Genomic DNA, 121,896 nt, shown 5'->3' with positions numbered 1-121,896 from the left:
TAATAAGATACAAATAAAAGTGACCGATATATCGTGCATCCCTACATTAAGTTCAAGAATTGCTTTAAAGTGTATTATTTCTGAATTTATATTAAATTCAAATAGCTGGACTTTAGAGTTTTTGTTAGCGAACAGCTGATGGCTGTGACAGTTTTTGACCCACTTTCTTGAATATTGATATTGAAATATGCTGAATGCAGTGACAAGCCTTCATGATTAACTAAAATATACTTTAATGTAATTTCTAGTGAAACTTTTATGCCATGTATTTTGTAATTACACATTTGTAATGTTGAAGTTGCAATTTTTTTACATTTAAAATATATTAACTTTAAATGTAATATTGAAAAACACACAGCAGTTAAAATGAGTCAAGTGTGCATTAAAATATGAAGAGATTAAAAAAAATAACAATTTAAAATGTACTTTAAACTTTTAATTTGACGATTACAAAGTGCTCTTACACTTATAAGTGTGTTAAGAAAAATTGTAATGAAAGTGAACACTTTTTAAGTAGCTTTTATTTCATTAATATTTTATTAGTAATCACAACAATATCATAAACAAAATAATAAAACATTAAGTACACTACAAGTGCACATTCAATATAATTAAGCACTTTTTAACAAAAGAAAGCAAGAAACCAGTTGACTTTTTGCCGTGGTTTTAATGTGCATCTGAACCAGCCTGAAAGAATGTTTTGAACATTTTTTAAGCTACATTTATGATAGAGCTGATGTCAGATTTTATTGCTGTTGCAACATATTATGGAAACATAATTTTAACGGGACATTTTGCTCTTTCCTCATTCAAGCAGATGGAGCAACACTAGACTGTCTGTCACTGTATGAACTGACTCTCCTTAAAGGGACTTAAATGCACTGCTCACAACTTCCAAGCTCATAGCTAAGACTTCAAAAAGCAGTTAAGGAAGCAGCCTGTAAATATTAGATGCTGTAGAGTTGTATGGTGGTGTTTTTGATAGTGGGACTTCAGCTGCAGGTTGTTTGTTTGCTAACTTCAGTGAAGCTAAGTGGACAGGTGCACCCTTCCTCTCTAAAAGAGGGGCTTTATTCCATCCCATCAGTGTTTAAGTAATGCGACAGTTAAATATGTTCCTGTGGCTCAGTGGTAGAGCATTGCGTTAATAGTGCAAGAAGTTGTGGGTTCCCAGAGAACACATGTTAGGTATAAAAATGTTAGTCTGAATGCACTGTAAGTCGCTTTGGATAAAAGTGTCTGTTAAATGTAATATTGTCATCTCTTAAAGCCCAGTTGTTACTTTAGATTGTGTATGTGACAAAGACCATCCCCAAAGAACAGACTGAAAGATGTACTTTTAGGATCTTCATCCATCAGGACAGTCGCCTCACTAAAGGGTCCCGTCCATGACTCGTCTTCTCAGTCTGTAAATGGTTTTAAATGTGTCTCCACTGGGAAACCTGTACGACTAAATTAGGTTTCTTTGGTTAATAAGTAGGAGAGCTCTGCTCAGCGTGGCAGATAAAAGGACAAAAGGGTTTTGTTAGAGGCTTTTCGTGGATTTACTGGAGTCTAGAGTCGTCTGCTACTCAGGACAGACAGTTTAAATGTGGCCTTTTAACTTTACACAACCCGAGGGTCTCGTCCTGTGTGTCCTCCCCAGTGGCACACACACACACACACACACACACACACACACACACACACACACACACACACATGTGCTGTGCATTTTTGTAGACTATATGCATGACTCATCAAAATTAATGTTTATGCTTTAAAATAAATAAATATAATCGGCCAGTGAAACAAGACGAATACTTGAGATACATTCCTGTAGTCATAATATTGCATGCATTATTTAATGTTTTAATGTTGTGATTCATATTGGTGCTGGGGTTTTTTTATGGCTTATAAATATTTTATTATTATTATTATTATTATCTTAAATAAGAATCAAAGCTGCTGTTAATGTGGGTGCATAATTGAGTTAAAGGATAAAAATCCATGTTTCATTTTCAAAATTAAATTTCCATTTATTGACGTCTCACATTAGTATGTTACTAATGTGACTGTATCAAGCTTTCAGAGAAAGAGACTGTCAGTGCTCTCTTTATTATGGCCTACTGACCAGAAAACAGGAAGAAACAAGGCCTTTATTTTATTTTATTTTATTTTATTTTATTTTATTTTATTTTATTTTATTTTATTTTATTTTATTTATTTTTTTTAATTTCGGTTTTAGTTTTTATTCACTGTGTGGTGTGTTGAATTCAGTCATCACAGATGATAATTATCTTTGATAATCAGTAAAACTTAACTGAAGTAAACACACACACCTTATTTATTTATTTTTGATGTGCAGGTCTTGGTAGCTATATATAATGAAACAATATATAAGGAAAAAGATTACACTTTTTCTTGACAGATTCATTTGGCCCAATTTCCCAAACAGTTCTTGAAACAAAAACACTTTTCTCAAAACGTTTATCACATTTCACCTGTTTTCACACACGGTCCAGTTTGCTCAATGTTTGCTCAAGACTAAGAAACTGCTCTGGTGTGACAAATAACTAGTGCTTTTTTAAAAATAAATTATTTTCATTTTTTTCTGTTGTGATCATATTTACTGTATTTTTGGAGTAGATCGTTCAGTTAGTAGATTTTACAGATGTTGCAGGCAGATGTTGTGTAAGTTGAATGTGAAATGCTCTGCCATCTGCTGGCAGCACATGTAACCACAACATGCAGAGATGCTTGACAGCATATGAGCTCTGAGCCGCTTATAAATAGCAGATTGCAATGTCATAGATAAACATCTAATATCTGTCATGGCAAATATCATCCACGCTTTCAAAACCCTCACAGGTTTATCTTCACAACCAGCGGGTTTTATTTGAATGAGTGGTTTCAAGCTGTCCTGAGTCATATTTTTATGCTGCTAAAAACCAATAAAAATGCAATGGTTGAAGATGAAAGTTATTACCAAAATAGATGTTCTGCTTGCCCCTCATTTGCTGCAGAGAATATATACTTGACCAGGACCGTTTTCTCTCAAACGAACCCAAACAAGGAAGAGTGCTTTAGCATGCTGGGGACAGTCAGCGCAGCTCTCGACGGCTGGAATATAAGGCTGCTGAATGGCTGTTGATTGGGGTGTTAATTGTTGCGGAGGCGTAATGCTGGTCACATGATTTCTACTAAACAGACCCATGGGTTTGACAGCTTTCTCTGTTCTGAATCTGATCTCTTACTCTGGATCTGACGAGAAACCCATTATCAAACATGATATTCAAAGACTCCCTGATATTGGCCATTTATGGCATTTCTGCCATAATTATGACAAAGCTGCTTGACTTCAAACTTGAATAACAGAATCTGAGAGAACTGATATATTAAATGAACTAGTCCTCTCTTTACTATGGTTTACTGAGGATAAAACAGATTCAGAGGGGAAAAAAAGAACTGAAAAATGTATGATGCACTAATCACAGATTTTTTTTTTTTTTCACTGATTATGAAAGTAATTAAGTTACACCCTATTTATGTATTTCAAGACAATTAAGTAAACAAAGGTAATTAAGTAAACAAACACCCTATTTATTTATTTATTGACGTAGGTCTTGGCATATATATATAGATATATATATAGCAAAAAAATTTGGACAAAATGTTAGATAAAAAAATATTCAACATTATTTAATATTATAAAATACGGAAATAGAGACATTAATTTTGTGATTAAAAACAATAGTGATTGAGAGGGGAGTGGCAACATTTATATTATGTAATTAGTTAAATTTGATTATTTATTATTTCTATTATATATTACTGTTATTGTATATAGGAAATAATTTTCAGTTTACCTCTTGATTTTATGTGTTTTTCCATTTTAATTTCAAGTGTGATTATTTTGATTATTTCGACTGTGGAGTCCTTTGGCTTCCATTGTATGTACAAAAGAAATCTCAAAATCTTCTTTATGTTCCACTGACAAAAGACAATAAAAACTAAATGAGTTATAACTTAAACAACCGCCTAGAACACCCTATGAGCAATTACAAAATTATGTGACTAAATGATTAGACTTTTTTTTTTTTGGTTTATAATAATTCTGATGATTTTCTTCTGAAAAGCTTGTTTTGAAATCAGCACAGTTGCATCATTCACCACATGTGACTTCCCACAATCCTGTGTGTGCGGTTCGGCAGTTTGCTGAAAGAGTACAAATGGTGTCTGGAGCAGTTGTGAGAAGTGTCTTTTTTATGATTCAATTTCTGTTGAGAAATGAGCATTGTCGTCATTCCTCGCTTGTCTAAAGGTTATCAGATGTGACATTTGGTGCTTCAAAAGTTAGAGGTGCCTTCATACAAAAGCCTTAATTGCTAAAAAGCATATTGCACACAGATTTCTAACTCCAACGCTCGAGCTTGTTTTAAAATGGTTGTTTTTAAGAGTAACTCTTAATGTCTTCAAATCGAATGACACCATAGTGTTGTAGAGTTTCCAGATGAGAGTCTCGCGGTTTCTTCCTAATAACAGTTCTGCGCTGTGAACCGCTCAAGAAGACGGCCTGTCATTTTAACATGGATGCACTTTTCCACACTCAAAGCAGAACAATAAATCGCTCATTTTACGAAAACCCTGCACTGGAATGGGTGTAATTGGTCCATGCATGGCCTAATACTCAGAAACATACCAGTTGTTATGAAGAAATAATGAAGTAACGATGAGTCATGAGCCTGTCCTTTTTTCACACAGATGTCATGTTGTAGCACGTCGAGTCAGTCCAGCAGAGGAATTTGTCTTCCCTTGTTGGAATCATCTGCATCCAAAAATATTTCTGAACATCAAGACACAGATGTGTTGCATCACGAATATATTCTTCCAATACACTGATTGTTAGCTCAAGAGCCGGGGCTTTTTCATCATTATGATATCAGGGCGTTTCGTGTCACTGACATTTCTGACTTCATGCAACAAAAATATCAAAATGAATTTAAAAACGTGTCAAGAGGTGTATTCAAGTCATTATATGAATTGCTTTTTGCATACATTCTAATAGTGATGCACTGAAACTTTGGTTAATTTTGGTAATTTGGTATTTAATCTCAGTGTGTTGTTCAGGGTGTCGTGTTCTCAGGTGATAAATTAAAGCAGTTCTTCAGCAATGAACCACCTCCTGATATTTCAGCCAAACAAATTGAACATATAGTTACTCCAGCCTCAGTTTTGGTCCTGGTGAATTGTGTTCACACTCACAAATGTACCTGTATTTTTTGCTAAAATGAATAAAAAAATAATGGAGATCTGTTCGAAGTGTATTTTCAATCACAGCTACTTCTCTGCTCCTTAGACATTTAGATTTAGAGAACAAAGTTTTGTGCTCCTTTCAAATTGGTCTTCAATGTTTCTTTACTTGGTCTTAAGGACTTAAGGACTTAAAAAGTCTTAAACGGACCTTGATAAAACCTGCAGAAAACAAGTCAATTTGTTTATCCCTTTAAAACTAGTTAATTTGAAAGATTTATGACAAAATGACAAAAATTTTGGTGCATCACTAATTTTAAGATAAGACAAAAAAGCATCATATATGCAGAAGATGTATTTTGGCAAAGAGCATACAGTTGAGATCTCTAGAAACTCTAGAGGAGACAGTTTGATGTGTGAAACAGTAGATTTACTCCCATTGCTGTTTAAGAGAAAGATGTTTCTTTCCTGTGGACGGTCAAACCCCATAAACATCTCACTGTTGAATCCCACAGACGTTTTGAGGCGCTATACGATTGTTAGTGTATTTTAATCTGCGTTTTAAGTCCTCTGGCTTCATGTCAAGCAGTAAAGGAGGGACGGCAGCAGTGTTTGGGACACGTGGACAGGCCGCAGAAAGCGATGTGGCAGAGGCCGGTTTACTTTTGAAAGCAAAAGGGCAGGACTGTGTCTGTGTGTGTGTGTGAACAAATCTTTCCTTTAAGTTTCATGTGTTCTCGAAAAAGTGCAGTAAAATGGTGAGCTAAAATCGTGGCTGGCAGAGCAGCCCACAAACCTCAGCTCTTTCCTTCACTGCCTGGCTGCCCTCCCAGAGTCTCCGGCTCTAACCTCGAAAAGAAATTCCCCTGCTCTTTTCTCCAGGGGCGCGGAGGAGACTTCACACACATGGGGAATGTAGTCGAAACGCATGCCACCTATTTGTCGATCTTGCATGAGGGAGCAAAGATCAGGAGCTGGTGAAAGAACGCTCTGTCTAGAGTTTGACCCAGACTAGGTTTGGTTGTGTAAGGTGGGGGCGAGCCGGGTAGCAGCCGGTGGCGGAGCGGCCATGGCTTGGGGTTTAGTGTGTGGGGTGGAAGCTCTGCTGCTGTGGAGTGGCACTTTCATATGGCAGATCGTCGTGTGGATGATCCGGAGGTGTTACCTGCAGAGGATGAGGTCATGTCAGCAGTGCCTACAAACCTGCTTCTACCTGAGCGACGTCTATCAGGTATCGGCTCTTTCGTATCAGCTTGAGGTTGGAGTTTGCTTTGGCACCGTTGCAGTGATTTCGGTCAGGGGTTAAGAGTTCTGCATGTCATTTGTGACAGTCTGTTTTTGATTCTTTCAGTGTCTTACAGAAGATCATAGTTTGGTCTGCATTTCATTTCAGATTTGTCAGTCTGCTATTTAAAGTTAGAGATTTTCCAGGATGAGTAATCTGATCTATCCACAATTACAGCTCTATACTCGTACTTTGACAAAAATGGTAATTTATTTCTGTTAGGATAAATTTTATCCTAAAGTTTAGGTGAAACACCTGAGACAATGTTGACGCTTTACTGCCTCTTTAAGTTTCCTGAGGTTTTGTTTATTTATTTTATAAAAATATAGTGGTTCTCTGGGTTGCCGCGGTGATTCACTTGCTGTCTTCATGGTGCAACTGAGAGAATGGAAAAGTGTTTTGAACATACATACTCACATATTTTCTGTGTAGTTCAAAGTCTGAGAGCATATTGAAAATCTGTCTCATTAAAACCTGAAAATAATCAGAAAGCTCCAGGATTTAAACAAAGAAACGTTGTGTTGTTAAAGAAGAACTGTTACTGTTAGAACTGTTTTTTGGTCACTAAGCAAATGTGTTTATATAAATTGTAATAGAATAAAAAAAAACATTTAATTAAACAGATGCCAAATAAAGCTTTTTCACTTTGTGGTCTCTGATCTTTGGATCTTATTGTGCATTGTTCATTGTAATGCCTCTGCATTGTTATATAGAAATGCAAAGAAGTTGTGTTGAAATGCAAACAGAAATTACAGACTTGGAAAAGTGCATTTGAAACTTTCCCATATCAGTTTCCTAATGCAATAATCCTGCACACAAGTTTAGCCTCAGGAGTGCAGTCCAAAGATCTGTGCTAGAAAAAATACCAATAATCTGCCATGAAAACGAGTCTACTAATAAAACTTAAAGTATTATTTTCCACATTTATCCTGACCAAAGATTGTATCATATTTTGAGTCATTTGGACTGGACTTTTACAAGAACATCTCAATAGTTACATTAAATTATACATCATCTCCACCACAGCATACTGTAAACAGACATTTTTGGTATTGGTCGGTTTATAACAAATAGTCTTTGAGTTGATCTGAAAACAAAGTAATTCTGTGCCGTTTTTGTGGTTACATAAGATTCAACTGGTTTGTTAACAGATGTTTTATCTATTTAAAATGCACCAACTTTGTTTCTTCGTCCAACATCCTGTTGTTATTTTCAGTGACAGAGAAATAACTAGTTTCTGGTTTGTTCTGCACACCAAATGTGTGTTTTTTCACAATAATCCATGTGCACAGCAAATGCATGGATCATGAAGAATCTCTACAGTCCTTTAAAAAAACTGTTTAAATGCATCTTATTTTAACAATTTTTTTTTTCTGAAAGATTTAAAGAATTTGTCACCAAATTCCCCTGCATTAGCAGCGATCCCAAAAACCAAATATTTACATAATATTTTGCATAACCAACTTTCAACTACTCAACTCATGGTTGGTTTGTTCTTTGTTTGTTTGTTTGGTTGGTTGTTTATATGGCTAATTAGCTGGTTGTTGGTTTGTTTATTTTGTTGGTTGGTTTGTTAGCTGGGTGTTTGTTTGTTTGTTTATTTAGTCTGTTGTTTAAATGGTTGATTGGCTGTTTTTTTGTTGTTGTTTTTTTGGCTCTTTGTTCTTTGTTTGTTTGTTTGGTTGGTTGAATGGTCTATTGCTTGGTTGTTTATATGGTTGGTTTGTTAGCTGGTTGTTTGTTTGTTTGCTTAGTTGGTTTAAATGGATTGACTGTTTTTTTTGGGGGGGTCTTTGTTTTTTATTTTTTTTATTTGTTTGTTTGGTTATCTGGTTGATTGGCTGGTTGTTTGTTTATTTTGTTGGTTGAATGGTTTATTGCTTGGTTGTTGATATGGTTGGTTGGTTAACTGGTTGTTTGTTTAGTTGGTTGTTTAAATTTTTTTTTTGTTTTTGTTTTTTTTTTGTATCTTTTTTTGTTTATTTGGTTGGCTATCTGGTTGATTTGCTGGTTGTTTGTTTGTTTGTTTATTTTGTTGGTTAAATGGTTTATTGCTTGGTTGTTTATATAGTTGGTTGATTTGTTAGCTGGTTGTTTGTTTATTTCGTTGGTTGTTTAAATGGTTGATTAGCTGTTTGTTTGTTTTTGTTTTTTTCGCTCTTTGTTTGTTTGTTTGGTTGGTTATCTGGTTGATTGTTTGTTTGTATGTATGGCTGGTTGTTTGTTTTTTGTTAATTAGTTGTTTGTTTCACATGTAATGTGATCAAATTTTGAGTGTACAGGCCAGTTCACGTCACTGACAGATGCAGACCAATGTGAATGGTCCCCAGATTACAGTACGTAACTTCTCTGGTGTGTATTGGCTTTATAAATTCCAAACTTACTAATAATATAGGTTAATTTATTAAAAAATATATATATATTTTGAAAATAAGAATAACAATGTCTAACACTAACGCTGAAATAAAATTTATTTTCAGGCACCTGAGAATCAATCTGCTATTTGCAGAAACGTCTCATCTGCAGAACCTTGTCAATATGCTGCCATAACTGATCCTTTCTGGATTGTTTTGACTGCTGCTGAGAGATGCCTTGTGACTCCTAGCTCTGCACTAGATGACAGTTATTATATACAGTGGTAGTGAAATATTTCTGTCTGTATACTTAGCCGTGTGTACCGACTGAAAGAAGACATTGCACAACTTGAGTTTTAAACCTAATATGTGAAGTAAGTGTTCAGTTGGCCGCTGTAGTGAGTGAGGAGGTGGAGCTAGTGCACTGTCAATCATCTGATATCATAACTGTGTCCACAGATGACCGAGGGAAGACTCTGCCAGGTGCAGCTCCTGGACGACAGGAAACTGGAGCTCTTGGTTCAGGTATAATGCTTCACAGTTCTAGTCTATTACACCTCCCACTCAAGGGTAATGGACCTCAATAAACCTCGCTGTCTCACATTACAGTATATTGATCAATGGATTTTCTCTCGCAGCCAAAGCTGTTGTCCCGTGAACTCTTGGATTTGGTCTCATCCCATTTTAACCTGAAAGAGAAGGAATACTTTGGGTTCACCTATGTGGATGACATGTGAGTACCTCTTTTAATGATGTTGTCTGTAGATGCTCCTCATTCCCAGGGAACATTTGTAAAAATCTAGTTTCTGAAAACATAAAGGATGCAAGAACATGGCAAACCTGAATTTAAAGGCATAGTTCACCCATAAATTAAAATTCTGTCATTAATAATCACTGTCCGATTCTTACGGATAACATTTATGATGTCTGTATGTACTTGTTGAAGCATCACGGTTTTGGTGGAATGCTCTTTCAATGGAGAGACAGAAATCTCTTGGATTTCATTAAAATGATCTTCATGTGTTTTTCAAAGCTGAATTAAAGGTTTAAAATGACATGAGGGTGAGCAAATGATAACAGAATTTTCATTTTTGGGTGAGCTATCCCTTGAAGGTAAGATTCATAAGGTAGAATGTCGTAGTCAGTTCAGATGGTTTATTTGAATGAACCAGTTCTGAAAATTGATTCACTGCTTTATAGAAGCCATTCATTGATTTGTTGATTCATTGAAGACAAAGTGTTTTACAAAGTCCCTGAACAACACTTAAAATAATGGAAGCTGGTTTCCACCACTGCATAAAAAATTAAAAAGGTAATTGCTACTTTTTATCTCACAATTCTGACCTTTTTTCTCGCAATTGCGAGTTAACATCTCACAACTCTGACTACTTTTCTCAGGATTGTGAGATATAAACTTGCAATTGCAAATTATTAAGTCCAATTCTGATAAAAAAAAAAGAATAGTTTCTTACAATTGTGAGTTTATATCTCTCAGAATTGAGATAAAAAATTGCAGTCATTTTTTTATTCAATGGCAGAAACAAGCTTCCATTTAAAATACATAAAAATTTCAATGTTAAAAATATTTTTTTTTGCTAAATTCCTCTGTTTATCACTGTTTTTAATGATAGTAGACTGCATATGTATCATTTCCCTTAGAAAATATAATGTTGTGGTACTATAATATATTGTTTTACTTACATTTATGAGACGCTTTTATCCAAAGTGACTTACAGTGCATTCAGGATAACATTTTTTAACTAACATGTGTTTCCTGGGAATTGAACCCACAACCTTTTCCACTGCTAACGCAATGCTCTACCACTGAGCCAAATGAACACTGTGTATAATAATAATGTATACTTAAATATACAGTGTCACTATTGTACATGTGGAAAACATGGTATTGTCTAGGTACTATATAAAATCTATTAATACAATGACACTTTTTATTAGTGTTATTATTCCAATTCATCTCTCTGATTTCCACCCAAACTTGCTTTTGCTGTTTTATGGTCGAATGTTATACAAATTTGTTTGAGTGAATCATTTAAAAGAAACCGTCATCACTATGAGGCAAAATCTCTTGTATTTCTATTCAGTCCCACTTCAGTCCTGTTGAAGTCATTTCTGTGCAGAAGATTTTCATCTATTAGTGTTAAATTGCAGAGCGTTTACTGGGTTGAATCAGAATGTGGGCTCGCACATTTCAGTCAGATGACCTTTTCTCTTCCAGTGGTCAGTGCAAATGGCTGCAGCTGGACCGCAGAGTGCTGGAACACGACTTCTCCAAGAAATCCGGGCCTATTGCGCTTCAGTTCCTGGTGAGGTATGTGATCTCTGCCTCATGATGTCTGAAGTCACATGACCACAGCGACCACCACAGAATGCAGCACATTCCTGGACTCAATCCCTGCTCCAAAGAAGCACCTTGTTTTAGATTCGAAGTGTCTTTGTGGCTATGATTTGCTTTGTTTAGCACCACAAAACTGTGATTTGTCATTTGCAGGTTCTATATTGAGACTATTTCACTTCTGAAGGAGCACACAACTGTGGAGTTATTCTTTCTGAATGCCAAGTCGGCCATCTATAATGTGAGTACATTTGTGTCTATTTACCCGCTGATTCATTTCTCACCCCTATAAACAATTAGGAAGCCACAGACCTCAGAGGGGTAATATGAGTTATTGCATCCGAGGGCCGTAAGAAGGCATTGTGGCTCTGATTGGCTTGTGAATCAAGAGCAGAGAAATTCCTGCACGATTCTTCATAACCATCAAGACCAACATCAGCATTATTTTGGGCATCATTTTTTTCACTGTTCATTGTGGTCCGGGTTTTCTTCACCACTTGCGGCAGAATTGTATCTAATACAGAAGCACAATATAATTTGTGTTTGCTCTGAAATCTTTTATTTTTAATTTGTCGCTGCTGGTTGTTGAGATTGGTTGTTGGCGGAAAGTGACAGCTGTTTTCTCAGTAACACTTTACAATAAGGTTCATTAGTGAACAAACAATGAACAACTGCGTTTTCATTAACTAACATTGACAAAGATGAATAAATACTGTAAATACTGAGCCTCATTGTTAGTTCATGTTAGTTAATACATTAACTAATGTTAACAAATGACACCTGATTGGAAAGTGTTACCGTTTTCTCCTATAAATGTAAGATTTATGTATTTGAGTGGGATATAATTAACGTATGGCATACTGTATAAGACAGTAAGAAACATATGGCATATAAGAACGGCATATAAACATAAACTAATAAACAATAAAATACATATTAGGCAGTCATATGTAAATAAAACATAATATTTCTGTAATATATTACTAAAAAACTGAATGTGTTTTAATACGCAGCTTCCAGGTTTATATATTTATCATCAATAAATCCAGTTTGCTTCATTTTAGCTAATTGAATATTGCTTGGTCCACAGCGAGCCATATTTGAACCATCTTTATAATTTTTTACTAAACAGGTTTCACGATGAACAGATTCTAATTTGAATAAATGCATGTTGAAAATTAGATTTTTTAAATAGAATCAAATATTTGAATTGAATACAAAATTTCCATCTATTCGGATTATACAATTTAACTTCAGATAATAAACATAATGTGTATTATTAATGTGATTATATTTGTCAGTAATACATGAATGAAACAGGTTAGCTTTCTGTAAAGGTACTAATAAACCGAATGTGTTTTATGAAAACAATAACCATGTCTAAGTATTTATCATCAGTAAAACCAATTTGTTTGAATCTCATACATTTTAACAAACTGAATATTGCTTGTTCCACAGCTAGTTATTTTTTTCATAGTTTTTACCTGAATAAATGTGATTGTTTTCACAATGAATAGATTTATGCAGATTTGAAGCAATTTAAATGAATCCATTTTGAAAATGATTATTTAAATAGAATCAAATAGATGCAATTAGTTCTTTTATGTATGACAGAAATGCATTACATACTAGTTAGATATTATAATACATAAATCTTAAATTTGTGTGTAAATATTTTTTTTTTCAGTGCACACACACCTGTCAGACACAGAAAGCTCAAATCTGTAGCTTTCAATCTGTTACAGTTAAATCACATCATATAAATATGTGTCTCCACTGCACAGTGGTAATTTCCCATTATTATAATGAATGGTTATATTAGGACAGCTGGTTGACTGAATATTTCATATATATGACAGACTATTTACTGGTGAAAACAGAAAAAAGATCATTTTAAATTATTTGTGTATAACCTAATTACTATTCATGAGCCAAGCCTTTCCACTAAAACAAATTGATGCCCATGGCAGGAATACCCCATGCATAGTCTGTGGCACATTTTCTAATGATGTTAATATATAGCCATGATGAGAATGATTCAAAGCGTTGTTATTCACAGAACACATTTACAAGTGACTCAGACTGAGTTCTTGAAGTGAAGGTTTGCTTGTTTGTGCACAGGGTGACATTGAGGTGGAGAGCGAGCTGGTTTTTAAATTAGCTGCTCATGCACTGCAGGTAAGACTTTCAGAGCTTGAAGACCTGAGATGCTTTTTATAGTTTTAGTCAGTGTCATGTATTAAATGCACATTTTGTTTTACAGGAATCTAAAGGAGACTATACAAGGTGTGTACTCAGTTTTACCACACTTATTTATCACAAAGTTTGTGAACGTATACCTATTTTAAGATTGGAATGTCAGATAGTTGAGATAAAACTTTGATTTTTAAAGATTTTACCCAGGGGTATATATGAAGGTACTGCAGAAGGTGTTTGGAATGATATAACACACACACACACACACACACACACACATACACACATGCATAATTAATAATAAAATGAATTGGTTGCTTCTGAAGAGAGTAAAATCAACTTTAAAGTAAATCTCTCTCTGTTGGGCAGTACAGTGAATCTAAGATATGGCAAAAGACATTAAGGGTCGATAATTGAGAAACAAGGTCAGCATGAGATTAGAGTTATGCAATAATGAAAGTCCGTTTTTTATAATAGGATCAGAAAAGTTTGACTTTATATGGATGGAATATATTCCATCATCGTTTACTCAGAATCACATTTTTCATTAAAACTCGCTGCATGCTGAAGTGTATTTGTGTTGATTTTAGTGATGAAAACACCAGAGCAGATCTGAAGAATCTTCCAGCACTGCCCACTAAAGTCCTGCAGGAGCATCCGTCTCTGGCATACTGGTAAAACATGTCTTCACACAACTATTCGATTAGGAAACACCTGCGTGAGATGATAAGATCTTAAGCTCATTAAATGTAGTTGTACATAAATTCACAGTAATTGGAATTCATGTTTAATGAATACTGTTATTATAAAATAAATTATAATTATTGTATACAATTTTATTCAGCAAGGAAGCATTAAATTGATCAATGGTGACAGTAAAGAAATGTTTTTTATTCATCCACGAAGCATGAAAAATAAAATGTATCAGTTTTCTACAAAAGTATGAAAGAGAATAACTGTTTTCAACATTGATAATAATTATATATATATAATATCTTGCCAAAAAATGAATGAAGTGCCTTGTTGTGTGATATGGTGTTCTCATAGTCTAATGCTGTTAAATTGCTGGCAGTGCTGATGTGTCACTGAAGGCAGAGTCACAGACAGCTGTGAGATTTACATTGAGCCCATGAGTCAGTGATGCTGAAGCTGCATTTATAGCCCTTTATGAGAGCTTTATGGCTGATGATCCGTGCTCTGCTGTCTTTATGCTGACGCAATGAGGTTTGGGAATATGTCCTCCGTGGAGCATGTTTCATCATCCTTCTCTTTTGCAGCGAGGAGCGTGTGATTGAGCACCACAAGCTGTTGAAAGGGCTCTCCAGAGGACAGGCCATTGTGCAGTGAGTATCGGAAAAACAATGATTAGCCTCAGGGGGGCGGGCCATCAGGGGAGACCTGCTTAAATCCTTCACGCCCACACTTCTGGCCTGATGTGAGCTGATGCCGTAGATATTTAAGACACTGTTAAACATCAGTCATGTAACTGATCATTACGTCTGTTTCAGGTATTTGACCCTGGTGGAGTCACTGCCCACATACGGAGTGCATTATTATGAAGTGAAGGTAAAAACTATAGTGTATCAGACCAGTTGCCATACCCTTTTATGTGTCACAACTGAACTTTTGTATAATATATATTCAGAGCTGGGTAGATTACTTATGAATTGTAATCAGTTACTGGTTACAGATTACATGACAAAATTTGTAGTCAGTAATATAATCTCTTAGATTACACATTTTTGGTAACGTAATCTGATTACTTTTGGATTACATTTAGATTACATTTGTGCTTACCCTTATTTGATATCACATATAATGAATTAGCCTAATCTTTGCTATTTTGACAGATAAAAAAAATATATATATATATTCCAAAAAATATATTTAATTCACCAACAAGAGCCACAATAGCCTCTTTTTCAAGTGCAATGTATGGACAGTTAATACTTACAAAATACTAACACTAATGTACCTTGCTGTTAGTGTTTGCTAGTAACACTGAATAAAACAAACAAAATCACATCTTATTATTTTAAAGCATATTTACTTAGAATTAAGTAAATTTAGAAAACAGCTACATTACAAAAAACAATATTGAAAAACATGAAATTAAAAAACACTAGAGGTGTATACTGTATCAATGAAAAAAAAAAAACACTAGAAGTGTATACTGTATCAATGAAAAACATCAAACAATAGCTACATGCAAACATGAATTCTGAAAAAGACTAAATTCACACAGCAATGACATTTCTATCCATCTCAAAACATTTTAAGTGCATAGTAACAATGAGGAAAAGACACAAAACGATGTAGTATACATGCCAGACCAGCATGTGGTGCTGAAAACCTGCCACAGAGACACACTAAGAACGGAGAAGACATGGACTATGCGCATAAACCTTGCACTCAGTATACAAACGAACATGGAACAATACAATTATTAATTTTAATTAATTAATATTAATGTATGCGTATACAGCGAAACGCGTCTCCGTGTGGACGGGGCCTTGAAGTGCATAAGGTAGTAACAATGAAGAAAAATCAACATTACAAAAAATATATTAAAGAACATGAAATTCCCAGCAATAACTTTGCTAGGTCAAAGATTTCCGTGGACAGCAAATTAATCTAGGGTAGGCAGATCTTAAACTCAACAGTGACATTTTCCCGTGACTTTCTTTAAAAATTAAATCATGTCTGTACATCCAGTGATTAAAGGCTGCTTTACCCGCTATTTTCCATTATCTTGTTGCTGATTTCTTCTGAGCGTGATTCTGACACCCCTCCCCCTCTCCACCGGAAAAACTCGTAGAATCACGAATGTATATAAGTGGTAGGAAAAAATATAAACGTTAAAAAAGGAAACCTAGGAGAATCAATTAATTGTGAACAACTTATTACCATTGTGTAAATAATATGTAATCATGTTATCCATAAAAAAGTAACTGTAGTCTGATTACGAGTATTTTAAAAAGTAGTTTACTCTAATTACAAGTACTTGAGATTTGGAATCTGATTACGTAATCCAGATTACATGTAATCCGTTACTACCAAGCTCTGTATATATTATACTTATACTATATAAGAATGATTTGCTGACATTTGTTTCAGTTCTTATTTGATTATCAGTCAAGAATACACCAGAACACATTTTATATAATTTATATAATTATATATTTATGTAATTTATGTCATTTTATATATTAGCTGATACAGCTCTGTACTGTTCATGTTGATAGAAATCAATTAATGTAGAATTTTTATGCCTAGTACCATTATTTTTATGTTTTATGTAAGTGTCGGATAAGTAATATGCAGAACCATTTTCAATTATTATTTTACTTTCAGATTACCCAATTAAAATAATCATTACAATCATTACACTACAAATAATAATTACACTACAACTAGTGTTATTTTAGTATCATTTAGATACTATTATGTTAAAGGGATAGTTCACCAAAAAATCTAAATTCTGTCATTATTCACCCTCATGTCGTTCCAAACCTGTAAGACCTTCATTCATCTTCAGAACACAAATTAAGATATTTTTGATGATATCTGAGAGCTCTCTGACCCCGCAACGCAACTGAAACATAGTAAATACGTCAGTAAAACAGTCCATGTGACATCAGTGGCTCAACTTCAATTTTGCGAAGCTACGAGAATACTTTCTGAGTGCAAAAAAATAAAAATAACAATTTATTCAACAATTCTTCTCCCCCGAGTTACATCTTCCGCAATTTTAGAGAGTATCACAATGCATACGCATGCTTTACCCCAAGCGTAAACAACGCTGATTACACAGATTACGTTCATGCGCACGCTTTCACCCCGAACGTAAACAACGCTGATTATGTCGATTACACTCTTGGGTACTCTCCAAATAGGCAGAAGATGTAACTCGGGGGAGAAGAACAGTTAAATAAATTGTTATTTTTGTTTTCTTTGCACTCAAAACTTATTCTCGTAGACTGAAAACTGAAGTTGAGCCACTGATGCCACATGGACTGTTTTACCGATGTATTTACTACATTTCTGGACTTGGGAACATTTCAGTTGTGTTGCTGTCTATGGAGAATCAGAAAGCTCTCCGATTCCATCAAAAATATCCGAAGATGAACGAAGGTCTTACAGGTTTGGAACGACATGAGGGTGAGTAATTAATGACAGGATTTAAATTTTTGGGTGAAGTATCCCTTTAATATTTTATGATATTATGTTTTTGTTAATATTTTGAATGAGAGTTTATTTTTTATATTTTTCTGCTTTCATGTTCATTTTAGTTTAAATTTGAGTAACTGATGTTTTTGTCAGTTTTATTAGGCAGTGGGGTTTGTTTGTTTATTTTTAATTGTTAAAGTAAATTCACTGCGTGGGAATTTTTGCCCCCTCGTTGGGTCATTTTGGGCTAAATCCATTTCATTTTTAATATTTCAGGTTACATTTTATCTTAAGGTGATGTTGTTACAGTGTAATTACATAAATAAGTACTGAGTAATATTAATTAACATATTTATATGAAATTAGGATTAGGGTTTGTTTCTTGTAATTATGCACACTTTACTGTTATCACTATAGTAAGTACACATTACACATTACTATGTGTCACTATGTCGCCTTAAAATAGTGTGACCAGATTTAAATATTTATTAATAAAAATGGTATCAGTCTTTCAGGCTGTTGGTGTGTAACTCATAGAAGTGTCTCTTCTGGCAGGATAAGCAAGGAATTCCGTGGTGGCTGGGTATCAGCTATAAAGGCATAGGACAGTATGACCATCAAGATAAAGTAAAACCTCGAAAGGTACGTTGTGTTTTCCTGTCTCTAGGCATTGGAGGAATATTTGTTATATAAACAGAATTATGAGTCATTGTACAGAGCTCAGTATATCATGTGAAATGAGGCTTTTGATTCCCCCAGATGAGACAGCATGTCAGCACTTGCTGTCATGGTTTATTTGCACTTGAGACATTGCACTTAACATTCTTCACGTATAGTCTGCATGGCACGTAAAACCAGTGGTGTAATGTAACAAAGTAATAATACTTTGTTGCAGGACCTACGTATTTTTTGGGAGTATCTGTACTTTCCTTGAGTTTTTATATTTCAGGCACCTTTTACTTTTACCTACGACCTGACATTATCAAGTATATCACCAAATCACACACACCGAGTGAATGCATGTGATTTATTAGTCTATTAAAATAGGCATTCTAAATTGTAAACAGCAAAAATGCTTCTGTATGCTGTTTATATTTATATAATTTAATATAGTTAACTTAATATCACACAAAGAGTACCATGTTTCTGCAGATATCAGCAAAACAAATGTAATAATCATTTTTATACAAGTTCAGTAAAGTTAGCAATAAGTGACTTACATTTTAGACATAATATTGATTGTTTTTGCTAAATTTTGCCAACGAAAATTGTTCCATAAAAAGATCACAGCACTGTTTTGCGTCTTTGAGCAATGGTGTTTACTTATTGAATGAATCAGCTTTTTGAACAAATCAGTTGAATAATGATTCACTCATTAACAGTCACTTGTTGACACCTACTGGTGGTTTTAATTTCACATTTCTACAATTTTTTTTCATGTTTTTAAATAATTTCAAATTTCAACATTTTATGTTAAAAACAAAACAATATTTATCCATCTGTAACTGTAGGTTAAATGCATCCATGTTCCCTCTGAGATACATAAATTGTGTGAATACATCTAAATGCTATTTCAGATGCAGATTCCAGAAATGTTTTCTTATGTTGGAATGAAAGACACTAAGTACCAGATGAAATGCTTCTTATTCTTACCCAAAGATACAAAATGGAAGGAAGAGTTAAAACTGAACACAATCTTGCTACTCAAGCTGTGTATGAACATATATATATATATATATGCATTTACTTGTACTTTCAATACTTAAGTACGTTTAAGATTAAAAAAATACTTTTCGTACTTACTGTAAGTACAATAAATATCACATACTTTAAGACTTTGACTCAAATAATATTCTAAACAGTGACTTCAACTTCTACCAAACTTATTTTCTACTAAGATATCTGTACTTTTACTTAAGTATGGCTTTCAGGTACTTTATACACCACTGCGTTAAACAGTGTGCTGATGAAACACACGGGAAGAAAAAACAACTGTTGTACCTGTGTGCATTGTTAATATCTGATATATTAAATATTCAATATTTCATTGGATACATTATATTAAGGTACAAATTGACAGGAAATCAAACAGGGCCCTAAGAAAACTAATGTTATTTATTTTTTTATATTATTTTTTCTGGACTCTTTTAATGTTTTGAATTCAATTTTTTTGAATAAAAAAACATGTTTAATTAATTGAAATCATGAAATCTACACAATTTAACAACAATTGATTAAAAGTTTAACAAAAATTACATAAAATGTTTGTTTTTTTTCCCTCTTCAAATTTCATTTTATTTTTCCCAAATTCTTTGTTTTATTTTTATTTAAAACAATTTCTGGATTCCATTTTAATGGTTACTGTACATTTTAATTTAATTTTAATAAAAAAAAAAAACATTTTTAATAAATAGAATTCATAAAAACATTGTAATATTTTATTACATTTTTTACAACAATAGGGCCCTATATATATATTCTTTTTTTTTTTCTGTGTAGTGTAGTTACATTTTTCTGGTAATCAAATGAAGTCATAAAATGTCAACAATTTAATTAATCTTTTAATCAAATAAAAATAAACAATCCATTTATCTTTTGGCAAAAGCTGAACAACAGAGGTTTACTGTTAAAATTAAAATAAAAAAATAAAGTTTTAATAATTATTTTATTAATGTTAGTATTACATTAAGAAGTACACTCTACTGTAAAATAGTGATATATTTCTGCCATAATTTCTTCAAGTTAAACCGAACTGTGGATGGGATGCTGTGAAGCAGTGTTGCCAAGTCTGCAGTTTTCCCTACTACTGCTTTTACACTGTTGCTTAAAGTGTTATTTCAGTGAAGGGGACAGAACATGATTGGGTTTGTATTGATGAACAGTTTGGTTGGTTTTTTTTTTTTCCGAGACCTGACAACCCTGCTGTGAAGACCTTTGAGTTTCTGTGCGTATCTGTCAGTAGTTTTTTCTCCAATGGATCAGTAAAAGGCTCAAGAAGTGACTCACATAGCAGCTCTGGGGATGAAGTTCATGTGTTCATGTCCTTATATAGTGGGACTGCAGAGGCTAAAAACAGTCAACTCCATTCTTATGACTGTTTCTACGGTTCCGTGCATTTTCCTTATCGCAAAACTCATAGGGCCATAAAATCATAGTAGAGAGATTGTGGCACTGATAATGCATGTAACACATCACACACACATGTGATTATGAACTGAACAACTGGTTTAGTTTAGTCTGGCTAGGTTAGAACAGGTGGAGCAGTGACCCAGCCTGAGTGAGAGAATCAGAATCAGAATCAGAATCAGAATGAGCTTTATTGCCAGGTATGTTTACACATACGAGGAATTTGTTTTCGTGACAGAAGCTCCGCAATGCAACAGAATGACAGCGACAGAACAAAAAACACACAATAAAAGAATAAAAAATAAAAAAAAAATACAAATCAGTAGGTAAGGAATGACAATATACAAATTGACAATTGTATGGCAGATATATTACGAGCAGTTATGTATGTACAGGTATATTATGTGCAAAAAAATAATAATTTAAGTGTACACTAGGTATGTGTGTTAGATAATAAGTGTATGTGTCTGTAAATATAAATAGTGTAATGTGTTCCACAGTTATTATCAAGTGTTCATTAGATGGATTGCCTGAGGGAAGAAACTGTTCCTGTGTCTGGCCGTTCTGGTGCTCAGTGCTCTGTAGCGTCGACCAGATGGCAACAGTTCAAACAGGGAGTGTGCTGGATGTGAGGGGTCCAGAGTGATTTTGCCAGCCCTTTTGCTCACTCTGGATAAGTACAGTTCTTGAATAGACGGGAGGGTTGTACCAATGATTCTCTCTGCAGTCCGGACTACCCTCTGTAGTCTTCTGAGGTCAGATTTAGAAGCTGAGCTGAACCAGACAGTTACTGAAGTGCAGAGGACGGATTCAATGATGGCGGAGTAGAACTGTTTCAGCAGCTCCTGTGGCAGGTTAAACTTCCTCAGCTGGCGAAGGAAGTACAACCTCTGCTGGGCCTTTTTCACAATGGAGTCAATGTGAATGTCCCACTTCAGGTCCTGAGAGATGGTGGTGCCCAGGAACCTGAATGACTCCACTGCAGTCACAGTGCTGTTCATGATGGTGAGTGGGGGGAGAGCAGGGGTGTTTCTCCTGAAGTCCACGATCATCTCCACTGTTTTGAGCGTGTTAAGCTCCAGGTTGTTGAGAGTACACCAGACAGCCAGCTCTTTAACCTCCTGTCTGTAAGCAGACTCGTCACCATCCTGAATGAGGCCGATGAGTGTGGAGTCGTCTGCAAACTTAAGGAGATTGACAGAGGGGTCCTTAGATGTGCAATCATTAGTGTACAGGGAGAAGAGCATTGGGGAGAGAACACAGCCCTGGGGAGCTCCAGTGCTGATTGTACGGGTGCTGGATGTGTATTTTCCCCCAGCCTCACTAGCTGCTGCCTGTCTGTCAGGAAGCTGTTGATCCACTGACAGACGGAGGTGGGCACGGACAGCTGAGTTAGTTTGGGCAGGAGGAGGTTTGGGATGATCGTGTTAAAGGCCGAGCTGAAGTCCACAAACAGGATTCTCACATAAGTCCCTGGTCTGTCTAGGTGTTGCAGAACATAATGCAGTCCAATGTTTACTGCATCGTCCACAGACCTGTTTGCTCTGTAGGCAAACTGAAGAGGATCCAGTAAAGGTCCAGTAAGGTCCTTCAGGTGGGCCAGCACCAGTTTTTTCAAATGACTTCATGACCACAGACGTTAAAGCCACAGGCCTGTAGTCATTTAGTCCTGTAATTTTGGATTTCTTTGGGATGGGGATGATGGTGGAGCGTTTGAAGCATGAAGGGACTTCACACAGCTCCAGTGATCTGTTGAAGATCTGTGTGAAGATGGGGGCCAGCTGGTCAGCACAGGATTTCAGACAAGCTGGTGTTACACAGTCTGGGCCTGGTGCTTTTTTTCCTTTTCTGCTTCCGGAAGACCTGGCGCACCGCATCCTCGCTTATCTGTATTGCAGGTGTGGGGGAGAGGGGGGATGCAGGAGGTGTGAATGGTGAGGGCCGTTGTTTGGAGAGGTGTTCAGGACAGGTTGCAAGAGTTGTGAATGGTGAGAACGGTTGTTTGGAGAGGCATTCAAGGTGGGTAGCAGGAGTTGTGAATGGTGTGAACGGTTGTTTGGAGAGGCATTCAAGGTGGGTAGCAGGAGTTGTGAATGGTGTGAACGGTTGTGTGGAGAGGCGTTCAGGGCAGGTGATGGGTGTTTTTTCTTTCAAACCTGCAGTAAAACTCGTTCAGATCGTCTGCCAGTCGTTGATTCTCCACAGTGCTGGGGGGGGGGTGTCTTGTAATTGGTGATCTCTTTCAGACTTTTCCACACTGATGCTGAGTCGTTGGAAGTGAACTGAGTCCTTATTTTATCAGAATAATTCCTCTTTGCCACTTTGATCTCCTTTTCCAGTGTGTATTTAGCCTGTTTATACAAGACATTGTCCCCCTTCCTGTAAGCATCTTCTTTGGCCTGACGGAGCTGACTGAGTTTTGCAGTGAACCACGGTTTGTCATTGTTGTAAATTAGTTGAGTCCTGGTAGGAATACACATATCCTCACAGAAACTGATATAAGATGTTACAGTCTCTGTGAGTTCGTCCAGATCAGTGGCAGCAGCTTCAAAAACACTCCAATCAGTGAGGTCAAAACAAGATTGTAAATCCTGCTCTGCTTCATTAGTCCATCTTTTTACAGTCCTTACTACAGGTTTAGCTGATTTTTAGTTTCTGCCTGTAGGTCGGTATAAGATGAATCAGACAGTAAACATAACCACACAAATACCCACATCAAACATAGAGATACGCAGGGGCGGATTTAGTGAATTGGGGGCCCCAGGCAAATACAGGAATGGGGCCCTATACATTTTCAAAAATTTACATATATAAACCCACTATTTCATTTTTTTTGTCGTGATGCTTGCTGCTGCACAATGGTGCCACATTGTTGTGTCCAATGTTTCTACATTTTTTATGTATAATGGGATTCTTTCATTTACATTTATTCATTTAGCAGATACTTTTATTATTTCATGTTGTAGACCACGAAATAGAAATTGATTTACGGTTTTTTTTTAGGTTTTAACATAAAACAAAATAAATTATAAAATGATAAACCTCACAACTGAAACTTTATATTTCTGGGATGAGTCAGAAGTATAAATTATTATATTATTTAAAACAGATTTATGTGGGTGAATATTCGCATTGGTCTGAACAAAAACTGCAGACTGGATTATTGAAAATGCACATTCATTCTCTGCCAGTAGGAGGTGCTTTTGGAGACAGAAATATAGTGGTTTCCCTGGTAACAGCTCTAAACAAAACAGCTCAACTCATAAATGGTACTTTAATCAGGTAAAATGAAAATGTGAGTTACCAGCGTAAGCCTACATTTTATTTTAGTCATTTTAACTTGCTGTCAATTAATTAAAATATATAATCACGATTAATGGCATGATTGTCATGAGTTAATCCGCACATTTTTATCTGTTCTAAATGTACCTTAAATGAATATTTTCCCCATGGTTTTTCACAGACAAGGCTTAAGCTAGTCCCAGACTAAAATGCATGTTTGAGCTGTCTCAGCTGAAAATATCTTGCTCTGACATATCTTAAAACGCATTGTACTGTGTCAAGATGCACACCTGTAACACTTTCTTTTAAGGCATTTTTGTAAAATTTGCTTAAATATCTTAAATCCTGGCTTAAGCTAAGCCCTGTTTGTGAAACCGGGCCTTCAAGTTTTTAATCTAATCAACATGGGCATGGACAAATAATGATCCTTTATGCAATAAATGTTTATTAGTGAAACCATAGTTAACAGAGCATGAAGAGTAGACATGTTTCATAGGTCATAGATGTTTTTCAAAGAACTCTTTTCATGTCTATTAGACACATGAAAAAAAAAAACAGAAATACTAGCTTCCTATTACTTCTCTTTCTTTGCACTGAGCACTTTACACAAACCTGTTTGCATTTTCGCACGACAGGGCAGCTCACTTCTGAACATGCAAAATGTACATTTATTATTTATTATTACATTTGTTTGCCTCTCTGTGCCACATACTGTATTTTGATGCAGCAAAATTCTCAAAACTGTTTTCATTGATACATTTGACTGTTTGTTGTCAGACAACCAGATGAATATGAAATAGTGACTGAAACGCGACCCATTAAGACTAACCAGCTCTCCCTTCCGAGAAGTTAATCTGCACAAAAAATCCTGTTTTTTAATCGTGCCGTCGTCTGATAAAAATCAAATAGGCTACAGAATAGCTTGAAGACAATAGCTGTGCTGTGATTTCAGCCATACTTATATGTAAAATTAGAGAAGCAACATGTCAGTGTTTTAACTGAAAGCGCAGCTCCTTTCAGCCGCGCGCTGAACGCAGAGAGAGAAGTGTGCGAGCGCGCTGGGAAAGAGGGACCTCGCGCTCGTGCGGCAGTCAGCTTTAGATGCATACAATTTTATTTTGCGACAAGCTGGATACACAAGAAGCACGTTCAACTCGGACGCGCAGACGATTGTCGTGCATAAACACCGTAAACAGCAACCGTTCGCGTGTCCGCGCTTAATGCGCACCTCCTATATGAAAAGCATTAGGGGGCCCTTGGCTTTTGGGGCCCAAGGCAGTCGCCTACCTTTGCCTAATGGGTAAGTCCGCCCCTGGTGATACGCATCCTTTATTGTGGTGTAACAGTGATCCAATATATTACTGTCTCTTGTGGGACATGTAACATGCTGTCTGTATTTTGGCAGTTCACGGGAGAGGTTGGCTTTATTAAAGTCCCCAAGAATGATTAAAACAGAGTCCGGGTGTTGTTGTTCTGTCTCTGTGATCTGATCAGCGAGTTTCTGTAAAGCCAGACTTACGTGCGCTTGCGGAGGGATGTAAACACTCACAAGAATGAACGAGTGAAACTCCCGCGGCGAATAGAACGGCTTGCAGTTAATGAAGAGTGTTTCGAGATCTGAGCAGCACATCTTTTTAAACACAGTTACATCTGTACACCACCGTTCATTGATGTAAAAGCACGTCCCGCCGCCGCACGATTTCCCCGTTGATTCTGTGTCGCAGTCCGCTCTGAACAGCTGAAAGCCTGGCAGATGGAGCGCGCTGTCCGGTATAGCGTCATGCAGCCAAGTTTCCGTGAAACACAGAGCAGCAGAGTGTGAGAAATCCTTATTTGTCCGAGAGAGAAGAAGGAGTTCGTCCGTTTTGTTGGGGAGAGAGCGGAGATTTGCCAGATGGATGCTAGGCAACGGCATTCGAAATCCCTGTTTTCTGAGTCTCACGAGCGCGCCAGCTCTTTTTCCCCGTCTTCGGGTCCTCCTGAAGCGTGTGATCAGCGCAGCTGCTCCACCAACAAAAATGTCCAGCAAAACATCAGAATAGTCGAAAACCGGTAATATATCGGGAGATGTGTGGTGCCGAATGTCCAGCAATTCGTCCCTGGTGAAACTGATTGCAGGAATATAACTAAAGACAGGAAAATCCACCCTGCTATCATCTAACTATCAAACCAACGACACGAACATAGAAATCACGAACCATCGCTACACACTATGATCCACCCTGGGTTTAGCTGAGTTTCACAGCAGGGAGGAGAGCCTGGGATGCACGACTCCTTGCTGCTCTGGTATCTGACTGATGTCATGAGTAGCAAGGCTGGGCCAACACTGCGTGCCTGGGCTCCTGTAGGAAACCTGATGAGACAAGTCAGGAGCCGCGAGTAAAGACGGCTTCAGCAGAGTAGACAGTAACATAATGAAGAAACTCAGGATTTGATTAACATCATTTGACCTTCCGAACCACCGGTAAGAGGCTCTAAAAGCTGGATAACTCAATTTCACATGTTTCAATAAGTCTTGAGAGAGTTTGTTCTTGTCGGTAACCTGCAGACGCCTCTGCTGAAATTTTGTGATTGTGTAAAACCGTGAAGGAGAAAGTTTTTATACTGTATTTTATAATGTTTATTGTTTATTATATATGTATGTGTGTGTGTGTGTGTGTGTGTATATATATATATATATATATATATATATATATATATATATATATATATATATATATATATATATATATATATATATATATATATATTTTTTTTTTTTTTTTTTTTTTCAGCAACGTTACACTTTTACTACTTTTAATGGTAGAATAACCATAAACACTTTAGGTTTACTGTCAAATGTCTAAATTAAAAAAGTACCATTCAAAGGTTTGGGTCAGAGATTAAAAAAAAAAGAAGAAGAAATTAATCATTTTTATTGTAATGGATGCTTTAAAAATGCACCCTTGATGAGCAGAAGAGACTTCTTTTGAAAAAGAAGTTCCTGTGGCTCAGTGGTAAAGCATTGCATTAGCATCGCAAAAGGTAGTGGGTTCAATTCCCAGGGAACACACATACTGGTAAAAAAAATAAAATGTGTAGCCTGAATGCACTGTAAGTCGCTTTGGATGAAAGCGTCTGCTAAATGCATTAATGTAAAATGAAAACATTACAAATCTTACCAACCCCAAACTTTTGAATGACAGCGTATGTGTACTCAGTATGATTGAATCAACTTTAGTATGTATTTAGTTATTATTTGTAGATGTATTTAATATATTTTTAATATATTAAAACCTAATATATGTAGTATATATGTATTTAGTAGGACAAAAGGAGGATTTTTTTAAAGAATCTTCATGCAAGAATCTTCCTGTCATTCAATGGCAGTTTATAATGACCATGTATGTCGATCTCAGAAAGGCCTGAAATTTAATCATTTACTAATAATGTTGTCCTCCTCTGTATTGTTTGCATTAAAAAAAAAAATAATAATATTCTCAAAATCCATATTGGAATAATCATAAGTGAATTTAATTTGCATATGGTTGTGGTTACATACAGTACTGCAGCGGTTGTTAGGTTGACGTGAGTCATTTTGCAGTGAGGTGTAGTCGGGGAAGCACCTGGACTCACTGTCTGCTGGAACCCAGTGAAACTCTCTCTCACATGTTGTTTTGTCCTGCATTAGCTCTTCCAGTGGAAGCAGTTGGAGAACTTGTACTTCAGAGAGAAGAAGTTTGCTGTGGAGGTGAATGACCCTCACAGGTGAGGAGAAAAGGTGGTTTTGAAGACTGATCTTGGATCTGTGTGTGTGCATAAGAGATCATATGAGAGCTGCTTTCCACTACATATAAACTACTGTTCAAAGTTTTTGGGCTCGGTAAGATTTTTTAATGTTTTTTGTAAGAAGTCTCTTAGGCTCAACAAGCCTGCATTCATTTGATCAAAAATACAGTAATATTCTGAAATATTTTTACAATATTAAATACCTCTTTTCTCTTTGAATATATGTAAAAATGTCATTTATTCCTGTGATGCAAAGCTGAATTTTTGAGTCTTCAATGTCACATGATCCTTCAGAAATCATTCTAATATACTGATTTGCTGCCCAAGAAACACTTCTGATTATTATCAATGTTGAAAACAGTTGAGTTGCACAATATTTTTGTGGAAACCATGATACATTTTTTTTTCTATGTTTTTCTATTCTTTGATAAATGGAAATTTCAGAGGAACAACATTTATTTTAAATAGAAATCTTCTGAAATTTATTTATATTTCTATTTAATTTAATGCATCCTTGCTGAATAAAAGTATTCATTTATTAAAAAGAAAATCTTACTGACCCAAAACTTTCGGAATGGCAGATTATATCTCTAGCTTTTAACTGTTTATGACTGGATCTCAACTCGCAAATCTAAGAAAAAAAAAAAAGTTTATATAAATGAAAATTTAATTGATTTTAATATATAAGATTTTTAAATAAAAAATAAATCCCATAAAAAGAATTCAATACTGTTATTTAGCAATAACCCATAAAATTGTTCAAAAGATAAAAAAATATATATATAACAGTATATGAATCAAAGTTTCATTTGCAGTATAATTCTTTAAAGGTGTAAGATATATTACATAAAAAGAAAATGTAAAAAAATAAAACCTTGAAGATTCTGAAAACATTTTTACGGAAGAGGATTAGGGCCAAGCAATAATAAAAAAATAAAACCATCTTGAGATTAAAGTCATTATATTGCGAGATTAAACTCGTTAAATTTCGAGAAAAAAAAAGTCGAAATACAATCTTGAGAATAAACTCATGAAATATCGAGAATAAAGTCGTTGTGTTTCGAGATTAAAGTCGTTAAATTTCGAGAGAAAAAAAAGTCAAAATACAATCTTGAGAATAAACTCATTACATTACACGCCATTAATGGCAATGCCGTACGGTTTTAATTTATCATAGCTGTCCAAGTGCCAGAGTGCATTTGGGTGAAGCCAGCGATAACCTTGCCTTTGTCCTCTGGTTGTCATTTCATGTTGGACAAAAGCGAGTAGCCTACATCGCGCAAATTGGACTGATTTTTTCTTCTAAAAAGACCTAGCCGCTTGCAAATTCTCTTTAAAGTTCGTGTGCTAATTATTATTGTGTCATAATTAGCTAAAGTTGATAGTATTTCTTTGTTACTGAAAGATATAGGCTATGCAATGAACACTGATCGAATGCGTTATTCTCTACATTTCATTTCGACTTTTTTTCTCAAAACACAACGAATTTATTCTCGAAATTAAATGAGTTTATTCTCACGATTATTTCGACTATTTTTCTCGAAATTTAACGAGTTTTTTTTTTCGAAACGACTTTATTCTCGAAATTTCATGAGTTTATTCTCAAGATTGTGTTTCGACTTTTTTTCTCGAAATTTAACGAGTTTTTTCTCGAAACACAACGACTTTATTCTCGAAATTTAATGAGTTTATTCTCAAGATTGTATTTCGACTTTTTTTTCCTCAAAATTTAACGAGTTTAATCTCGCAATATAATGACTTTAATCTCGAGATGGTTTTATTTTTTTATTATTGCTTGGCCCTAATACTCTTCCGTACATTTTGATGGTAAAATAATAATGCCTCTTAATATTATAAATGTAAGTTTATTATTAATACGTATTAAAAGTTTTTAAAAGATTGTGTGTGTGTGTGTGTGTGTGTGTGTGTGTGTGTGTGTGTGTGTGTGTGTGTGTGTGTCTGCATGCAGGCGAACAGTGACTAAACGCACATTTGGCCAGACAGGGCTGGTGATCCACACTTGGTATGCCAGTCACTCATTGATCAAAACCATCTGGGTCATGGCCATCAGCCAACACCAGTTCTACCTGAACAGAAAACAGAGCAAAGTAAGTCACTACACACCATTGTTGAGGTCTAATCAAGCAGATTGCTCACATATATCTATACAAGTGCAGTAGATTCATAAGGATTGATAAGGTTCAAAGCCAAAGAGTTACATCAGGCATTACACCATTCCAGAGTTATGAAACATTTCCTGTTCTTAATAATAGTCACTCTACACCCACTGTCTTGTGGCAGAGCAGAGGACTGTGTGTGTTTGTGTTCCACAAATATTCATGTTTTCAGGTTGTATCTTTTTTCATCTAGAACAAAAATTAGGAATTGTAAAAAATGAACACTTCTGTAACCCACAGAAAAGAAGGATCACAAATGAGTTTTTAACCCTGTAAAGCCTGACATACATACATATATTTTTTTTAATGGGACAGTATATTGAATTTTTTGAAAAATATAATCTATAATAAAAAATATTTATGACTAATCAAGTAGACCAAAGCTGCTTCAGTCTAGTAAATGATCATATTGAAATTTGACTAACAATATAAAAGTTACCTTGCGTTTACTTTATAAAGGATTTAAACACGTGAAGAAAAAGACATGTAAACCATGACCTGAAGAGTGACACTTTTAGATGATACTAAGCATAAAAGGCATGTAGGAGATTGTGTACAGCAGGTTTTTCTGCAAGTTTTGATGATTCTGATCATTTAGAGACCTATGTAGTAGACTTTATAGGGTTAATTTAATTTATATCAATTAACAGGCAAAAATCACCACTGCCAGAAGTTTAGGAGACATCGCGACTGACCTGACAGAGAACGGAGCATCAAAGATGAACAAACTGAGTGCAGGGGTGAAAAATCAGCTCATCATGGCCAGTAACGGGAGTCTGGTTTCAACAGGTACATGAGCTCTGATCCCCAGAATAGTTCAATAGTATTTGATGGCTGAGTCAGCCTCTGTTTATCCACACATCCACAGATATCCGTTCACTTATTTAGCATTAATGAGCTGCTCAGATGGCTTCTTTTCCTCTTAGTTGTTGCTTTCTCTCATGCCTTTCCTGCAGACTCATTGTAGACTTAGCGAGGTGTAATTAAAGTTCATTGTACTTTAAACAGTCTTGATGTGATCTTTTTTTACTGTACATGTCACCATGAATGCATGCATTATTATATGCATTATTTCACAGGTTCGGCTGACTCTGAAATGAATGACGACCAGAAAAAAGAGAAACTTGCGGAGCTGAGAAAGAAAGAGAGAGAGATCCAGGATATGCTAAGCCAAAAACTGACAGAGCTGAAAGAAATATGCCTGCGGGAAGCTGTAAGAGCAAACAACAGTTGTTTTTTAATATTTTTTTGTATTTTTGACTGTGTTGTGATCACACTATAAAACATCCAGTCTAATGAATAACCAAATAGTACATATACAGTAATATGTACTATAACAGTTATATTGATTTTAACGCTATTCAGTAAATCAGAAAATTGAGAAGCTTAGACAAAATTTGACCTTTTTTTTTTTCTTAGCCAGTGAAACTAGATTGTATAACCTGTGTATAGCATTAAAAGGTTTGGGCTCAACTTTTTAATTTTGAAGAAATTAATAATTTTAGCGAGCAAGGATGCATTCAATTGATAAAAAAGTGACAGTAAAGTCATTTATAATGTAACAAAAGATTTCTATTTCAAATAAATTCTGTTTTATTTATATTTTTATTTATTTATTACTTTCTATTCATCAAGGAATTCTGAAAAATAAAATGTATCATGTTATCCACTATATATATATATATATATATATATATATATATATATATATATATATAATCATAAAATGTTTCTTGAGCATCAAATTGCCACATTAGAATGATTTCTAAAGGATCATGTGACACTGAAGACTGTAATAATGATGCTGAAAACTTAGCTTTGGATCACAGGAATAAATGACATTTTAAAATATATTAAAATAGAAAACAGTTCTTTTAAATTGCGATAATATTTCAGAATATTACTGCTTTTGCTGTATTAAAAATATTACAAAAATCTTACCGAACTCAAACATTCAGAGCATTATTAAATGCTACAGTATATTCTGAATATTAGGACCAATATGATTTTTCATCTCACTTTCTCATTATACTCACAGGAATGAGAATGAGATTTTTTTGCCATTGCATTAATACAAAGGAAATTTTTCTTTATGCAAATTGTTTATTATTTCCGTCTTTTAATTCTGAGGTGAAATATGACCCATGCATGTTCTTTGTGCCTTTCATCCATTAACAGCACTTTTTTTGTTTTCAGGAACTTACTGGCAAACTCCCAAAAGAGTATCCCCACATCAAAGGAGAAACCCCTCCTCATGTTCGGAAGAGAGTCGGGACGGCCTTCAAATTAGATGACCTTTTCCCATATAATGAGGTTAGTGTGAAACACTGCCACACAACAATGTTGCCAAGTCGAGGACTGAGTAATAGACACTGGGGATTTGGCTATTTCTATTTCTAAAATCTACATTGTTTGGACTTCCCAGGATCCATACCTCAGAAATTTGGAGAGTCGCTTTGCGTTGCAGCAGAAAATCGTGGAGGCAGCTAAGAAGCTCGCTGCTGAACCTGACATCTCTAAATTAGTAAGGAAAAAAAGGAGGAGGAATTGTTTGGATGCCATGCAAAAGCTGCAGGAGATCGAAGATGAAATGAACCAATACAGACTGAAGAAAGGTCAAAAACCCACACAGAGAGCTTCTGTGATCATAGCCGGTATGTTAAAACAGACGTCTGCTGAAGTGGCTCATCACAGGTCTAGGACAACCCGTCTTGCATAAAAACTACAAGATTTAAAAAAAAATTAAATTCTCACATGCATGAAAAATCTTTCCAGATCTTTAGTCATATCATTCATATTTAGAATAGTTTTAACACTTTATCCCTTGTCAAAAAGAAGTGTGCTTAATTGTACTGAATATGCACTTGTGTTCAATTCTTAAAAGTATATTTTTAAGAAACTGTACCAACTGATAATGTAATATTAATAAGATAAAAGGCCATTTAAGTGACTTAAAGAGAGATGCTTTCATGACTGTTTCTTTTAAAAAGTGCACTTTGTAATGTCATAAATGTTATACTTAAAAAGTACATTTTAAATCATTGTTTTAATAATCTTTCGTAGTGTTTTAAAGAAGTACACTTTTTTAATATGTTGACTAAAATAAAGCACATGTAAAGTACTTGATTGTAATTTTAACCGTAGTGTGTTATTCAAAATTACAATAAAAGTTTAGATTTTGAAATGTACCAAATTGCAAATGTATTGTTACAAATTACTAATTTAATACATGACATAGAAGTTAATGGTTAATAGGAATTACATTAAAGTATATTTTAGTTTATCATAAATGCTTGTCAGTATGTCTGGAATAAGACATTAAAGCAAGATACACATGAACAGGAATACAGCTAAAAGACACAAGGCTGTGTAACAGTAAAGCAAAGTATCACTGCAGTTTTACTGTGACTTTGATTGTGGCTCATGCAATATATTTCATATAGTGAATATATATATATATATATATATATATATATATATATATATATATATATATATATATATATATATATATATATATATATATACACACACACAAACACATATGTAAGATATACATTTATTAGGCTGTGATTTTATTGTGTTGGTTTAGTGTGATTAATGATAAAAAAATAGGCCATAATCAATCAAACAACAATAAATGTGACTGATTAATTTGATTAATCATTTAATGTAGTTAATTTAATGAACTGTTTGATTTAATTCATGTAGTGTTTCATTAACATAACATCATTTCTCTTTCTTCCATAGATGAACTGGCTCAGTCCGAGTGCAGCTCCCTGTGTGATAGTCTTCCTCTAGATGATGGTAATGACATCAATTATGAAACCACTATCAGCTCTCTACTTATGTAATTAAGATTTATTACAATACACTACTTCACTTCCAGTGCTTCTCGCTCAGCATTGTTCCCTAATGTAGGCACTGAGTCATGCACATCAACACACTCATAACAGATCATTTATCATGCAGAACCAACAATGAATTGATATAATGTTATTTGAACCGGATGAAACCAAATGTAGCAGAGCAGAAAACACAGCAGTCAAAAACCATATTTGTGTCTTCAAGATGATGGCCAGAGGCCGCGTTCCCGTTCCGTCCAATGCTCCCCGTGTCTCAGTCCTCCTCTGTCATCGTCCGGCCTGGAATACGACACCGAGAGACGATCCTCATCCAGTGACACACACCACGACAGAGCTCTTAACAGGTGTGAATACTCACAGTACAACATGATCTTCTAGGATCAAAAGGGTAAATGTCGAACGTCACCTGACCAAACCCAGAAAACAGGTCTCATCGATTCTGCTTGTCAGAGAACGTGTTAACAGCCATATTAAATAATAGCAATGTCTATGGAATTAAACTATGGGTCAGTTAAACTAGCTAGCTATTGACGTTTTATTTTCGTTTTATATCTAAATGTTAGTGAAAGGAATACAAATAAAAAACATTGAGATATCAGTCCGCATATGTGATGGACATTGGTTATGATCGTCATTGTTATCTACTTTGAAGGCATCTTGAGTAAAACTCCTTCATATTTAACAAAGCATATGCAAAATGCTTGAACAAGAAGCGACGAGATCCAGTTAACAAAATACAAAAGTCTGTTGCGCATAACCCCTATCTCATGGAAAAAAGCAGCATTGTCCTTATGCAAAAACATTATTTCTTATTTTTTGTCTTGATTTTAGGGTTAAAGATTACCCAGACATGTTCTTGACAGTTTTCGTAAGATTTAACGTCTGAGCACTTGGTTTAGTCATCACCTGACATTTCTCTTTCATCTGAAGTATTCTTTTGTCTGTTTTAATTCAGATTAGATCATGAGGTCCAAGGACCAGGACATTATTACACCCCACGAGAGGTGTTCTCTGCCCAAAGCAGTCCGTGTAAAACTTTACCTAGAATGCCGAAGGACCCCCGCAGCTTACCCCAAACCCCCGTCATGCCCCGTAACGCCTACAGCAGCAGCCAACTCAGGTGAGTTGACTAGGTCCATTAAAAACTAAATCTTAGCAAACTGCGTAACAACATTCATAACCACCTACAACGCCCTAGAATTGTGGTGGCGAAACAATTCAAACACAACTGAAAATTTCTTCAAAAAATGTAAAAGTCTAGTTGGCTTTGTGGTTTTTATATGATCTAAGTAGTTTATTTTATTCAGTGCACTCTCTTTCACCAAAACAAATAATATAGATTGGTCTCCTTTAGGTCGGAAGATTATATCCGTGGTTTCCGGCACCGCAGCGGCAGTTTGGAGTCCCAGTCACAACTTCTCCACTCTCACTGCGCAAACAAATCAGCCTTCCCTCTGTCTCCTTCCCGCCGTAGCAACAGCACTGAGGTGCTGGAAGACTGCTCATCCTATACCAGCATGTCCAGCATGGACTATTGCCTCCCCTGCTCAGCCACTCCTCCCTACCGCATGCTGGACTCGCCATCCCATGACTACCGGCTCCACCGCAAAGTGGAGATCTACGGAAATACGGGCAGTATGCCCAACTTGGTCCCTCAAAACTCCAGCTGTTATGGCCACCAGCAGAATCACTACAGCCCTACCGCGTACTACATGACTGGGTATCCCGGCTTTGAATATGAGCCTTGTTCTAATGGAGCTTACGTTTACGAGAGTGAGCTCGAGGGCCACTATAACATCAACCCCACTTACCCAGCACATGGTTACCAGAGTCGTAGTCGAAACAGGCATTATGGAATAGAGGGGTCAGATAATTTGTCACAGAATCCATATGCCACCGTGAGGCCCCCTAGAGGACGACAGGGACCCTTGAACGAGGTGCTGACGAAGAACATGTACAAGGCTTTGGTGGCGGAGCATTTGAAAGGATGGTACAATCGCAGTGCTGGGCACAGGGAACCAGGTGCCTATCAGCTGGTATACACCTACAAATATGACAGAGGTTCCCAGCACAGCCTGGGCTATCAGACGCTGCCTGCACCCTTCACCCACTCCAGCAGAACCAACTCGTTCTCCTCAGGTAGGTTCCTCAAACATAACACAATGTATAAAATCAATCATATTGGAGACAAAATGGGAGGTTCTGGTGCAGGGCTGCAGTAAACTATTGTTGGACCCGGTATAAACCATTACTCATGGGCCCCTCGGCTGAAATAGTGCTCTCAAGTGATCTTGATCCTTCTTAATCCAGTCCAGGCCACACTCAAGCCAAAAGGTCCAGTTGTCCCCCCATTTAGGTGGCCCTGTTCTGGTATGACCGAAACCATTACTTCCAAGCTCTGGTAGGTTCTGGTGCAGAGCCACAATAAGCAATTGTTGGGCCCAGTACAAATAATTTTTCATGTGCCCCTCAGTTGAAATAGCGTTCCCAAATGGCCACCCTCAAGCCAAAATATTTAGTTTTCCTAGTTTTTTGGTGGGCCTGCTCTGGTATGACCAAAACAATTCCTTCCAAACTCAGTAGTCACCAAATTTACTATAAAAATTGATGGAAATGGACCACTGATTGCCACAACGATTAAAAATTCTAATAAACTTTGGCATAACCTCATCTGCCTATAGCCTTAGTTATCCTGAAGACGTTGATTAGCTTGTTCAGGTCTGTTTGATTAGGGCTGGAGTGAAACACTGCAGGACAGCGGCTCTCTAGGACTGAACGTGCCTACCCCTGTGGTATGGGAATGAGTGACACCTTATGGGAATACCTTATCATGAAGCTTGTTGAGAAAAGTGTGCTAGTACTATGATTTTTTTTTATCTGAAACTCCTGTAGATATGCACTGAGGGACAGAATCGAGTCAGGGACAGATGCTGTAGATCCTGATTAGCTGGTTCAGGTGTGTTTGATTAGGCTTGTAGCTAAACTCTGCCGGACAGTGGCCTTCCAGGAGTAGGGTCGAAAACTTGTAGAGCAGGGGTGCCCACTCCTGTTCCTGGATATCTATCCCCTGTAAAGTTCAGCTCCAAACTTGATCTAACACAACTGAACTTTGCTCTGAATGGTACAACAGGGAACAGGATTGGGCACCCTAGTTGAAGAGACTTGTGGTGGACACTTTGGCTTGGGCCAGTAAGCAACCACACACAACACCTTAGAAAACAAATAACAGCCTAACAGCCACACAGATCAAATCTTATACCTCCCAATCTGCTCACACACAAATTGGGGGCTGCCCCGATTAATATCAAACATGTTTGATAATTTGGATTTTTAATCGGGATGATGACGCCTATGATTACATCAGTACTTTCACAATAGCCAATACACAACTGCAAAACAAGCTGCTGTATGTTGCAACCCCGAATTGAGATGTTAAACAGCCCAGATGGGGAAAACTGTGAGGTGCTAATAAGGCACGGGAGACGAGAAGATGGCATATTTTCCCGAGTTTAATAAAACACCTCAAGCACTGACACACTCGTCCACATACATGGGGGAACGAGTGAGGGAAAAAAAGGTACATAAGCATCCAACTCAGGTCACAAACAGAAAGGAATAAAATAAAATAAAGATGTCGTTAGAGCAAGTTATCTCTTCACCTTTTCATCTCAAACAGATACACGTTATGCACATGCGCAGATGTCAATCTGCCACAAAACTACCGTAAATGCTCTAGTGGCCATTACAAGTTGGATAGAGGTGATGGAGAAACTGTTTGTTGAAGTTTTGAAATAACACGACTGTCTGTATACTGTGTCGAAAACGTACAACAACCACAAGGACAAAGAGTGTAGAAAGCTGCTAGCATGCAAGGTAACATATGTAAACATTGCTGAAATGTCAATGAAGATCTGCTGCATGAGATAACGTGAGGCACTCCCTCTGGCATGACAGTCTTAATAAAATCTTGTAGTGTGTGATGCACCATCTTATAATGTGTGGGTGTTTAAGATTTGAGGGAAGAAAGTCTGCGGAGATTCTCCTTATTTGTGTGCTGCAACCAGATTTCATAATCGTTTAGGATTTTAAAACTGAAACTAGACTTTTCAGATCATGATTATGATGTTTTAACTGACTGAAGTTATGATTACTGACTTTATATATTTGAATGTGTATTTTCATCCCAGCCCGGGACGATAGACTTGATATCATTAAGTCATCGTGAATGACGTCATTATGTTAGGGCGTAAAAGAACAGATGAATAATTTTTTTTAAACGGTTCACGGAAAAGAACCAGACTTCCCATCACTAGTTGACGTAGTTGCAAAGTTACTTATAAAAGTTAGTAGAATATCAAAAGTGGATTATCAAAATAAAGCAAAAACTCTTTTCTGATGAAATTTAAGTTAACATTACTTAACATATCACACCTCTCTTCCTCACTAGTGTCATCTACTGCCAGTGGAGGGGGAAACTGGCAGAATCATGTAGCCGTGGGCCTGACTGATGGTGACTTGCCAGATGGTCCCTTGAGTGCTGGGGCTTACAGTCCTTCATACAGTCGCAGTCCTACACACAACAGGTGAGGTAGAAAAGCAGTCTTTTGAGGACAAAACTGTGTGAGGCTACTTTGGACAAGACCCACAAACCAGCCATTTTAGCATGTTCATAATAGATGTAATTGTCAGTCTAACAAGGTTTAATATGCACATGTTTATGAATAATGGAATGTAAAGTTTTATTTTAGTAACAGCTCTCAATTTAGGCTCTCCACACTGAATACCATCATATTCATTATCTGCCTTGTGCAGGTGTGTCCAGTCCTGCTCCTTGTACAGTTTAGCTTTAACCTGCTAAAACGCACCTGCCTAGAAGTATCTAGTTATTCTGGCATCTTGAGTTGCTGGTTCAGGTGTGTTTAATTAGGGTTTAACCAAAACTATTCAGGACAGTGGCCCTCCAGGACCAGGATTAGACAACCTTTCTGTGACTTTTGACTGGCGTTCTGTAGCAGGTGACTATAATCACTTTGGACATCAAATTTAATCTGTCACAAATTAAAATGAGTCTTTGAGACTGTTATTATGTCATAATGGCTTAAGGCAGAGGTGTCCAGTCCTGTTCCTGGAGGGTGTTCTGCTTCAACACACCTACCTGGAAGTTTCAAGTGACTCTGAGGACCTTGATGAACTGGTTCAGGTGTGTTTAATTAGGATTGGAGCTGAACTCTGCAAGATAGTGGCCTTTCAGGAGCAGTATTTGACACCCTGTCTTACGGCCCTAGGTAACAGCTAATATTTACAACATTTTGTGTTTTAGACATTTATGGATATTAGCATTTTTACTTTGTCTTGTCAAATGTGGGTTCTACCTTGACTAATTTCTGTTGTATCTGTATTAGGCCATAGTAGAGTATTATGTTGCAGTTAGGATTTGTGCCAGTACAGTGTTTTTAAAAACACGCTAGTACCATGCCTAAGATAATGTAACCAAAACAAATTATAAAAAAGAACAAATAGTGAAAACCAAACAAATAATTAAAACAAAAAGAGATCAGACAAACAAAAATAATAGCCTAATAAAACAGAGATCAATTAATGTAATCAAAATGAAAAATAAAAACAAAAAGTGATAAAACAAAACAAAAAGAGAAAGAGATCAAACAAATAATGCAAACGAAATTAAAATAAAAACTGATCAAACCAAACAAACAATAATAGCAAAGATCAAACAAACAAAAGTAAAAAATAGATCAAATAAACCAAACAATAAAAACAAAGAGATGAAACAAACAAAACAAATAAAGAATACATTTAAATTATATGCAATGTGCATTGTAGATTACAAAAAACACCAGTCAGACCAATTTTGTTGTTTATATATGCAAAATAAAATGTTGGTTTGAAACATTAAAAAAAAGAATAATAATAAAAAAAAAAACTAGCAGCCACCCTGGGGGGTTGTCCCCCCTAAAAATATGATTAAAAAGCATGCTGTGTATTGTAAATAACAATGTTCTATACTTTAAATAATTGTGTAAGTAGTAAAACAGCACAAACGGGGCAAAAATGCATTTCAAGTTTAGAAACATTTTGAGTCTCCCCCTCCTTTACCTCACAGTGCTTTGGTCCAAATGCTTGCTTTCCTCTTTTACATCACATAGGCTACACACACACACGAGTCCGGTGAGAGAGAACAAAGTCAATAGTTTTGGAACTCCAGTAAGGCTGTCAAGGCTATTTTATTCACTTAAACATCAGATGAAGTGATTATATTCCCTTTAATACAGATGATGCCAATGTATATTTCGATGAGTCACTATGTTAGCAATAATAACACTACCTGCTTGACAAAAAGGGTTGGCAGGTTTTTTTTTTACAACAAAACCCTCCCAATTGCTACCCAAAACTAGCCCAAACTAACCGCATTTCGATGGGGTCCCCTGGTAAAAATTGCGTTCTGGGGGCTAAAATACACGTCATTGGGGTCACTTTAACCAGCGGACATGAAAAACAACCCACAGCCACAGTGATAAAGTAGCCCAATTCCACGGGAAAACCACAGACTTGGCAACACTGTGACGGATGTGCTGGATACAACGGACACAAGCGCTGTCTCGGCCAGGCATGACGCCAGAATTTTTTTTATCTACAACAGGGGCTAAGGGGGGCTAGACCAATATGTGGGGGTGCTAGTTTTAATTTAAATTATATTATATTATATATTATTATTACTATTATTATATATATATATATATGGTAGCCAACCGGGTAAATGCTGTTTTCTCCCCATGGTTTCCTGGACGTTGAAAGTAGCGGCATGCCACTTTCAACGTCACACAGTATTTTAAAGCACACAGTCCTTTAAAATACAATATTTCAGCCAGTTGTAATCCTCATTAGAGCCTTGCACGGGCCTCACATTTATTTTTGTTCACTCACAATATCTACAAAACACTGTGCTTTTATAAAATAAAAAAACAAACATGATGCGCTTTCTGCCCTCTTGTCTTGAACAGGAGCGCTTCACAAAAATGAACCGAAACTCAGCGAATACATGCCTTACAGACATGATAAATATATGTATAGAAAGCTTTAAATTAGTACTTAACGAAATAAAACATATCGAAAACAAAAACCGTTTCATTGTAATCATAATCATAATCCATATAGATGCATTTCTTAAAGGCACGTATGGAGATGGTGAGCACTGCACATGACCAATTGGCTCGTTGTTTGTCGTGGTAATCAAAATAAAACTCTTCCAAAATGCAGCTTTTCCCAAAGCATTGGGAGCTTATAAAATCTCCCCAAGCTCCAACTTCTCCCTAATGCTCTGCATGGTCAACTGTCACCTGTATGCTAATGCGTGCGTATATGCGTTGCGTATTGCATAGGCGATGTATAATATTGATAATATAATCATTATAACAATATTTCATACAGTAGCCTATGTGTGCGCTGCGCATATATGGGCACAATAAAAGGAGAGATGCTAAATGAGCCCAAGCCCGAACCGAGCCCAATCTGTAAAAAAAATAAAAATGGACTCGGTGTGCCGGTACCCGACGGGCTTGCAGACCTCTAATCCTCATACCATCTACGATTAAAGTAGCTATCCTGCAGTCCAAATTTTGTGGCTGGAAAACGTCGAAGAAGAGGGCGTCTTGGTTCTTCCACTGGTGACAGGATCAAATCAGTCGGTGTGATAACTACTATGGTAGTGCTAGTTGCGGCCGCGGCTGTGCCTGTGGAGCAGCTAGCAGCAGCAACAAACTGCTCCTCTCCCTCAAGTCTTGACTCGGGAGCTTCTCTCTCAAAACTTTCTCTGTCTGACTCCTCTTTATTGTCTCCTTCTTTGGCCCCCTCAGAGACACGTGCTCCTATCTGCACTCTTGGGTGGAGGCTAAACCGGGGCTATTAAAAATTCTGACGGGGCTATAGCCCCCCCAGCCCCGGTGTAGTGCCGTCACTGTCTCAGTGCGACCACAACAGCTTGACATTATCTAATTGGCACGGTCTCCCTGCTGAACTTCTAGTAGTAAGGCTTTCCTCTGTGTATACATATTATACAAGTACAATTTTAGCTGTATTATTTGTGTCCCCTTCAAAAATCGCTCTTGAGAAATTTTGTTTATTGTCCCCCCCAACTGTTAGACAAAATTTACACCCTTGATTATGATGGTCCTCTGGTTTTTGGGTGTCTTTATGTGGTTCCTTCCAATCTAACTGCATTATTATGACAACCTCAACCTCAACTTCATCAACTGTTGATGTGTTTTAATGTTTGCATTTTCTCCTGTTGCTTATGGCAGGTTCCTGTCAGAAAGTGCCACCTCTCACACATCAGAGCCGGTAGAGGTATTTGGAGCCATGGCCAGCTGTTCTGATGCAGACCATTAAAGAGCAATGAGGACAGGTCATCCGTCAAACTATCACCTTTCACTGATATGATTTCATTTTTTACACGTTAGAGACTGACATTGACAGCACTGATTTAAAGCTCTTGTTATGGCCACTCAAAACCTTGAGCTTTACTTACAGACCAGTGAAACAAGGAAAGAAACTTATGATTTTTACAAGATGACCTCAATGTCTAAGATGGGAACTATTCATGAATGAAATGTCTTTTTGGAGAAAGTCACTTTTAGGAATAGCTCATTCAGCATTTCAGTCCCGTCACAGAGCACACGCCGATACTGCAGTAACACGACTGCTGTATTTACCAATTTCTGGAGGACCAATAGACATACCGGCACAACCGAAAGTAGAAAGAAAAACAGAAGCACCTTACGGACAGATGTGAACAACATGGACCTAATTCTCTCCGTGCCTCAGAATGGGATGTGTTTCAGAGTGACAGGAGAACCGCTGTGGCCATGCTAGTGGACAAATGACCTGTAAGATGCCCAGGACTGTCAGAGCATCGGTGTTGTTTACGCTCATTAGTACTGTGGCGAGAAAAATAAAACAACCAAACGAGATATGCACACTTATAGTGAATGTCATTTCATACAGGAGTTTCTGAGAGAGTGAAGAAACTAGCCATATCTCATGAGCTTCTGGACCTTTTTTACGTTGTCTCATGCTGGAGAGTGATAGATTTGAACTTCATTAATATTGAAATCTCAAAACAAAATAATGTAAATATTATTATGACTGAGTGGCTGTTTTTAAATGGCATTTTATTTTTAATTTATTGAGCTGTCTGTGCTTGTAGAAGTGCATATATACATTATGACTGTGTACCGTTACATGACAAGTGAGTGGTTTGCTTGCTTGATACTGTAGATATTTTGTTCTGCACAAATTCTGTTAGAACAGCACTTGAATGAAGTAAAGCTTGGCAAGTCTCTGGAAAATACAAACGTTAGTTGTTCTGCTTTAAGAAAAAAAGAATAATAAAAAAAAGACGTCAACCCAACATTTTGAGCCTACAATCATACGTTAAGGATGTTGTCAGTGTTCTTAAAGGAATGTTCCGGTTCAACATAGGTTAACCTGTAGGACGGCATCTGAAATATGCTGTTGATTAGTAGATCATTAACTCATTCCTCTGTGTCAGAACTCTGCGTGTCCAAACACACACATGTACACAACTGCACTTATAATGGAACGCAAGACATTACAGAGGACACGTAAAGCTTGTACTTTTGTTAAAGCACTTATTTTATTTTCTTCCTTACAACAAAAAAGTCTTACTTCGCGCCATGCCTAACAATGCCCCTTAGCTGTTATAAATTCACTGTAAACAACAGCTTCTTGGGGCTTATTGCTTTAATAAACTACAGTAACATTAACAAAGATTAATAAATACTGTAACAAATGTATTGCTCATTCTTAATGTTAGTTTAAAGCAATAAACCCAAGAAGCCGTGGTTTACAGTGAATTTATAACAGCTAAGGGTCCACAAAACAAAAGAGCTGTTATACAATCACTGTAAACCACGGCTTCACGGGGCTTATTGCTTTTATAAAACGGTTGTTCCATATACGCAGTAATGTTTGACAAAATAAAACAGAGCCAATAAAGTGTAATGATATTAATTAAAACAGTATTCTTCCACCAAACAATGTAGTTCCTCAGAAACAGTTGTGGTTCCAACAAAACAGTTGGCGAGCAACACACAGAAGTAAACAAAGGTGTATATTTGTAGTGTAATTTACAACAGCTTCGAACACGGCTCAACCAATCAGAATCAAGGACTGGAACTATCCGTTTTATAAGATGCATTACCTAACATGAACTAATTATTGTAGTGTTTCTGCATTTTTATCCCACTAGTCTTGTGTTGATGTATTATTTTTGTATGTTTTGTGGCGATACTTTCAAATAATGAAATACTTTTGTGTATTTTTATGTTTATCCCAGTGCAGCATCTTGTTCCATATACATCCATTGTAAGTGCTTTGCTGTCACAGCACAAACTCAACCTGTTTTGAGTCTGAACCATTCCTCTAAGCCTCATGAACCGAATGCCCATGTGCCATGTAGGAACACCCAGATCTCCTGCTTTGAATGTGTCAATCTGATGTATTTCCTGTAATGTCTGTATTTGTGGCTTAGAAGCATGTGATGTAAAAGCACACGTTTTAGAAAGTGGTTTAGTGTTTTTTAAAGTGTATGGTTTGAATGTGAACATTGACCCAGCACACCTTTCAGTGGAAACCATGAACTGTTCATTCATTGAATCAGTAGTCACTCATTCATTTTCCAGCGGGGATGTGAATTAAACATTGTCTTACATCACAGTGTCTCACATTAGATCCTCTCAGTCTGTGCTGCTGTAGTCACAGAGTCAATCGATTCATAAAGAAAAGAGCTGACAGGAAGTGTTCGGACATGTTTGTGCAGTATTTGTGTTGCACATGTAACGCTCCCTTCAGGACAGGGAGGGATACTGAATAAGCATGTATTACAGGCATTTCCTACCTGCCTTTGCTTATATTGGCCATTATCTAAGATGCTTTTCCATGGACACTTAATCCAACAACTTTTTTTATTCTTCATTCTGCTTTGACAGCCAACAAGACTTCACTTGCTAATAGTTAATAGTGCCATGCCAACCGTAATGTTTGTATGTAGCAGGTTCATTTGCTGCATGGCTGGTAATATAATTATCTCAACAGTCTTTTTGCTGCAGCAGTCTTGTCCTAACAAGAATCTCTGCCATGTTCGCTCTTGAACACTCAGCCTGTGTTGTGGTACAGAGCCCAGTTTATGCGGTGAATGCGTGACTTCCCATGCAGCGCAGCTATTTCATTGAGTAATAAAACTAATCAACAGTCTCACCACAAAAATCTAAGACATGCAGCCTGAGACACACTGCAATACCAAGCAAGATATATGTTTTTAATGAAGTCTCCTATGAATTTTGAAGCTGAATTTTCAGCATCATTACTCCAGTCTTCAGTGTCACAAGATCTTCAGAAATCATTCTGATATGCTGATTTGATGGACGGTTAAGTTTTTGCTGCGTAATATTTTGTGTAAACATTGTTTCAGGATTATCTGATGAATAGAAGTAAAAAAAAACACCATTTATTTGAAATAGAAACGTTTGAAACAAATGTTTTTACTGTCACTTTTGTTCAATTCAATGCATAATAATCAATAGAAGTATTAATTTCTATTCAACACACATACCCCACACATTTGAATGGTAGTATATCATCATCATATCAGAATGATTTCTAAAGGATCATGTGACACTGAAGACTGTAGTAATGATGCTGAAAATTCAGCTTTGTTCACAGGAATAAATTACATTTTAATATATATTAACATATATTTAAATTGTAATAATATTTCACATATTAGTGTTTTTCAGCCTTGGTGAGCATAATAGACTTAATTAAAAACATTTAAAAAACAGTGTACTGTATAATTTTTATTTAAATAATTTTTATTTATTATTATTTTAATATGCATGTGGGACTGGAAACCCTAAATTATTGTGTATTGTGGCTTGTACATAATATGACAGAATGACTGAACTGATGTCAAAACAGGAAGCTTTGTGCAAATGCATTCTTTCGACACACATATTGGTGGTTGAGGGACAAATTCACTCATTGCAAAAGTTCCAGAAGTTTACAAGGTCACTGGATCACAAAGATCTGCATGGGTCATTCTCACAAAGTCATATTTCACAACAAAAAGCTAATTTTTTCCCATAACAGTAAAAATTATTTTTCAAAATTATTATTATTATTATTATTTTTTCCACACATAAAATTCTTAACTGGAATGAAAATAATGTCACAATACAATATGAAAACTCTTAATCATCCTAAAAATAAGCTCAATCTTTCTGTAGAATTAAATACAATTTAATAAATCAGTAAATTAAATCAGATTTCCTAACCATTTTGATTGGGAGTAAATAAGACCCAGACATGTTCTTGACAGGTTTTGTGAGATTCTCTTACTGTATTGAGACATATATGTACATTTCTCAGATTTCAAAATTTCATTCGCAATATTCATATGGTGTACGGTGTTTTTCATTAGCAATCTTTTTTTTAAACAAATTTATCAAACAAAATGAGTTTTTCGGCCTTTTCTGATGACATTTAAACAAAATTAAAATTTGAAAAGCATTTACATGATTTCATAAGTATGCATAAACAAAACAAAAAACAAAAACAACGGCACTTAGTGCTCATAAGGACATACACTCACAAATTCACTCTGTCCACCTTAAATTCACATTTTAAAAAACTGTATACCAGCTTATTTAATTTTATACAGCTTATATAGTCTAATATGATACATACACACTGCAATTCAGGTTAATAAAAATTTATATAGGTAAACAATAATCATCTGCTGTGCCTTTTCGTCAAGATAATCACAAAAGTCTAATCTACTGTGCAAGTCAACACAGACAGCGGCTGTCTGTCATTTCTGCATAGACTGTCATGTCATACAAGACATGCAAATGCATAGCACGCTTACTAGCAAAGCTTCTCCTCAGGGCCCAGGATGGCTGTTATTCAAATCATACTTAAAGGGACACAAACATGTATTTAAAGTTGAAAGGAACTACAAGAAAAAGTTTCCTGGAATTATCCAAGTTTTCCATCCTGACATCATTTTCACAGCTTCCCAGAAATGCAAAATGTTTCACATAAACTCATGCCATCTACAAATGTTTACAAATTGCTTTCTGGGAAGCTGACAATGGGATAAAGTACAAGAATGTAACATAGTTGGATTGTATTTACAGTTACTGTGCGATCAATAGTAGCTTTTTTTATTTCTCAGGGTCCTGAGGGTTTTTCTTTAAATCAACCTGAATCCCAAAAAGTAACACACACACAAATATATATATATATATATATATATATATATATATATATATATATATAAATCTGCACATTTCCACATCATTCTTTTCTTTGTGAAACATCCTGAAGATGGTCTCTTAGCTGCACTGTGCACGTGCTCTGCACCATATGATTAAAAACTGCTCACGAGGCATTTCGTTTAGCACTGAAGGAAGTCCAAAGACACACAGCATTATTCCACTGGCAGGTTCCGTATGAAAAAGCCTTTTTCCATTCTTCCAGGAAGCATCTGAGATCCCACGCCACTGCTGACCACGAGCAAGAACACAAAATATAAGACATTATACTCAAACACCATGGTATTACCACAGTACACACCCAAATAACATGGTATTACTATGTCTGTGACAGCAATGCATTGAACCGACAGTATATATGAAGTAGGACTTGACTTACACAGGGCTGAATCTCCTCTTTTTTGCATCTGGTGCTTGCGGGATGGCCCCTTTTTCTCTCCTTTCTGCGGCCCGGTCTCTGTATTTCAGCTAAAATGAAGAGCGCCACCCAGAGGTCAATACTTCAAAGTGACAAAACAATGAATTCTAGAGAAAAATAAGGGGAAACTGGCTTTTGGAAAGGTAGTTAGACACTCCTGATTCTATCAGAGGATCTTTGAGATGTAATCATGGGTTTCAGAAGAAGGTGACGGCAGTATTTACCTCGGTTTCTGAACTCTCTTGTGTCTGGCTCTGTCTGGCTCTCCTCTGCTCCAGATTTTGCTGCACATGGATGAACAAAGATCAAAAATATCAATCTAATGTATTATTCTGTTAATTCATTTGACATTTAAAGTACCACAGTTACCATGGTTAGTTATTGCAGCCTGAATTATTATAACCCAAACCAAAATGAGACAAAAATGTTTGTGAACAATACTTTGATATAAGTGTTGTTCAGGTCGGTGAATCCCTGTACTGTATGCAAATCTAATAATAGTCTAGCTATTGCCAGTGAAATTTTAATATTTTTTATATATTATTATGATATTCATTTATATTCTGTTTTAAGTTTTCATATTTGCATACGTTTAATCAATATTGTTGTGTGCTTTTGTCATTTTTATTACATCTTTTTTAAAAATATATTTATATTGCAGGTTTAGTTTTGTAATTTTATGAATTATTTCAGTTGCAAAGGCAATTATTATTTTTTTTTTTTACATTTAATTTCTTCATCTAATGATGTCGTCTAATATTTTTATTCAATTATATTTCATCTTTAACTAATTTACAAGGTTTTTAGTAGATTTAGTTTTAGTTAATAGTAATAACACTGATTACTGGTAATATATTTATTTATGTTTAATGGGAATGAAAGCATTCTCTCTGTGAGAGAAAGACAAACATCTCTTTAGTGGGTTACTTAATAAAAACACTTCAAAAATACCTCTTCCACAAAAAAAATTCAAAAATACCCCACACAAAAATAAATATAAAAATAATAAATAAAACATGAGCTGTGATCTAGGGACTGGATACAACCTTTTACAGCAGATACCATTATAAACTCTGTAAGTCTGTCGTGGCACTGCTCTGAATAAGGTCTATGAGAGCAATCAGAAGTGACACGGCTCAAGCTGGCACCCTGTGAACATGCATGACTCACTCGGTGTAGCTCAGAGAGCTGCTGATGTCTGATCAGAGCCTCTTTGCTGGGGAACTGTCTCCTGCACAGCAGACAGGCCAGTTTCGACCAGTCTGTCAGTCTCTCCTCTCGCTCTCCGGCCTCCTCCTCACTGTCGGTCTCTCCACTGTAGCCTGCCACCAGACCCTGAGGAGGACTCTGCTGAGAGACAAGACCAGCAGATAGGAAAACAGATCTTCAAAACACTGCAGTGCCAATAATAGACCAGGTTTAACAGGGTACAGCACAAAAGATGCAAGTGGTGAGTGCCATGGTAAACGCACCAAATAAAACAAGACACACAGAAAAACACGAAACAAGTCAAAACATTAAATATAAGTAAAAAGGAACAAAGCCATGTCTAATCACATTTTGTTGCTTTGCAGCCTGAAATGAAGACGGACAAAGGATCAGCCCTTGTGTCAATATTTTGTTGAACCACTTTTTGTTTTAAATACAGCCTTTACTGTAGTCTGTAGGGATATGTCAATGTCTCTACTAACTTTGCACATCTATACTTTGCAATATTTCCCCACTCTTCTTTGCAGAACTGCTCATGTTCAGTTCAGTTTGATGGTGACCGTTTGTGGACTGCAGTCTTCAAGTCATTCCACAGATTTTCACAAAACAAAAACTTGTTTTTCTCTTGGATGTTTGCTCTGTTCCATCAGTACCTGAGGTTGCTCTCTATGTTATTTACTTTGCATGTTAAAAAAAAAAAAAAAAAAATAATAATATATATATTTATTTATTTATATATATGTGTGTGTGTGTGTGTATATAAAACAGCCATAAGGTTACAAAAAATAAATAAATAAATAAATAAATAAAAACCATAATGTAACATAAGATTAAGCGATATCCAAAAACCCAAAATAATTTAAAAAAAATCAAATACCAGAAAATAAGGTAACAATAAAAACAAAACAAAACAAAAAGCAAAAGCACGCTTCTCTTCTGGATGTTTGCTCTGTTCCATCAGAATCTGAAGTCGCTCTGTTCAAATTCCTTGCTTTGTATATGTTAAAAACTTAAAATAATAAAGAATAAAAGGCCAATCAAAATTTTAAAAAATAGAAACCATAATGTAGCATATCAAAACAACAAAAATATGAAACGAAACAAAAACCAAACACTATGACAATCAAAACAAAGCCTATAAATCAAAAACTAAATAAAACAAAAAACAAACACTATGACAATCAAAACAAAGCCAATAAAACAAAAACTAAATAAAACAAAAAACAAACACTATGACAATCAAAACAAAGCCTATAAAACAAAAACTAAATAAAACAAAAAACAAACACTATGACAATCAAAACAAAGCCAATAAAACAAAAACAAAGGTGAATAAAGGAAAATACAAGTAAAGGCAAAACACACTTCTCTTTCTTCTGGATGTTTGATCTGCTCCATCAGAATCGGAGGTCTCTCCAGCAAGGCACCCTGTGGAAAAAAACATCAGACCAATGAAAAGGGTAACATTTTGAGAGTAGGGCATTATTCAGACGTGTAAAACCCCAACCTTCATCTCCAGGACGGCGTAGCCTGCATCAGCGCTGGCAGATTCCCGTCTGTCATCGGGTCTCCCCTGTGCCATCAGTCGAGAGTTAGTGCTCAGCGAGGAAGAGGAGGACCCTCGCCCGTTCTCCTTCTGCCTGTTCAGACTTTTGGCCCACCGCTCCATGTCTTTGGCGATCTGAAGAAACGAACAGGCACAGCAGGAAGAGATACTCAATTTAAATGACGTCCCTTCGAAACCTCACCCTCCGAAACACATCAGTACACCTGACCCTGTAAAATAATTCACAAGCAGCGAGCCGTTCTGATTTCTGGGTGTACCTGCTGTGCGGTCTTATTCTTGGGCTTGTCTTTCTTGTCCTTGCTGCTGTTGGGAGCCCCTGTAGGGTCAGAGGTCGCTCCTGTGGCGTCATCGGACGACTGTGACGAGGCAGGAACATACGTGTGTCTTTCCCCATCCCAGTACATGTACTGCTGCGTATGGGGATTAAAGTAGTACTAGAAGAACATCACAAAAACAAACAGTGGCATTATCAGTATTAGCTTGTATAAGAAGCTGTAATTAGCTGCTCATTAAGTCACTGTCCGGCAGGCTTTAGCTCCAACCTTAATTAAACACACCTTAACCAGCTATTCAAGGTCTTCGGGATTACCAGAAACTTCCAGGCAAATACGTCAAAACCAATCAAAGACTCCTGAGCAAGCTATTTAAGGTCTTCAGCACAGTGGTGCTTCAGAGCTGGATTTGAGGAACCTTGAGTTAAAACACTCAATATCAAGTCCAATTCTGCTCCTGAAGGATCAATGTCATTCATTCATTCATTCAATCATTCATTCATTTCTTTATTTAACCAGGTTAAAAACTCATTGAAATTAAAATCTCTTTTGCAAGAGTGACCTGGCCAAGAAAGCAGCAACAAATAACATAGTATATAAAAGTTTACATCACAATACAAAACACAAATCAAAGATCACAACAATTCACCAAAGGATAAAACAAAGGTTTTCCGCCTCAGCTGGCATCGCACTGCACTTCCCACATGTACACATTTTAACATGGGCAAATACAGAAAAAAATTACCTGTTAAGCAAATGAGTTCAGTAATTACCATATAGAGATGTCCTGCTGTAGTCGTTGCTGCTCTTACTGTTCACTTTCAGACTCGGGATCTGATTCTGGATTGAATATATATGGCTGGATCTGATTTTTAGCCAAAGGTAATTTAAGTCAATAAATTTCCTGTTTTCCTGTTTTATTTATGTCAATGTCACAGCTTGCAGACGATCGCTATGTAAAAGCTTTGCATGTTTGCGACTCTTTAGCTCGGCCTCTAGGAGCTCGACTGGTTTTGGAAAGAAGTGTGAAGCTGTATCAGTCTTTTATAAATCTGACTCTTCAGAGATATGAAGGATGCAATACTACTCTATAGGTACTCAAGATGAACATGAAAATGTATTTATCTGCTTTGATGAATAAATGTAAAAAAAAAAATTTAATAAATAAAAAGGTATTCTTTCTATGGCTTCACGATTTTAACAAATAAATTAGATTTTTAGTGACTAGTACCAGTGTTATGTATGCCCAATTAAGCTTTTTTTTTTTTTTTTTTTTAAATGAACAGAATAAAACCTAATCTTAAATTGTTGCTTTATGTGCCGCAGTGACCAGCAACTGTTGTAAAACTGTGAACTCCGACCACTTTCATCACTGCCAATATATGATTGGCTGAGGTGCCTCGCGTGATCCAAGTCAGCAGTTAGGCTTTTTCCAGTGATATGTACCACAGACCCTTGCATCTCCCAATAATAAGACAATCTCTGGTTCAGGTGTGTTCAACTCTTGTGTAAGGGTTGGAGATGAACTCTGCGGGACAGTGGCCTTCAGAGCCAGATTTGAGTAACCCTGCATTAACTCTTCTGGTGAAGTGATGACTTCATTACCTGTGAATTAGGGTCGTAGTAGAGGCCTGTAAGAGAGTCGTAGTAATAGCCAGAGCTCTCATCATACTGGTACGTGGAGACGTCAGGATCCGCTGCAGGAAAGAGGAAATACAACTGCACCTCATTCACATGGAAAAAATCAATTGGTCATCAATTGGTCATGAAATATGTGTATTTCATGCTTTGAGCGAGTCGTGGATGGTGTGCTTACGGTACTGCTGGCACTCCAGAGCAGTTCCAGGTGTAGCAGGCTGGTTCAGGGTAGCAGGCTGAGGTTTGCCGATGATTTCCACCGGGGCCTTTGAACAGACACACACACACACAGTGTAAAGTAAGACAACTAGTGCTTCAGAAAAGCAAAAAATGATTCACGGATCTTTAACAGCAACACAGTAAATCACTTTATGACTGAGCAGGAAAAACACAACTCTACCTGACTGGCCTGTTGGGAGGTTGTCGTGGAGACAAGCTGAGTCTGGGATGCTGTGAGCGCCAATATGGAGGTAGCACCCGCTTCTCCTGTGGTCAAATACACACTCACACTTACTCCAATACAAGACCCGTGGCTGACAGCAGATGTAAGTGAGCTGTGATTATACCTGTAGAGACTGTTCCTCTGTCAGGAGCACCTAATATTGTGTGGCTCGTCAGTACCGCAGACACTGGCCCTTTAAAGGCTTGCGCCTCTGCACTGACAACCTGCACAGCCTCCTGCCCAAACAAAGCTGCTGCTGGCCCCTGCTGGTGCACACTGATATCACCGCTCTGGGTCGTCTGGAACAATAACCACATATTTGAAAGCATGTGTTGAAGCAGGAATTCACATCTCAACATTGAGTATTAGACAACATGTTCTGCAAAAGTCTGAAGCTTACATAAACATAAATTTCAAAAAAAAAAAAAAAAAAAAAATTATATATATATATATATCTATATAGGGCTGTCAAATGATTAATCACGATTAATCACATCCAAAATAAAAGTTTTGTTTACATAATATATGTGTGTATACTGTGTATATTTATTATGTATATATAAATACACACACATGCATGTATATATTTAAGAAGAATATGTTATGTTTATATATTAAATATATTTATATATAATATAAAATATAAGAATATAAATATATAAATGTATGTACATGTAAATATTTTCTAAATATATAATTTATGTATGTGTATTTATATATACATAATAAATATACCCTGTACACATACATATATTATGTAAACAAAACTGTTATTTTGGATGTGATTAATCGTGATTAATCATTTGACAGCCCTAATAATAAATATATATACATATATATATATATATATATATATATATATATATAAAAATATACACATATATACAGTTAGTTTTTCTATTTTTTTTATTCTGATTGATTGAGATGAAATAGCTCCAATGGTTTTAGTATAACATTAGTTAAAAAAAATTTCCCAGTTGTTTTCTACGTTTGTATCTAATAACAGTGAGTCTAAAAACCTGCATTTTTCTTGAGATAGACAAGAAAAACATGTGCTAACTGTGGCATAAGCAGAATAACTGACATTAATTCACTCTGCTTTGCAGATTCATTCAACATCTTACAGTTAATTATTTCCTACATATGAGTCTTTATGTTGTTAATCGAGTGCTGTGGGTACCTGAGTGACGGCCCACTGAGCTGCAGCTATAGCTGTACTTGCCACTGTCGCCACACTCACACGATTGCCATCTGTCAGGAAAACATCACTGAGAGACAGAGAGAGAACTCATAAGACTCAATGTAAAGCATTACTGTGGTGTGAAAAACTTTTTGCCCCCTTCCTGGTTTTGTTATTTTGTGCATATTTGTCACACTTGAATGATTCAGATCAAACAAATTTTAATATTACAAAAAGATAACATGAGTAAATACAAAATGCAGTTTTGAAATAATTATTTAATTTATTAGGGGTAAATAGCTGTCCAAACCTGCCTGGCACTACATGAAAAATTAATTGCCCCCTAATTCTAATAACTGGTTGTGCCACCCTTTGAAGCAACTACTGCAATCAAGCCTTTGCAATAACTGGCAATGAGTCTTTCATATCGCTGTGGAGGAATTTTGGCCCACTCTTCTTTGCAGAATTGTTTTAATTCAGCCACATTGGAGCATGAATGGACCGTTTAAGGTCATGGCACAGCACCTCAATCGGATTTAAATCTGGACTTTGACTTGGCCACTCCAAAACCTTCATTTAGTTTTTCTTGAGCCATTCAGAGGTGGACTTGCTGGTGTGCATTGTTCTGCTGCATATCCCAAGTGCGCTTGAGCCTGAGGTCACAAACTGATGGCTGGACATTCTCCTTCAAGTATTTTCTGACAGAGTGCAGAATTGGTTCCATCAATTATGGCAAAGCAGCCCCAGACCATCACACTACCTCCACCATGTCTGACTGTTGGTATGATGTTCTTTTTATGAAATGCTGTGCTGCTTTTACGCACGCCAGATGTAATAGGACACACCTTCCAAAAAGTTAAACTTTTGTCTCATCAGTCCACAGAATATTTGCCCAAAAGTCTTGGGGATAATTAAGATGTTTTTTGGCAAATGTGAGAAGAGCCTTTGTGTTCTTTTTGGTCAGCAATGGCTTTTGCCTTGGAACTCTCCCATGGATGCCGTTTTTGCTCAGTTTCTTTCTTATTGTTTAATCATGAACACTGACCTTAACTGAGGCAAGTGAGGCCTGCAGTTTTTTAGATGTTGTTCTGGGTTCTTTTATGACCTGGCAGTAATCAGGCCTTGATGTGGCTAGTAAAATTTAACTCAGCTTTCTAAAATAATGTGGTTAATCACAGTTCTTTCATGATTTAACAGGAGGGGGCAATTAATTTGTCATGGCACTGTATTACAGTAATAGCTTGTTTTAACATCATTCTCTCACATGAGTGGCTTAACTGCATTCTTCTTTTCCTAGTACACAACTATGAGTTCAGCGTAACGCTGCAGGATCAGTATCAGAACAGCATGAACTCGTACCGTTTGGAGCCCTTGGCAAACTCCACAGAGATGAGCTTTCCATCAATAGAGAGAGGAGGCTGCAGGGAATGGAGGATCTGAAGCAGCTGTGAAGCCTCCTAAAACACACACAATGTAATACCTGTTTTGTAGCCACGATACAGCCCTAACAGAAGAAGCAGATGCCATTTACAAGTACTGTTGTTGTCTTACCACAATAGTAGTGAGCTGCAGGAAAGCAAACCCCCGGTTGAGCTGTGTCTGTTTGTCTTTGATGAGCCGTACATTTGAAGGTGAGAGAGTAGCAAACGGGGCCAGAGCTGACAAAATTGCCTCCAGCGTCGTATGGGGTCCCAGATTCCTCAATATCAGAGCTGAAGAGAGAATAGAGGTGAATGAAGTGTCTTACTCCAGAATCAACGCCCATCCAAGATGTAGGGGACTCTTTTTCTTCAGCAGAACAGTAAAAGAAGACTTTTACTGGAAACTGGGGTCCTTGGTGATTCATAAAATGAAAGTCAATGGCTACCATCACTTTAATAGTCAAAAAAACACTAAAGTAATACCTGGCTTAATTAACAATTAAGGCTCTGGATTACAGGTAATAATGCTGTAAATAATATTCAGTTTCTTGCACAGACCAATCATTTCACTTCATAAGACCTCAATATATCGTCAGGAGACACAGGTACTAATTTTCCTATGCCTGATACATGTTTCTGACTATTAAATGATGGTAGCCATTGACTATTATGAAAAAAAAGAAAAAAAAAAAACTCTTTACTGTTCTACTGAAGAAAAAAAAGGACAAGTAAATTAGCAGCAGATTTTCATTTTTGGGTGAACTATGCCTTTAAATGTGTGTATGACTTACTGTCATTGGCCATCTCTGCAGCCTGAGATGAGGAACTTAAGCTGAGAAGTGGAGCTGCTGTCTGGTATATGGCAGGAAGGGGCAGTAAACCCTGAGCTGAGTCCAGAGGTAAACTCGTTGGCAACAGAGGCAGTTTCAACTCAGCCTCTGTAAAGAAAGAGCCATATGCACATTTACATTTATGTTTTTACCATGCCGTCACAAATAACCCGCAACAAATTCCTTTGAATTCACACCTGATTTTGGAACTGCGCATTTGAAACACTTTTCTCTTCGTTTGAAGTTCTGCACTCCACACTGTGAATCAAAACAGATGTTTGGGAAAAAGACAAGGGAGAACATTTGGTTTACTGAAAGGGAAAGTTCACACAAAATGAAAATGGTCATCATTTATTCACCCTTATGTCATTCCTAACTCATTTTTTTATTATTATCTTTTATCAATAAAGATGTAGATATTTTCTTGTTCCTCCATTGAAACTCTATTACATCAAAACTTTGATGCTTCAAAAAGTTTATAAAGACAAAGACATTTGAATCGAGCAATTAAATCCAAGTCTTTTGAAGAGACACAATCACTTTGGTTTTCACATATAAACGCTTATCAATACATCAAAAACTGCACCATTACTTAAATGTTTATTTTTCACTTGGTCTATTATTATGACATCATCAATATAAATGTAATATTTAATTTTGTAAATACAATAAACAGCTAAGCTCTATGTATATGTATTGATTAATGTTTATATGTTTATATGTGAATCCTAAATCAAATTATTTCAATCAATAAATGCAATCTGAAAGTCTCTCTTCAAAAGACTTGGATTAAACTGCTCAATTCATATTGATTGCTTTAATAATGTCTTTATGAACTTTTGGAAAGTTTAGGGACAAAAGTCTCAGGTTTCAATAAAAATATCTTCATTTGTATTTCGAAGAAGAATTTATGGGTTTGGAACAACATGGCAGGAAATGATGACAGATGACAGAATTTTAATTTTCAAATGAACTAATCTTTTAAAGGCACACTTATTCAACAACTACATAAACTGAAATAAAGACTGTTATGAAAGTTACCTTATTGCAGAGCCAGTCTTCATTAGCACGGGGCTTTGGGTCACTGTAGTGCATAGATACTCGCTGTCCCAATATAGTGAGCACTCTCTGAAAGTGAGACACAGAGGAAGAGAGGGGACAAAAGAATAAAAGAGGGTAAATATCATTTTCAGGGTGGAATTGGCACACTTGAGACCTTATCTCACACAAGAGAGGAGAAGACTGGATAAAAGAGAGAGAGGAAGACAGATATCACCATCAGCTTGAGAGGACTCAGAAAGACGCGCTGGCCTGCGTGTGAGAGAGTGTGCGCGGACACCCTCTCCGGCCAGAAGCCTTAACCTCCCCCATTCAGGGGAACACAAACATGTCACGCTCACTCCTGCCCACCCTCAAACCAACATTAAGCCACAAATAAAAAATAAAAAAACCATCCAGACAGACGTTTCACCAAAGCAAATTCATACAGCGATGACAGGACATGTAGAATAAAGACCTGAGTGTATTATTGAACCTGAGCCAAAAATAAATCCTTCAGGATCTCGATGCTTAAAAATAAACGCTAACAAATCCCCTCATTCGAGCTGTACTTCAAACTGGCATTAAACGGATAATTCACCCAAAAAATGAAAAACTGCTGTTAGCGTACTCACCCTCAGGCCATCTGAGATGTAGGGGATTTTTTTCTTAAGTAGAACCGAAAAGAAGATTTTAGCTGAAATCACTAAAAAGAATAAGTTCAGAAGACTGATTTGTTTGTGAACCAGACATCACTCTGGACTGTTTCCCTGAGGCTCTGGATTACAGATAATAATGTTGTAAATAATGTTCTTGCACAGACCGATCATTTCACTTCATAAGACCTCAATATATCATCAGGAGCCACGGGTGTTAATTTAGCATTGCCTGATGTGCGTTTTTGACTATTACAGTGAAGGTAACCATTGACTATTACGAAAAAAACAAAACAAAAAAACTTCTTTAGTTCTACTAAAGGAAAAAAAAATCATCTACATTTTGGATGGCCTGCGGATGAGTAAATTAACAGCAAATTGTCATTTTGGGTGAACTATCCCTTTAAGAAAAACATCCTTAATGTAATTGAATACTTAAGGAAAACCAACAACTATCCAATTGTCTAATTTTGAGCACTTCAGAGGCCTGGTATATAAAGACAAATTACATGACTCTGTACACAGTTTACGCCTAGATATTGTTTCAGGTCCGACTATTTGCTATACCACCCCATTGTACTTGAAAACAAATATAGAAATAAAATTTTCTCAGCATTGTGAAAATCAGAATCTGGGCTAGTAAATCAAAGTTTGTCATTTCAAATCCCATTCAGACTACAGACCACCCACAGTCCATTCACAAACCGTCTTCATCATGCTACACGCAAAAATGGCAAGCACTGACTGAAATAGCCAATTCCAAATCTGACTGGCTGGCTACTAGACCAGAAATACCAGAAATCAGCACGAAAGAAAGAGGGGTTTACAAGGTACTGGTCTGCTAGTTGACTTAAAGGGATAGTTAATCCAGAAATTAAAATTCTGATACCATTTACCCTCTCTCAAGTTCTTCCAAACCTGTGTGAGTTTCTTTAAGGGTGAACTATCCCTTTAAGGAATAACGAATCATTGGATTTGGCCTAAATCTGCAAGGCCGTTAGCAGCAAGTGCAGTAGATATCTATGTTCAATTCACCTTTTTTATTTTTACTTTTATTTTTTATGTGAAATAATAAGTATTCATTAATTCTGTAAGGACATCTTGTTGAAATCCAGTTTTCATCTGCTTTTTCCAGAGTTGTCTGTACAGTTGTAAGAGGAAACAAAGGCATCATTTAGATCAGGTTTTCTTCCACATGACCTATTACTGTGGCATCATCAGCACAATTTACATGACTGTCAAACAAGCTCTTCCTGTCTGGTCAAAATAAGCCGTAGTTTGGACTAGAATTTGTTCTGATGCTCTCTAGCATTTCAGCAAAGGAGGTTTGCTTCAGGTATTTGGAGGGGAATGACCCTGCAAAAAGTGTACCATAAGTTCACTTAAAAATAATAAATACCTTTACAAACAAATATGTCTGCCACAATATTACATTATTACTAACTTCTTCCTAGCTTTTATGTAAACTGACATTCAGTATACAGGTCAGCTGATCTATGGACTCACTGGTATTAATTTAATCAAGATACATTAGTGGAACAGCAAATTCTCATGCTGTTTTGGAACTCATTTTGGAACATGTTTCAAAGCCATGTGGATTCAACTAGAGAGAGACACGAAATATAGGGCAGATCTCACACTAGGATCTTACGGCTGAGAGCAGCTGACTGAAAAAGGGAGATAATAGCACGCACAAACTGAGCTTTCAGGGAAACGCTGCTGAATTTATACTGAACTTGTGCAGAAAATACCCAACTAGTAGCAGTGTCAAATACCTGTGCTAGACAGACAACAGACAGACCTCATTCTTAAGAGATGGCGAAATCTGTGAAATCATAAGGAATCCAGGCGTAAAGGGTATATTATATCCATACACGTGTGGACTTGTAGTGTGTATGTGTGTGTGTGCAGTGTGAAGTGACCTGGTTGGTCTCCATCCAGCGGCTGGCCTCCTGCAAGTGATTAAACTCGACGAAGGCGAATCCTCTGCTCTGACCTGGAGACACAGCCGTCGCCGGGCCACAATGACAGAACAACAACAACGCAGTGAGGGGTTAGTGTTTTCATATCGAGAGAGAGGGAGAAAGAGAGAGACAGAGAGATGGTAGAAAGAGCTATAGCTGTAATCTATCACACTGCTGCCTCTAAACTGCTAGAACTGATGGATGTTTTTGTTCCTCTATTATTAACACCAGTTAATTTACCATTAATTGCAAAAGACATTATTAGAAAATGTGGGTACACACAAGACTATTAGATGTCTGATGCTTCACTAACAAAACCTAACATCCGAGATCCATATACACTACTGTTCAAAAGTTTGGGGTTGCATTAAAGAAGTCTTTAGTGAATATGTAAATTTTTTTTTATACATTTTAGAATTCGAAGCTGAATTTTCAGCATCATTACTCCAGTCTTCAGTGTCACATGATCTTTCAGAAATCATTCTGATATGCTGATTTGATGCTCAAGAAACTCAAACTCGATGCTCAAGAAATTTGTTATTATTATCAATGTTGTGCCGATTAATATTTTGGTGTAAATCATGATACATTTTTTTTTTCAGGATACTTTGATGAATAGAAAGTTTAAAAGAACAGCATTTATTTTTTTCTTTTAAATTTCACTGTCACTTGTGAGCAATTAAATTCATATATATACAGAGAGAGAGAGAGAGAGAGAGAGACTTAAGTAGTTACGTACAAAACTTACATTACACTGACACTTATGCAACTTTATGGATCCTTGTTTGTAAAACATTTTGACACTGTCTGATTCACAAATGTGCATAAAAATTTAACTTATAATACCTCTAATCTCATTTGATTATAGGTTTAAACTTGTCTGAAATCACAACAGTCGGTTCAGTACAGGTTGATACCTGTGGGCCTGAAATGCCAAAGGACTGGTCAAACTCTGGTCAAACTGCTCACATTGGATTAAAAATAAAGCTAAAAGAAATAGGCATTCCAAGCAGCCCTACTGCAAACACAACATAAGATGTTTCAATGCTATAATTACTAAAGAAAGACATTACATTTGAACCATAACCATTTTAATTCAAATTAAATTTACTAATCTTTAATCGGTGGTCAATAGCAATTCCACATGCGTGAAAAGTCTATAGTTTTCCTTGAACTTTAAATTCCTACCATAATACTTTCATATCACTGACACATAAGTGGGGTGGAAAAAATAAAGGAAACACCTGAGAATACATCAGTATCAAGGACCTATACACTATTTGCCTTCAAACAGCTTCAGTCCTTGGAATGCTGTCATACAAGTCCTCAACCGTTTGGGAACCGTGTGGGGAACAGCACCATTCACGAAGCGAATCTTGCTCTTCTTTGAGGTGTAAGGAAGGAGGAAGCGTTTTGCAGAGCAACTCGTACAGAAGATTTTTTTACAATGACATTTACATCAGGTAATTAGCAACATCATGGAAGCTGTTTAAGAAGTCATTCATGCAGAAGTATTGCTGCACGCATTTTCACCACAGGATATGGTAACAGTGTTTTCCTCTTTGGGGTCACTGGTCCTCTGTTATGTAACTATTAGAGTAGTTGATTTAACATGTTAATTTGGTGTAATTAACTATGTAATGCAGCCCACCCCGCCCAGACCTACATGTCATCTTATGTCTTTCTTGTATGCAGCTGCTGACGAACACGAGGCAGGATGACAAATGACTAAATGACGTAGCCTATGAGAATGCAGATATATGCCCATAAGATTCAAGATATGAGGGCAAAAAATGCCCCGTATGGTTTTTGTCTTTTATTTACAGTATATCATGATATACAGTGGCATGCAAAAGTTTGGGAACCTCTTGCAGATTCTGTGAAAATGTTAATAATTTTAACAAAATGAAAGATCATATAAAATGTATGTTACATTATTTCTTATTTAGTACTGTCCAGAGTAAGATATTTTCCATAAAAGATGTTTACTTTTAATCTACAAGAAAAAAAATAGCTGAAAATCTTAAACAAACTGATTCGTAATACTGTGTACCTGGATGATCCATGACTGTTTTTTTTTTTTTTTTTGTGAGTCCCTTGTTTGTTCTGAACAGTTAAACTGAACTCTGTTCTTCAGAAAAATCCTCCTTGTCCTGCAGATTGTTCAGTTTTCCAGCTTATTTTGCATATTTGAACCCTTTCCAGCAGTGACTGTATGATTTTTGAGATCCATCTTTTCACATTGAGGACACCTGAAGGACTCAAACACAACTATTAAAAAAGGTTCAAACATTCACTGATGCTCCAGAATGGGGGGGGGGGGGGGTTCGGACATCTTCATCCTGTTCAGAAGTTTTCACCCCCTGGCCCTTAATGCATCGTGTTTCCTTCTGGAGCATCAGTGAATGTCTGAACCTTTTTTAATAGTTGTGTTTGAGTCCTTCAGGTGTCCTCAATGTGAAAAGATGGATCTCAAAAATCATACAGTCACTGCTGGAAAGGGTTCAAATATGCAAAACAAGCTGGAAAACTGAAGAATCTGCAGGACAAGGAGGATTTTTCTGAAGAACAGAGTTCAGTTTAACTGTTCAGAACAAACAAGGGACTCATAAAAAAACCATCATAAAAAAAAACAAAAAACGGTGTGGATCATCCAGGTAACCACACACAGTATTAAGAACCAAGGGCTCCCAAACTTTTGAATGGGGTTATTTTAACTCTCTCCCCGCCATTGACGAGTTATCTCGTCTTTTAGAAGACAACACTTCCCCACCAAAGATGAGTTTTTAAGGCTTTCTGTGTTTTCACTCTTATAAACTCAGAGGCGCTATTACACATCTTCTGAACGAGTACCAAACCTCCCGAACAAAAACACACGTGAACAGGACGCAAAAACTAGCGATCTCTTATGTAAACAGATGCATATGATAAATAATGCGATCATCAGCAATAGACAGCATATTAATGAAAACAGCATAATGTTACGGAGTAAAATGATGATCCAGGAAGTGGTATGTGACTGTGCAAGCTTTGGAGGTGTTGATGGAAGCGATTTACTGGATTTATGCTTTGATAATCGTACTGAATATTATCCAGATGTAGTTTTTGATAAAAATGTGATTTTCTCACCTTTTGCTCAAAACTATAAATTTTTATGAAACCTACCTTTATTCAAGTGTTGATAAAAAAAGAATGCTTTAAGCTAGAATAAAACGGATTGTTTTAGTTTAAAAGTAGAGGCTCTGATCTTTATTTTGGTGTATTGCATTCAAATATTCATACAGCAAAATATACCGGAGGCCATCAAATTTTAGTGAAAATCATCAAAATCACTGGTGGTGGCTGGCAACTTTTTGCAAATATGCTGGTGGGGAAAGAGTTAATTTCAGCTATTTTTTTTTCTTGTGGACTAAATGTAAACATCTTTTATGTAAAACATCTTACTCAGGACAGTACTAAATAAAAAAATAACATGCATTTTGCATGATCTCTTATTTTGTTAAAATTATTCAAATATTCTGCAAGGGGTTCCCCAACTTTCGCATGCCACTGTAGTTTAGCAAGATCACACCAGTGCTGCTTTTTTCTCAAATATGTCCTTGATGGCCAATGTGATATTTGAAATGTGAAAGTTGAAAGCTGATATATATGTTAATGCTTGCACTTCAGATGCAGCTTCTGAAAACAATGTTATGGCCACACTATAGCATTAAAGGTTTAGGTGTAACAAATTCTGTTAAAGCTACATTTTGATGTCTAGTCAGATCTTTTCTCATTTAACACAAAAATTGACTTTAAATGATCTTTTAGGTGGTAATTTCTCAGCCCAAATTGATGTGTGATTAATTGGTGGCATATAATGTAGATTCAAATTTTTAATTGCTTTACAGTCCTTCTAAATGAAGTTCCAAACGTAGGTTCGGGAAGGAGCCTATTCATTCAGTGCTGTTAATCATTGTTTTGAGCCTATATAAGCAGCAGGCATTGTGTCATCCCAGCAACAATTCTTCCGGCATCCCTTCACCTCCCCATCGCCTCCTCTATTTCTGCTATTCTCCCTCTATGTAGCACCGCAGTGGGTGGGGTTGAACTCAGATCTCAAGCCAAGCCTCGGGTTCAAGCCTCCATCGAGGACAGCATTCCAAGTTCATTTACCATTAACCATTAGGGCTGGATGGGCAGGCGATCTCATGAAACTATGTATTACAGTCATCCAACATAATGATACCCATGATTTAGCTATTCCTTAATGGATTAGAAACAATATTTATGAGTTTCCTAAAACACTGATTAAATGGCATTCTTTGGCTTCTTCCAATATAAATCCATTAGAACATAGACCAAAGATGACTCCTCAAAGCATCTGTACTCTTAAGACTTATTAACCTACACTGACTCATGAGTGAGCTTTGTAGCTGTGTAATTAAATGACCTGAAAGAAACTAAAAACTTTTTAAATGGTGTTTACATTATTTTGTCCACCCTTTTAGCTGAGGACACAAAATACCAAAACCTTTTCATACCCATGAAAAAAAAAAAAAGAGCCAAACATTGCTCATGTAATGGTCAGCCATACTTATCTCAACACAGCTATTGCAAAATACTTACACAACATAAGGTGCAAGATCTTCCCCAGACTTCAGGACAAGAGCAATCAAAGGGAGATGAGGGATAAGGATGGCAGGACACGCGAAAAAAGCTTGGCACGTGGGAGTAGTTATGTTTGTGCTTGTGTGCCAGTGTACATGTTTCTGTTATTCCCATGCTTGTGGATGTATTGTGAGTGTGTATGTTGTCTGGTTAAGAACAGTCTGACAAGGGGTATGGTAAGAAAATAGTAACACACAACAGAGAACAGGTAATAATCAGTGATGGCTTAAACAAAAAGATGTGCAGGGAGTTAAAGAAACATACGCCAGAAGATTTCAAAGCACCAGTACTGAACAGCATCTTTACTCAACTCAAATACACCAGTAGGAAAGTGAGAACGAAAAGAGGCTGTATTGAAATAACACACTGAACTAGGCAGACGCAAGAGTGAGCTAAGGCTTGTTATGAAAGGCAGAGGAAGAGAGACTTGGAGGTCAGTCTGGGGTACAGAGAAGCCCCCTGGTAGAGCATGATTACCTGAAGACTTGTTCCTCATGAGGCGAACCTCTCTGGCCTGGATCCCCTGCTCCTGCAGTCGAGCACGAATCTAAAGATCAAACACCAATGCTTAACTACACCAAACCTCATAGCAGGAACTCAAAGTATTTGGGCAAAGTGGGTATGCTAATGGATGAAATTTGCTGGAACTTTACTCACCCTCAGTCCAACCAGGATGTAAGTTACTAGGGATGCACCGAATATTCGGCCACCGAAAATTTTCGGCTGAAAATGGCCCAAAAGTGCATTTTCGGTTTTCGGCCGAAAGAGTTTTATCACCGAAAAAATACGGCCGAAATGTTGCGATGACGCAAACAGAAACCGCGACCTGCACGTGCACCTGCATAGCGCAGACCACGAGCCCCCCGCGACATTCACTTCTAACCAGTGGGTCTTAATAGAGAACTTTCCCTCTCTTCTTGCCGCCTTTGAGCGGCTAACTAAAGAGATCAGCTCCTCTGATGCATCTGTAGTGGACGTTATTCCTTTAATCACAGCACTAAAGCGTCTCCTAAGCAAAGAGGTTGAGACGGACCACGGAGTGAAAACAAAGAAAAGTACACTCTTATAGTCAGTCAGCACACGTTTCACTGAGATCTATTCGGATCCTCTGCACTTCATCGCGACTGTACTTTATCTGCGTTATAAAGACCTTTACTTGGATGCGGAAATAAAGCAGCGCGCACGAGAAATGATCCAGGCCGCGATGGATGTGGAGAACCCGCGTGGAGACGGAGCAGCGCACGGAGTATTGCACGGAGAAAGAGATCATAGCGCAGAAAAAAAGACTCGTCTCTCTGCACCCTTGTTGTCTGATATGTTCAGTGAAATCATGCAAGAAAGTGCCTCAAATAATAATAATACGTAGGCTATTCTGTTTTTAGGCGACTATATATGTGACTATCAGATTGTAGCCATATTTCTGCTAGATTTTTTTTTTTTTAATTTGATATAAATGTTTATTTATGCCCTGGCCCTATTTAAATACACTCTTTCAAATCTTTCTCAAATGTCAGGCAGATGACAAGCTCAACTGCTCAACAGATAGATGGTTATCTGTCTGAAGTCCCCATCCCCAGAAGTGATAACCCTCTTGCCTACTGGAAGTAATGCACTTTCTTGTAGTAGTCCTACAGAGAAAAAATTCAAATGCACTTGACCTAAATGCACTTTGTTTTTATGAGAGAACATTTAATTTTAAAACCTTTCTGCAGGCCAGTAGGCCTGTACATTATTTTTCAATGAACACATGAGTGGGGTCAAGTTAAACATTTTAGTTTGAATTTTATTTTATACTGTGCATTGTTGCAATGTGCTAAATAAATATTTGCATAATTTGTAATTGATTTATTCTTTGAAACTTTAATATTAATTTATGCAATTGCAATGCCTTGATTTTAGTAAAGTTAGTACACAGTCATAGCCATAAATGCAATGGTACTAATAATTGGCATACTGTAATTTCTTTCGGTATTTCGGTTTTCGGCCTTGGTTTGCTCTTTTTCGGTTTTCGGTTTCGGCCAAGAATTTTCATTTCGGTGCATCCCTATAAATTACTTTGTTTCTTCGTGAGAACAGATTTGGAGAAATTTATCATTCTATCAGTTACTCACCAATGGATGCTCTGCAGTGAATGGGTGCCGTCAGAATGATGATTAAAACATCACAATAATCCACACCACTCCAGTCCATCGATTTATTAGAAAAAGTGAAATTCTACATGTTTATATATATATATATATATATATTATATATATATATATATATATATATATATATATATATATATATATATATATAAAAAATCATTAAGGAATTTTAATTTAAATAAGAGTCCATAATCCATTATAACGCTTCATTTGGTGTAAAAGTCCATCCCATTTTTACCTTTCACATCAAAATCCACTGACATATTTGTTCAGATCTGTTTTGGACTGTTTTCACTTGTAAACGGTGCTTGATCTGTTTATATTTCTGTCCGGATTCAGACGAGGCGACTCTCTCACCAAAGCACAATAATGAAGAGGACACGTATTTTAGAAATGGTTTGAAGTTAAAATGTCTTGATGTATTTGTTGCTTACAAACACACAACTTTTCACTTCACAAGACACTAACTGATAGACTGGAGTGGTGTGGATTATTGATGTTTTTATCAGCTGTTTGGACTCTCATTCTGACGGCACCCATTCACTGCAGTGAGCATGTGATGTAATGATACATTTCTCCAAATCTGATGAAGAAAAAAACTCATCTTCATCTTGGATGGAATGAGGGTGAGTACATTTTCGGCAAATTTTCATTCCTTTAAAAAATTTCAAATATTCCTTTAAGTTCTGCATGCAATGTTTAACACACACAAAAAAGTCAACCTATCCCACAGTTTATAAAATCTATGTGCTATATACAATGCAAGTCTATAGTACAACTCCCATACAGATTTCTATTGCAACATAAGTGCAAATCTATTTTTGTTTTGTTTTCTTTTGTAACAGTTTTCCACAGATGTTAACTGAAATGGTAACTGTATTCATATCAAGAAATAAAGCTAAGACAAACCTCATTAACAGTTGCATTTGGTGGGAGCATTCTCAGCATGACAATGTTGCTGGGTTTCTGGGCCTGCTCTGTATCAGACCTGTAGTCCTGGTCACGGGGTTCTGGCTCCTCCTGGCTCATATCCAGAGCATGATGAAAACTTCCTTCTCTTAATTTGTCCCTAGCTGGTTGGGCTTGGTCAGGAAAGCCCTAAATCAGGAAGACAGTCATCCTAGATATATATTACCCGTCTCAAGTTCTTAATAACAAAGAGAAATGTTTAGATATGTTAAAATGTTTAAACCGTAAACAATATAAAGCAAGTAAAGGAAATTAAGATTTAATGATTGTAAGCTCATGATTCATAGAAAACAGCTCTAGAGAGATAAATGTACTCACTTGTCTGTGTGCAGAATGCCTGATATGTTTGTCCTCCTCAGCTCTCCATTCTGCACTATATTCGCCCTGAGAGTTGTGCCGCCCTCTAACTCTGCCCCAGGTGTTTTCCTCATTTTTTTCACCTTCATCTGGGGTTTGTTCATCCAGGTACACCTTCTGTCTTGATCTAAATGTCTGCATACCCCTTCTGTGTGCATCAATCTCTGGTTCAAACTCATAATCATTATCATCTTGCTGGAATCTTGAGTGGAGATTATCATGTGGGGGACTTTGGAGGAGACTTTTTCCAAGTTGGCTGTTTTCGGACCCATGGTTCCCCTTTTGTCTGAATCCGGGTCGGTTATTTGAGAAATTACCTGAGGAAAAGTCTCTCATGCCTGCAAAACTACCATCAGGCTCGTTCTGTCTTGCATTTGTTAAGCCACTTTTCAGTCTATTTCCTTGCCCATATCCACGATAGTCCATGTCCCTGTAGTCGTGATCATCAGACTTTTTCCTATAGCGACCCATGCGGTCACCACGACCGCCCCTACAACAGCGTAAAAGAAAAAGATTTAGTCAATCTGTAGCTTAAAGGAATAGTTAACCCTAATCACTGAAAATGCACTCAATCTCAGGCCATCCAAGATGTGAATGAGTTTGTTTCTTAAACGAATCAGATTTGGAGAAATGTAGCATTGCATCACTTGCTCACTAATGGATCCTCTGCAGTGAATGGGTGCCGTCAGAATGAGAGCCCAAACAGATCACAATAATCCACAAGTAATAAATTACTCTTAATCTGTTCCCATGAAGAAACAAACTCATCTACATCTTAAATGGTCTGAGGGTGAGTACATTTCAGCATATTTTCATTTTTGGGTGAACTATACCTTTAAATTTGCTTGTTCAACTGCTTTATCAACAATTTTGCTCAAGTCAAGAACCAAGCATTTGTGATCACGTACTGTCAGTGTGATAGATGAAATATATTTAAACCAGTGCAAAGTGACCACCTCAATCAACACCAGTCTGCTTCTTATTGATGCAGCTTATTAACTAAAAGACAACATGGAATACTTGTCATTCCCTATTTGTAAATCCTTCTATTACGCAGCAAGACTATTTAAGTAAACTTCAGAAAGTTGATGTTGACAGGGTGAAAAAAAAAATTTGTGATCAGCTGCAGTATCATTTCATTTACAAACCTAAAAATCTTTAATACATTTACCCATACGTTTAACAGCATGAAGTTACGTAATAATGTCAAAACATTTATGCATGAATCCATGCAGTGGTTGGATGCAAATTCATATTAAAAAGAGAAGATAACACTGCAGGCTGATGGACTCTTGACCTACCTCCTCTCATAATCCATGCTTCAGTACAAGTCGACAGAAACGGCCACTCTCTCCTCTGCCTGCTTCATTTACAACTGTTGACAAAATATGTTTTGATCAACATTCATTTAAAAAAATGCATAAAAACAAATAGATGTCGACTTGACTTCTAATGATTTTTTAAGAGCAGTACAGAGCAGTACAGACAGTAGTGTGAGCTGTATGCAATGCGTTGGATTGGTCCGAGCCACAAACTCGTTTGCATATTTCTTTTACGCCATTTAGAAAACCCCCCCAAAAAAACAAAGGTGTAAAATCCGCTGTCAGATACGATGTCCAATAGTTGCAACCCTGCATATGCTAAAATGCGCCTGACACTAATCTATAGAAAAATATATCTGAATACATACACAACAACCGTCATTGAAAGTTCTACCTCTGTGTGCCCCAATAAATAGTATTTGGGACTCACAGGTTAACTAAAGTAGCGCGCATGACAGCTTAGATGCAGTCCAGAGGGTACGAGCCACGACACATCGCGCGCGAGCGCCCGCAGAACAGCGTGGCAAACGCTGCAATCAGCTAAACTTTTAAAAATCGGTATTTTAATCGCGTAATAATAACAACATGCAGTCGCTTACCTCTGTTACACCAGCAGCGTCACACAAGCGCTGAAACTGATACAGTGTATATGTGTGACGCCCCACAGCAGAGCTCAGTGTAAGATGGCCTCAGTCCGGGAGGCGGGGACTGCGCTCTCACCCTGATTGGCTGCAAACACACTGGCACGCAAACGCATAGAAATCTGTATTAGGTAAAATAACCCTTACTAACAGTGCCCGGATTAACAATTCAGAGGCCTCTGGGCACAATGTCTTGTAAAGTAGTAAACTTGAAGCATGTTGCTCATTGCAGACAAATTATAAAAGATGTCAGTTCGATAAACTGCCAACAATAAAATAAACAAATCAAGATTGTGATTGCCTACATACAGAGGTTGGACAAAATATCCTGAACACCTGGGAAACAGGCAGTATTTCTTTATTAAAGTGCTCTGCCACTGTTTGACTTTAATACAGCCTCCAACCTTCTTAGAATAGATTGATACAACTTATGAATGGTCTCCTTTTGAATGTTGTCTATTATAACATCTGCCAGTTGTTTCAGAGATGTAGAAGGAAAGACTCTTCTCCCTTCAAGTCAGGTGATTTCTCTGGCCAGGGCAGATATTGAAGATCATCTTGATGCGCCATCGGTCTAGGTTTTATTTTCACATTTTATCATTGGTGTCCGTGATTAAAGTTTTAGAAAATTGCAGCTCTTTCATGGATGTTGGGTTTGTGAAGTTCTCTTTGTGGATACATGAATACAAGGTGAATATAGAGGTTTGCTGTCTCTTTGCAGCAGAAGTTTATAAACTACAGAATTTAGACAATGAGAAGATAAATAAAAGATGATGATAGATAGACAGACAGACATCAGGCACCTGATGCAGAAACAAGCTGCACATCGGTCACATGAACAGCCAGTACTACTCTCATTCAGGCCCTGTCTGAAACGATACCAGCGTTCTTGCATTCGATGTGCTGTCTGTGAGGTCCTTCAGACTGTAGGGGTGCCCATCCTGTCACTGGAGATCTAGGGCCTGTCCAAGTACCTACACTTGTGATCTCGGCCTCTTGACGGAGCTTGCACAAGACAGGAAGTAGTGCACAAGACTGTCCCAGGTTGTAAAAATGCAAAAGCACAAAATCTCAATTACTGCTCGGGAGCACAATTCGAGGCTTAGTGTATCCCATCATGCATCATGTTCTGGAAATAAATCATGAGGCTTTTTGCCAAGATCGTGTGAGAGGTCACAGAAACCTTTCCAGTGTAAGTTAAATATTAATAATAATAAGATATTACATACAATTTGGTAGTAAAAACAAAGTGCTACACGTTTTATTGTATATTTAGTTTGTACAACATTTGCAGCTGCTCTTTATCACTTAATTAGAATCACCAGAAATTAAATCGTGTCATCTGGTACTGAACAGACATTTAGAAGTTGATTTTAAAATGCAAAGTATTGAAAATAAAAATATAACTCTGTAAACACTTGCATTTTTACAACACTTTAGGTGTGTTCCATCAGGTCATGAAAAGTGGTACACACATATGTGGTCTTCATGCTCACTTGAACACTTGGGCCGAATACAGGAAATAGGTCATAAGTGGTCAAGTGCAAAGACCGCAAGTGTGGGTATTTGGACAGGCCATGCCTTCCTGTGAAGTTCAGCTCGAAGCCTGATCAAACACACCTGGGCCAGCTAAGATCTTCAGGAGCGCTTGAAGCTGAAACTGAACTCTGCCGGTAGATAGCTCTCCCTGCGGACGTGTGCCATTTATCATCAGAAGAGTGCTCACACGAGCGTCATGCCATTCATCACTACAGTGTGGACTTGGTTGAAGGAGGACTGAAACACAGCCTCCTTTGGCTGTATGTTCATATACTCTGAGTGGTATGCAATGTTTTGTATTCCATTTCCTAAAATGTGCATTATACAACAAAGCACACGGCATTTCCAATGCGAGAAATGAATGAAGAAAGAAAATATGACATCTTGAGGCTATTAACATGAAACTTAGGCTCTCTGGGTAGGTACTTCTTTTGAATAAGTGATTACTTGTATAATTTATATTGATATTGTGTGAAATTGTATTGTCAGTGTTTTTTTATACCCCTGTGAAGCACTTTTGAGTTGCAGTTCATGTATGAAAAGTGCTATACAAATAGATGTTGTTTATTATTATTATTATTTTGTGATTATTAAAAAGTATGTTCTATAAAGTATGAATGTGTGTAGTATGAATATAATCTGTGTGTACTACATTCGACATGTTGTCATTGTCACGTGACCTACCAACATCAGTTACAGCGCTCCACTGCTATTTCCAGCTCCTATCCTGAGGCCTCATGGGGAAGTAAGGTGGCCATCAGATGTGCACTTCAGAATCTTGCTGGAAACAGAATTTGGATATACTACTCTCTTCACATAGGTTTTTTTTTAATTTTTATTATTTTGCCTACTATATATAGTATGGAATTATGCAATTCCTTATGCAGTAGGGCTGGGTTTTGACACATTTCACTATTCGATTCGATCTCATTCACAAGCTTGCGATTCGATTTGATTTAATATTGATTATTTGGATATATATCAGGTACAGTACATGCCAAATTTTCTCAAGGAAAAAAAAATCTAACTAATGCTGTAAAATATACAAAAGAGTCAGTTGGTACTGCATTACTATAATACTGAAGGTTAAAATTGACTAATTTGTTAAAATTACACTTAATGAAGTTTTTAAAATAATAAAGTTACAATTCGATAATTTCTAATTCATATTTTTTATATATAAACATATTGGTGGCTGTCATAAAATCTTGGATTTATTCAAATATAAATTAAACACTGAAGAACAATAAAATTTATAATGAATGTAATATGGTGCATATATTTAGCAAAATGCCCCTCTCTACAGTTTATTTTTCCATCTAACTAATGAGTTTATGGTTACCAAATGTTTTTCTGAGGTAACATAAATGTGACGTTATGTGACATTGTTTAAAGATGTTATATTAGCATCTTTGCGCGGCTGAAACATTGATTGAGCGCTTACATGAGACAGCATACAGATTGTAAAGTTGTACTCTTTCTTTTAACTTTACTTCGGATGTTTAGTCATGTTTATTTTGAGCTGTAAAACTGGTATTAATGTGGAAGAGATGATTCAGTTCACTCTGTTGAACTGAAGCGCAGCGATCTGTCACGGTTTTTATACAGTCTATGGTCACTTCACATTAAACAGCATTTATTGTTTGAATACTGCAATACAATGTACAGAAATTTAAATCTGGGACTTTGTTTCATATTAAAAGTGCCAAAGCACAATGCTCATTGCGATATATTGGATGGGACGTTCCGCCCATTAACTGAAAACAGGCTAGACTAATCGATTCTTGGGATTTAAGAATTGATGACGTTCCGTAAACACGAGAATCGATTAATCTCGATATTTCATGGAGCCATAGTGGCGTTACATGACAACAATATAGCATACTACTGTTTCACTCACTATATAGTGCACCCTGTGCAGTATTGAGTAAGTAGCACCCATTTATGAAACACAAGCAGAAGGAATTTGAGTAAATGAAAAATTACTTTTCAAATCTGAATTTCTTTAAATTTTATTTCTAAATGCAAATGATTTAAAAGAAGAAGAAGAAAAAACAGTATGCTTTAAATAAATCAGAATCACTAAATGGTTTAGATCCCTAATGTACAGCCCAGAATCCTTTGAGACATCAGCTATAAAAAAGGAAAAAGCCTGAAGTGGGAGGTTAAACACAATTCAGCCCACTTCAGTGTTCAGTGTGTGCTTTAGTTGAGCACAGAATATTCAAACAGAATAAAGCCGGGCAGATACACGCATATACAAAGAAGAGATGGCGACCTGCAGACAGACATGCGCTCATTTGACACAAACATTCATATTCTTACCTATACAAACATACATACAATCTGTCCAATGCACGAAACAGCTGCTGAAGACGGGACGCTTATTAAAAGAACCTTTTTTTTTTCCAGGACTAAAGAGTGGGTGGGGGGGGGGGGGGGTAACATTAAATATCCTAGGTATAGAGTCAGTTTAGAAATCTAATTTTTTAGCTTGATGTGACCAGAAAACTCTTATTCCCAAACTTTGTGATGACAGGAAATGATGACATCTTGTTCCCAACTTGTTCCTGAAGTCTTTCCGTTGGTTAGTCTGACATGATGTCCCAGTATCAGTCCGGTGTGGCGACTCTACTAGGACATGAATGCTAGGCTCGTCCCATCGTCCCTCCCTCCCTGCTCTGAAGTCTCCTGGGCTGTTACCTGACCTCCTCTCTTCTACAGGTTTCTATAACAGCAGGCAGCCTGTCTTCTTGCCCCGTTTCTTTGCCTGCAGCGCGGCCCTGGTGGCCATCTCAAACACCTCTCTCACGCCATCTTTTGTCTTGGCTGAGCATTCTAAATAACCAAAGGCGTTGATTCGGTTGGCCATGTCTCGCCCCTCCTCTGGCTTCACAGGCTCCTGAGTGAAGAAATATTTCAAAGATATTACAAGCGTGTCTAAGTGACTACCCAATATCAAATCAACACATTCATATTAAAGGTGTACTTCACCTAAAATAAGAACATTTTCATTTCATTCATTCACACTGATTCAATCCAGTATTTTTTTTTTTTCTAGTCTTTCATTAAAAAGACAAAATAAATGTTAGGCGGAATATCCAAGCTTAAAATGAAAATGGATGAGATTTATATTGTAAAGCACCAAAAAAAAAAAAAAAAAAAAACATTTTATCCTAAAATAAGTCCATGCAACTCATGTTATAAACCAGATGTTTTAAAGGGCTGAGCGACTGATCGTACATTAAATTCACAAATCTACTGGAGTTTGGCAGAATAAATGACCATCCACTTTTGCAGTGTTTAAAGGACTAGTTCACCCAAAATGAAAATTTGCTGAAAATTTACTCACTCTCAATCCATGTAGATGAGTTTGTTTCTTCATCAGATTTGGAGAAATGTAGCATTGCACCACTTGCTCACGAGTGGATGCTCTGCAGTGAATGGGTGCCGTCAGAATGAGAGTCCAAACAGCTGATAAAAACATCACAATAATCCACAAGTAAGATGTTTTTATCAGCTGTTTGGACTCTCATTCTGACGGCACCCATTCACTGCAGAGGATCCACTCGTGAGCAAGTGGTGCAATGCTACATTTCTCCAAATCTGATGAAGAAACAAACTCATCTACATCTTGGATGGAATGAGGGGGGAGTACATCTTCAGCAAATGTTAATTTTTCGGTAAACTGTTCCTTTAAGAATAATACATTTTACAAAGTAAAGAGGCCCTGCCTGTTTCATTTTGGCAAGTTCCCTTCGTGTGTGTTCATCATTTCGGAGATCCTTTTTGTTACCAACGAGGATGATGGGAACATTCGGACAGAAATGCTTCACCTCTGGTGTCCACTTTTCTGGAATATTCTCTGGAGTGGATCAAAGGAGAGAGAGAGCAATAATTGTATTAACCACATTACAAATCATTTATTAACCTAATTTCAAAATCATGACAAGCATTTAATGGCTTCACGGAGTAAATCAATTTATACAGTTTGAACAGTTAAATTATGAACTTTTTTTTTTTTTCAGAAAGTTCATAAGAAAGTTTTTTTTCAGAAAATTAACACCTCAATCTTTGCTCATTACCTCAATGCACGTCTGTTTACATTTTGAAAAAGATTAGATAAAAACCGGGTCATTCTTGAAAATGCAGTTCTCTTACATTTCACTGTACAGATCAACATACTCAATGTGTTAACCACATACCCTGATTATTAAAATAGAACTGAAAAAAGAACTTTTTACACTGCGAGAAACACATTTGAGGTCGAGAGGAAACTGAATTATTGACAGATCATTCCTCTGTATTGTGACGTACAGTAAAACTGATTACTGAAATAAAAACGGTAGGCTGGTTCTGTGCATCAGTCGTTGATTGGATGGAGGCAGATCTGAACCTGAGCTTGCGGCCAATTGTAAAAAAGGGGCATGTTTAATAGGACTAAAGGATTGGTGAAGCCCGGCATACGTCACCAGAAAGACGTCTGTCAATACACTGGAAAAATCAAGATCATGACATTTTAATTAAAAAACAAAAACATGGATGAATCAGTTACAACAGTCTCAATAACATGCTTTTAGATAATACCGGGTGAATTTTCATTTCATGCTGACTTTAAAGTAGCAATGAAACTCAAATACTGACAGATCTTGTGACACATATCTGAGTGTAATGAATTTATATTTATATTTATATATCAAAAGCAAAGAGGAGGTGCTGCTCTTAAAAACAGAGGTTGTTGAATGTAAGCTTGCAGGGGCAGGTTTAAGCCGACTAAATTATAGTTATTTCACTGGAAAATGAAGTTATGATATCTTGATTAAAAATTAGGAGGTCAAACATTAAAAAAAGATAAATGTGCATGGATGAATCATTCACAATAAGGTCAATCCATTCAGAAAATACATAAGGTTCATTTTCATCTCATGCCGACTTGAATCTTTATAGTGTTAAAGTGTGATGACTGGGCTGGTAATATCTTATAGTTCGTGAGGACGTCTCACCCAAGCTGTCGGGACTGTCAACGGAAAAGCACATGAGAATGACATCTGTGTCGGGGTAGGAGAGAGGTCTCAACCGGTCATAGTCCTCCTGTCCAGCCGTATCCCATAAGGCAAGCTCCACCTGTAAGAAGAGAGATATCGGTACGTGCGCGAAACTAAACAACATTCCTCTCTTACACAACCATTGTGGTGCAATCACACAGTAAGTATTTTGGTCACCAGTAATTGAGAGTCACAAGTTCGGGTCTGGATCTGACTGTTTTGACTATCCACCTTATTTTTGGCCAGTTGTAAGTTTAATATGTCTGTCTTCCAGCTGTTTTACTGTACAAACCAGCTCGTATTGCTGCTTGATATCGCAAACTGGTGTTTCCTACCACATTATTTTAATGTATTGTTTATATTATAAACACACTGGGTTGGAGCACAAACCATTTTTCCACTTTGTTATTCTTCCCTACCGTGGCTAATGAAGCGGAAGTCTCACACACTCCTAGAAAACTGTTTACTGCCGCACTGAAAAATAAAGTGGATACTAATCCGGTCTATATCTATACAGCTTTGGTGCATGTATAACTTACTCCAGTGTAACCACATCTATGCAATGCAGCATGAATAAACATGGAATATTCTTCTTGGTGATGTATTTTTGGTTCCTTATCGTAAATGCCATCCGAGATTTCAACTTTAGTAGCAGAAACAGCATTAGAGTTGGTGAGTTCAATGAAATCATGTCAATAAGTACAAAATGTGCATAAAATGAAACCGTTGATTGGAAGATTTGTTTATCGTTACTCAAAGCACAGTTCCACAGTTCACAGACTGAAATCATTTTTGTAAAATACATTTAAGTAAATATTGCTGTTTATTACAATGCATCTTGGTGCATATCAGTGAAAACAATTGCATAACACTCTCCCAGAAAACATGCTTTCATACCTGCTTTCCATCGACCTCGATGTCTGCGACATAGTTCTCAAAAACTGTAGGCACGTAGACTTCAGGAAACTGATCTTTACTGAAAACAATAAGCAGACAGGTCTTTCCACAGGCTCCATCACCCACTATGACCAGTTTCTTACGGATGGCAGCCATCTGCAGAGGAGAGAGAGAGAGAGAGAGAGAGAGAGAGAGAGAGAGAGAGAGAGAGAGAGACAAACTATTAGCAAAAAGAGCTTTAAAGAGCTAAAGCATTTCAAGAAAAGCAGCTTTTAAAGCGGAGAAATGTAAAATTCACATGATAGATAGATAGATAGTTAGATAGATGTGAAGTCAGATGTGCTCTGTGATTAATTTCTATAGTCAACTTGAACCGGAGACAGAGCTGCGGAAGTATCATTTGACCGGAAGTTACACTGAATCTGGATCGCTATGTTAAAAAAGAGAAAGAAACAATATTACTCAATACCTTTCCACAATATTGACTTAACGACCGAAGTCCATAGCTACAAAACACCGCGTTGACGATTATCTGTGTGTATTAATGCGTGTAAAGCTCGAGATATTGATGATAATAACGCGGCCTGTGTTACCGCACCTCACCATCAAAACATTCACACAAATAAAACCATAACAACACACCGCAAAGCGTTTAAAACCACCCGATGCATACGCTAACGTGAAAACTAACATACAGAACAAAAACAAACAGACAAAAAACAAAGCGGTTGCCTTTTACGTGATAAATGTGAAGCGTTAGCTGTTAGCCGCTAGCCGACATTTCGCAGAAAGAAACGGTTTTACAAACTGAGACTAGAAAAGAGGCCGAGACCTCGTTACATAAGATACAAAAGATTTCAGGAACAAAGTGTACAACCTTACTTCATGAACATTTCTCTCACTGTAACGTTAATCCTTTAGAAAACGGTGTAACGTTACACGAGGCGGACAATCTCTGCTATAAACAAAGATGAAAGCGGGGTAAAACAGAAATCATGTCTGCTTTAATCAACCGAAGCATTGATTATTAACATATGTCGAGGGTTTCTTAATCGTTTCGAATGGTCTTGTTATTCAGCTAATGTAAAAATACAAGGCTGGAAAAAAAACAAACAAACAAAAAAAACAATAACAACACAGAGAGCTTTATATTAAGTATCACGATCATCAGAGTAGTTTTAAGTATTTGCTGTCATGAGTGACCAGCTCGAGCGCGACTCTGTATTCACATCACAGTGCGCTTCAGGCCGCCGAGCAGAGAGGACGTGCAGAAATCTGCGAAGAATCGCCCCGATTCGACCCCAACCGCGATCTTCCGTTCGCGTTAACGTGATGTATTTACACAAAACATTTTAAACACATTTACCGTTTTCCTCCTGTTGTGCTCCGGGGAAGTGTCGCTTTCCTGTCTCTTTTCCTGACTGCTTTTAAAGTCCGCCCATCTTCAGCACTGCCACGAAACAACACCCGCCCTACAGCACACCCGACCGCCTCATGCCTTCACCCGCTGTACGGTGCGTCAACACAATGATCAGGGCAGCCTAACCGTACCCTTGGGATACAGTTATTATTCTCAATAGTGCATATATGTTGAGTTATGCAAGAGTATTAAATTATAATTTATTTGTGTGTATATAAAATTCTAGCCATTAGCTCTTGGAAGACCAAGAGTCAGTTTATTTATTCCACAAATGCTTATAATGTCATTTCCAACATAGCATAAATTATTATTTCAGATATGTAGTAGAATTATTCATGCCGGTTCTGAAAAATAAATAATAAAATAAAATATAATTTTTTCAAATTCAAAATAGTCTTCTGTAAGAGAAGCACCAGAGCTGTTGAGAAACACAGTTTTGCTTCCTCATACACACACACACAAAAAAATCTTAAATCGAGTCCACAAAAAAAGTCTATGAAGAATGTTTTTATATTATTTAGTTTAACAACCCTGCTGAAAAGGCGTCTTTAACCGAGTACTAGACAGACATGCATGTATTGTTAACCAGATCACAGCAGTCATGTGTCTTACACACTCCTCACAATTAGGTTAAAGCTGCAGTGTTATCTTGTCGTGTTAAATTGTATTTTTCCCCTCTGCTGACAGAATTTCAATACTATGCCCATACCATGGTTTTCTGTCTAATTTGCCAAATCGTGTCTCTCAGAAGCGTTGTTTTTGGAGTTATGTGAATGTGATGGTCTTCAGGTGATATGATTCTCATTATGAGCATGTGCACTTGTACTGTCAGAGTCAAAAAGACATAACCGTTCTATCTTTGGGTGTGTGGGACCATCATGTGGAAGTCAAGGAAACATCCACTTCCAGGACGTTCAAAGTAAAATCCAGGCCACATAGATTGCAATTAATAACAGATCATTATTTTTCAAATCATCAGCAACAGATTCTTTTTATTTCCTTTTATTTGACCACAATAAATAAATTACAAATATAAAAAACAATCATCACAAAACATACACATCTCTCACTTATAAAAAGACATCCCTTCATATAAAAACTATAAATATATCAGTGTGAGAATAACTTACAGTATAATAAAGTTACAGTATCACCTACCCAGTCTGAGCACATGATTTCACATTTGCATAAGCAGAATTAATCATCAGTCTATTCCTAAAGTCATTCAAACTGTAGGATCGTACATTTGAAACAACCAAAGCAGCCCTTCCTTTTAATCCACAGTGTAAACGCAAGCAGTCTGGCGTAGAGTGCATTCACCAGATCCACTGTTTGACGTCCTTCATATTTCCACCGCACTTTCAGTGACACACTGACGTCTGACAGCATTAGTTCCAGCTCCGGCTCCAGCAGTTCATCTGAAGTAAAGCTGCTGGATAATAAGAGGACATTAGTCTGACCAGCAGCCTCGCGGTTTAAAACGTTGCATAATTTGAAGCAGAAATTGTGACTGGATCTAGCTCTAGCTGTTTAACAGACCCTTTAGTTTACATAATCAGATCATATCATGTTTAAAGGCTATTTTAATAACAATTATTGTTAAAATAGCTGAAATTGGTGCTTGATGATTCTAATGAATAAAACTGCAAAATGATGCTTACCATGCAGCCAAGTTCAACGCATTTCTTTGACGTCAGAACAAAGAAACTGGTCTTGTCCCTCCACGAAAGGCACGGGACCCTTCGTAGGTTTCTTTATTCTGATCCGACACGCCATCAGCAGGACACCTTTTGGTTTTAAATCACACAAACACACACGAACATGATTATTAGAGTCACAACTTCAGGCACATACGCTCTCGTGCAAAAGTTTGAGGTCAGGAAGATGTCTCTTAATCTCACGAAGGATGCATTGATTTGCTCAAATACATTACAGTAAAATATATTAGTACTGTAAAAACAGTAATATTGTGAAATATTATTATTTAAAATAACAGCTTTCCATGTGAATATAGTTTAAAATGTGTGCAAAGCTGAATTTCAGCATCATTACTGCAGTCTTCAGTGTCACATGATCCTTCAGAAATCAATCTAATATGCAGATTTGCAGAAACATTTCTGATTTCTGTTGAAAATGGTTGTGATGATTAATATTTTTGTTAAATATGCGTTGTTATTTTTTTTTTTCAGGATGTTTTATTGAACAAAAAAAAACATCATTTATTTAAAATATAAATCTTTTGTAACAAAATAAATGTCTTTATAATTTTATATATTTTGATTAATTTAATGCATCCTTGCTGAATAAAAGTATTGATTTCTTAAAAAATAATAGTAATCTTACTGACCCAAACTTTTGGATAGTAGTGTGAACTGAGTCATACACAATTTGCAGTTTATTTAATGTTTCTGATATTAAAATACATCCTTCAGTCTCAGTTTAATGTAATGCAGAATGTGAATATTTGGATGAACCAAACAAACATTTCTGCCGCCTCCTCAAAGTGACTGTGAAACCCTTACCCTGCAGCACCAGGATGCTGATGATTATGGCAGCGATGGCAGTGACGTTCAGCTTTGTTGCTGGGTTTCTGAGCACAGTGCAGTCTGCAGACACATCGCAGTCACACACATGAAGCGAGAGTGTCTGGACTGAATGCTGGCCCTGGCTGTCAGAGATCTTCAGCGTGACTTCATGATCTCCTGCACGTACAGCGCTCTCTTTGATCAGTCTCACAGAGGCACCTGGGAGGAAAACAGAAAATGGAATTACAGAGGAAACAGGTGCATTTGGTTGCTATCACAACATCAAACAACATGATATTTTCAATTACCATAGTTAGACTGAAGCCTCCATTTCCCCTGGACGTCTCCAATCAGCTCAAAGTGTAACGGTGGGCTGTACAGGTCTGGACTGAAAGCTGTAATGTCAGCCGTCTCCTCAGACAGACACATGGCCAGTTTGTTGGCGTCCAGCATCGGTCCGGTCTCCTTTCTCTCCATTACACCCACTTGTTTCATTATCTTCTTGAATACTGAGGAGTCACCAGCATCTTTCTGAACAAACTGTAAGTGGAAAGGACATTAATGTGGATCTAGACTTTCCTCAGTCGCTATTTGTTCTCAATTCATCATCAAAAACAATTCAACCAGCATAACACGACCGAAAAAGCAACATCTGAAAGCTCTGAAGACAGAAACAAGTTTGTTCACTTACTGTTCTCTCAGCGAGTTGTGCTTGGTGCTTGTGTTTGCCGATGAGATTCAGTATCACTGTGCTTGTGCTGGAGAGCTGCATCTTCTCCCCATGATCCTTTGCTTCAACCAGAATCGTGTATTTTTGGGTCTGCTGCATTGAAAAAGGCACAGCGAAGTTGAATACTATATCTATGTCAGATGATCTTTTGATGTAAAAAGCTAGCAGGAATGCAAACTCCTAATACAATCGAATACAAAATGAGATTGGGGTTTATTCTAAAATGTGGTAAAAAGTTTTAACACAGAATGAGATTATGGCAAACGTTTGAGTGGGTAGTGTACCGGATTTCCTAAGAATGTTAAGACTGTGTAATACGTTCTGTTAAAAACTAGTTTCCCAAACAGTAAAAGACCAATACGAGCGTGCATGATAAAGAAACTGCCAAGTTCTTGGAAATTTATTTTCTGCATTTATTTTCAAGAAACATTTAAATGTAAAAACTCTAATAATGTCATGTGGCATAACCATTACATAAAAAAGTATTTACCTTGAAAAAGTGGACACCTCTTTATCATTTTTAAAAGTGTTTTTTAATACATTTTTATTTATTTTATTTATTTATAACATTCATAAATATTATCACACAGTCAAAATGGTCCGTAGAGGCCTTTTATTTTATTGTAGATCTTTTCTTTTATATGTTTTTATGATGTTTTTCAAATATCAATTACCAGTGAAGCAGTTTTGTTAAAAATAAAAAAATAAAAAAGAACCTAATTAGTATTTATTTATTTATTTGTTTCAGTAGTTTTATTCTTCTGATGTGGCATTTTTTCTTCATTATGACAGTTTATCACTTTGACATTTTTGACTGACGAAAAATCAGTGATCTTTCAAATCTTAAAATCTAAATTAATTCTAATATTGAAATTGTGAAATTAACAACATGCTCACAGAAGATGTATTCTAATTATTGTGTGTATGTGTTTTTTAATACATTACTAGACCCAGTCAACACAAATTATCATCATGTCATTGCCCCATATTCAATACTGATAACATTATTAATTAGTCAATGGATGGATGGATGTTGAAAATTTGCAGGAATTACATTATATCTGCATTATAACATTGACAAAAGGACTTCAGGATGGAAAAACTGTGTATATGTTACCTCATAATCAAGGAATCCCTTTAAAGATATGGTTCCTGTCCGTTCTCCTTTTCTTTGCTGAATGAAGAACTGAGCTGTGGAGGTAGAGGGAGACACTGAGGCGATTCTCAGCGTGAACTGAGCGTTTGCTGTGCCAGGCTGGTCATTGTCGGTTGCCAGCACTGTGACCAGAGGCTTACCTTTGGGTAAAACAATACAAAGAGGATCAGGTGAAATGTTGCTCTTTCACCTGGAAACCAACTGGTTTTGTATATTAGAGTCGGTACCTTGTGGCGTTGATTCATCTACTGTGATTTCATACACGTCCCGATTAAAAACAGGAGCGTGGTCGTTAACATCCATGATATCAATATCCACAGCAACTATTGTGTGTTTTTTAGAAAGTGTGATCTGCAAGTCAATAAAAAACATTCAGTATTAACCAATAAAAATACTCATTTAACTTCGTCACTGCTTATTGTAGGACTTACTCTCAGTTTCCGGTACTCCTCAAAGTCAACTTTTCCATGAGCGTAAACTGATCCGTTTCTGTTCACAGAGAGAATTCCTTTGGGGTCTTTGTCGATGCCCTGTCCATGAATGGAGTACTCTTCGATAACTTTCTTCTCAATATTTAACTAAGAAAGGATGGAAACATTCAAAATGATTCATTTGATTGAGAACAATTGTGCTCATACAAAAATTGATATTGCTTTCTTGTTTTCAAGAACCTAAACTATCCATGTTTTAAAAACTTGGATTTTAGTTTAATCCGTTGGTATTCTTCTATAAAGTCGTTGATTACTATAGAAAGGTTTCAGTGTACTGTAACCTACATCTCCCAGTTTATATGGGAAAGGACCAGTGTGCTCCTCTTCCATGGACAGTGAATCCACAATCCAGGCTCGCTTTTTGCGTATGTGTAATTTTGATGGGGTTGCACACTGAATACAGACACTCTGGAAGAGAAAATATTCCACAAATCATTGATCAGTTAAAAACTCAATGATATATTCAGTTCATTTCAAGTGCTTACCTGTTAGCTATCATGTTCTGGAGGATATAATGCAATGGTAACACTTTATTTTAAAGACCAACTCTCACTTTTAACTAATTGCTTATTAGCATGCCTATTACTAGCATATTGGCTGTTTATTAGTACTTATGAAGCACATATTAATGCCTTATTCTGCATGACCATCCAACATACCTAAACTTAACAAGTACCTTACTAACTATTAATAAGCAGCAAATTAGGAGTTTGAGCCAAAAGTCATGTCCCCAAAATAAAAAGTGCAACCAATGCAACTTGTAACCAATAATAGGATTGGGTTTTTTTTTTTTTTTTTTTTTTTTTTTTTTTTTTTTTTTTTTTACAGTATTTTAATGTGAATTATTTTAAAAAAACATTTACTTTCTGACAGGTTCATTTTGCATCAATATAAATTCAACATTCATTGGATATCTGACAGTATTTATCATTTCCAGTTTATAAAAATGATCTGCACACTTAATCTTGTCTGAATGTCATTACTTTTAATGACAAAATACTGTAAATATCCAATAATTTAAATGAAATACAGAAAAAAAAAACATTATGAAACTAGTCAGAATTAGTGATTTTTATATACAGTATTTGTTTTTACAAATTGAGAAAATGTTTTAGTAAAACTTCATTTTACAGTGTCGTATTGCAAAATAATAACAGTAAATTCTGCACTAATTAATTACAAGCAACTAACCCTAAACCAAACCCTAACACTAAGAAAGTGCATGGTGTTGATTACTATCACTCAGTACTTGTAATTGTATATTACACTATAAAAAGGAAACCTTAAAATAATGTGCAACAAAAATTATGAAACTGATAAAAATAAGTAAATAAATCTATTCTGTTACTTACCACAACAAGGAAAACAATCACAATAGTCTTCATTTTAAACAGCGAGAGGGATTGTTCACTCAGATTCGGGATCTTGGTTTTATCTTGCATTAGGTTTGCTGTGAAGTTAATGTGAAGCTAGCTGACTGTTGCTTCTTTAAATAGCCAAAGGAGGACGATATGACAACACTTCTCTGGAAATACATTGAATCAGATTAATTTTTAATAGCTATAGCTCCCTGTTGTCCAATGTGCTTTCTTAGGAACAATGCGTGAAGGATTCTGGCAAGAGTCCAGACATTCTTAAACAAGTATGACAGGCTTCTAAAACAGGTTCTGGTTTCAATTAAATTAAAAAAATAAAAATATTTAAAATGTTAAAATGAAATATATATGCATGAACTTTCATTGTACATTGATTAAAAATAAACAGGCCTTTGTTCGGTGAAGATAACAGTGTGTAATCTGAGGGGAGTGTGTTTATTGTCGTTTTCTATGGAATGAGTTCAGCTTGTGTTTCCATACAGTGTAACACTTATAGGCATGATATTTTATGAATCCATGTATATCCTTTCAAGCAAACAAACCCCACTTCCCATTGCTGACTAAACACAACATACTGCATAAAATGAAAATACTCTCAGTAAATAATGTTTGTAAAACAGACATACTGTAAATAAGCCATGTAGGCCTCTCCATATGTAATGTGTTTAATGTAGCTCTATTGACCGCTGATTTTCATGTTTGAAGGCAAGCAGGTATCAGTATTTCCAAAGTAAGTTTTAAAATCATATTATTCTGTGATCTGCATTGAGGATTTCACTTGAATTGTGGCCAGCGGAATTTTTTCTGTTAATCAAACAACAGCATTCAGCTAAGATAACACCAGCATTTGGACATTTGTGATCAGCTATGTCAGATCAGACGCTTTGGTGAAAGGAAAAGGGCATTAACAATAGTCAAAGCAGATGATCAGAAGATGTCTCTGATTTCCACTTTTTGAAAAGACTTTGACTTTTCACCTAGAGTACACTTTCAGTGTTACAGAAGGGCTGGGTATTAATTGTTGTCTTTAATTGTACAAAATACATATGCATAGGTCATACCAAAAACATTTTGTTAGACCAAATCGACTTTGCTTTTTGGTTAACTAGATTATTTAAATAGGGAAGATTGGTTTTATCCAATTATAAATGTGTTACTGGCGTATGGAATAAAACATGTGCCTAAATCAAAACATGCGTAGCCTAACTGTTTTTGTGAGGGTCTCATTACAAAACCTACAGTCACAGATGTTAAGGTTTATGTTCATCCCTTTTTGAGAATTGTCGATCATTAATCATATAAATTTATGGTATTTAATACCAGGTGTAGCAGTGTAATTCTGTAACTTTTTGCTCTCTAGTGAAAATCTGAAACCTCAAGGCACTTATAAAAATCAGTCAATCAATCAATCAACAAAGAAAGAGCATGAGCAGACAAGCAGCTTACATTCCGCTGTTGTTTTGACGTGTTGCTTTAAATAACATTACAAAAGTTTGGCAATGCTGACTAGACATATAGCGATTGCGATTAATATCGTGTACGGTAAAATGGAAGAGACTATTATAACTTGGTTGGGCTATTTATAGACAAACAGACCAAAGTAGTAATTAGTAAACATATACACTGGTAACATAAACATGTTTTGTGAATCTAGTCAATGCACAAGAAATATAGGGAAGCTTGTTTTTGCCACAGGATGAAAAAATAAAGTAACACTTTATTTTAAGGACCAATTGTCACTATGTATATTACTAGCACACTGGCTATTTATTAGTACTTATAAAGCACATATTAATGTCTGATTAATTCTGTATGACCACATTTTAGATCCCTTAATCCTACAACATACCTAAACTAACAACTACATTACTTACTATTAATAAGCAGCAAATTAGGAGTTTGTTCAGGGTTAATAATAAGTTAATAGTGAGAATTGTACCTTAAAATAAAGTGTGACCAAAGAGTCTGAATTCATATCTGTCTCTCAAAGAGATGGACTAGAATACTTTTGAGACCCCTCTGTTCCACAAAGAAACATTCACACAGCCCCAATTTCTAATAATTTTTTTTTTTTAAGAGGCAGGTGAAGCTACAAAAGAAATTCTGTTAGCAAAGTTATGCGAGGAATGACAGAAACAGTTTATAATACAGACTTAAGTTTTTCTGTGAAGTACTTATTCTTTTGCAATTCTGAGTTTATATCTCACAATTTCTGACTTTTCCCCCCTCACATTTCTGAAAAACGTCAGAAATGCAATATATAATGAATTGTGAAATAAAAAGTTTTATTTTTATTTTTTTTACTTTTTAATCAAAGCGTCCATACAAACCTGATACAAACTAAAATTTGTAGCCTGACCTGCTTTCCTGCATTTATGAAAATAACATAAACATGCACAGTCTGATGACAGATGTGTGCAGTTTCCAGGGAAATGTATCTTCACATCACATGTCCAAAAGATAATCATTAATAAAGGCTCACCATAGTGAATCAGGTTAGGATAAAACAGGATAAGACACTTCTTACAAGATGGATTTGTGATTAACTCACTCATTATTTAAAGTTTTTATTAAAATATTTATTTTTTAAATATTAAATAAATAATTAATGAAATAATACGGTACAAAAGGCTGTGTAATGATTATCCACTGTGTCCAAAATTTCATACTGTCTAGTAGTTACCATACATTTGATAAAGAACTTACATCACTTATTTAAAAATGTATATATAGTCACACTTTAGTTTGGTGGACCAATTCTCACTATTAAAACTAACCATTAACTATGACTTTTATCTCATTAAACTCCTAATTTACTGCTTATTAATAGTTAGTTGTTAAGTTTTATCATGTTGTAGGGATCTAAAATATGGTCATGCAGTATTACTATGTGCTTTATAAGTACTAATAAACAGCTAGTTTATATGCAGCTAATATGCTAGTAATATGCATGCTAATAAGCAACTAGTTAATAGTGTGAATTGGTCCCTGAACAATGTTTTTTAAGAGGAAGGTGAAGTTACAGAAGAAATGACTGATAGCAAAGTTATGCAAAGAATGACAAAGAACGAAAAGTTTATAATTCCAAGTGAGCAGACGGACTTGCGTTTTACTGTGAAGTACTTTTCCTCTTGCACTTCTGAGTTTATATCTCAGATTTTCTGACTTTCTTTCTCTCACAGTTCTGAAAAATGTCAGAAATGCAAGATATAATCTTAGAACTGTGAGATATAAACTCTGAATTGTGAAATAAAACATTTTTTAAAAAGAGTTTTAAAAAATAAAAAGAGTTTTACTATGAAGTTCTCTTATGACCATCACACAAATCACATGTTTGTTTTTCAACTATAAGTGCATGCACTCGCACTATTACATTTCCTGCAGCTCACGTGAAAACACTTGAGTTTTATGGAAATGGCGTTAAGACATTTCTTTTGTTAATGTTTGACTAGTTAACTAGAAAATAGCTCAGCATTTTTCATGTGCCTTTTATTAACAAAGAGAAATAAAACTGTTTCCTCCTTGCTCATTCACATTAACTGTAATTGTTCTTGATTACATTAATATGTTATGACTCGTCATTCATTGCATTTACAAGTATGTTTGTTCTTAGTCAGAATTCTTTGGTATTTGGTAGGCAAGTAAAACTTTTTTGACATGGTATTTGCTGTACACGATAGTTGTTAAGTTTACAGTTGTTTCCTTATTCTGTGTGACTGAATATGTATGATGCCATTCTGTACATGTGTAAGCATCACATTAAATTAAGCACAATTCATGTTTTAATGTTTTTAATGGCCCCTGTGGACTGAATTTCAGAATGTAAGTCTTATTGTTGTCAACATGCTGTTTAATATAAACCACAGGTGTATCTCTTCTATAATGTAGTTTCCACCATAGGCAAGAGAGCTGCTTCTATAAAAAGACCCATTAGTGGTTTATTTGTAGTCAGTTGCTATTTAGAAGTAACTTGCATGTTATAGTACATTTTCAGGTAAGTTGTTTTAGTAATCTTTCTAGTTTATTATATTTGTAAACTTTCTAGACTATTACATAGGAAACTATTGTAAAAGTCTATTGAATAGGTAGATTTTCCTACTGTATAGTCAGGGTTGGCTCTGTGGGAGATAAGGAGGGTGATAAAGCTTGAGGAGTGAGACATGGAAGGTGGGGTGAATTTTTTAGTGAGCAGGGAGTTGTAATTGATACAGGGTTGACTTGGAGAGTGATGGTGAAGGGGCCAGTGAATCTGGGACTAAGCTTCTTGCTGGGCAGCACATTCTGTCCAGGCTGGAGTGCTGGAGTATTGATTTGTCTGGAGACGGCCTGAAGTTGTTGGCATCGCACTGCCTGTTGAAGCTAATGGTGAGCAGTGTCCCAGACCCTCTTACTGTATCGGAACCAGTAGTCTACTGTTGGAACACCTGAAGGTTCCCCGGACCAAGGGAGTAGCAGAGGCTGGCAGCCGAGCACGCACTGGAAGGGAGTGAGTCCAGTGGCCAGCTGACGAAGGGAATTCTGGGTGTACTCGGTCCAGTCTAGGAACTGGTTCCAAGGGTTCTGGTGGTTGTGGCAGAAGGTTTGTATGAAGTGTCCAATTTCCTGGCTCTTCTTTTCCATCTGCCCATTTGTCTGTGGATGGTAACTGGAAGAAGGGCTCACAATCTCACCCAGGAGGGAGAAGAAAGCCTTCCAGACCTTGGAGATGAATTGAGGGCCCCCGGTCCGATACTATGTCTTTGGGGATTCCGAAAAATCTGAAGACGTCAACCTGGTCTCATAAAAATTCTTACCTCTGTGCACTTTTTGTGCAACACTGTTTTTATGTACCTTACTAGGGATGGGTATCATTTAAATTTTATCAATATCGATACCGATACCGATACTGCTTATCGATACCGATAATTATCAATACTGTTATTGATACTATTTGGTGCACAAAATATGAAGTGAAAAGTTGTTGAAAATTTGAAAAAGTTATTTTATTACTGCTGAACTTTAGCATCTGTAGTAAAGTTCTTCAGTCAGGATCACTGAGTTTTTTTTCTCTTTGTGTCTTATTTTATTAACATTAAAGGAATAGTTCACCCAGAAATGAAAACTGCAACATCATTTACTCGCTCTCAAGTTGTTTTAAACCTGAATGAGTTTCTTTCTTCTGTGGAACAAAGAAAGCTATTTTGAAGTATGTGGGAAACTAAACCCACATTCTTCAAAATAACTTCTTTCGTGTTCAGCACAAGAATAAAAAAAAAAAAATGTTTGATACAACATGACTGAGGAAATAATGACAGAAATTAAATTTTTGGGTGAACTGTCCCTTTAATGACAAGCGGCAGAATGTTTAGTACGGTCCCTTTAAGAGCTGCACGCATCTGTTTTTCTCTCAACTGTTTACTTTCACTTTAGACATTAACTGTGTTTATATGTAAATCTTGTGTGTTTTTGACAGTAATAGCGCAATCAGATGATAACTAAGATAAATAAGTAATAAAATGCCGCTTGACCAGCCTTATAGTGTACGGTCGCTTCGGGTGTATGCGCTCTGAATAAGCACATGTTAGAAGAGCACACAAATGAAACGGTTAACCAGCAAGGCTTTAAAATAATGTACTTTTGTGATTGCGAATAAGTCTCGTGAGAGTAACTCTACTGAATCAACATTTGATGTGAATATGTCTCACAATTAAGTTTCAGTTAGAGCTGGAGCTGTGAGACATAATACAGCGCATTGCTTTACATCCCAGCTAACAATTTTTGGTTCCAAGAACGTTAGTTTTTGGTTCCCATAACTTTATTTTTTTATGGTTTGTTTTTGGTTAGCCACGAAAGTTTTCTTAACGTTCCCCTAACATTATTCTAATGTTAATCTAACGTTCCCATAATGTTATTATAATGTTCCCCTAACGTTAGTTTTGGGTTCCCAGAACGTTATTTTAACATTCCCATAACCTCTTTACTCCGATATGATCACCTCGCTGCACATCAGTATTCATCCAGCACACTCGTGACCCAGTATAGTATAAACGGCATGGAAATGATCTGTATGGACGCCTAACGTTAATCAGTATAATAAAAACCACATCTTGTTTTTATCTATTGAGTAATAATCTGAACACATCAACCATCATATGTAAGATTAAATAAGATTAAATCTGTATATTAATATGTAAGATTACGGAGTAACGTTACCCAGATTTTACATTTCTTCAGCACCAAATAAAAATGACTTCAACACAATGTATGGTTCATAAAATAAGACATTTATTCACAGATATATATATATATATATATATATATATATGTATGTATATAAACTAACGTTAGGGGAACGTTATGGGAACGTTAGATTAACATTAGAATAACGTTCTGGGAACCAAAAACTAACGTTAGGGGAACATTATAATATCGTTATGGGAACGTTGGATTAATGTTAGAATAACGTTCTGGGAACCAAAAACTAATGTTAAGGGAACGTTAAAAAAACTTTCCTGGCTAACCAAAAACAAATAATAAAAAATAACGTTATGGGAACGTTCTGTGTTTGCTGGGATGTTGTGTTTTGTTAGTAAATGTTTCATTATATTACTAGTGTTTCCTCTGTTCACAATTACTCAACTGCATACATTTCATCTGACACTAGTTTTATAACGTGAGCTCACACTTTCGAACGTTTCGCTCCTGCCATGATGACTAGCACGCTAACACACACAGCACATGAACATGGCTATCACACGCACATTGAGCAATCGTCGGCCACATCATTCAGTGAAGGGAAGGGAAATGACAAGCAGCAGCTTCTAATTCGCCATTAACATTGAAGTATACTCGTAATTACGACTTTGTGGTGGCGTTTATCTCGTAAATACGATGTATCTGACATGAATGCACCAGTAGTTGCACGCGCCGCGGTCAAAGTTCAAAATAGTGCAAGGTGTGTGTTTAACGATAGATTGTTATAATATCTGCATCTGTGCAGTTTTGTTCTTTGTCATAAATACATTTTACAAAATATCAATCAGTTTCCCATCTACTGTAGCTTAAGTTTTCGCTGCGCTCACACAGGTGTTTCCTTCAGTGAAAATGAAGCACATATGAATGCATACTTTATAAAATGATCATGTTGCCATGTTCATTTGAAAATGTAACTTTCAGTGTAATACATTTTTCAGTGCATGCGGCAAAGATGTTTGCATACTTGAGCTAAGTAAAGAGGTTTGTACTAGAAATGCAAACAGTAAAATTTTACAGTAGTTACAGTAAACAGGTGTGTGTGTATGAGAGAGAGATCATGAAGACTTGTATTTGGCTTATTCAGCTATATGCTACACCTGTCTATGCAATACAGTGGAATACTGCTCTTTTTGGTATATAAATTATATATATATATATATATATATATATATATATATATATATATGTATATAATGATATAATGATAATCCTTGAATATCATTAAACCAGACATATTGACATATCGGCCCTGAGGTTATTTTAATGATCCCGTTATTTATTTTAATTATCATTAAACCCGTATTTGATTATCGCGATTTGAAAAACTCACAGTAGCCTAAATACAGTTCAGCTTTAATCAGAGTTATTAAGAGTCTCACGCAGACGCAACATGTAGATTAGTTTCCTTTTGTGTGAAAATAAAGAAGGCAGATTGCTGAGGGAAATGATATCAAAGAATATGATTTCATTATTTGTGGGAATACATAATAGCAAACCGAATGTCTTCAGAAAAGTTTTGATTACATTTGCTTTCCATCTTCCCTCAGCAGCTTTGTTTGCAGAGGTTACTGTGGAAACAGCTCTTTTCTGCTGTTCATAAGCACTCTCTGCTGTCAGACTGTGGATTTACAAATTCATTCAGTCTGCCATATTTTTGTTGAGACAAATGCAAAATCAATCCAGATTTTTGTTGTAAATCTTAACCGGTCGATGGAAAATAGCCATCCTTGTTATCAGAAGTGTTTGGACTTTTACAGTAGATTGCACATTAGCTTATGTAGAACTGTTTATGGAGCAAATAAAACTTAATTTATCATTCTGACTCATCCTTTTATTAAAAAAAAAAAAAGATTTGAAAGGCTGATATGTTATAATTTTATTTTAAAAAATGGTCAAAACTTTATTTGAACATGTAGTAATACATATCAGTAGATAACATGTTATGAATATTTTTTGTTAGTGTAAAATCATGATTTTTAAAAATGTTTTATTTCACTGGTTACGCAAATAAAAAGTGCATAGTGCTGCTAATTTTATTTGTTGGCTTCTGTCATAAAACTTAGTAAAATGATTTCAGTGTGTGTATCAGTACTTTTTAATATTTCCAGCACATTTGAACAACGCCGTGTATAACAGTTTGGATTGATACATTATTTAAGAGATTTAAGTACTGTATAACATTGGTAGCTCTCAGCCGCTTTCATTTTTAAAAAGAAGCCCCCGAATGAAATAAGGTTGGACACCCCTGACCTACAGAGTTTACAAAAAGATACTCAAGTACAGTAATTAATTACATTTACTTAACTTACAGCTCTGTATTCATGTCTTGAGAGTAATTGTTTGCTGTTCTCGTGCTGTTCTCGAGTGCTTGTTTTGCTTGAGGATCTTGTATGTTCTTGTAATTGTGCTCTTGTGGATTTTCTTTCTTCCGGTTTCTCAGTCCTGGATTATCTGTGTTTATACCAGTTATTAAAACGTGCGTGCAAGTGGATTCTCGCTCTCTGACTCCTCTCTCCGCATCGTAACAATATCCCATTTTATAAATACATTTCTACATAGCCCTTCTGTAAATAGATTAGCTTGCAGCTACTAAAGCTTTAGAAATATGGCAGAAATGTATTTATAAAAATAAATGCCCATATTATTACTTAGATTAAAAATTGGGGAATATAAATAACTTAGAAAATATAAATTTTTACTACTATTTTTACACTTTTTTTTCTACAAATTTTAAAGTGGATTATTAATTTTGGAAACCATACAGCCATAATGAGGAGCAAGGTTTTATACCGTGATCTTACTAATAGGCCTACTACAGTTAAACTGTGGCTTTTACACAAAGACCTATGGTAAATTTCAATATGGCAATTAAAAAACATAATTTTAGCATAATAAACAGCTTTTAAAACCTGCATCCTATGCATTAAGAATGAAACATTTATTCTCTTTAAATGTGAAATGAACTTAAAATATAAATAAAAAGATAAATAACAGTGTCTTACTTTAATTATGCGTTGAGTCTTTACTAAGTGCTTTGAAGTGTTTTTTTTTTTTGGCCATATAATAGAAGTCAAGAAAAACCATGATGTGTTTGTTACCATGAAGTCATACTGGTTTGGAATTATGTACATGAGTTGTAGTAAGTGATGACATAATTTAATAGCAGTAAATTTACTTTATGGCATCATACAGGGCAAAATCAGTGATTTACTGTCAGGTGCACATTTCTATGTATCATTCTTTGTTTTCATTCTCATCATTACTTTGCTGGTTGTTCTGTTCAGCTTTTGAAGGAAATTATACTAAAGTGTTTTGATAGTAAAAGGACTGCTGTACTCCATGTCGTGACAAGACGCCACATTTTCCATGAATTATATCAAATTTATTTATTAAAAACACATTTTAGACACAATTTTTTTTTAATGTAAAATCCATGCTAAGACTCTATGACACATATATCATTACATATATGCACATGAAAACAATATGCTCTGCAGGTGTAATTTGTATATTACACATACAAAGACATATGTTTTGTGTATTAATAATTATATATGAGACATAAATGTCAAAACAAATAAAATGATATGGCATGAATTGATATGTCTTTATTAATGGAATTGTTCCAATTTCCAATAGCTTTCACATTTAGCTGTGCATGTACATGTATGATTTTACTCAATATGAGCATTTACAAAAATTTCACATATGAGACACATCAAAATATGTAGTACACAAATATAAACTTACACTCTTAAAAAGGATGTGTTAAAAACAACACAAGCTGTGTTGTTTCTTAACACACCTCTGTGTCTAGTTAAGTACAACACATTTTGTTACTTTTAACACAACCAGTGTGTTACTCCCCCTGCTAATTTCTACATGCTAATGTGTTATAGATACACAATTTGTGTCAATTATGTACACAAAAGGACACAAAACATGTTAAAATAGACAACACAAAAAATGTGTTAAGCGAGTGTACTCTATATGAACATATTTCATATATTGATATTTCCTATTTGTCCATATATAACGTTTGCATATATGACATCAAGGACCCTTCGTTCTCTGCCCCAGTGATGTGGTCCAAAGGAATGCAATGCACTTCATTTGGCATCAGTTTAGCTGTAAGAGTCTTTCAGGCCTCCACTCTGAATTTTCTTTCTGAGTTTACTATCATAAATAAATTTGTCCTCTGGGGACCAATCATATCTGAGATCTGCTGTTGCTTAGCCTGGGGCAGCAAGGTACCGTGTCGGTGTGGCACCATGTAGAATCACAACAGCAGTCTTGGTGTTGGAGAGTCTTTGCACTGTCAGGGGGAGGTTTACATACTTTGCTCCCCTTTTCACCAAGGCTAGGCAGAAGCTGAACGCGAGAAGGTTCTAAACACGCTTCACTACTGCACCATCACACCTCCCTGTGCACAACACATTACCACACACATTTTTTGCATTCCACTATGTAAACATGAGCAAGACAGCCTTTTTTGACCTTTTGCTGCATCTCACGCATGACACGCATGAGATAAAAACATGGCGCTCAAATTTCATTCCACTGCTTGCATCTTTTTTTCAGTGCAAAAATGCATTCTGTGTTCTGTCATTAGACCGTGTGAGATACAAAAAACAAATCAAAAATCTAAAAAAACATAGTAAACAAAAAAAAAAAAAAAATAAACAACACAACTAAATTGTTAACAATCTTTTTATTCCATACCTGGCATATGGTTCAACTTACAGTAAATATGTCAATCATTTACAAGTCTACTGTAAATCAACAATCATAAGTTATTTCTTTGATTCCCTGCAATAGAGGCAGTGGCCTTTATAGCTACTCATATTACTTATCAGGTGTCCTTCTTTAACACACGAGCCACTCAGAAGTATTATCTCCAAATGGTAAACGTTCTGATTTCGTCACATTCACAGGTGTCATGTCACCTGTTCAACACAAGAGGGAAGAGTAGACTGATTTTTAAGAGTCAATGACTACCTCATATCACGTATACCTACAGTATTTATAATGTGTAATCGAGTTGTTTTTTACCAAGTGTGTATTTTGAATAGCATGCATGTTTTACGTGTAACTTGAATATCTTGAAAAGCACATCTTGATAGCAATCATGAAAATCTTACCAACATTCAACAGCTAACAATACAATACAACAATATAGCGGAGATAACTGAGAGGTAATACATGTGCACGCGCGCACATGCCCACCCACCCACACATATAAATGCAAATACACAGTGCCGGCCCTACCTAATAAGCGATATAATCGGCTGCATAGGGCCCCCGTGGCCACCAGGGGGCCCCGTGTCAGGAGTTCAGACAGCAATCACGGGTGTAAGGAGAGATGATGGTGGAGCAACAGCAGAACTGAGCTGGAGCGTTCTCTGAAGCTGTACTTCCATAGGAATGAATTAAAACCGTTCGTGGAGAAGTCGTGTAGAATACAATGTACACTCAGCACCTCCAGCCCTGATCGCGAAATCGAAAGCGAAACTAAAAAGGATGTGCACGCGTATTCAAACGCAATTTCAATACAAGCAGTTTGAGATCGGCTGCGGCTCCCTGATGCATGCAAATTAGGCTGCGTACAATATCTAGGCTGTTATTAGTATGCACACTAATAGGATGTGTAGTTATAAGTTATTATAAGTTATCCTTTTTATTTTCATTATTATTATTATTTTACATTTTTGAGCTAAATCTCAAAATTGTCCTATGGTGTGACTGTCTCAAGTATGTTCAATAAATTACAACTTTTATAAATTAAAAAGAAAAGCATACAGTTGTTAATAAATACCTCAGACATAATTTTACTTTAATTTAAAGTGTCTATTTTAGTGATTGGCAATCATTTTTTCGTCCATATATTTCTAAAAGCATATGAACGATGCATTATGTCACTGAAAACGTTGTCCTCCGGTGTGACACCATATCCTGACAAGTGACTTGACCATTTTGTGAGCGTGCTCTAGTGCAGCCGCCATTACACGAGTGAGTGTGGGGTCATGTTCCTCCGCGACACCCACAGTGAACGATGAAACAGTCAACAAAGCATGATTCACAAATTGAACGAGAGATGAACGGGGACCCTCAAGGATTAAACGTGATTGGAATGGAAAAAGTCTATCAATACACAGTCTGACAAATCATAATAACACACAATGTCCAGATACTCTTGAATATAGCCTTCAAAAGGGCGTGTGCCCTGCTTTAGGGCTAATAGCAGTTTTGCAATGTCCATACCTGGCCAATGTCTACATGAAAAGTTGCTGGATCCTTGTGAGGCCGAGTATTGTTACGGAGAGACTGAGACGAGAGGAATGCGGATCCATTTGCAAAGCTTTATTCTTAAACATGGTCAAAACAGGCAAGCGTCAGACGATAAAATAAAATAAAAAATAACCGTTAGCACTATTCCTTTGTTGCTTTGCAAGCACTGGTGATGTTCGTCAGGAAACTCAAATGCATATCCATAATTCAAACTGTAAAACTGTAGAAAAAACTTTGACGACCTAAATACATTTTGTCCTAAATTGGAACCTGCTTTCCAGATTTTTTTAAGCATATGCAGGAATGGATATTGCATCCAGTTCATCATTGTCCATCGGTTTTCTTTCATCTATGTAACAGTGCAGTTCATTAATACCAAGCTCCGTGTCATGGGTTTGGAGAGCAAGTAGTTTCTGAAGAGAAGTGTCTCTCCGCATCACTGTAGCGGCATTTTGGAGAACATCCGCTGAACTCAAACTGCGTATGTTATTCTGTGTCAGCCGCGATACAAGGATATGTTTTCTACTTGTATTTATGCTTAGATTTGAAAGAAAACAACGCATCCGTGCAGCACTGACACCGAAGAGCATTCAGCGGATGTTCTCCAAACTGGCGCTACAGTGATGCGCAGAGACACAGAGGAGACGAATTGTTGAATAAAGTCATTATTTTTGCTTTCTTCGCATAGAAAAAGTATTCTTGTCGCTTCATAAAATTCAGATTGACCCACTGATGGCAGATGGACTATTCTGATTATGTTTTTTATACTTTTCTGGACCATGACAGTGTAATTTACTTGGCAGTCTGTGGGACAGTCACAAGCCTCCCAATTTTCATCCGAAATATCTTAAATTGTGTTCCGAAGATGAATGAAGCTTTTACGGGTTTGGAACAACATGGGGGTAAGTGATTAATGACAATTTTCATTTTCGGGTGGAGTATTCATTTAAGGCATTCATAGCAATTCATCTGTTCAATGTTCAATTCAATGTCTAGTGTGTGCTCTATTTTTTCCCATAAGTTATGGCTGATAACAGATATTTTTGAATTCTTTGAAAACAAAGCTGAGCTATCTCATACCCTCTCGCTTACAAGCGCTCAGTCGTCTGTTGTTGTTGCAGTCTCTTTAGTTTCACTTTCTGCTTGGGAAACAATGGCCTCAGATAACACTCTGCTCAAATAGCACTGTTCTTTATGTGTCTAATTTTGAGGATTTAGACAAAAATAACTGGCAGCCCTTTACAGCGGCCTTTATTGAGAGGCTTTATAAAGGCTACCACTGTTATGTTGTCTGAATGGATGAGGACGTGGTGCCCCCTTAAAGTTGGCAAGAAGGTTTTCAGGTCTAGAAAAACCACAAAAATTTCAAGGCAGTTGATGTGCAGGCATTACTCCAAGCTGGACCAGGAGGCAAACGTTTGTCTGCCCTCATACAGTGCTCCCCAACCCGAGTTTCCTTCTGGAAGTCAGTCCTAATGGAATGCCCGTCTGATACAGATGAGGGGCCTTCCAAGGTGCCACAGCTCTGATGCAGCGGTGGGTGACCTTGAGGCAACAACATCCCAGGCACAAACTGTGGGACAGTACACAGGCTTTGAGACATAACTGGAGGGGCCACATATGAAGTGGGCCCAATGGAATCAAGGAGAAGGTGGCCGACATAAGGCAGAGCATCATCTGGAAATCCCCCATTGTGAAAAATGCAGCTAGCCACTGAATTGTCAGTAAGAATTCTGGTAAGAGCCAGTCCCGCATCTGGGCCAAGTCGATAACTGTCCCCAGGAAGACTACCTGCTGGCCGGGAGACAGAGAGCTCTTGGCTAAACTGATTTTTAGCTCTAGGTGCTCCAGGTGGCTGAGCAGCAGCAACTTGTGAGCAAGAAGTTTGCAAGTATGTTGTATATTGATAAGCCACTCCCTCAAACGCAAATCTCAAGAACGCTCTGTGATGAAGGCTATTCAGGATGCAAAATTAAGTGTCTTTCAGATCCACCAATAAAAAAATCCATGAGGCATAGTTGTGCAGGGATCTGTTGCAAAGTTGTCCTGAACAAGCGTCTCATTTGGGCACAGTTCAGGTGTCTGAGATCAATCATGGGCCTGAGCCCACAATCTTTCTTGGGAACGGGATCTGCCCCTCTCCTCTTTCTTTCTGCATTGAGATTTTTTGAGAGGGTCAGGGCCCCTTACAATTAGGAAAGGGGTAGCCTTAAACTGGGATTTTGGCTTATGCTGGGCCGGATATGGTACAGGCTTTTCAGGCTGCTGGGAGGATGGAGACTTCTGGTGACTTGAACCAGCCACCAAGCTGGAGGGCTTGGGCAGGAAGTGATGCATGGCCTGCGATGACTTCTGTGCCACAATGAAGCGCTCTTCAAATCCATCCATGGCAGGGCTGAATAATCCCATGGTAGGAACCAGGGAGTCGAGGAAATCAACCTTGTCAGCAAAAGCTCCTTAATGGTGTCAGGACTTGGGCCAGACTAGTTTTGGAGGAGTTTTGCCTGGAAGACCTGAAGCACTGCCACTGTATGTAGTGCTGAGACAGCCTGGCCAGCCACTGAATAAGCCCTGCCCGCTAGAGCAGAGATGATCTTGCAGGGCTTGGATGGGTGCATGACATGGGCCTTCAACCCCAGGGCCAATGGAGGGCAGAGATGTGCAGCGGGACTGCCTCTTTCAGAGGGGGAGCTTGTCATATCCTTTTTCTTCAGCACCGTCAACAGAGGTGAGGGTGGCAGAAGTGTTAACAAACAAATGGATGTATATAAAAGTTTACATTGCTGTTGCAGATGAAATATAACAAAGAAACTTTAATATATATATATATATATATATATATATATATATATATATATATATATATATATATATATATATATATATATATATATTATTCGAACACGAATAAAAAGGATTAAAAAACTACAATCATGGTGGATGCATATGACCAACCGTTAAGTAGAGAGGTTTAGATAAAGGGGTGTGTGTGTATATATATATATATATATATATATATATATATATATATATATATATATATATATACACACACACCCCTTTATCTAAACCTCATATGCATCCACCATGATTGTAGTTTTTTAATCCTTTTTATTCGTGTTCGTAGTTCTTAACCGAATAAGGGCATCTGGCGTAAAACGTGCCAAATCGGTTGTGCAGACCACTCTGCTGTGGCGACCCCCAATAAAAAAAAGGGTGCAAGCTGAAGGAAGATAGAAAGAGTTCTCAACCAAAATCATTCATCAAAGCACACTGGATTGTGGGTAATATTAGCCATTAGAGTGTGCACGGATCCACACTTAAAAAACTGACCTGAAATAGTAGAACATACTTTTGGCATACTCTTTTCAACATACTATGCTTTGGGACACACTAATTCTAATCTCACATAATATTTAGGATGGATAGTATGAACATTAACACGCAGGGCAAAATAATATAACATGGAGCAATACTGTATATCTGCACCCCCCTGGGGGGCCCCCTCTCGCATTACGCTGGATGTGCTTGCTTTTTCCTCGTTGTGCATCTTCGCTGTTTTCAAACCGGCACAGCGCTTACTCGTGCATTTGCTAATTTAAACATGAACAGCACTTATCCGTCTGGCAGCCAGAAACAGCAAAAAAGCAAGAAGAGGAGGAAAAGAGGAATCATGACAGTGGTAAATGATGGAGATAAGATTGACTTAAGGATAATTATATGAAAAACAAATGTTTTCGTTGTTAATTCCAGCTTATTTTTGTTTAATTAGGTTATTTGCAAGATGAATTACTAGTAATAGTCCAATTGCTAATAGGGTTATTGGGAAACAGGTCAGCTAGGGTTGCACTAAGCAGCACGTATTATGTAGTGTTTAGTAGGTATTAATAGGTGGTATAAGATGTGCACATCACCACCTTCACCTTAGGGAAGTTTCGGTACTGTGTCTTGCTGCCAGTTGGGAGCCCTCGAAACAATATGAATAAATATCATTACATTTATTTAGTGGACATTATTTATTTAGCTCTTCTACATTTATTTATTTGAGTTAACAATTAGTTGTCAACTAATAAAACTAGTAAAGCTGATAAAAACATACCTCAGGTCAACAATGAACCAAGAGAGGCTGTCAGCACTGGCACTAATTTCAGTTGAATGGAACATACGACTGTCTTTGGATATGGAGGACATAGTGACAGCATTTGCTGTAGCTAAGGCTCCTAAGTACCATTTTAAGGTGACAATCCGTTACTGTAAATATGAAGATTGTACTGTATCTTCAAGATTGTATTGTACAGCATTGTATATTCTGCCATAAAGATGAAGACTGATATTTTGTTAAAGAATAAGCACTTTGTTTTTAAAAAATAAACAATTTATCTTCTATTATATGTGTTTTGACTACTTTTTATATGTTGTATAAATATATATCTAGGTAAGGAAGATATATTAACAAACTAATCTTTTAGAAGGACCTGATCTATTAATTTTGCCAGCATGTCAGTTACGCAGTGATGCGCTATGAAATTTTTGCAGGGCAAATTAATTATGAGAAAAGTAATGTAATAATAATAGGCCTAATAATAATAATAATTTAACCGGCCTATATTAATTGGAAATGTCAAATCCTCTTAATATTTCCAATATTTGATGTTTTTGACAATATATGAATGAAAGTGTGCAGCACATATTCACTTATCTAAATGGGTCTCTCAGCAGCATGTGCAGCGTCGGGATGTTTGCTTATCATACCACTACTCAGGTATTTTTAAACTTCTTTTCTCCCCTGGGTGAAGAATGAAAAAGCATGAGTATATCGGGGCCTTTACACATAACAGCATTTTTTTGTTTGTAGTTTTGTAAAACTTTCCAAGACAGCAACATAGTGTTGGCCCAGATCCAGCGCTATGTTGCTGTCTGGGTGCCTACACTGATTTGCTTTCATTTGCACTTCTCACAAGTGTGTTTTTGACATGCATGACATGAAATATTTGGCGCTCAAGTTCTATTCCACTACTAGTGGTTCACTTTTTTTTATGCAAATGCTTCTGTGTGAATGGCCAAAAATGTGTTCTGTGCTCTTTGCCAATCTTTCTGAAAAATTTTCTAGTATTCCATACCTTTAACAAAATATCAGTCTTCATCTTTATGGCAGAATATACAATGCTGTACAATACAATCTTGAAGATACAGTACAATCTTCATATTTACAGTAACGGATTGTCACCTTAAAATGGTACTTAGAAGGCATGGTACTTAGGCATGGTTCAACTTGGATGTCAGTCCTTTACATTGGAAGAATATTGTAAACCAGTAATCAGTTGTTTTGTTTAGTCTCTTGGCAGTAACCCAGACAGCAAGCATTGTCTGCCCAGATCCGGCCCACATCTGGCCTGCATGGATTTCATGCAGGCCAGATGTGGGCGGGATCTGGGCCAACACTATGTTGCTGTCTGGGAGAAACAACTGACAACTGATGTCCATTTCCTGTTAGAGAGGCAGTGTCCTTCTTTAACACGTGCCTCTCAAATTTCTTATCTCCACATGAATACAAGACAGTAGGCTTGTTCGGGATGTTTCGGCGCTGTGCAGACCGATCGGCGTCTGACATCAAAGTCCCGCTAGCAACTGGAGAGCAGACGACTCTTTATGCTTTTGAATCGTTTTTGCGGCACTAGGAAGCATCTCGAACAAGCCTATTCTGATTTCGTCATGTCACCTGTTCAACACAAGAGGTCAGTGTAGAGTGATTTTTTTAACAGTCAATGACCACCTCATATAATACAATTGTTTTTGACCAAGTGTATATTTTAAATAGCATGCATGTTTACATAAACTTGAATATCATGAAAAGTACAAGTTACTAGCAATCTTGAAAATCTCACCAACATTCAACAGCCAACAATACAGCAATGTAGTGGAGAAAACTAAGCTGTAAAACACACACACACACACACACATAAATGCAAATACATTTCACAGCTAAATACTATGACTAACTAACTTAACACTAACCCTATTCCTAAGAGTTTTATTAAAATATTAATAATAATAATACTTTAAAAAAAATGTTGCTGCCTTAAAGGGGGCATAACACGCACAGTTTCACCCAATCTCATGTTAATGTTGAGTACCTATAGAGTAGCACTGCATCCTTCATATCTCCAAAAAGTCTTTAGTTTTATCTTATTTATAAAAGAAAGATATAGCTTTATGATTCTCTCCAGAAAAAGCCCAGCTCCTGGAGCTCGTGGGCAGATCTTACTAGTGACGAGCACTTGGGCGCCAAATGCCAACAAAACAAGACATTTGATGCAGTTTCAATTACCATCTGCAAGTCTGAATCATGACAGGGATCTTTTATAGCTGGGACCAATGACTCTTCCAGCATCCAACTGTTGTTTATAAAACGTTTGTCAAAGAACACACTTGTGAAACTCCGTTGGTGCCCCGGAAAAACAAACTGCATCCACTGTTTACATAACACTGGGGTTCTTTAGGAAGCTGAATAAAGTTATCTTTCCCTTAAACACACTTCTTTGGAGACATTATTCCCTAGCAAGTCCTGTGCAGCGCTGCCGCCGGATGAAGCTCGTAGATGGCCGCGATCTCGCTCTGGCTCTGGTCGATGCGTGCACGGGCGCGTTTTTCAGGAAGAAATGCCCAAATAAGGAGTTCCACCCTCGTCTACGTCATTAAGAGCCAAGATCGAAAAAAAAAAAACTCTCTGACACTTGTACCAATCCGGAAGTAAGATTTTTTGTCACAGATATACTCCATCATATGCCCAATTTTTATTTTTTTTTAACTTTGTACATGCTCAGCATGAGAATCCAACTCTTTAACAGTGTAAACAACTCTGAATGCATGAAACAGCATTGTACTTATTTATTGTTTTATTCTAATCCCAGTTGGAAACATACATAATTTAAATATAACTGACAATAGATGTTTGCCTCAATCTCTTCTTCTGCCCTAAAGTTCAACTTAAGTGCAAGTGACAAAACCTACCTCCGTAACACATTCACACACAGTCATGTTGTTCTTCTGTTTACTCATTAAAGGTGTTGTAACATAGGCTCAGTTCTTCCTTCTTTCATACTGTTACTATTTTCCCAAAATACTACAACATTTCTCAACATCAGTTCTTCAAATCAGTTTTATCATCTTACAATGACTCATATTAGACAGACCTTGCGTAACTTTCTGTGAAAATGTGAGGGATCTGAAACGAAACACTCCCACTGATGGATTAGCGATTACAGTCAGGTCTCACACAGTGGACAATGATATACGAGCAATTGTTGTGTCTAGACATCATGTAAGTCCCCATGTATATCTTAACTTAGTTAGTCCATAAATGTACCTAAAAAGATGGCTAACTTTTTGTCCTTCGCAGTGATTGTGACGCTGACCAGAGCTGGTTCTAGACATTTGGAGGCACCCCACCCCTAACCTAACCTTTTATTTATACAACATTTCATTTTAAATTTAGTATATTTTTACTTATACAGTATGTATACAGTGTCCAAAAGTTTGGACTCAGATTTCATTGGAAATGGCCATATTACCCTTCCCAGATTGATGGCAGCAATAATTGCTTCTGTAAGATCACTGCTGATGTCTTTCCTCTTTGGTATTGTGATAACACACATCTGGAGTCACCTCCAGACCAGCAAACTGCCAAAACTTCTGCTTTTAAAGAGCTGCTCACACTTGCTGATGATCAGTTAATCAATTTGATTAGCAGAGCCACACTGTTATTTACCGCCTTAATTCCCATGTTAACAGTAAGGGTGTCCTTAGCTTGTCACACATGGCATTTCCATTTTGACTTTTTTTTTTTTGTTGTTGTTAAATAAATAATAACAGAGTGTGATATATCTTGTGTTGTTGTTCATCTGAGGATTTATTTTCCAAATTTTAAAACCTACCAAGGACCAGATGATTTTCTATTATGTCCTGATACGGAAAACCATGGAATTCAATAGGGTGTCCTTTCTTTTTCACATGACTGTATAATAATAAATTATAAATTAATACAATTTTGAAAGATATGACACCATGATAAAAAATATTTGATGTGAAGCAAAGCTTTGATATATTAGCATGCTAATGCAAATTATGACAAGATAAAAATGTAAATTTTCCTTGTTTAATTTAGTTTTAACATCTGAAATTAAAGCCAAACTACATTGTTAGGTTGCATTTTTTAATTACTTGTGCAGAATAAGAGTAGCCTACTGAATTCTTTTAGTGAGTAGAGTAGAGTAGAAAAATGAAGCTCAGCCAGTTCAACCCACATCATAGACTGGACTTCAGGTTTCATCTTGAAAGTATGTGTGCTCAAATGTTCCTCATCTTTTCCATCCATTCATGTTTGTCCTCTGATATGAACCTGCAAAGTTTGGTTTAATGAAAGTTGTGATTCCTCTAAAAATGTAAAAAGCTTCAAAATCTTAAAAAAGATTAAATGCTAGTGCTGCTAATGCTAATGCACATAACATGTATATACGTAAACACAAATATTAATGTATTTAGTAACATAACCACAATTTGCAACATTTTAATGTTATTAGTGTTAAAAAAAATACCATGGAAGAAAAGGATCCTGAAACACTATAATTTATTTAGTTTTTTTTTTTTAGTTTTTTTTGCATTATATACAGTATCTATATATAGGAATGGTGAGTGGTACTTTTATTCATAGATTTTGAAAAGAAGATTTACGAGCGACAGGCAGAAAACAAGTTGTGGTACAGTGATAACTGTAATATGCTCTGGTCCCCTCCCTGCTTACCGTGGTGATGAGATGCATAGCAGATTGTCATCACTCAATGGCTGGATGTCTAAGTGGTGCCCACAGAATAAAATAGGTTTCATAGACAATTGGATGAGCTTTTGGGACAGACCTGACCTGTTGAAAATAGATGGTCTTCATCCCTCCTGGGGTGGTGCCGCTCTTCTCTCTAGAAATATGGCACATAGTCTTAGAGTTTGTACTTGACTAACTGGGGCCCAGGTCAGGAAGCAAACAGACTGGCTAAACCGACCTTCTGCAAGCTGCCTCACATCACAGAAATCAGTTAATTCTCAGCACATAGAGACTCTTTCACCTAGATATCACACTATAGAGACTGTGTCTGTTCCCCAAACTAGAAAATATAAAAAACGTCCAAACCAATTTAAAAGTAACAATTTAATTTAACAAGTAAAAAACAGATGCTTGGCTTATTGAATATCAGGTCCCTTTCTACGAAAGCACTTTTTGTAAATGATATGATCACTGATCATAACCTAGATGTGCTTTGTTTGACAGAAACCTGGCTAAAACCTGATGATTACATTATTTTAAATGAGTCTACCCCCCAAGATTCCTGTTATAAACATAAGCCACGTCCAAAAGGTAAAGGGGGAGGTGTTGCTTCAATTTATAACAATGGTTTCAGTATTTCTCAGAGGGCAGGCTTCAAGTATAACTCGTTTGAAATAATGGTGCTTCATATAACATTATCCAGAGAAACAAGTGTTAATGATAAATCCCCTGTGATGTTTGTACTGGCTACTGTATACAGGCCACCAGGGCACCATACAGACTTTATTAAAGAATTTGCTGATTTTACATCCGAGTTAGTGCTGGCTGCAGATAAAGGTTTAATTGTTGGTGATTTTAATATCCATGCTGATAATGAAAAAGATGCATTGGGATCAGCATTTATAGACATTCTGAACTATATTGGGGTTAGACAACACGTCTCAGGACCTACTCATTGTCGAAATCATACTCTAGATTTAATACTGTCACATGGAATTGATGTTGATGGTGTTGAAATGATGCAGCCAAGCGATGATATCTCAGATCATTATTTCGTTTTGTGCAAACTTCATATATCTAAAACTGTAAATTCTACTTCTTGTTACAAGTATGATAGAACCATCACTTCTTCCACAAAAGACTGCTTTGTAAGGTATTTATTCAAAACAGTGGCTAAATTCTCGAAAAATAAAGCATCAACAAGTGTTGATATTTCCCAACAGCACAGCAATAATGACTTTATGAACTACTTTACTTCTAAAGTCGATACTATTAGAGATAAAATTGTAACCATGTAGTCGTCAGCTACAGTATCACATCAGACAGTGCACTATAGATCCCCTGAGGAACAGTTCCACTCATTCTCTACTATAGGAGAGGATAAACTTGTTAAATCATCTAAACCAACAACATGTATATTAGACCCTATTCCATCTAAGCTCCTAAAAGATGTGCTTCCAGAAGTAATAGATCCTCTTCTGACGACTATTAATTCATCATTGTCATTAGGATATGACCTCAAAACCTTCAAACTGGCTGTTATTAAGCCTCTCATCAAAAAAACACAACTTGACCCCAAAGAACTAGTTAATTATAGACCGATCTCGAATCTCCCTTTTCTGTCCAAGATACTAGAAAAGGTAGCATCCTCACAATTATATTCCTTCTTAGGGCCGTTACTTTTCACGCTTTACGTGTTATTCTTGGGAGATATCATCAGAAAACACGGTGTTAGCTTTCACTGTTATGCTGATGATACTCAGCTCTATATTTCTTCGCGGCCCGGCGAAAAATACCAATTTGAAAAACTAACAGAATGCATAGTCGATATAAAAAACTGGATGAGGAGTAATTTCTTACTGCTAAATTCTGAAAAAAAAAACAGAGGTGTTAATTACAGGACCTAAAAACATGTAATAACCTAGAACGCTGTCTAAGATTTGATGGCTGCTCTGTCAATTCTTCGTCATCAGTTAGGAACCTAGGTGTGCTATTTGATAGCAACCTTTTCTTAGAAAGCCAAGTTTCTAGCATTTGTAAAACTGCATTTTTCCATCTCAAAACTATATCTAAATTACGATATATGCTCTCAATGTCAAATGCAGAAATTTGACTTGGTTAGATTATTGTAATGCTTTATTGGGTGGCTGTTCTGCACACTTAATAAACAAACTCCAGCTAGTCCAAATTGCAGCAGCTAGAGTTCTTACAAGAGTCAGGAAGTATGACCATATTAGCCCGGTCCTGTCAACACTGCACTGGCTCCCTATCAAACATCGTATAGATTTAAAAAATCTTGCTTATTACTTATAAAGCCATGAATGGTTTAGCACTTCAGTATTTGAATGAGCTCTTGTTACATTATAGTCCTCCACATCCGCTGCATTCTCAAAACTCTGGCAATTTGATAATATCTAGAATATCAAAGTCAACTGCGGGCGGCAGATCCTTCTCCTATTTAACGCCCAAACTCTGGAATAACCTACCTAACATTGTTCACAATTCACACACGCTCTTGCAGTTTAAATCTAGATTAAAGACCCATCTCTTTAACCTAGCTTACACATAAAACACTAATACGCTTATAATATCCATATCTGTTAAAGGATTTTTAGGCTGCACTAATTAGGTAAACCGGAACCGGGAACACTTCCCATAACACCCCATGTACTTGCTACATCGTTAGAAGAATGGCATCTACGCTCATATTAGTCTGTTTCTCTCTTAATTTGAGGTCACCGTAGCCACCAGATCCAGTCTGTATCCAGGTCAGATGGTGGATCAGCACCTAGAAAGGACCTCTACAGCCCTGAATGTCAGCGGAGACCAGGACAACTAGATGAGCTCCAGATCCCCTGTAAAGACTTTGTCTCAGACAACCACCGGGACAAGACCACAGGAACCAGTTGAGTCCTCTGCACAATCTGACTTTGCTGCAGCCTGGAATTGAACTGCTGGTATTGTCTGGCCAGAGGAGAACTGGGCCCCCGACTGAGCCTGGTTTCTCCCAAGGTTTTTTTCTCCATTCTGTCACTGATGGAGTTTTGGTTCCTTGCCGCTGTCGCCTCTGGCTTGCTTAGTTGGGGACACTTCATTTACAGCGATATCATTGACTTGATTGCAAATGATTGCAAAGATAATATTTAAACTGAACCGAGCTGCATGATGACATCACTGAATTCAATGATGAACTGCCTTTAACTGTCATTTTGCATTATTGACACACTGTTTTCCTAATTAATTTTGTTCAGTTGCTTTGACACAATCTGTTTTGTTTAAAGCGCTATATAAATAAAGGTGCCTCGACTTGACTTGATAAAATGTGCTATTGTAAAGTAATTACTGTGTGGCATGTTAAAATGAACTATTTCAAGAGTTGCATGTTGAATAAAATAAAAATAGAAATGGTTGAACAGGTCGAGTGACCTGTCAAAATAAAACCTAACACAGAAAAACAATGTTATGCTTTGTGGAGCTTTATTAAACATTCATCGATTCCCACGCACCAATGTACAAATAATACTAAAAAAAAAGAACAGTCACAGTTCCACATTTTACAGCAAAGGTTTAAAAGCACCTGAAACAACAGAGCAGTTTCCTCGCTGACACATTTTCACCACCTTGGAATTATAAGGTTCTATCATCTGCTTTTTGAGCGGTTTTGAGAAAGTCAACTTCAAAGTTTTTGCATTCTATATAGCAAAAGTAATATGAGGAACAAGTCTCTTTCACACATGAAAATAACAGAGACCCTAAATGTATTCTAAATGTACAATATTAAAATCCTTTCAGATTTGTAAATGGGGATTTTTGGAACAGGTCAAATGCAGATAGAACCTTCTAAAAAGTCATTTCCCGCTTTGAATTATAAGGTTCAATCTTGCAAAACATTCACAGAAGAAACAACTTCAAGAAATACAGTTTACTTATAAACTGTTTTAAAACATAAAATTAGTGTTGTTACAATGTGCCGTCATGTATGAGAAAGTAAATTTAATGCTTTCTATGACATTTATTGAATATTTTACAACAAATATATATATATATATATATATATATATATATATATATATATATATATATATATATAAAATTTTCTTGTTCAAGTTAAGCATAAAAGGCAGTGCCAAATAATTTGTCCAGTGCAGATGTTAATTTGCGGTAGGAATATGGTGGATAATTAAACACATCATTGCAGGAACAGTTTTAGCAGCTACTGGAATACATCTGACCAGGACTTTATTCCACATAAAGTGGGATCTGTCTCTCTAGAGATCAGTATGGCCGAGATAACATGCTAACGATTATTGTTATTAAGACCCCATCAAATTAAATTTTTGACGATTCGACCTTTAAAGATTAATATTGTAAAATGTAAGACATTTTAAGACTTTAAACTGCAAGAAAAGAGACAATGCTTCAGCAAAGTTATTTCCACAAAGTTTAACCCTTATATGCATGGGTTTCGCCAATCTAACACGCTGCAATAGCGTAACACTCTCCTGATATTTTAATAACAGTTACAAAGGCTGTCTGATGAAGAGCCTGCGTGCTTGAAACGTCACTACATACGCTATGCAATAGCTTCTTAATAATACATTTTTTGATACTTTTGGAGCTTTGGTGTTGCTGACTTTGCATTTAAATATTTTTCCGCTTGTTTCTTGGTCGAGCATCCAGTTGAGATTGATGTGCGTGCTTTTGCCTGCTTTTTGACAGTTAAAATATTTCACATATTTCCTTCTGTTAGGGAGCAGTCTAGTGACATGACAAAGATAGTTGATCCTGATTGGTTGTTTCTTACAAACACATGTTGTCACAGAATAAATATGTCTGAATGAAAAAAAATAAAAAATGTCAGATAGAACCTTGTGATTCCAAGGTGACGAAATGTCACGCCCAAGAAAACAACAGACCCAGATATGTCACAGATATGATTTTGCATTACGCTCTCTTCAAACACACTTATCAGCTCCTAAAAACTCTATCATCAACATCCACCCAAGTACTACTCTTTAAGGAGGTTTTATCAAATTATTACTCCACCATATTTCTTTTTGCATTTAATGTCTTCAAATGATTCCACATGAACACAGAACAAAAAAATACATAATAAAAATACATAGAACAAAGGTCAAAAAACCTGAGCTCACCTAAAACTTTAACAATATTCCAACAATATAATTTATAACAATATAATTTAACAATATAACAATATTTTTGCATTAAAAAGTGCAAAAATAAATATTTATCATCATTCATACTGTAGAACTGTTAAAAAAGTTTATATACATATATATATATATATATTTATATGTATATATGTATATGTACAGTATATATATGTATATATATGTATACATATGTATACATATGTATACATATATATATATATATATATATATACACTGGCTACACGTCCTGAGTTAATTTCACCTCCTCATCAGGTCAGGTCTGGAGATTGTTGCTAGTTGACTGAACCTGCTGTCCAGATTTCTGAGCATCTCTGGTTGAAAGTCATCTTCTGGAATGGATATTGCATCCAGTTCATCATTGTCCATAGGTTGTCCTTCATCTGCGTAACAGTGCGGTTTGTAAATACCATGTTCTTCATCACGGGTTTGGAGATCAAATAGTTTCTGAAGAGAAGAATTACAGTTAGTAGAATGACTGTGGACTATCGAAAAAAAGTGGAACCAAAACATTACATTTGGACATTCATCTAATGTTTTTTAAATTTTACTATTTTTTTTTTTTTCAAAATGCTTAGAGAACTTTCCCATAATGTTTGAAAATTATAAAATGGACTGTTCCCTTAATTTTAAACTTAACTAACTAAACAAATAAAGTTTTTAAATTGTTTAAAAATTTTACATTCAAAATTAACGTTTTTATAACTTGATGGGAATATTAACACAACTTTTTTTTTTTTTTTTTTTTTTAGCTGACATTACTTTTTATCACAAAATACACAAATTATAGTTGTGAAATGAAGAAATATAATATTAATAAGGAATGAGTAATCAGTAGAATAGTAATGTACAGCTTTAAATCACCTGGTTGATGAGAACGGCAAGGTTTTCACCCGAGTAAGATGCATTAATTTTGTAGGAATGCATGCTTCTAAAACTTGATCTGATGCTCGATTGCTGGTTGAAGAAAGCATAGATGGTGATGTAAGAAAAGTTCAGTTGTGCTGGAGTTAGCATATCATGTGAATTATTACCATCACTTTATTCTTACCTCAAAATTTCCTCTGTATGTATGTCTTGTGGAATTCTGAAAAACATACATTTCAGAAACAGTCCATCACAAAAAAAGAAAAAGAAATGAAAAATGACCAACACTTTGAAAACTTGCTGTGGCTGTTAATACTCACCCTATATATTGAGCGGTTGAATGGCTGGTTGGTGTAGACTGACGGTGGAGCCTGTGAAACTGTCTGCTGTCCTTTATGCATCACCTGGATTTATGAAGCATAATGATCATTTTAAGAAAAAGTTCTCCTATATATGGTAGCAAACAGGATGCAGAATTTCAATTTAAATAAGTAAAAATAAAACTGCTTTTAACACTTTCAAATAAAACAATATTTTTTCATGAATAATTTATTATACACACAATACTCGGGCCATTTCCAGAAACATTATAGGTGATATTAATAATAAATGTTAGAACTTGGATTGACAGAAAAATATTATTTCCCAGAATGCTCTAAATTACCCCAGCTGTCCAAGAACATGAAGAGTTTTTAATGTTACTCACGGTTTGTGATGTTACCTTCTGGCTTGAGTTTATATTTGTAGTCACATTTATACCGGTTACGTTGTAAGAATCAATTTTGTGAAAGGAAGGCACCTTTACGAAGACATCATGATTTAGATTAAAAGTTATTCAGGCAAGAAATGTTTAATGTTTGATATAAATATGAGTTGAACTTATCAATACTTTACACTTTACTAGTTAATGAAGCTACCATTTACTAACCATGCATAAAAATGTTTACAGCATTTTTTTTTTTAATCTACAAACGTAATGTAATGTTACGCAGGCTATTTTACAGTATTTGTTATATTACAATAATTAGTTACAGCACTAATAACAAGAAGCTTGCAAAAAAAATATATCAAGTACATGTCCTTGTATAATTTGACACACAAACACACACACACACACACACACACCTGGTATTCCCTAAGTGATGGGGACCAAATGTTCCTACAAGGATTGTAATGTTAGTAAACTTTGACCTTGTGGGGACATTTTTGGTCCCCATGAGGAAACAAGCTTATGGCATGAATCATACAGAATGTGTGATTCAAAAAGTGTTTTGAATCTAAAAATTGCCAGTAGTTTTGTATGAGGGGTATGTTTAATGTAGGGTTAGGAAATAGAAAATGCAGTCTGTACAGTATAAAAACCATTACGCCTAAATGACCCATAAAAACATGGAAACCTGTGTGTGTGTGTGTGTGTCAAATTATTCAAGGAGATGTAATTGATGTCACTTTTAACACTAACATTAAATTAACAAATGCTGCATGCATTGTTCTCTCATGTTATTACATAAACTAATGTTAATTACTTGAGCTAATGTTGACATAAAACTTTTTTGTAGTGTTACCTAAAACTGAATAAAACGCACAAATTTAAACTTTACTGAAAACAGTTACTGTGGGTTGTGTGAGGAAATTACCAAGCAGTCAGTTCCTGGATTTTCTGTATTTGTTGTCATGAGATGACTGAGGCCCTCATTCAGTGCAATCATTTCTGTCTTGCAGGAGATTAGTAGACTCATTAAGCACATTGCTGAAATATAAAAAGAGAGTATTTCTTTTAAACTTGGATACTTTCACATTCACACTTTTGTCTTCTCACATCAAAATGCACCCACATATTTGTTTAGAGCTGTTTTGGACTGTTTTCACTTGAAAACCATGCTTGATCTGTGCATATTTCTCTCCTGATTCAGACAAGATTATTTATTTATTTATTTATTTATTTTTTTACTGGAGGAAGCAATATTATGGACTGAGGGCTCATATTTTAAGCCAAAGTTATGTTTTGAAGTTAAAAACATCTTTATGATGGATTTGTTTCTTACAAACAAACAGCTTTTCTCTTTACATTCTGACAGCACCCATTCACTGCAGAGGATCCATTGCTGAGTAAGTGATATAATGCTAAATTTCTCCAAATCTCTTCAGATTTGTTCAGAACAAACAAACTCTACACGGCCTGAGGGTGAGTAAATTGTCAGCAAAACTTTCATTTTAGGGTGAACTAAATATTTAAATCAACTGAATTTTTTTTTTCCCAAATGCAGAAAAACAAAACTACATTATTTACAGAGAACAAATTAAATAACATTTCAAAACTGTAATAAAATTTAAAGTCGTCATATGATGCTGCTAAAAAGAACATTATTTTGTGTATTTGGTGTAAAAGAATTGTCTTTATACTGTTTAAGGTTAAAAAAACATTATTTTCGACATACTGTACATTATTGTTTCTCCTCTATGCCCTGCCTACTGAAACTCGTAGATTTTTACAAAGCTCATCGATCTGAAAAGCGAGGTGTGCTGTGATTGGCCAGCTATCCAGTGCGTTGTTATTGGTCGAATACCTCAAGCGTGTGTCGGAAATGTTACTCCCCTTAACATATTGTGATGCCCTGTCCGGCCGGCGCAACGAGACATAAACATAAAACCCATAATAAACGTGGTATAAACATGATTTCTAGTCGTGTCCTCTTTTGGAAAGCCAAACAAAGTAGTTTCGCTTTCTCAGTGAAACAGCATCACACACCGCGGTCCAGAGTGAGTGGAGGCCAGAGAACTAGAGTGAGCGGAGGCGGGCTTGAGTGAGCGGAGATGGGCTTGAGTGAGTGGAGGCCGGAGGACTAGAGTGAGCAGAGGCCGGCTTGAGTGAGCGGAGGCGGGCTTGAGTGAGCGGAGGCGGGCTTGAGTGAGCGGAGATGGGCTTGAGTGAGTGGAGGCCGGAGGACTAGAGTGAGCAGAGGCCGGCTTGAGTGAGCGGAGGCGGGCTTGAGTGAGTGGAGGCCGGAGGACTAGAGTGAGCGGAGACGGGCTTGAGTGAGTGGAGGCCGGAGGACTAGAGTGAGCGGAGGCGGGCTTGAGTGAGCGGAGATGGGCTTGAGTGAGTGGAGGCCGGAGGACTAGAGTGAGCGGAGGCGGGCTTGAGTGAGGGGAGGCGGGCTTCAGTGAGTGGAGGCCGGAGGACTAGAGTGAGCAGAGGCCGGCTTGAGTGAGCGGAGGCAGGCTTGAGTGAGTGGAGACGGGCTTGAGTGAGTGGAGGCCGGAGGACTAGAGTGAGCAGAGGCCGGCTTGAGTGAGCGGAGGCGGGCTTGAGTGAGTGGAGACGGGCTTGAGTGAGCGGAGGCCGGAGGACTAGAGTGAGCAGAGGCCGGCATGAGTGAGCGGAGGCGGGCTTGAGTGAGCGGAGGCGGGCTTGAGTGAGTGGAGGCCGGAGGACTAGAGTGAGCAGAGGCTGGCTTGAGTGAGCGGAGGCGGGCCTGAGTGAGCGGAGGCGGGCCTGAGTGAGCGGAGATGGGCTTGAGTGAGCGGAGACGGGCTTGAGTGAGTGGAGGCCGGAGGACTAGAGTGAGCGGAGGAGGGCTTGAGTGAGCGGAGGCGGGCTTGAGTGAGTGGAGGCCGGAGGACTAGAGTGAGCGGAGGCGGGCTTGAGTGAGCGGAGGCGGGCTTGAGTGAGCGGAGGCCAGAGGACTAGAGTGAGCGGAGGCCAGAGGACTAGAGTGAGCAGAGGCCGGCTTGAGTGAGCGGAGGCCGGAGGACTAGAGTGAGCAGAGGCCGGCTTGAGTGAGCGGAGGCGGGCTTGAGTGAGCGGAGGCGGGCTTGAGTGAGCGGAGGCCAGAGGACTAGAGTGAGCGGAGGCCAGAGGACTAGAGTGAGCAGAGGCCGGCTTGAGTGAGCGGAGGCCGGAGGGACTAGAGTGAGCAGAGGCCGGCTTGAGTGAGCGGAGGCGGGCTTGAGTGAATGGAGGCCGGAGGACTAGAGTGAGCAGAGGCAGGCTTGAGTGAGTGGAGGCCGGAGGACTAGAGTGAGCAGAGGCCGGCTTGAGTGAGCGGAGGCGGGCTTGAGTGAATGGAGGCCGGAGGACTAGAGTGAGCAGAGGCCGGCTTGAGTGAGCGGAGATGGGCTTGAGTGAGTGGAGGCCGGAGGACTAGAGTGAGCAGAGGCGGGCTTGAGTGAGCGGAGATGGGCTTGAGTGAGTGGAGGCCGGAGGACTAGAGTGAGCAGAGGCGGGCTTGAGTGAGTGGAGGCGGGCTTGAGTGAGTGGAGGCCGGAGGACTAGAGTGAGCAGAGGCCGGCTTGAGTGAGCGGAGGCGGGCTTGAGTGAGCGGAGGCGGGCTTAAGTGAGTGGAGGCCGGATGACTAGAGTGAGCAGAGGCGGGCATGAGTGAGCGGAGGCGGGCTTGAGTGAGCGGAGACGGGCTTGAGTGAGTGGAGGCCGGAGGACTAGAGTGAGCGGAGGCGGGCTTGAGTGAGCGGAGGCGGGCTTGAGTGAGTGGAGGCCGGAGGATTAGAGTGAGCGGAGGCGGGCTTGAGTGAGCGGAGGCGGGCTTGAGTGAGCGGAGGCGGGCTTGAGTGAGCGGAGGCCAGAGGACTAGAGTGAGCAGAGGCGGGCTTGAGTGAGCAGAGGCCGGCTTGAGTGAGCGGAGGCGGGCTTGAGTGAATGGAGGCCGGAGGACTAGAGTGAGCGGAGGCGGGCTTGAGTGAGTGGAGGCGGGCTTGAGTGAGCGGAGGCGGGCTTAAGTGAGTGGAGGCCGGAGGACTAGAGTGAGCAGAGGCGGGCGTGAGTGAGCGGAGGCGGGCTTGAGTGAGCGGAGACCGGCTTGAGTGAGTGAAGGCCGGAGGACTAGAGTGAGCGGAGGCGGGCGTGAGTGAGCGGAGGCGGGCTTGAGTGAGCGGAGGGGGGCTTGAGTGAGCAGAGGCCGGCTTGAGTGAGTGGAGACGGGCTTGAGTGAGTGGAGGTCAGAGGACTAGAGTGAGCAGAGGTGGGCTTGAGTGAGCGGAGGCAGACTTGAGTGAGCAGAGACGGGCTTGAGTGAGCAGAGACAGGCTTGAGTGAGATATCGTCCTCTTTTGGAAGGTCAAACAAAGTAGTTTCCCTTTCACAACAAAACACACAGCGTCTATACAACATGGCGGCGGCAACAACAATACTACAACGAGAATAAAAGGTATGCCTTCTTTCTTTGCGTGAACATCTTGGCAGTGTTATGCAAATCTTCCCACATAGGGGTGTAGATATGTGGGAGTGTGTTAGAATGAGCCATTTTAGGAAGGTGTGGTTGACTCTTAACTTTTACGAAGATCTCTTTGGATTTGAGACTTTAGTCTTTGCAACTTTACAGATCTTCTTTATGTACCAAGAGCTTATAACACAACAAAGAAAAAGGAAACATTGAAACCACATCATATGACCCCTTTAGATAAAAAAAGCACGTGCCATTCAAAAAACAGGTTTCTACAGGTTTCCATGGCAGGTTTTTTATTTTTTAACCACACCTTTAATGGTTGGATTGACTTGTACAGAAGAATGGGTTTTTGGTATTGTGAAACAGTTTCCAAAATTCTTCATCACCTATTAGCACTATTAATATCATTCGAAAATTGGAAATCACTCACCTGTGAGAACCAGAACTGCAAGAACAAGCATCCAGACAGCAACAGGCCCCATCCGAGCCTTTGAGACCATCTTGACATGGCAGTTGGGAGTGATAGAGCAGTCACACACCGTGACCGTCAGGTTCTGGATGGAGTATAATCCCTGCTGGTCTGATATTTTGATCTGGAGGAGGTGATGACCTGAAAACACTTTGTTTTCTTTTACAAGACCCACCGTTGTGCCTTTAGGAGAAAAAGACAGATGTTAACATGAGAGTTAGTATTACTGTAAATATATACTAAAAGTTTGGAATAATTAAATAAATAATTGTTTTTTAAATAAGTCTCTTACGCTCACCAAGGCTGCATTTATTTGATCAATAATACAGTAATATTGTGAAATATTATTACATTTTAAAATGACAATTTATTGTTTGGATATGTTGTAAAATGTAATGTATTCCTGTGGTTCCTTTTTTTTTTTTTATGTGTGTGAAAATTCCAGCATCATTACTCCAGTCTTCATTGTCACATGATCCTTCAGAAATCATTTGAATATTCTGTTTTTCTGCTCAAAAAAACATTTCATACTATTATCAATGTTGAAAATAGCTGTGCTGCTTAATATTATAATAAGAATATATTAATAAGAACGCTCTGGACATAAAGTAAACATAAAACAGTGCTCATATTCCCCTTTTTACGTTTGTGCTGTGTTTTCAAGTAAAATATGATGTTTAGTAAAAGAGAGTTTGTAGGGTGGTCTGGAAAGAGTGGCATTACCATGAGCGGGTTCAACCCTCCATTTGTCCTTAACATCTCCTAAAAGCTCATAGTAGAAAGGTGGTCCATACGGAGGAAAGTCCAGGTCTACGGCTGTGATGTTGACCAGTGTGGGCTCTCTATCTTGGCAAACGCTGACTTTGTTCACCTCCAGTATTGGTACGTTATCATTTTGATCATTCAGGTGAATCACTAGAGTTCCAGTGCCTGTCAGCGGAGGAACACCTGCCAATCAGAGACAAGGAGGAAACAGAAATTCAGAGTATAAAACCTGTTCATGAATCATGAGGTTGCCAGGTTAGTGCTGTCAGATCTTTGAAAGATATTGAGAGTTTTGTTTGATGTAATTAAACTACATATCAGTCAAACAAGACATAAGCTATAAGGAATCACAGGTCATTCCATAAAGCATGGCACTGGCAGCGTTAATGTGCATGTATCTCAAATGAAATTAATTTGATAATAAAAGGAACTGTCTGTCAGGGATACTTGGCATAACATAAGAATATTTCATGTCTCACCATCATCCACAGCATACAGGGTTGCTATATAGGTGCCGTCTATAACAAATGGCGACTCTCTATCCAGAATTTTAGCTGTGGATACTTGTCCTGTCTTTGCATCAACAGTTATCCATCCATCAATATCTTCACCTTTAACAAATCTGAGAGTCAAAGAAAAACCAGATGAATTCACCGTTATTTATATGTAATCCTGTTCATTCAATAAATTACAGTGAAACATATACAGCAACATTAGCTTCTCTTACATAAATGTGTTTACATGGCTTCCATCCATGTCTTTAGCGGTAAAGGTTGTAAGACTTGTTCCTACATCTATGTTCTCCATTACTGCAACATGTTTAACAGGGGGTATAAACACCGGAGGGTCATTGACATCTTCAACATAAATGGTCACTGGAATGCTATTATAGAGGTCTGCAACACTCATGTCAGAGTTTGGGGGTATTTGGTCAAGCTCCCACGTGGCATTCGGTTCTTTCTTTTTAATCTTACAGGAAAAGTAAGGAATTTCGTTCTGCACACTGATGGATAGATTGTGATATGTTTGCTCCTCGTAGTCCATTGGCTGGAATGAGCCCAAAATAAAGAGAGTTCAGAGAAAAATCAACATGAATGTATACAGAGATATTTGTGTATCTTTCTGTATGTTAAAATAGCTCTGATCTGAAATCGCAGAGGCAACAATATAAGGCATGTCTGTGTAAACAATGATTCTGAAGCATCATAAACAGCAACACAGACTCAACCTTTGGGTAGATTGAATTATACAATGAAACATCAATTGTCTGCCTACCTTAACAACTGTTAAAATCCCTTCATTCGTAACAGGGTCTGTTTCTATTTTGAATATCTCTTTTATCCGTAAATTATGTATTTGGCTTTCCAAGCTTTTGAACCACGGACATCTTTGTCTGTTACTTGCAGTCGCAGAACTTCAACCCCAGCTTCTCTCTCCTTGACCTTCTCTGGTCCCTGAAACATGTCAAATATTTCATTGGGTTTCACTGGAAAGTGTGTCTTACTTGCCATTAAAAGCAATAACCAAGAATTTCACAAGCATAAAAACTAGTAATCTAACAGTCCACTGTGAAACTTACTGGTTTGCCAGAGAACTCTGGAAGATTGTTGTTATTATCCAAAATATTGATTATCACTGTACTTGTACTTGAGAGCTGTATCTTTTCGCCTTTGTCCTTTGCTTCAACAAGGACTGTATATTTCTGAGCTTTCTGGAAAAGATTCATTTAGGAGAACATTGCTTTGGTTGTAATGGAGAAATATTTATGAAGCACGAAAAGCAATATGTGTTGTCTAAATGGAATAACATTCATTAATTCCAATGAAAGAATTTTAGTTCATACCTCATAGTCCAAACACCCCTTAAAATATATGGTCCCAGTTTCTTTTTGCTGCTGAATATAAAATTCAACATTATCTGTTTTTGGTGTGACAGACTTTATTGTGAAACTGAATGTTCCATTGTTTGTTTCTGAATCATCATCATCAGTTGCATTAACAGTCCGTACACTTTTGTCTAGAAAAATATTAAGACAACTAAGCGTTAATACTTCACCCAATAATTAAATGTCCATAATTTTTTATTTACCCTAATATTGTTTCAAACCTGTACGCTGTTACTTTTCTTGTGGATAAGTATACATTATATATGTTTAAGAATTATTATGGAGCCCTTGCTGTTCAACAACAGCTCATAGTAACCAGGGGCTGTCAAGCTCAATAAACACAAAATCCCTTTAACAGTAATAGCAGTATACTGTAGCAACAACCTGTGTAGTGTGTAATAATTACAATAATTTAAAATGTTTACTTTCGTGTAATGGGGGGTTTCGTGTTTGAATAACAACACTGTGGATTGCAACGACACGAGGGTGAGTAAATAATGTCAGAATGTTCTGTTTTGTGTGTTTTGTTTCATAAATGAAATAGTGAAGTGCAAATTATAATGGATTACCTTGAGCATGTGACTCGTCCACTGTCACTTCATAGACTGACTTTTGAAATTTTGGTGCATGGTCATTTATGTCCAATATTTTGATCTCAAGCCCAAACCTTGCATCCAATACATTACTGGATTTATTTATTGCTTCAAATTTCAACTGCAATTGAGTCCAGTGAATATCAATATACAGGCCTTTCTTGCAGTATATTTAAATGAATTTCAATGCTGTTTTGCAATGGATACTTTGTTCATTAAGTAGTACTTACAAGGAGAGGTTCAGTGTTTTTTTCATAATCCACCTTTCCAAGTACTAAAATTTCACCTGTGTCTGTAATGCTGAGAATATTCTTTGGATCTTCATCCACACCTTTACCACGTAGCACGAAATTTACTAAATAAGACTTTTCAAGTGTAATCTGAAACACAAACAACATAAACACTGAAATGTTCACATGATCGTTATTGTCCAGCAATTTAACATATGTAATGTGAAAAACTTAACTCAAATAAAACTGAAGAGAATGAGCTCTAGCTGAAAGCTGCTATGATGCCCCACCTTGCC

At 36.9% G+C, this 121,896-nt stretch overlaps 5 protein-coding genes across 11 annotated transcripts in view; 1 reads left to right on the top strand and 4 right to left on the bottom strand.

Annotated features, from left to right (window-relative positions):
- Positions 1-5,614: 5,614 nt before the first annotated feature.
- Positions 5,615-43,675, top strand: LOC109069901 (FERM domain-containing protein 4B-like). 2 transcript variants are annotated; one of them, XM_042712615.1, is made up of 23 exons: positions 5,615-6,463; positions 9,331-9,396; positions 9,510-9,604; positions 11,108-11,200; positions 11,381-11,465; positions 13,346-13,402; positions 13,488-13,510; positions 14,011-14,094; positions 14,698-14,763; positions 14,929-14,986; positions 18,146-18,232; positions 27,669-27,745; positions 29,736-29,874; positions 30,594-30,732; positions 31,023-31,156; positions 32,140-32,256; positions 32,369-32,597; positions 33,694-33,750; positions 34,015-34,153; positions 34,765-34,929; positions 35,164-35,948; positions 38,257-38,392; positions 42,125-43,675. In XM_042712615.1, the coding sequence occupies exons 1-23, from the start codon at positions 6,302-6,304 to the stop codon at positions 42,210-42,212; spliced, it is 3,081 nt and encodes a 1,026-aa protein (XP_042568549.1). In that variant the 5' UTR covers positions 5,615-6,301; the 3' UTR covers positions 42,213-43,675. The 2 variants fall into 2 exon arrangements, with proteins under 2 accessions (XP_042568549.1, XP_042568548.1); XM_042712614.1 differs by having other exon boundaries at positions 5,665-6,463; positions 34,012-34,153; positions 42,125-43,674.
- Positions 43,676-47,186: 3,511 nt separating this feature from the next.
- Positions 47,187-70,011, bottom strand: LOC109063279 (RNA-binding protein 10-like). 3 transcript variants are annotated; one of them, XM_019080355.2, is made up of 23 exons: positions 69,859-70,011; positions 69,239-69,312; positions 67,899-68,427; positions 67,521-67,709; positions 64,942-65,011; positions 59,773-59,846; positions 57,198-57,284; positions 56,354-56,414; positions 56,118-56,264; positions 55,457-55,617; positions 55,265-55,362; positions 53,906-53,993; positions 52,850-53,024; positions 52,684-52,769; positions 52,462-52,549; positions 52,251-52,342; positions 50,631-50,807; positions 50,314-50,487; positions 50,172-50,234; positions 48,768-48,947; positions 47,822-47,881; positions 47,559-47,647; positions 47,187-47,410 (listed from the first exon to the last, which is right to left on the bottom strand). In XM_019080355.2, exons 2-23 carry the CDS (start codon positions 69,253-69,255, stop codon positions 47,335-47,337), a joined length of 2,781 nt encoding a protein of 926 aa, XP_018935900.1. In that variant the 5' UTR covers positions 69,256-69,312; positions 69,859-70,011; the 3' UTR covers positions 47,187-47,334. The 3 variants fall into 3 exon arrangements, with proteins under 3 accessions (XP_018935900.1, XP_018935903.1, XP_018935902.1); XM_019080358.2 differs by having other exon boundaries at positions 47,187-47,407; XM_019080357.2 differs by having other exon boundaries at positions 48,768-48,944.
- Positions 70,012-73,435: 3,424 nt separating this feature from the next.
- On the bottom strand, positions 73,436-78,905 carry LOC109063278 (rho-related GTP-binding protein RhoA-C). Of its 3 annotated transcripts, none has more exons than XM_042712611.1 (5): positions 78,748-78,905; positions 77,382-77,537; positions 76,443-76,563; positions 75,174-75,304; positions 73,436-74,341 (listed from the first exon to the last, which is right to left on the bottom strand). In XM_042712611.1, exons 2-5 carry the CDS (start codon positions 77,535-77,537, stop codon positions 74,168-74,170), a joined length of 582 nt encoding a protein of 193 aa, XP_042568545.1. In that variant the 5' UTR covers positions 78,748-78,905; the 3' UTR covers positions 73,436-74,167. The 3 variants fall into 3 exon arrangements, with proteins under 3 accessions (XP_042568545.1, XP_042568547.1, XP_042568546.1); XM_042712613.1 differs by lacking the exon at positions 78,748-78,905 and adding an exon at positions 78,259-78,539; XM_042712612.1 differs by lacking the exon at positions 78,748-78,905 and adding an exon at positions 78,264-78,538.
- An 882-nt stretch (positions 78,906-79,787) lies between these two features.
- On the bottom strand, positions 79,788-85,188 carry LOC109063277 (protocadherin-16-like). 2 transcript variants are annotated; one of them, XM_019080352.2, is made up of 10 exons: positions 85,056-85,188; positions 83,989-84,111; positions 83,644-83,790; positions 83,440-83,563; positions 83,174-83,352; positions 82,018-82,149; positions 81,635-81,866; positions 81,324-81,545; positions 80,463-80,588; positions 79,788-80,233 (listed from the first exon to the last, which is right to left on the bottom strand). In XM_019080352.2, exons 1-9 carry the CDS (start codon positions 85,143-85,145, stop codon positions 80,476-80,478), a joined length of 1,362 nt encoding a protein of 453 aa, XP_018935897.1. In that variant the 5' UTR covers positions 85,146-85,188; the 3' UTR covers positions 79,788-80,233; positions 80,463-80,475. The 2 variants fall into 2 exon arrangements, with proteins under 2 accessions (XP_018935897.1, XP_018935898.1); XM_019080353.2 differs by having other exon boundaries at positions 79,788-80,230.
- Positions 85,189-109,876: 24,688 nt separating this feature from the next.
- LOC109070716 (cadherin-like protein 26) overlaps positions 109,877-121,896 on the bottom strand; it is a 14,899-nt gene continuing 2,879 nt past the window's right edge. Inside the window, 17 exon segments of the mRNA XM_042712609.1 lie at positions 109,877-112,055; positions 112,473-112,565; positions 112,660-112,695; positions 112,796-112,879; positions 113,182-113,274; positions 114,113-114,225; positions 118,089-118,310; positions 118,851-119,075; positions 119,372-119,514; positions 119,620-119,939; positions 120,168-120,232; positions 120,235-120,346; positions 120,472-120,603; positions 120,736-120,908; positions 121,347-121,491; positions 121,601-121,750; positions 121,891-121,896. The exon segment at positions 121,891-121,896 is cut by the window's right edge and continues 117 nt beyond it. Of these exon segments, the coding sequence (XP_042568543.1) occupies positions 111,849-112,055; positions 112,473-112,565; positions 112,660-112,695; positions 112,796-112,879; positions 113,182-113,274; positions 114,113-114,225; positions 118,089-118,310; positions 118,851-119,075; positions 119,372-119,514; positions 119,620-119,939; positions 120,168-120,232; positions 120,235-120,346; positions 120,472-120,603; positions 120,736-120,908; positions 121,347-121,491; positions 121,601-121,750; positions 121,891-121,896 (2,319 nt within the window). The 3' untranslated portion in view covers positions 109,877-111,848.

This window comes from Cyprinus carpio, chromosome A23 (assembly GCF_018340385.1).
Source record: "Cyprinus carpio isolate SPL01 chromosome A23, ASM1834038v1, whole genome shotgun sequence".
Taxonomy (NCBI): Eukaryota; Metazoa; Chordata; class Actinopteri; order Cypriniformes; family Cyprinidae; genus Cyprinus; species Cyprinus carpio.
The sequence above is the reverse complement of the archived record's forward strand: the minus strand, read 5'-3'. Positions and strand labels throughout refer to the sequence as shown.

What these genes read in the sequence shown, in the direction of transcription:
- LOC109063279 (XM_019080355.2), bottom strand. An exon ending in GCTGGATGGAGACCAACCAG is followed by an intron (nt 57,285 to 59,772) that starts GTCACTTCACAC and finishes TCTCACTTTCAG; the next exon opens with AGAGTGCTCACTATATTGGG. An exon ending in TGCAGAGATGGCCAATGACA is followed by an intron (nt 55,618 to 56,117) that starts GTAAGTCATACA and finishes TTCTCTCTTCAG; the next exon opens with CTCTGATATTGAGGAATCTG.
- LOC109069901 (XM_042712614.1), top strand. Translation starts at nt 6,302, where the DNA reads ATGGCTTGGGGTTTAGTGTGTGGGGTGGAAGCTCTGCTGCTGTGGAGT. An exon ending in ATAAAGTAAAACCTCGAAAG is followed by an intron (nt 18,233 to 27,668) that starts GTACGTTGTGTT and finishes GTCCTGCATTAG; the next exon opens with CTCTTCCAGTGGAAGCAGTT. An exon ending in GAGGTGAATGACCCTCACAG is followed by an intron (nt 27,746 to 29,735) that starts GTGAGGAGAAAA and finishes GTCTGCATGCAG; the next exon opens with GCGAACAGTGACTAAACGCA.
- LOC109063277 (XM_019080352.2), bottom strand. Translation starts at nt 85,145, where the DNA reads ATGCAAGATAAAACCAAGATCCCGAATCTGAGTGAACAATCCCTCTCG. An exon ending in AGGGATTCCTTGATTATGAG is followed by an intron (nt 82,150 to 83,173) that starts GTAACATATACA and finishes TTTTCAATGCAG; the next exon opens with CAGACCCAAAAATACACGAT. An exon ending in GAGGCTTCAGTCTAACTATG is followed by an intron (nt 81,546 to 81,634) that starts GTAATTGAAAAT and finishes TTTTCCTCCCAG; the next exon opens with GTGCCTCTGTGAGACTGATC.
- LOC109063278 (XM_042712611.1), bottom strand. Translation starts at nt 77,537, where the DNA reads ATGGCTGCCATCCGTAAGAAACTGGTCATAGTGGGTGATGGAGCCTGT. An exon ending in TCGAGGTCGATGGAAAGCAG is followed by an intron (nt 76,564 to 77,381) that starts GTATGAAAGCAT and finishes CTCTTCTTACAG; the next exon opens with GTGGAGCTTGCCTTATGGGA. An exon ending in TGACAGTCCCGACAGCTTGG is followed by an intron (nt 75,305 to 76,442) that starts GTGAGACGTCCT and finishes GATCCACTCCAG; the next exon opens with AGAATATTCCAGAAAAGTGG.